Genomic DNA, 108,744 nt, shown 5'->3' with positions numbered 1-108,744 from the left:
TCAGTTACTTCCTTTTTCTCTTTGATGACCTTGTCCCAGTATCACAAAATATAGAAATAAATTTTAGAAATAAAATTCTCTGAGGATAAATCTCCTCCTGCTTCCTTTAAACTGGCTAACGTGTTTCTCACTGTGAAACTCGGCTGGGAAAATTAAAGTGAGGCTCTTCAGGTCTGTTTGCTGTGGAAAGTTTCATCTGATTACTCGCTGAATCAGACCCAGTGACTGGCATTAAGAATAATTAGTGTGTGGAAATCGGCGGTTTCAAAGTGCTGGTTTTGTTTGCTGCTGTAGGTCATATAGAAGCATCGGGCTGTTTCATAACCAGTTAATATCTCCTTGTCGTATGTTTGAATAGATGACAAGATTAGATTTTAAAAAGCTGCTGTTCTTATCTGAGCACATGAAATAAGCCACATGAAGGCTGTGTTTGAGGCTGTGTTTTGAGTTGTTCTCACTGTCAGTGGGACTCTGAATGAGCTTTTCTTACTTCTGCAACAGAACCCAGAAGTTCCGGTTTCACTTTGTCTCTGTGTGTGATCTGAACTGGCAAACTGAATTACTGTGTGTCTCTCAGGAGCAAAGGCAGAAGTAGCGTGATGTTGTTAGCATAGCAAAACCCCGTAAGGAGGTGTTTGGGGAGGATAAACGGGTCATCAAAGCGTGGCGTGGACACAGGAGACCGCCGCTTGCTTCCTGTTCCTGTCAGCGTTGGTTTCTTTTCACCACATTCATTTCCTCAACTTAACCAGGCAGGTTTTAGCCGAAACCTAAGCGAGCTTTAACTGTGGACCAGAGAGCGGCCGTTCAGTGTGAATCATTTCTAACAGCCGAGTGTACCCGTGCTGACAAACGATGTGGTTCTTCCAATAAGGATGTTACATCAGATATTGATTAAAGTGCGGTTTTGGAAAGAAATGCCGACACTGTGAGTTTGTGACGCATTTTAGCTGCAAAGGTCTGAGCGTGGAGTCCTGCTGCACAGCTCAGAGGAAACAAAAAACACTAAGTATCTCCAGCTTCCTGTCCTTTATCCACACCGGTAAGTGTACTATCTGGCTTCTCTGTATTTAAATTCAGTGGCTTTGTTTGATATTTCTGTATGTAATTCCTCAGTGTACTGCATGCATTATGTTCGGTGGAGCCTTTTTTCCACGAGATAATAGAATTTATATTGGAACGTAGTGCATTAGATTGTGTACCGTACTGTAAAGACTATCAATTACAGTAAATCCTCGCCGCGCGTCTCCGTGCTCCTAATGCAGGAGAGGTTTATATTTGTTTCTAGAGGCTGGAAAAGGAGGCGTGTGAGTGGAGGAAAGTTAGTCCGTTCATTAAATTCTTCCCCGCTCACTTTTGATGCAGTGGCACCTTAGCCCAGGGGTCAGATTACACTGCCACACCCTTCCTTCTCCTTATGCAGAAAATATGGATTTAGTGAGATTTATTAAATCTGATCCTCTACAAAGTCCCATGAAACTTTCCCATTTCTTCCCTCCATTGCTCTCATATATTCACCCTCTAAATGTTTTGCGCTGACAGACCGACGCAGCCTGCATTAGTAAAGTTACCAGAGCTTCCTTTGAGCTCTATCTCACGCTGCATCCAAGCTTAGAGACAATACGAGTAAAGATGCTATTGTCTTCTTTCCAACTGTGTGTTTTCTCATTTAAGCAATTAGGAGGAATTGCAGTTATGACATCATTCATTTACACAATGAAACAAAAGAAGACGGCAGATACTCCATAAGATTACCTCGCAGAGGTAACAAAGCAGCCAGAGTGAGAGGAGCATCGGTGATTGTCGACGTGGTCTTTAAAGTCTGACTGAGACAGAAACGGACGGCCGCGTCCCCTTTCGTCGTCCGAGGTTCAACAGCACAACGTAGCTTAGGGAGTACAAATACTGCAAATGTCCAGCTAAAGAGAACCAATGGAAGACAAAGTGGATGAAGAGCAAACTCTGATGTGTTTCTACGAATCAGAAACTTCACCTCATGTTCTGCTTATTAACAACCAGACCGAAGGAGCAGACTCAGAAGACACCTCCTATTTAAATACATGAGTCACAATTCGTGTCCGTGCACACGAATAGATTAAACTCTGTGACTATTTCGCGACCTCACTGCTGTGAGGTTGTGCTGTGGAGAACATCCGTTGGTCTGTTAGACCTGCGCAGGTGAAAAATATTACTGACATGAACGAGCCAACACACTCCATGTGAATAAGGCCATTTTGGGACTTTTGTTTCTCGTCCTCACTCCTCCAGCTCCTGTGTCAAGCTAACCTCAGACCAGACTCTCCACTGAATACAGACCAGACGGACATTAACCCACCTTCTAACACCTGGTGAGGACCCTCAAACTTCTGCCAGTGAGGACACTGTAATGTACTTAACTTCATACTGTAATCTATTACTCTACATGTTACTGCAGCAAAGTAATGTGTTACTACTGTTTGTGACGCGTTGTGCTGTTTCAGTGTCACAGACGGAGCGCTGAAGGACAGACAGAAGACGCTGCTGTGTAGGTGAGGCTGATAATTAAGCTGAAGAGGGATGACTCACCTCTAAATGTCACTCGTGAAGTTCTGGCTCTGCGTTGGTCACTGTGGATACAGACTGGACGGATGAATGTCTGTGGGAAGCAACTTGTTTATATGCTTATTTATCATTTGTGTTGGTCCTAATGAATGTTGTAAAGCATATAATTAAAACATGTAAATAACGTGTCATTTGAAAGACTTGACAACTTTAATAAAAACAAGCCGTCTCGTGGAGACCTTCGTGTCAAAGGCTGCTCATTTAGCAGCAATCACTCGCTTTGAGAAGCTCTGTTTGCCTTGTCGACGGGCCAAGGATCCCCACCATCTGTGTGCAACCCTGCCATGACGGACGCCATGCACGCAGGGGATGGAGGCATCTCTGAAACCAGAGGAAGAGGAGGGATGAAGGGATTAAGAAGGATGACGGAGAGATGGAGGAGATGAAGAGCGGGGCCACGCAGGAGGAGGAGGAGGAGGGTGGGTAGACCGGGATGTCACGTGACCCCTACTTCAACTCACTGCAGGGGGAGTCAGGCAGACAAAAGAACCTGTCGGCGTGCACGTAAAAGCGAGCACGTGCACACACACACAAGAGCCGACGGTAGCCAGATAAACCTGAGTGGCAGAGGCTACGGATGAGGGAATGGATTTTTTTAGGTCAAGCTAAACCTTCAAACATCAAGGTGCTTGATATAAATAACCCATCTACCAAGAGGGATATCTGGCCTGCACAGAGGGGGGCGGGCAGCTCTTGACATCTGCCTTCATCAATATCGTGCTGCTGTGTGGTCAGAAGGGGAAGACGGGAGGAAGAGGAGAACCAAACCCGACCGGAGGAATGCACGATAAGCTCATCGTTCTTTCTGCGCTGATGTGAGTGAGTGATGCTGACGTTGTGTTAGTCATGGAAAATATCATTTGGAAATACATTTATTGAGATAAACACAGTAAATGGCTTTGGCTGTAAATTGCTGGCACAGTCGGTTCCAGTTGGCCTGATCTTTACACAAACGAGGGCATTTTCCTTCAGCACAGACTACTGCAGGCTGTGGACGGGAAATGGAAGATCCTTGTTGGTCAGGTCAAAGGTCAGAGTGCAGAAACCAACATGTCGCCTACACACACGTACTCACTGGAGTTACGATGCAGAAAACGTGGAAGATTAGCACGTCTGCCGGCTAATTTGAAATAATACAACAGCTTTCCATTGAACTCTGGTCTCCCTTATGAAAGTCTGCTGCGCCACACAGTGACCCTGAATTTTGCCACAGAATCATCCAATGTGGCCGTAATTCATGGGAACGCTGAGCTGCTTGAATGCAGAGTCACAGGAGCTCGTGGAGCAGAGGTCGATCCACCTGCCCTTTGACTCTCTGTGTGCTGTACAGTCATTCAGTCGCGTGTTCATCATCTTCACGGCCGTCTCTTAGCATGCAGCTTCAGTTCCAGTGGGTGAGGTGAGGAGGGTGCAGCCGTATCTGGGCCCTCCTGTTAATTGAGCACGGCGCTGGACCCCACGGTCTGCCTCACTGACACTTTCTTAATCCATGGCTGTTTAACGCTGGCTGTGCTTGAGTAATTAAGCAGATAATCTTCAATTAAACCGAGCTCGACCCCGCTACCCCCTACCCCCATCCCGAGACAGATGGGCCTCGGAGCGCACGGCTCGTCTTACCCAAGATAAATGGTCCACTCCCCTGCCATGCAACCCGGGTGCTGCCATGCTTTATGGCAAGTGTGTGCGCCATTATCATTTTTTACCACTGGACTTCAATATCGCCACGCTGACACATTCTTGGCCTTACTTGTTGTGTGTACAGTATGGATAGAAATGATCTGTGTGCACTTTTGCTTTGTGTTTGTTTTTAAGATTTGTTGATTTCTAAATGCTCACTGATCAGAATTTTCAGAATTTTTAATTTGTGTATAAAATATTTTTTTTAATGCTAAAAAATTCTACTGAAATTTCTCTCCAGCACTCTAAATGTGTTAGTTAAGCAACATAATTCAACATTTGTAAATACTGAAATGAAAATAAGACGAAACCTTAAAAATCACTAAGTGATCAGAATCAATATTTAATATCTGTCTACCATCACTGTGTTCATAACGTATCCTGCCTTATATGACATGGGGGCCACACTCTACAGTCACATCAAGGAGACGTGATAGTCATTCAAATCATGTGATGCTAATTAAAAAAGGTCTAATGCGTTCGCACAATGATTTAAAAGCCCAGATGAGAACAAACATCTGGGGCGCCAGTTTTACTGTTTTGGTCCGTGTCTTAATGTACGTGTGGATCTTTGTCCTCGCTCTGACGTCACATGTAAATTATCTCTTGAATTGGCTAATGTTCAAATACTTTGACTTAATCGTTTAACTCCTGAAGATGAAAATCTAAAAAGAAAATGTAAAAAATGAGTCACTTGTATTTGGTTTCATTTTTTTAAAAGGCTCAGTGATTTCACACAACAGCTGGGACCAAATGTTACTCAAACATGCATTTATTGGGGACTATTTTCAGCGGCGGATTAATACACATTCGGTATTCTGGGGAGTATTTAGAGCAGCAGGACCCTTTATGTGACTAAGATTAGTCTCCAGTGTGTGCGTTCATCAAACTAAAGAAAATGTCGTGCAGTTTAATGGTGTTTCTAACAGTTTTTGTTCAGCGCTGGAGGTCTTTGGCTCAGAGGAATCAGCCTCAGGACGCTTCGGTGACACAGAAAATGCCTGTTACTAAACCTTCACTGTTGGTTTTAGTCTTTTCATTGGATTTTCTGACAATAAGAAAAATATGGGATCTTGCTGTATCCTTTAAGCTTTCATGGGTCTCTGTGGTTCTGCACTGGGTAAGAGAAGAGATAAAATTACAGGAGGCAGCAACTTATTAGAAATCAATACCATATCTCAGCAGGGAACAGTTCTGATGTGATCACGAGCCGTAAGAAATGCGTCCTTATTCAATGAGCCTAAACACGCCTCAGAGTTCCCCTCGCCCAAAGCACATACATTTAAGATGCCTTCTGGGACCTCGGTGCCATTTTAGCCCGACGCTAACGATCCTCACAAGCTTATCAGCGCTGCTAACACTTGCACATAACCCCCTCTGCCTCGCTCCCCCTCTTCCTCGAGCCACTCCTGTTTCCACAGCGGTAATTAAGCCATCAAAGCGTGCAACCATGCCCATCCTCCGTCTCTAAGGTGAGAATACAGGCCCACATGTCAAGTGGAGCGCAGCCACCCGTGTGTCTCTTTAAAGGGGAAGGCACAAGGGACAGGCACAGAGAGATTTGTGTGTGTGTGTGTGTGTGTGTGTGTGTGTGTGTGTGTGTGTGTGTGCGCGGGGGTGCGGTGTGCTATCACCACAGCAGCTGCAATGGGCTGGTAGACAACACAGTGTGACGTAGAGCGGATGTCTAATACCTGCTGCCACACTGTGCCGGAGATCCGCAGAGAGCCGTCTGTGTTCAGCTTGGTTTCTTCAGCACTTTCTTTTTATGAAAGCAGAAGAGTTAAAGGAGCAGAATATAGCCCGAATGTGCAGGTGTATTGGCACATATAAAAGCCTCTTCCTATTAAACACACAAACACCCACAAACACACACACACACCTGTCTCAATGTGCTTTCCTGCTCTTTCATTAAATTCCACCCACACACACTCTCTCTCCCTGCTGTATGTAATCAATCAGTGATGTGCAGTGCATCCCAGCAGTTATTTTATGTTTATTTCCTTGTACCAACAACCGACCTCATCTATGTCTATTATAGTTAATGATATCCTACGTTTTCCAGAATGCCTTTTGACATTCCCCGGAGCCTGGGCCTGTTTCTGCTGGATTCAGCTGTGCGTTTGCTGGTGGACAGTCGACAAACTGCGGTCCTTCAGCGTTAGGAACGTACCCAGAGCCCAAATTATGCTTAAAGTTGCTCTCCTGGCATTGATCACCTCTAAAAAGAATTGCATCAGGTTTTCCGTGGGAGGTCACCTCACGCCTTTAATTGGCTTCATAAGCGATTTCATGAGCGTGTTGAAGGTTCGTATTAAAGGTTGATGGAAACTGCAAAATTCAAACAAATGTCCTCAAAAAAGACAAGAACGCTTGAATGAGGTGTTTTTTGCATTTTTTCTAAAAGGAGTTAATGCGGTTAACAGGAGAGAGGAACACCTTTTTAAGCTGTTTCTGCTCCAGAAGAAGAAGAAGAAGAAGAAGAAGAAGAAGAAGCTGTTAACCACAGATTAAAATGTCCCGCTCCACACAGATCTGATGAAATCTTCCTCACATTCATACATGAAACAAACACAAATGTCATGTTTCCATCGTGTTTTATGCTTTTTTTAAACTGTTTGACATTCGATCGGCATTGCCTCTTCTTCTGCGATGGTACGATGGTTTTCCAACTGCAGAACTGGCGCCACCTACTGCTTGTCTTGATGAACCAACTCCTAATAATCGCATAACGATAGTGGATGGAAGCAAGCGTTTACCAGCTGCAAAGAGTCCCCGCGTCTACCCTCCGCCGCTCGCCTGCATCTGGAGCATAGCTGCTCATCAACTGCTTGTTATTTGTTTTGATAGCGTTTGCTTCACAGTGGCCGTGGTGATACAGGAGTCATTCAGCCAAACACGTTCGAAGAAGCGTCGCCTACAAGTGGACAAATCAGACTCTTAATGTATTTCATGTCTCGCTCTCTGCAACCAATGTTACTGCACATGTGATTACATCCTGGATAGTTTAAACGGCACCGTGTTTGCAGTACATTTGGACGTATGTCTTCCTCTGCCATCGTGTTGTCAGAGACGGTTAGAGAAACAATCTGAGTCGTCACTTTTAGTGAATTTACTTTCGTTGCTGTCATTGCAGCCCCATTGACGAGTGCCAGCTGAGGAGACAAAACAGAGCCCAAAATATGCAAAAGACAGGTTTAAAAATACCAGAATTACCCTTTAAGTTAATAGAAGCTCTATTCTATGATCAATAACTGACTGCATTGTTTCCACTGACTGAAAACAGCAAAGTTTATCGATTTGTAAAGTCCAGTGTCGCATAATGAAAGTATGTTTTTCCAGTGTCCGAGTTTCAGGTTGTCTTTTCTCACTCTGACATGCAGCTCTGCGCTCTGCTCCCTCTGCATGGCTTGTGTGTGGACTCGGTGAACAGATGCACGGGTGCAGATGCTCGGCTTCGGTAGGACCAGACCTAGAAACTCACTTGGCGTGTTGCCACATTGGTGAACTTCACCTCATCCCAGCTGTGACAGAACATCAGAGGGGACAAAGACCCACAGCCCTCATCCAGTCAAGTACAGGCCAGGCACATGGGGACCATATGCAGACAGACACGACACGGACACTGACCTCAGTACCAGACGAGAGAGCCGTGTTTGAACCGGGGCCTGTTCGTGACAGTAATGGTAAATTCTGTAGTAATGCTGCAAACTACTACACAACTACTCGTCACATCGTCCACACGAAGAATAATCTGCCTTTTTTTCCACAGGAAATACAATTTCATTTGTCTTCCAGCCACAATATCACAGTCTAAGGGTTTTAATAAATGATGTAAAACATAATATTACATATATATAAGCTGGAGACTGAAAGCTGTCTGTGTCGGATCGTAGCCAGTGACTGAGCAGACGTGCTGAGCGAGCGTGTCGTCTAATGCGTCAGATTTCCCACCAGACTGACGATCACGTCTGTTTTATGATGTTATACCCAACGAATGCTCACGGGGGGAGTGGAGTGTTCAGGAATTTGACACCGGTGACCAATATAGTATTTTCACTTCCTTTGAGTTCAAGTTTAGCTGTATTTTCCAAAAGGGAGATTTACTTGGTTTACAAAAACATGCCAAAAAAAAATACTGTTTTCACAGGTTTGGATGTGAATCTCTTTGGGTGATAATGAAAAAATAAGCTTCCAAGCACTAACCTGAATATACAAACCTGCAAAACCAGATGAACGTGCTCATAAACCGAAATGCTTAGACCTCAAACTCAAGCGCGTCTTCACGAGGTTTAATTTTAATAACAGAATCTTGTCAGTCTGCACATGCGAATACGTTTCCTGCTGCATTTAAAAATACTGAATCGAGCCAAACAAAAAAGTCAGTTCAGGTCAAAGCCAAACCACATGCAAAGGCTTACCCACACACACACACACACACACACACACACACACACACACACACAGTCTGTGGTGGATCGCGGTGGGCTCCTGTTCTTCGGCGGCTGCTTGCGTCCCCTCATGTTACTGACAGCTCCTAATGGTGGTGGGAGACCTCGCCGTAATTAGGAGACTGTACGCCTGCCATGACGCCTGTCTTTCAGCAGCCGATTCCCCCCGATGTTTTCCTGAACCACCATAAACCCACCAATCCCCCACCCACACACACACACACACACACACACACACACACACACACACACACACACACACACAATCACTCCTCCACCTCTTTTCTCCTCACTGCCCCCTGAATGGCTGCCGTCTGCTCTCCCTGGCGCAGTGCCCCCGGTGGCAGCACGTGTGTGGTGTATCCCTGTGTACCAGTACCTGGGGGAGGTAATTATCAAGATGAGCAGCATGAGGGAGGAGGGCATCGTGTGTGTGTGTGTGTGTGTGTGTGTGTGTGTGTGTGTGTGTGTGTGTGTGTGTGTGTGTGTGTGTGTGAGGGAGGTATCATGGTCGTAAAGAGCACCCGGATGCCCAAACTTCGACTCGTCCCGTCAGGGCCTCCCCTCTGTAAGCAGGAGGAGCTTTATATTTCATTCATCTCTTCCTTCAGTCCTTCCAGCCTCCTTCTCACAGTCTTCACAGTACTTTCCTCTTTCTTTTGGTTTCAACTTGTTCTGCACTCCTCTCTCCATCTGCTCGGCCTCTCTCTCTCCTGATTTCAACCACTAACCAAGCTGCACCTTCACTCCTCCATCCACAGAGTCCAGGTTCAACACGGGACTCACAAACCAATGAATGGATCCCAAACCTCCGCCACGCTCCAAATGACACAGGCGACAGAGCTGCGCTCCACCTAAATGTCTCTTAACGATTCCACCCTCACGATTGGCATCAAGTGGCTCCACCAAGACGAGGTAACGCCCGAGCCGAGGAGAGGCGGAGATGTCAGAGAGGGAACAGTAATTATTCTCATCTTATGGGCGCTCAGAGTCATCAGGCCGAGCGAGGAGTGAAGAGATGAGAGCAGTTTCTGAATGAGTGGCATTACACTCATTTCCAGGCCAACATCTCACCAAAGGAGGCAAACACTGAAACCAGAGGGACAAATGAGCGCCGTCTTCCTGTGACCAGTCGCTGGGCTGCCGTTTGTCTCCAGTTTGAATATATATACATGATAAAGCTTTGAAAAATTAAGGTCACTGGTGGGATTAATTTTTCTCTACAGGGGCTGATGATGCGGTGATAATGGAGCAGGTTTGTGGTCTTCGGTCAGCGGCCGGTGGTCCTGAAGGAGAGAGATATAACCTTTGTCTCAGGGACGGCAGATATACGAGCCAGGCGAGCGCCAAGGATTATACACCGAGGTCCTCGCCGGGAGATTGAGAGGGGGAAAAAAGCCTGTGACCGTAGAATAATTTCAGCCTCTCTCGCTCCCTCGAGACCACACGCTGTCTGAGCAAACCACCGCCACCCCTCCGCCCCCACTTCGCCTCCTCTTCCTGCCTCCCCCCACTCCTCGCCTTCCCTCCACCTCTCCCGCCAATCCCCTAACTGCCTGCTGATGCCGGATGTCTCTTCTTCTCCTCCTCAACGTAGCGGGGAGAGAGGCGGGGGGTTGTCGCGGGGGGGTTGTAGGTGGTGGAGGGGAGTGAGACAGAAACTAGAGTCAGGTTCCTGCGCTGCTGCAGCTAAGTGCTGCAGCAAATCATCCCCGCATTAGGAATATGGGCAATTAGCACTGTGGCACATCCCTCCAGACGCACTCGCGCCTACACGCCTGTGCACGCATGCACAAGCACACATGTACCAACAAAAATATGACTCTCCAGCATTCACGTAAAAAAAAAAAAAAAACATCTATATGCATCTATGTGTGTGTGAGAGGGGCCATTTGTGAAGAATCATTGTTGTTTTGAGGTCATATTTTCAGTTTCTACATGATTTAATGGCAAAGATTCTCACTGAATTTCCAGTTTTCATTGATTTCTTACTACGGCACACACATCTAACATAAGCACAGCTGTGAAAACCCTTAAATAAGGCTCAGAGCATGCACAGCACTTTCCACAAACAGCCTTAAACAATAAATACATCTTTTGCAATCAGGCGTACGGAGGAGGATGCAGAGCGGGAGTTGCCGTTCCACCTTAAGAAAGGTACCTTAAAAGATTATCTCGGTTATTTCACCGCCACTGAGCCGGCACTAATAGTCCAAGGCAGATATTGAAGAGCAGCGCAGGGCCGCAGAGATCTATTAGAAATTCCCATCTACGCGCCTCATACATATTGATTTCTGACACCAAGCAGCAATGAAAGGCCCAGGGGAATAATATATTTAGCAGGGTTTGCAGTGAGGAGGTCACAGAGTGCATAAAGATTAGCTGCACAGACCCCTGACAGGACGATGTGTGAGCCCAAATTGTAGACAGACAGGCACACACACACACACACACACACACAAACACGCACAGACACACATATATTCATACTGTATACACTCACATTCCGAGTGGAAAGCTTTGTGTACCTTCATGATGTTGGATCTGCTCTGATTTTTAAAGCTGTTGCTCCTCGCTGCATAGAAAAAACAAAACACATGCTCGGAGTCAAAGCTGCACAGCTGGAAATGTTGTTTTTATTCCTATGATGCAACCTTTTGTCTGTTTGTGAGAAAGAATCCACCGTTAATTGATTCAGCCAATATTCCACAGTGTGCTCGGACTGATCTTGTGCATCTTATCAACAACGAGCGCTTCCAGTGATACCTGTTTACTACAGCGTCTGCTGAAATGCACGCAGAGGGGTTAGTCGAGGGCAGAGCATACAGAAGCACGAGGTGGACACAAAAACAGAAACACCTGTACAGTCTAATGCCATCCAATACAAAAGACCAGCAATATCTACAATACGTATAATTAGTCTGGTTTTATTAAACAACTCAGACCATCAGTTCTGTCGAAGGCCGGTCCAAACGGGGAAACGTGTGCTCAGACAATCCTGCAGGTCGAAATGAGCCCGTGGTTTTGCCAGACTGGCCACACACTAAGAAACACAGGATTAAAAATGACCCTGTGTGGGGTCAGCGTAACACCGGAGCATCACTGGGCTCATTTTACGCAGTGCCAACACATAACCGCCCCACAGAAGAGCCGTTCGATCCCGTCGTAATATAAAGCAGCGGGCCTTCTCCTGGTCGAGCCCATGGGGTTGTATTGGCTTACCCCGGCGGCGTGGGTTCGATTCCAGGTCGGACCCGTTGCTGAATGCCATCCAGCCTTTTCGGTCTGTCTCCTGCTGTCACTATCACAAATAAAGCAGAAATGTTGAAAATCAATCTTCAAAAGAAAAATAACATCAGAGTGAAAACACCTCGTTGGTACTCGGTCACGTTAAACCAGTATTCTGTTCTTTTAGTGTATGAAAGCGTTTTGTAATCTCACTGCCAGAGTCACACTTATGTCACTATTCGTTACTGATCGTTAACAACATGTGTGTCCAAAATGTCCAATGTCATCTGCACTCTGTTTTGTAACCAACAATGCAAACTTGAAAAGCTTGCTGTGCCCAAAATCAGGTCAAAATAACCGAAGAGTAATACAAAAAGCATCACTGGGTTAAGTTAACCAAGTGCTGCACGAGTGCTACTTTGAGCCAAACTGGGCCAATTTTTGACCCAGTGAATTTCAGTAATGCCTCATTGCAAAGGAAAAGCATGCATGTGTGCAACTACGCCCAGTACAGTTGGTTAAAGCTGAACTAGCGCGTCGGACTGACGGAGAGCCCGTGTTGTAATTTTACCGTTTGCCTGTTTTCTCTTTGACCCGTGTGACCGTCTGCTCGTTGCCCTCTTTGGGTCTGTTTTTAGCCCCTGTTGGTGCCACGTTCCCTGATCTTAGCAGCTGCTCTACAGTTTTATTATTAATCTGCAGTTGTTGTCCAGAGCTACACATTTACAGCCCCACTTGTGATCAACTGCTGTTTGTTTTCTGTCGTGTTGGAGAGGTGGTGTTTCACCCCCGGTGTCGTTCTCCAGGATGTAGTTTGTGGTGGTGCTGCCCTGTTTTTCGTTTTGCATGCACGCCCTGTTCACGCCTAACTTTGCAGACTATCTGCTCTTCCAGCATTCTGCAGTCTCGGTTGGAGTCCTGCGTTGTTGGAGCGGAGGTGGTGGTGGTGGTGGTGGTGGTGGTGGTGGAGGTGACTGGAGCGATTCTGTGATGAGCTTGTCCAGGTGAAAGGGTAATTGCTTCAAAGGGGATCAGACCGCCGAGAGCGAGGCTGCGACCAGCGAGAGGGAGGGCTCGACTCCTCCGCGAGAGCACTTAACACCGCCTCCCCATCCATCCATCCTCCACACCGCTCCCACCTAGCTTCTAGCTCCTGCATGCCCAATGCCATTGCCATCACTGCCTCCTCTTTTTTTCTCCAGTGCTGCTCTGCTCTCCTCCTTCAAAGCACCACTCGGCAGCCTCTTCAGAAATTACAATCGCTCAGGGTTTAGGCAATTTGACCAAATGCAGGGCCTGCATGTAAGGATTGGGAAGGGGAGGAGGGGGCGGTTAGGGCTGCAGGGCGAGCCTTGGGGGGGATTGGAATGAAATTACCAATTCAATGGCTGAAGCACCGCACGATAGTGGCACACCGTGGACATAAAATGAGGATTATCCGATTTTAGGAGGGGGCGAGAAGTGCCGCAAAGAGACTCAAGTCCACGAGAACTGACGCCCCCAAGTTTGCTTTGACAATTGTCTGAACCAAAATTCTTTTTTTTTTTTTTTTTTTTTTTGCCAAACCCACTCATTGTTTTGGTGAAAAACACAGAGATTTGTGAGAATAATGTCCTTTAAGCGTCTTATTCATCTTCAAATCACAGAGAGTGTATCATTGTTGTTGAATTGTTGTGGGGAAGTGAGTGGGCAGAGAAAAAAATATGTTTCTCTGGCTGATGACATCTGATCATTTCTGGAAGAAATACAAAACAAAGACAGAGCCGGTGTCACACACTGCCTCCCGACGTTAGCAGAGAGCTGGATTTCCACAATTCAGAAACAATGGAAATCACAGGTGAGGCTCAGATTGCATAAATGACTTTGAATTCTGAGACAAATGCCAGTTTTACCGTGTTAAAAAACAGTGGATCCACTTCCACGCAGAGAGATGTAATATACCGTACCATGGGTCATAAACGCCCAGGGGAAAACTCCCTGTGCCATTTGAAACAGTGGAGAAGGTATTCAGCGAGCAGCGCCTGCTCGAAGGAAAATACCTGATTTCCCACTCCATCATGGGCTGAATGCTTGGCTTTGGGCTGACAGTCCATTTCAGAGTTTTCTATCTCACTTTGGTTTAAGACCAGAAAGGAAAGGGCTTGAATCACATATGAGCAGCGCCGTCTCCGTAACCTCTTTTCTGCTGATCACCGGAGAAACAGGATCACAGACACCTCGGCCTCATATTTAATGTCTTTACGCTGATGCACACTTGTCTAAAAGCAGCGAGCGAGATCCGTTTTCGTCACTTGTCATCACCCGTGAAGGCGAAGTGCGGCAGCCTGATGAGGCCGACCGTCTCACCTTGATGACAAGACTCACAGTTCGGATGACGTGAAAAACAAGCATAAGCTAATCCTAATGCAAACCGGCGCATTTGATGAATCACAGTCATTCTCGGCGCCGTGATGAATGGCGATGATGCTAACTACGACCATTCATCAAGCCACCATCAGTTATCCTAAGGTGGCTTAATGTTTCATCCACTCAGACCTCAGAGAGAGCGGACAGCCATCCCTCATGGCAGCCGGCTGGGAGAGCTCCACACACATTTCAATCTTGTCTTGTCATCTCCCCCTCAGGCGCAGACACCCACCCTCAAAATCATCATTTTTATCAGCCCCAGTAAACCTTGGACCCTGCACAGCATTGAAGATGCAGATTTTTATGGACTGGAGTGAAATAAAAAAAATCAGTCCAGCTGAGCGAGCCCGGTGTGTTTGTTTATGTGTGTTTTGTGTGTATTTTCGGTGGGAGCGGTAATGGGGACAGCCAAGACGGAGCTGAAGGGGTAGCAGCAATGACAGGAGGTCTTTCAGCGCGTTGGTTACAGTAAATTAGCATTCGAGCTGCGCCGCACGTTTAGCACTTTGCGATTGGGTTCAGCAGAGGCCTCGCCCAGACCGTCCCTGGGGGAAACGTCGGCAGCAGTACAGCGGCACGATGGGCAGGACCGGGCTGTCAAAATTAGATAATAAAGCACCGCGGTGCTGGCGGATAAATGCGTGTGAGAGGGCATCCATCTTGCAAGCGTGTTGCTGAAGAGGATGCTGCTAAATGACAGTGAGGGCTGGTGTGTGTGTGTGTGTGTGTGTGTGTGTGTGTGTGTGTGTGTGTGTGTGTGTGTGTGTGTGTGTGTGTGGCTGTGGGGAAGCAACTTTTCCTTGCAGCTCATCTCAGCCCTCTAAAAAATCTCATTTAAAGAATTATGATTCAGTGTTTATGTAGAAAAGGAAGGAGGAGAAGAAAGAGAAAGAGGGAGGGAAAACGTAGAACGGGACGACCAAAGAGGTGGACGAGAAGAAAAAGAGAGACACGGCGAGAGAGACGGAGGAAGGAAATTAAATGTCGGCCGGGCACTTAACCTTTCTCTAATAATGTGTGGCCTGCTGAACCAGCAGAGTCCCTGATGTTTTATCAATACTCCTAATTAATGTGCAGCTGCCATATTTTTGACAGTATTTATACAAAATGGCTGAGTAATGCAATCAATAATATCAGTATTCATATTCTATATCCCTTTAAAATGTGCATGCACTTCTCCCCTTCAGCAGCTGTGGCAAAGTTAAAGGATAAGAAGGGTGATGTCGTCCATGAATAATAACGAGGCTGACGCCAACACCAACTGATGCTGCTGACACGAGCTGCCTGTGAGCTGCAGACCTCCACTGTGGCCCGAAAACACATCAGTGAGCCACACCGTCGCACCGGGTGACGCCTTCCTTCATCACAATGAACATGAGCACTGTAGTTTATTTTGAGTCTGTCCCACACACACCAGCCGGCTGCCTTGAGAGCTCTCCAGAGCACCAAATGTTTATTAATCCACAGCTGAAAATAGTCCCCAACAAAGGCACAAAACTTCTAACTGGTTGAACCTACAGAGCCCGGTGCTTTCAGGAAACCATTTAACCTTTTTTATATCCTTTAAATGAAACCACATGTATTTGTACGGTGTTTTTAAGGTAAAAACGAGCGGGCCACAGCGGGGTTGAGTGCTGCAGACAGTGCAGAAAGAAGGTCAAGGGTCAGAGAGTATTGAGGCAGTCTAATGCCGGGATCAGACTACACGATATTTTAGACGATGGTCACCGTGTCAGATTCAACGATCAATGCCAGAAACTCTCGCTGTGTCTTGGTCAGGTGACTGGCAAGACCACACGTATGACCCCGACCAATCACGGCACAGAGTTCAGATGTTATCGAGGAGGCAGGTGAAGCAGCTGGAAAAAAAAGAAAAGACAAAACGTCTGCTGATGAGCTGTAAGATTAAAAGAGGTGATGATGTCATGACCACACAGCGGCTCCTCGCCGGGCTGATGAAGAGGCTTTTTCGACTCGTCTTTCTCCCATGAGGAAATGTCAGATACGCAGGAATAGTGTCTTTCGTTGTCCCACCTGACGGCAGCAGCCTCAGCATCCCTCCTCCTCCTCCTCCTCCTCCTCTTCACCATGCTTACCTGACTGACGACTGAAGATCTCAGAAGTTCTAACGTTTAAACCCTTTAAACTCAGACTGAAGACGACCGTCTCCAGTAAGAAAACCTTCCATTTTAATCTTCAGCTCTTTGTCTTCACACATCCCAGTAAGTACTTTGGAAAAGTAAGTTGGAGTTCATTTGTCCAAATTTGAGAAAGCGCTGGCGCTCCTCTTCAGGTTTCTTTCTCTGTGTAAATAGAAGCTGCCTTTGTGGCGCCTCGCATGTTTCTGGCCCAGAGAGACACTTTACAAATAGAGATATCTTTCATTTAATCATCCATCGTTCATTCTCCTTGGTGTACATTGTGCTTGCCATTGTGAGCGCTACTGCTGCTTCTTGATTAATGGCTTTTTCACAGAGGTGCTGCTAATGGTTCTTTAATTGCTCCGACTTCCTCTCCGAGCTTCCAGGATTTTCACTCCTGTTCCCCACACCGCAGGAAACAGGCAGTTTGTGTGGCGTGGGGGAAGCAGTGTTACGGTGCTTCTCTGTGCCAGGTGTGCTCTCATGTCGGAGCGTTAATGACCTGTGAAGAGGCTTCTTGGGGACAAAGTACCAAAACCATTCTTCACGGTACTTGTGGTCATCCTGGTGAAGACATTGGTGTCTTCTATGCTTTTATGTGAAGGACAACATTACACAGCATTTGAATCACACCTCTGTAGACTGTATTCATAAGTTATATGTATACTGCTGTCAAAAGAGGGTTCGCGAAGCAGGGCTCGAAAACAAAACACACACAGGCACAAACGTCCACACGCACTCAGACGTGCTTCGAGCCAGTAGGAATCCAGCGTCTGTGGCCATGTTTGGAGGGAAATATGCAGCAGGCGCTTTGTTGTGTTTTTCACTGCAAAGTTTATCTTATCTGGAGGTCCATTGCTGTCATAAAGCAGAGAGCAGGAGAAGCATAGCAGGGCATGGTGGTCATCTATCAACCGCTGCACAGGCTGCAAACCACTGCCTCCACAGAAGCAAACACAACAATAGAATCAGCCATTACAAACATTTACTGGTATTAAAAGTGTACGGTGGGCCGCACAGTCCAGCGTGCATCATGCACGGTGAGAAAAGGGCAGGCAATAATCCACCAGACAAGAAACTAGAAGAGACGTTTCAGGGTGAAACATCGCTCATGTAACGTGCTAATCTCCAGAACATAGCAGCACGATTCACCCTCTTCTGGAATTGACTGCCCTGTGAAGACGTATTGGAAATCATTGGTGTAGACTTGTGGTTTCACGTGCATACGACTGCCGCAGAGACGCTCAGCGAGGGATCAGACATGTGAAGGACTCCGTCGCAATCTAGACGCAGCTAATCACTGCGGTTCAATGATCCAAGTTGATTTTTGACTTTACTTGCCATTTGTGGTGTGTTTAAGTTTTCCTCCTCTATCCCACTGTGACACTGTCCCACAGACATCCAGCACAAGTTTCAACTGCAGGTTTTATATTGACACGACCCAGATGTAAGAAGAACAGCAGCCTGCAGAGTCATGCTGTGGTCAACTGAAGTGCAGACGTTCACGTGTTTGGATGCTGCTGAAAGGATCTCTGAGGAAAAGGATGTCCTCCATTGTTCCCGTGTGTTTGATCATTAAATGTTAGCGCTCGGTGGTGAGACGATTTGTTGCAAAGATTTTTCACTTCCAACAAAAATGGTGATAAACTCGGGATGTTGAAGAAGCGATTCACACTGCGCAGGCCTTCATGTTAGCGTCGAGCTTTTGCGCTATGAACTATGACCTCAGAATGTCCACAATCAATAATAAATAAATGTTCGTCTGTTTAGACTCTGTGTTATTTAGAAGCTTTTTCTAATTCTGGCACGAGCCGATGTCTGAGTTTGAAAGCAGGACTCTCAGCTGCTCGGTGGGATCTCTCATGTTCACTGTCGCGTCTTAAAGACACAAAGGTGTCCAGCTGAGCTCCTGACGTCGAGTGGTGTGTCTCCAGCAGACAGCCGATTGTCTCCAACCATGAACTCAGCCTCAAAAAGTTTGGACAAATGAAACCACTAATCCCAAACTAGTGTTATTCCGATATTGTTCTGTTAATTCACGGTGCCTCGCTTAGCTAACACTTTCATAAACAGTCTCACCTTTGCTCAATTAACATCCATCTGTAGTGTTTAATCCACCTAATAATAATAATAATAATAATAACAGTGAAGTGTGCAAATGTGGATATGTTCAGTGCAATGCAAATGTGCAAATGGTAAATAAAATCAAAATACATTTTAAGAGTAATGATAAAAAATGCACAATATAGTAAAATGTAGTGCTGCTAATAGCTGTACGTCAGCAGAAACGGGGGGATGCCGTGATGATTCCCTCACATTGATGAACAAGTTACATTAAAACTCATTCATTTCAATGAGGCCACTGCGACGGCGCGACTACTGGCCTCACGACTGACGAGACGAGGGATGAAATGACTGCGGCTGAGAGTTATAATGTCGTTCCTCACAGCGTCTTAACCTCTGTGCACCTCATCGATGAATAAGTCAAACTGGACTTCCTGGACTGTGTTTCATCGTCTCTCCTCTAACAGTCGATACTTGTTTTGTTTTTTTAACTCAGTGTTTTGTCAGTTTTGGGTTTTTTTTGGACAACACAATAACAAGAAGTGGATGTTGTTAATTGGAAATCCATCTAACTGGCCTCACTGTGTGGGAAGCACAATTCTACTCAAACAAGCGATTTTAGACATCAGAAGTGTTCACAGCGAAATGCACAGCCAGGACGCCGTAGAACAAACATAAAAGAATGATAACATGCTAAATCTTTTTGACATAAACTGACCTGAAAACAGCTCAAAGTCAATATATACTGGGAAAGATGTGGAACGCTCCAAAAACACCTGTTTGGAACGTTCCACAGGTAAACAGGCTGATTGGTCACAGGTGAGAGGATCATGATTGGGTATGAAAGGGGCGTCCTGGAAAGACCCGATCTCGATCACAGAGGATGGAGCGAGTTCACCACTTTGTGAACACATGAATGGATGAAGGAGATGAACACATGAGCTCAGAGACACTTCAGGAAACTGCAGTCAATGATTCATTCTGTTTTTACGTGCTCTCTTTTTGGACATCAATGATTTCTTTGGGTATTTAGAAATTCAACATGTCACATTTAACCGGTGGATTTGTTATTTACACGTGACCACACTGATAACTGCTCTAATAATATGTTTTCTTACTGTCCGGGTTTTGTCTGTGGAAAAGACTGCAAACCATTAACAGCAGACTAGTAGTTTGTGTGCAGCCACAGCCCTGTAAAATAAGGAGAGCTGGCAATAAATCCTCTATTTTCAGCGGCCACAATACCGGTGGTCGTTCATTTCTCCATTTCCATCTTTTTTTCTTTTTTGTAACAAGGAGGGTTCGGGTGGGCATATCGTTAATAACGGAATAGTGATTCATCATTTAATTATGATTTGACAAATGCTCGCGCCTTCCCCATTCTCGGCATCCTCCTCCCTTTCAATTCTCCGCTCTGCCAAACTGTCACGCACTCCCCCCGTGGGATTAATTCGAGCTGTCTGTCTTTGTGAGGCTGCCGGCGCTCTCGGGGCGGCGGGTGCACGACACTGTCAATGAACAGAGAGCCTGACACTTCCAGGGAGGCGCACACAGACGCACGCTCCCCGCTCCCCTTGTTATTGTTTTCACCTTAACCCCTTCCTGCCCGCCCGCCTCAGTGCGTGTGTGTATGTGTGTGTGTGTGTGCGCCTCCCTCCCCTCCCGTCTCCTCTCCTCCGTCTCCTTCTCCTGCTTTCTTTGCCCCTGTCTCTCTCTCTTTTCTGTCTCTCTGCTCTTCGCCGTCTATCGCTCCCCTCCCTCCCTCCCTCCCTCGTTCCTCTCAACCCTCACAGAGAGAGAAGGACAACAGCATCAGGAGGGAAATACCACACAAAGGAGCCGCTGGTTGAAGCTCCAGCAGGGGAAAAGTCCTACAAATCAATTTAAATATTTATCTTCCTGCATATAAAAGTTCAGGGTGACATTATATTGATTTAAGGACTTGGTAAGCAGCCACATGATGCACAGGATGGAAACCAAAAACTCCCACCAAGCCCCCCGGTTGGTAAGTGACGCTAATGGGTGGCCATTAAAACAAGGCATGTTTGAGTTGAACCGGAGCGTCTGTGAAGCCAAATCCAGCAGGCCTTAGCCCCAGCTGGAGAGATAAGGTTTAATACCAGGCACAGGGCCCAGCCTTATCTCCCCTCCTGATAGAGGAGAGGGGAGGGGAGGGCAGGCGAGGAGAGAAAACAAGAGGGACAAAAACAAGTGTCTTGCAGGGACCCTGGCTGGCTGGCTGCGCGAGTGCGTCCTCCCGCCGTTGGCATAGAAACTAATCCACGTTCACATTTAGCACCTGACTCGTTTTTTCTTTTCACCTCTCTCTCTCTCTCTCTCTCTCTCTCTCTCTCCACGGCCATGGTGCAGTGAGGGTTGGGGGAGGAGAGGGTATCCGTGAGCTTTCTCCCTCTCGTAATGAGGCTCGCAGGAGGGAGGGGAGGGCAGGAGGAGGAGGGAGGACGGCGAAGGAGGGAGGGTGAGCCGGCTGGCTGGTTGGCTGACACCCTTGGCCTGGAAGATCCAGCTGTGTCTCATCGTAGGACACAAAACACGCTCACGCACACCTACGTCCTCTGGTCGCAGCACACCTGGAGGACAGCGGACGCTATTGATTGGCTAAGCTCACGTAAACTAACTGCTGGGAATCATGAATTGCTTCTGGCCGGCGTTTGATTTTTCCCAGCGGTTTGTTAATCCTGTCATGTCTCACATTTGTTCACAAGACGCGGCGGACGTCGCTGTCTGAGCTCTGAACACGCCACCTCCCTCCTCCTCATGCACACCAGCGTTTATTGTGAAGACCCAGATCAAGGTAGTTCAGCTCAGGTTGTTTTCCCAGAAGCCTGCATTCATAGATTTGTTTACGATCATATAAGTGTATAAAAAGAAAATCTGGCCTCTTTCTGTTAGCTGGAGCATGAAAGCTGTTTCACCTTCAGTCAGCATCTACATAGAAATGCCGCTCGCCGTTTCACACGACGCTTGGCGCCTTGTTCGCTTCATCGTCTTTATGGTGCAGACACAGAATCAAAACATGCAGAGAAAGCAGGTTTATGAAAGACTGGTGTGAAATTGGGCCATGATCCTGTCAGACTCGACCTCTAACGGTGCCTTCGTAGATTTGCGCGTTATGCTAGTTGAGGCTAACTCAGGCTCCTGCTGCTAGCCTCAAGCGGAGATAAGGAGCGACCTAAAAAAACCTGGTAAGCTAACTTCTTTCCAACTCCACACCTTGAGATTTTTTTTATTTTCAGACTTGAACGCTGACTCAAGTGACATCATTTGAGGTAATTGATCAGATTTTGCGCAGCCTCCTCTGGAGCTGCAGAAGGCTTTACGCAGTAAGGACTTCAAAATGCACTCAGGTTCCACGCTCACATTTGATACGTAAATATAGGACGAAAAATTGCGTAAACTTGTTTAATTCAGCGGAAATCTGCTCTTAAAGGGTTAGGGTTAGGCAAAAAGCCAGAAAGTCCACGAATGATAGACTTTTAATACTAACAGTGGGGGGCACCAAATTCAGACCCTTTTAAACTGAACATAGAGGCTTTAATTGGGTTATTATTGAATTTTGAATATTACTGACTTTTAAATCAATTAGTGTGATTGAAGCCACGTTCACTGTATTTCAAAGCTGCTTCGACATTCGGCCGCAAACACGAATCTCCAAGCGAACTCGTTCGGCTGCAGACGCCTGCAGACTGGCATGAAGACGGATCAGTTTCATGTATATTCAGCTGCAAACGTAGACACATAAACGCACCGCCACAACCTAATGGGCTTAGCAAGGTGTTTATTTTCTCCCCTCGATGTGGGTTGCACTCTCACGTCACTCCGCCTCCCCCCCCCCCAGTCTCTGACATCAGTCAATGAGCAGGAAGGAGGAAGAGGCGAGAAGAGGCTGCTGGAGCGCCATCTCGCTTCTACCCCCACCCCCTCCACCCCTCCTCTCTTTTATTTGTGTGTGTGGGTGTGTGTGTGTGTGTGTGTGCTCGTACACTCACACAATAGTCTCTTAAGGCTTTTGGAGGATGGCGCATGAGAGGAGTGAGGTGTTCTCCCGTGGCTGTCCTTCAACTCCCCACTTACCTCTCAGAAGAGCTCTCTGCTTCTGCACTGCCCATGTCACAGCCATTGTCCCTAATTAGGGATTCAGGACTCAAGCCCATTCAATTAATGTGCAGTCACAATGCGGCGCAGATTCACCTCACTCTTCACCCCTTCGCCCCCTCCCTTGTCGCCCTAAAAAGCCCTTTCCAACCCCTTTCTGCAGCAGCAGCAGTTTAGAGGGGCTGAGTTAAAAAGGACATTAATGCTGAGAGTACGGAATTATTTTTTTTGGAAATGCAAAGGGCCAAACTTGAGCTAGGTGGGCAAAAAAGCTGTAGGTACAAAAAAAATCTGTATATATCATAAAAAATGTCATCATTGATGGCAAATTAAGACCTTTTCGCGTTTCTCACAGTGCATGATTATGAGCTAATGAAGCCGCGTGATGCACGCAGCCATATTATTTGCATGAGGGCAACTGAAGACGTGATGGCACAAAGGCTTCGACAAATGGGCTCGTTTCCATTATGTCACCAGTTTAAATACCTGGACTGGCTGGGAAAATCTGGACAGGGCGCTGAGAATGAGGAAGTGTTTGCAGCTAGGTGCTATCATTTCGTCTTCCAGCAAGGCACTTAACCCCCAGCTGTTCTGATGGAGCAGCTCAGTGGTCGACAGACTGTGGTGCTACTTAGCAGCTCGCTGTGCTGCCTCACACTGGCCAGCTCGTACATTACCAGGACGAATGACGCTTTCACAAAGTACAGTAAAAAATAACTGTTTGGGAGGAAACATAAGCACTGACGTAATGTTTGTGGTGGGTAGTGGGAGGTCCGAAGACTTCTGAAAGTATTCCTTTGACCACGCCCCGTCCCTCTGAGCTTTAGTGAAGGAAATCCATGTTTCTGGTTCGTGTTTGTGCAGCAGAGCAGAGTTCACCGCCTCAGGGTCATGGTGCATAGTGCAACATTCCCAATTTACTCAAACCTTCTGCAGATACTACAGCAAAGACAGATGACCTGACACTTAACATTATGCTGTTACTGCTCAGGACTCCTCTGAAAAGGCGGCGACAGTGCGAGCGCAGATGCAGCCGCGGCGGTCGAAGCCGTGGCTGTGGATGTGCTTACTGCTCGGACTACAGCTGCATTTTGTGGTTGAAGCTTTGATGCTGAGGATGCGGCTACAGTAGCTGCACTGTGACTATACTGCTCCTATTACCGCCAAGAAGGCATCGTTAAGCCGGCCTGGATTTGAACCTGCAGTGCTTTTATCAGATGTGACAGATGTCTCACTAATACGCCACAGGAGTTCAAGAATGTTCTAGCTTCAATGCAACACTCAGTCAGCACAACCATGTCAATTCATTACACACATACAAGCCCTCCATGTAGTTATTGTTACACCCATTATAAGCGTGTGTCATCAGAAAGCAGAGCACAGTCAAGTCTACAGCCACAATCACTGTGACGGTCAAGGCTACGCTATAGTCACAACTCCAGCCTGTCGCACTGCTTCAGCAGCAGTCGGCGAGGGAGGAGGTTTAGCAGCTCCGCTAATTATCTGTTTAGCGGCAATAGTACAGATTTGCACCCCAGAAAACCACAGCCGTGGTCGCACGTGGCCACAAGCAGCTACGCAATAAATAACAGTATCATGATACAGCTCAGCCTTCCTCTGTGGATCAGAGGGACGGCAGAACGTATCGCAAGGTAACGCAAAACTTTTCGAGAGGGAGCGCCAAAACACCTTTGGTGGTGAAGTGGGATACGAGTCGGAGGTGGTTAATTACTCTGACACAGCTGTGCCAATTACAGTGCGGCGTGACAATAACTCAACAAATGGAAAGACGCTTTGTCAGGAAATCATTTTGTTGTTTGGATGGTTTGGAGTGGCTCGACGTGAACACACAGCAACACAAATCTGAACCATGATGAGAGAAAGAAAGAACAAAAACGTTCGTATGACGGCAGCAACGCGATGCTATTTCAGTTTTAATTCTACCGCCTTGTTTAAACTGTGACAGCGTTTGTACCGTGATGCGTTGTCATGAAGTACTTCTGCTCAGAAGACAGAGGCGATGACGCACAGGATGGATGAGGCCGTGATTCCACGTCTGCACGTAAACAACAGAATAAACAGTTAGAACAAACCTGCCTGATGTGCGTAATGGTAAGGTGGTTTTTCTGCGCGTGGTTTAATCATTTAATCAAGGTAAACACAGCGGACGGCTGCGTGTGATGCCACCGCGCTCTGTCACGGTACTTCTCAAATAAGAGGCTGCAGATTTATCACCATATCTGTCCTGCTGCCTTCAGATGTCAGCAGGGATTTAATGAAGTGGAGGAGAAGCTTTCCATAGAGTCTAAAACAACTGTGGACACCTGATACTGTCAGAAATACTCATTAATGTATCCACAAACACAGACTGCTTTACGGCCATTTCTGCTTTAATCACTACAGGAATAAAAAGTGGGTCTGAGACGTCCATTTTCCACCAAAACACCAACAGCTCACTTCACACTGCCTCAACTACTACTACCAAACTACACCTTTCATTTGATACCAAAACACAAGATGGAAAAGCAAATTTCATGGGCGGGAAAACACCGAACAGTCAGCGTGTTGCCTGTGCTGCTCGCCGCGGCGCCACGGTGTGAAGGCCCAGAGAGTCTACAGCCATGCTAGCAGCTAAATGCTAACGTCAGCATGCTAACATTAACAGTTACAATACTAACATGTTGGTTTTCGGCAGTATAAAGTTTACCATCTTATTTTAGCATGCTAACAATACTAGCATGTTGGTTTTCAGCGGTGTAAAGTTTACCATCTTATTTTAGCATGCTAACAATACTAGCATGTTGGTTTTCGGCAGTATAAAGTTTACCATCTTCTTTTAGCATGCTAACAATACTAGCATGTTGGTGTTCAGCAGTATAAAGTTTACCATCTTATTTTAGCATGCTAACACTCGCCAATACAAACACCAAATGCAGCTGATGCTGATGGGAGTGTCGTTTGTTTTGCAGGTGTTGGTTCATAAACTAAACCTGTTGAATAAATCAAACTTTTGAGGTGATTAAGGCGCAAGATAGAAGGCCAGCAGGACACGAATGTCTGAACAGCTATTGGATGGATTCATGGCAATTCATCCAGAACCAGAAATGTGAACCTCATCGTGGCGTCAAAGTGAGGAAGCTTTGGAGATGCCAGTAGAAATGAACGGTCCGGACCGAAGTGGTGGACAAACAGGCTGACATTGAATCCCTCGGCTGTGCTGCTGGCATGGCTGAAAATAAAAGGGAGGATTCCCGGGAAGAGACTCCTCTTCCAGGACAAACAGATACCCAATATGTGCCACAGGTACACGGTAGGTGGAATTAGCAGCAGTGGAATCACAATATGGAGAAACAGAATTACAGAAGTCAGTAAAGTGTGAAAAAAGTGCTGAAGTGTAATGAATGAATTTAGATTTTCAGGGAAAAAAAAAAAAGTGTAAAAATGTTTGGAGTGAAGACTGTGGATCAGCCAAAATCTCCCAGCATGCACTGCACATTACAGTCTGTGTCCACAGCCTGGCACAGTCTGAAAAGACACCTCGGACTCAACGATACTTATCGTTCTTCTGTGTCAAATGATTCAATTACACTCACCCAGACAGGAAATTAGGGATTTTATGTATGAAGTATTTTGCAGGAGGAGGCGTGAACAGGCGTCTTAATGAAGCAGGCCTGTCTGAGTTCATAATGAAGATATCTGAGGAATGGGAGAATTATTGTGTCCTGACCCGTGGACAGACACACACACACACACACACACACACACACACACACACACACACACACACACACACCTAAGAATGATGTCATCCTTGGGCAAAGATTTAAGCAAATATCTCAGGTGTTCATATTCAGACCAGAATAGAAGTATTATGAATTTACTCTGATGTAAAACACATTTACTTGTTAAAAAAAACTCTTTTGCTGCAGTTAATCGTCTGAATCTTGGGTCACTCCACACATCCTTTTTTTGTCCAATCATCTGAATGTACGTCTCCTCCTGCCTCTTGAGTTCAGGCTTATGTCTCTTGACGCTGCAGTGATTTGCTGCCCAAGTGTGCAAAAAAGCAAATATACAGAGAGAAACCGAATTTGTTGACAACTCAGAGCATCACCTGTTAGCCGTTAGCAGCATTAGCACTGTCTCAAAGTACAACTTAAAACCCTTAACACCAGTAAAAATGACTGAATTTAAGAGGGTGAGTGCTGGTAATGAGGGGTCCAAAATACACACCGCTGTCAGGATGCCAACAAATACATGCGTGAATAAATATTCTGTGTATTTGTGTATATATTTCAAATATATAGGTGGGGGCTTCGTGGTGGAGCAGTGGTCCGGGTTGTGTGCCATATGACTGCAAAATCACCAGTTTGCATCCGACAGAGGACCTTTGTTGCATCACCTCCTCTCTGCACGTTTCCTGTCTGTCTCTCTGCTGTGTGCCATCAAAAAAAGAAAAATGCCACTACAAAGAGTGTTTTCAGGCATTTTTGCTTCCTTTATAAGATTAAAAGCACAGATGCTGCCCATTTTGGATTTCTACACGTCTTTCCAAATAGCAACAAAACTGCAGAGCTTCAGTGTTTCATCCAAACTGAGCCTTGAAACTGACAAACGTTAAGTTGATGTCAAAATGAAGAGAAAGAAACACATGAGGTGTGGATGTACTGTGCCAGAGCCACGTGTTAAAGTATCACACAGTATTCAGTGTGAGTAAAAACACCTTAAACAAACAGTAATCCACCTGATTTGACAGTGAACGCAGCACAGGGAATACGGCTCAACGCACAGTCTAATGCCCACAATCATTGCAGCTGGTGTCATTAAATTTCTCAGCTTTTTTATTTTCACCACGACTGGTGGAGGGTAATAGCGTCACTCTGAGTGGAATATATTTCTCCTTCACAGATGTCAAGCCGCCGTTACTACAACAGCCGTGATGTGTGGCAACGATCGCCCCACGGGTACATCACACAAACACGGAAACAGCCACGCGTGCCCACACACACGCAAACACACCTGTAAACATATACCGCACGCCGGCATGTCAGCAACTGTCTCCTCCTCTCATCACATCCATATACACATCTCCTCCTCCTCCTCCTCCTCCTCCTCCTCCTCCTCCTCCTCCTCCTCCCCTTCTCTCGCAGCCCACCCTCCCATCCTCACGCACAGCCTCCCCGACGCCGTGGCCTGCCCGTGACAGTAATTGAGGGAAGCTGGCCGGAACAGTGTGAAGATGGAGGTAGGAAAAAGGGAAGGAAGGGAGGAGAGAGAGATGAGAAGAGGAAGGGAGGGGGAAACCATTCATCTGAGACCCATGGATGTGGAATGGCATATTACAGGTCTAATGTGTAATTAGATAGATAGGGAATAAGGTCAGTGTGCTCTGAGGGGGAGATCGCTGTCAGCACAGTGCCATCTAGTGGTGCTCAGGTGTATCTGGAGGCCTCGTCAGCAGGTGGACAGTTGTGGAATGAGCAGGGATCAAATTAGACGTTAACGGTGATTTATGACATATTCTTCACCGTCTGCGAGTGGAATTCATCACGAGTGATTGTTTGCCTCTCACACCGTGCGCAGCCCCGCCGTCACATGCACGGCCAGACAATGTGCTGTTTGTTCGGTTTGGTCACGTGACCGCCGCACTGTGGGCTTACAGTAAATGACTGCAGAAGGCTGAAACTTTTCCTTTGAACTAATCACATCTCTGAATTGTTTTGGCGAACGCTCATTTTTAGGAGAGTTTCTGAGGCAGACAGGTAAAGACAGCAGACAGACAGGTGGACAGTGTCTCTGTCCTGTCTGCCTGCCTGCGCTCGTGCGTGTGTTCACATGTTTGCTGTGTAATGCTCCAGTCCCTAATGAGAGATCCAGGCCTCCCCTTCATGCTTCCTGACAACAGGTGTTTGGTCCAGACCTCTTGGAGTCAGTCACATCACATGACAGGAAGCTGTTAAAGCCTCTGGGCCACAAGTAAACAAGAGAAATTACCATCCTGCCTGCGTTTACAAGCACCACGTAATACGTGTTTGTGCAGCTTTAATCAGTCTGTCTGCAGAACTACAGAGGTGCGTTCATGGCCGTGATTATTTCAGTGGAGATCGAGGTGCAGGGAGAGAAATCACATCAGAGCCTGCTTTTCTCAGGCGTCACGAGGGCCATGATCTTCACCTGAGAGGGTCAATTCATTCATGAACTATAACCCTGAGTCAAAAACAGGTGTGACGCTGTGCAAAACATACAGAATCAGTCATTTCAAAAAAAAAAAAAAAACTGTTCACTGACAGCAGCTTCATGTGTTCACAAAGTGGTGAACTCGCTCCATCCTCTGTGATCGACTGAGTCTTTCCAGGATGCCCTTTCATACCCGATCATGATCCTCTCACCTGTTACCATTCAGCCTGTTTACCTGTGGAATGTTCCAAACAGGTGTTTTTGGAGCGTTCCACATCTTTCAGTCTGTGAAACGTGTTGCTGCATCAGATTCACAATAAGAGATATTTACAGAAATCAATGAGGCTGATGAGGAAACACATGAAATAAATTTCTTTCAGACAAAAACTGTAAATTTTACTTCTGGCATCATGCACTCGTCTAACTTGCTCTAGTTCCTATAATATTATTCCGTCCAAAGACTATTGGCTGAAGAAAGTGTGAGTCGTGTTGATGAGTCAAATCAACAGTTTTGATAAGATTCATCAAACATTTCCTGCTTCCAGCTTCTTAGATGTGAGGATTTGCTCCTTTTTGTCTTATAAAGTTATAAATTTTGTATCTTTGGGTTTTGGACTGTTGCTTGACAAACCAACATGAAGATGCTCCGGGAAATTATGATTTGGGCATTTTTTCTTACAATTATTTCAAGACTAAACTGGTAATTGAAAAAACTGAGGTGATTAGCTGCAGTCACAGCTGTGTGTGTGTGTGTGTGTGTGTGTTTGCACGGTTTTAAGCTCTGCTTTTATTATTTTTGTTTCATCTGTATTTGTTGGGAAGCACTTTATACTCTTATTTTGAAAAGTTCTATTACTATTATAAATAAACTGGACCTAAAAATTAATCATGTGTGGCAAAAACACACAAAGAACTTTAAGACTTAAAAGACAGAATACAATTACTGGCAGAATTAACGCTGGACTGTTCCTCTGCTATCTAAACACACCAGATCAAACCGCTCAGCATATTCACATGTAACTTACAAATGTGTGTGTGTGTGTGTGTGTGTGTGCGTGCGTGCGTGCGTGCGTGCGTGCGTGCGTGCGTGTGCATGTCCACGCCGGCACACTCCTCTATCGTTCTATTACATGGGCCAGTGACTGCGCCATCTCTCCAGTTTCACCCCTCTGCTCTCCCAGACGTCTCATATTGCCCGGAGGGATGGTGTTGATGTGGAAGGCAGAGGAGGGGGTGGAGGGTGGAGGGCGGAGGGTGGTGACTACACACATTATCTGTCTGAGAGCAGCTCAAACCGCACGGCCGCAGCCTCCATCTCCTCTCTGCTGACTTCAACATCGAACATTTGGTCCCAATAATCTCTGATTTCTTTTGTTGGCTGGATGAATTGTTCGTTTTGATGGGCAATAACTGCATTATTCACTGAGGCTCAGTGAAGGAGGCGGCAGCGCTCAGACACACAAAAAAAGAGTTTCAGCAGCTTGCAGTCAGATATCTTGTTCGATTAAAGTAAAAAGAACTCTGGATTCATTGTGCCATGTGGAAAACTTTATTCTCGACTCCAACTGCTTTTTGTCAGTTTTGCTTGTATTTAACTGCAGATTATTTGATGATTCAGATCTCTTCTCCTTCTGTTTAGCACCTTATAATCAGTCCACAGCCATGCTTATATGTGCAATAAAACTGTGAGTGTATCTGCACAGGTAGAAAAAGACACTCCACTTCAATCAGATGGGCTCAGGTCTGAATGAATTCTGCCCCCTAGTGGCGACATGACAAACAAACACAAAATCAACCACAGTGCCGCAGTTTCCAGAAGGTGAGCTGAGCTGTGCTGATAGCAGAATAATCACACAGATGATTGCCATTTAAAATGTAATGAGTGCTATATGAGCATTTAATACTAATTAAGCCATGTGCTCACAGTCAAAGGCCTCTCATTAAGCATGAGCTGTCACCACGATGGCACAAAACTCAGGAGTCAAAGAGCATTTATGGGCAATTACAGGAGCAGCTTCAGCTTGTTTAATATTGGTGGTTTCTCTTTCTGTTCATCTTTCAGGTTAAAATATTTACAGGAACGAGAGCAGGAGTACTATCAGCTGTCCCTCGTCATCCCTGCTCGTTAACAGGAAAGAAATATTAAGTTTAGATAAAACTGGGTTTTCAGGTGTGACAGTTTGTAAAATTTGATAAAATTAAGTCTCAACTCTAAAAGTTTTCTTCCTCTTCTTTCTCTTTTTGTAGATGTAGTTTGCTAAATAACATTTTTCATTTATTCAAATGTTCCAAATAATGTTTGGTACAATATTTGTTTATGGTGTTCGTCAGACTTTAATAAATCTCTTATCCACACATCTCCACTGACTAATCGCCTCAAATCCATTCAGTGAACGCCCCCGCGCCCCCTCAGCCAATGACAAACACACAGGAAGTCAGCATACAGCAGCGTTGGCAAAACTGGAACCCAGAGAGAGAAAGATTTGAGGAAACGTTTCATCGTTTATCGGTTAAAAAGCAGCAGGGCAGCGACCGACCGCACCCTCAGCACAGAGCTGAAGCTCACCTTTCATCACAGCAGCTATCATCTCTCTGCTCTGTGGACGCAAAAACACACCTTCACACCTGTAACGAGAGGTGTGAACGCTGCCAGAGAACACAGCCAAGACCGAATCCTGAAGCATTTCCCTCCTCTTCTTACTGCTCTTCCTGTGATGTTGATATGAAATTTAATGGCAGGGCATTTCAAGCGGGCTGGTTCCCCATCGGCGCATAATTTTGGCCTCCCACGCAGCTCAGAGAGCGGACATGAGCGGCTCAGGCCGGAACTCATTGAAGGGAAGAGCTGATCTGATGTAACAGCGTGCTGAAAAACCTCAAGACAGTTTTACATCCATGGGGCTGTGGAAGAAAAGGCTCATCCCAGCAGACTCCGGTGACGTCAGAGGCTGAAACTGTGACTCATGAATAACAGCAGTGGAAAACGGTGATACGAGGATCTCGTGGTAACAGAGCGAGACTAATGTCACACCTGTGCGTCCTAACACGGACCTCAAGCAAGGCCTCACGTCAGCCCTGATCTGTCACCACAAATAAACCACAGAAGAAGTGCAGGTTTCTCTTTTGAACATCCAAAAATGCTGGATGCTTTTAGGAGTGTGTGACAATTAATGAAACAGGCTGGAGCAAAGTGCTCCCGCCTCCATGAAGCCACCGCTCGTGTTGGTACGAGCGTATCTGAAGGTGCAGCGAGTAATCGCTGTCATAATAAGGAGTGATGTCACCTCCTTGTTAATCATTATCCAATTGCTGGATGCACTCAAACGCTGCTTTTATTAGCCGGGCTGCGAGAGTGTTTTCATCCTGTCCACATCCTGGAAAAGCAAACAGCTGTAAAGTGACTGTACAGCACGTTTTAATATCTCCAGACAGACGGAAGGAGCTGAAAGTGAAATATTCGAACGAGGCCTAAACCTGATCTCAGGCTGAACCTTTGTGTCAAAGCTCAACAGAGAGCAAAGTCTACTGTTGGTTGGCCTCTTCACAGCCCCCCCCCCCCCCCCCCCCCCCAGGCTGTGTCATTCTTTCCATGCCTTTATCTATTACAGCATTACTATGGAGGTGGCCCAGCGGCTCGAGACAGTCATACGTATGTGGGCGGTGGCTGCTCTGTGTGCATGTGACTGGCACAAGAAAACAGCAACGGAAGCAAAGCCCTCAGCCCCCCCCCACGCTCTGCTCTCCATCTGCAGCCCCAGTCCATGAAAATCTGTGGCCTCGTCCGCCTCTGACACACCGACAAACAGCTTATTGATATCATGTGTGTGAAGAAATGAGTGGCGCACACATTACACTCAGCAGACACCGTCCACGGCGTCCGGCCCGGCGGACAGAACCTGAAACACCAGCGTTTACTGTGCTTCCAAAGTAACATGTAAACATTTTTATACCAGAGAGAACAAGAGCAGAAGCCATTTCAGCAGAAGACGCCACTAAACGCTGCCTTTCAGTTCCTGTGAACACGATAATGATTTTCAGCTCAACCATCAGTGACATCAGTGAGGAACGCGTCACGCCAACATGTTAAGTTGAAGATGTTTCCAGAAACGTGAAACCACTTCAGTTACAGTGAGAGTATGATTCAGCAGTCACCCAGAGGCCAGGTGACCTCTCCATCCTGCTGCGGGACCTGAACGAACGCCTCAGCAGAAGGAGGAAGACCTAATATTAAAATAACAATGGCACAAACCTGCAGTGGATATTAAACGTGTCACCGTCATTTACCTTCACTGGATCCTCCGGCTGCTCGGCCGTAAAGCCTGCAGACCTTCCTCTAAATTCTCCTCTGTTTAGATTTGAACAGGCTAAATTAAAACGTAATGCGTCACAAACAAATAAAATAGCACAATGTGGAGATATAAGCAGATTTAGATATTATCAGAGAACGAGCCCAGCCTGCTCAGAGCCCGACTGGCCTTTCAGTTTAACGCTCTGTGCTGTGACCGTTAATACGAGCAGATCGCTCCGGCTCGTCTTTGACGTGAAATTGCGTTTGAGTCTCCTGTGATCAGCATCGAATAGAAAAGTCTCACTTTAGCCAAACAATCAAACAGACACCGGTGGAGTGTCGGAGAGCCGCGTCGAGGTCGAGAAGAAGGGACGAAAGCAGCCACTTGCCCTCAGATGAACTGTCATTCTTGTCTCATCTATCAGACGACTGAGAGGTGAAGCTCAGCTTTGCAAATACAAACTGCTGAGGGAATGTTCCATAAATTGCTGTTCAGCACGGTTATTAGCTCCATTGTGTTTTGGCAAAAGAGTGAGGTGAGTAAAGAAGAGGGAGCTGAAGACTGGCTGCATATGAAGACTGAATGAATGGATCAGTTATGTGGGTATTAAAACATAACCTCAAGTCTGAAGCAGAGCCCTCCCTCCATCTGCCTGTTACCCAACAGGACGACTTCAAAGCAGAAACACCGTCATAACAAAGGCTTTATCAGCAATACAGTCGAGCGAATGGTGTGTGTTTAACCTAAGTCACGGTTTGTGATGTGCCTTTGATGTAACGAGCGGTCGGCAAACAGCGGAGGAAGGGCTCGATCAGTCTGAGGGTCAAACCGGGACGCGTGACATGACTGAAACGGCAGCACAACAGAGAACTTCACTGAGCTGTTACACAACTTAACCTCAGCTTGAATTAAGCTTTTTAAGTCTGTGGGAGACGTCAGAGAAGTTAAGACACAAATAGCATCAGGCAGACGCACTGATGAAGGAACGACGTGGAGGGCCGGAGCCTCCTCTCCTCACAGCCCGGTGTGTCGAAGAGCTGAGCTGCAGCCTGTCAGCAGGCGAGCGTCTGCATGGACAGCGAACCCCACAGCGTCCGCTCGCACCACTGGGTGGAGGCAAACCCAAGGTGAAGCCTGGCAGCTGTCGGCTTCTTTCAGACACATTTCATTTCATCTTACATTGGATGTGACCTTAACGACTAAACGCGCTTTAAAAAACGGCCTTTTGTCTGTGCACAGGTCGACTCTTTGATGTGAGCAGACACACGACGAGTAAACAGACGGAGAAAAGTGCAGCTTTCAGCGTCCTGTTGCTGCAGATCAGGCCTTTTAAACTTAAACCACGTTCAAATGTAAGTAGAACAGAACAAATATTTTGGCTCATGTGTGACGTGCCGAGTGTTAGATTCATTTGCACAATCAGCCTTCAGCAATCAAAAGGGCAAACAATAAAACCATTTAAAGGAGCAATAAAAGGGGATTTCAAATGAACAGTCAGCAGGAGGTGATTTCATCCGCCTGGAATCAGAGCGGAGGTATTCCCCTCCTCGCCTGTCGGGCGCAGAGCTTTGGATTGCGTGTGGTTCGGTCCAGAGTGAAGTGTGAACGATAAGAAACTTAAAAACACAGAGCTGAGCGGCCACATGCTGGGCCGAGGCTGAGCTGAGGTGGAGAACTCAGACAAGGTTCTGTGAGAACTGCGACAGATCACAACGATGCCCACATCACTATTGACCACTTTCCTTCAAACTAAGCTGCTAAATTTAGCCGTGAAGAGGAGGACTTTCTTCCTCAGGCATTTTCCTGACCAGAGGAGCGTTCCAAATGCACTGATGTCATGAAGTCAAGCCCTACAAAGACAAACCGCCGTGTCAGACATGTTTGATGACGGCCTCGGTTGTTTTTAAAAGCGAGCTTTAATTGTCCCCCACAAAGTCCCGTTTCTCCACGGCGTAAAACTGCGATCTGTTTACTCTTCCATACTTTAAACAGAACGTGAAAGGCATAAGCCATAACGTCTGTAATCATTCACAGTGCCTTTTTCTCACAACACACACACACACACACACACACACACACACATGCGTGCGCACCCAGGGGACTTCCAGACCAACACACCTCCACCCACACTCGACCTCCATCGCTACAGGCTGCGAACCCCGAGACGAACACACATTCCACACAGGTCTGCTCACATTTACACAGATAAACTGAGAATTAAGACTATTGACACACACACACACACACACACACACACTGTATGACCACACACTCCTCGAGCTGCAGCTAACGTTACATCAAGTGTGCAGCAGCTGATGAGCTGAGATGTCCTGATGATCGATAATCATTTGCATCATTTCAATGCTCTCACACACTCACTCACAGTACACGAGTACTTCATTTTATACTACAGCTGATTAAAGTACTACACCCTTCACTCCTTTAGGATTTGCTGAGTGTAATCATTTGCATCAGTAATAATAATCCAGTAAAACAGCACACAGCAGCCGTTCTGCTGCAGAGTGAGGATGAAAATCTCTTTTCTGATTTTATCTTAGAGAGCTTTGACCTGTCACGGAGCGTCTGCACTCTGTGGTGTGACTACGTTTACGTAAGGATCCGATGACTGCTTCTATCACTGGTGAAAACAAAATGAAGTCGAGCGTTTCAGAGTTTAACCTCTGCTGTGAAACGAGGCCGTTACTCGTCCTTCACTGCGTTTTCTGAGAAATCTTTCTTTCAGATTAAGATGCCGGTTTTATTGAGGAGTATTTACAGCTTTGAGCGATGGAAAATGACCCGTTTATACGACGACTTAAACTTGGAAATACACTTTTAAACTTTCTGTTTTAATTTGAGCGGTTACGCGTGACCCTGAACGCAGCATCGCTCAAAACTATTCATACAAAGAACGAAATCAGGAACTGCTGAGCTGCCCTCAACCACACTGAATAATCAGCATCTGATTTTGGCTTCGTGTGTGTGTGTGTGTGTGTGTGTGTGTGTGTGTGTGTCTTGGCCGATTCCTGAGAAACTGTAGGCTGAACAGTTTGTCAGCCTGCTGTGCACTTTGTCTCAGTGCACTTTGCAGTGACAGAAATAAGGTGATTAATGGTGTGACACGCCGCGGGAGCCGCAGCACACACAGGCCAGCCGGCGCAGGTCTGAACAAACAAGAGGGCCGAACTGAAGCCTGAATCTTTTAATCCTGTTTAATTAAAAAACTAGATGCTGCCATGAATCACATTCCAAGACTAAACTTCCTCAGTCTAAGCCCAGTGTCACCGCCCATTCTGATGGCGAACGTGATGCATTTTATTTTGATAACAGAGGCGGCCATTATCCCGTCTGCGACCAACAATCAGTCCATCCACGCTCACCTCACACAGCACACATTCCATCGCACTGATCAATTATAGGTCACATTCCTGACGGAGGCCGTGCACGCGGGGTTTGTCCATCAGGGCCGTGTGTAATCCCTGGAGATCGCCGTCATTTAAGGCAGCGTGAAATGAGCGTTTCACTGCGACTGTGCCTCATGGAGACAAACAGGCGTTCCAGCCATTTATTTAGCAGTTAGCTGTTAGCTGTCATTAACAGCACCCTGTTAAAAATCTATTTTCATCTCCCCAAGAAATACTGACCCACTTTTCATGTGTCTTTGTGACCTAAAACTGCTGTCTTCAGGATTTTGTTAGCTGTTTTGAGTATTTTAGCGCAGACACAGAGTGTGGATTACCAACCCAGACGACCATCCCATCGCTCACAAAAAAGGCCACAAAAGCTCCAGGTTTTAAACATGTCCACCAACCCGGGACCATTTAGCCTCTTTAGCCAGCTAAGACTTCCTCCTCCATGTGCTTACAGCACGATTAGCCACATGTGACTTGAAGGCATTTCGGCTAATCTCTGTAAGCACATATCTGCATGTAAAAGCAGATGCTGTTTTAAAAAGCTAATGAGAAGCTAAGTGTCCATCAGAGCACAGCTGATTGGCCCATGCCCTCCGCCCCTTTGCTCTCCACACAGACTGTTTACCTGCATGCAAACAACGCCCGCTCAAACGTGATTGGTCACTATACTTGGACTACAAATGGAAACCAGAATGCTTTCAGTACCAGAAAGTCGTCTCCTGCTGACAGATTGAGTTCATGTGCAAATACTTGTTGACAGACAGAATGTGTCCACAAACAAACGATAACTGTCACGATCAGGGCCTTGAGAGCGAGGCCTGCATCGTCACCTGAGACACTGTCCTCACAATCTGTTTCTGACTTTCACTGTTTCAGGATCTGTTGTTAGTGATGCGATCACACGGCTGGGGGCCAGTGTAACACCCCAGGACCCCGTCGTACCACGAACAGTGTGTGTGTCACTCGAACGGGCCTTCAGGTCATTTTTCATCATCGCTGTACCTGAAATAAAAAACACCCTGTGTTTGTTTTTCTTTGGCTTGTTTCTATCAAGCCCTTGGACCCCCGGCAAATTAATCCAGCTGGGGCAAAAGCTTCAGGGACACTCCTCCTGTCTGGGGTCTTCACCCCTTCTGCCCCCACCGTAACATTTCCGCTGCCACATCAGTCATTTTGCAATGAAAGTAAATAATTGATAGAATGACACTTCATGGACTTTACAAAGAAATCAATCACAGGTGGCGAAACGAGCTCACCCCAAGGTCCAGGTCAGCCGCTGCTCCTTTTGATCATGTCACGTGACCCTCATCAGCTGATGGGAGGACGCCCCACACGGACGTTTCCTTTTTGTGAGCACTTCCAGGGCTTCTTGTTCACTTTGGATTAAAATGAAGTAACGAAAAAGAAAAGAAAAGAAGCCATGGCACCTGTGCAAACTCTTGAAGACCATGCACGAGGACAGAAAGCTCCGGAGCTGCTGTTAGATGGACTTCATGAAACTCTTTGGCTTCCGGACTTTGAGTCCACATTAGCTGCCGTGTCCGTTTCGAACATGCGCAGCTGCATTTTCCATTAAAATCGAGCAGTCTGGTTAACGTGCGGCGGGAGGAGCTGCCTTCCATCTCCTCGCAGCTGCGCGCGGAGGAGCAAGAGGAGGCCAGAACGCTGCTGTCAAACCAGCTTCGAGCAGCGCATGCGCACGACCGCGCCACTGCAGCACATGACGTCACCCATTCAAAACACAGACAGGCAAGTCCAGACACACACCGACCGAGCGCCGGACAGGCGATGTAGGCTCCGGTTTACCCCTGAACCCCGCGCGACATCTGGCCCGGACGAAGCGACGAGCCCGGGACGGGCGACGAGCAGCCGCCCGACGGCGACACCCAGCCGGGATCAGTCGACACGCGCTCCCCGGCGTCTTTTCCGAGCTGTTGTTGTTCCTCATCATCAGCCTACCTGTCAAAGCAGCCCGTCACGAAGGTTATCGCTGCATGACAATGACTCTGGAGGATGATCTGACAGCGGCTGCAGCGAAGGGAAACACGGCAGATGTGGAGCTTCTCCTGCGGGCCGGAGCTGAAGTTAACGGCGTCAACTGTTTTGGACGAACCGCTCTGCAGGTCAGTGTCATCGGCCACTTTTCGCACTTCAACGTGTTTCCTGAACAGAATTAACACCAGTAAGCTCTTGAAATGACAGTTAGTATTACCCAGTGTTTAGACGGTTCCAATCGTGCAGCGCAAGAGGCCCGTATTTTATTTTATTATTGATAAAAACAGCGCGTCTAAAATGACGCACAGCGCAGTGAGTCTGATCACTGAGCAGGTCAAACTTATTGTCATCCAGCAGAAACACTGAGCAGCTTTCGTCTCCAGGTGATATCGTTTCATTTCCCATCAGGTTAAATGAAAGTAGAAGTTTGTTGGAGCCTTTGGAGGCTGCAGACAGACTGAAGGAGGTTCACGCTTCATCTCCGCTCCGCGCGGATTTTAGTCCAACTCAAAGCGGCACGTTTTGTAGATGAGGATCAGCTTTAAGATTAAATATTCGTATCAACACCTGAGGTTCAGAACTGGCAACCCGCTCCTCACAAAATGTGTCCTCCTCCATTTTTAACTGTTTTTATCTATAAAACAAACCGTGACTGCAACAAATGAGCAGAATTAACATCACAGCAGTTTACTGACAACCAGCACAGGGCGACATCTAAACACATTATATTATATAGAGATTATATTTATATTCTATTTATATTATATTTAGCATTTAACTGACCTTATTTTATGGAAGAGGATGCAGACTTTGCATCATAACTTGCTGTCCTCTCAGTGTGTTTACGAGCAGATGATTTCTCTTTGAGTAGAAAGGAAACGAAACTAAATTTGTCCGGAGCGTCTGAAAGTCAGCACTCGGTGTTTCTCTGCTCTGTTCGGCGCATTAAATGTGGGACAGTAATATTTCCAGAGGCCCGTCATTAATAATCATTTCCACTAAAATATAAAGTGTAGTTGATGTGGGAGAAGACGTTTTTGTGCTTCATAGCGTCTTGAATCTTTCGTCCAGAGCGTCAGTTCAGTCACTGCTGTGTTTTCACTCATATTTGATAAACCAGGCTGAAGATCAAATGAAGCCTCTCACACTCCTGGACGCTCCTCTGTCACTTTAGGTCGAAGCTCACCATAAGTGGTGTTTTTTAGGCAGGTGATCAGGTGTAATTGGCTGACCTGCCGGTTTGTCCTGTAAAGGTGATGATGATGGGGAGCGCGCCGGTGGCTCACGTGCTCCTGAAGCACGGAGCGGACCCCAACGTGGCGGACAGACGCACCGGGACCACCCCGCTGCACGACGCGGCCAGGACGGGCTTTCTGGACACTGTGCGGCTGCTGGTGCTCTTCATGGCTGACCCGCAGGCCAGGGACAATACAAACTGTCGGCCTGTCGATCTGGCCCGAGGCGGGGGCCACACGGACGTGGTCGCCTTCCTGGAGTCTCTGTGAAAGACGCTGCTGGGTTCCTGCTGAAACGGGGCCTGAGGAGGCCCGCGGCCTGAGAGATGCACGGCGACAGATTTGTTGTAAAATGTCTTGTATTTATTCGTCTGTTTTTCGCTGAATAAGCCTCATTATTTTATTTCTAACGAAATCAGGGTTATTTATGGGCGTGGGGTCGCAGTTACGACCCGCAGCGCGAGGATGAAATGAAGACCAGCAGCGACGCTCGTCGGGTTATTCAATCCTCTCATTTACAGCCTCGTTCATACAGTTAGTTTTAATTTGAGCTTCGGCTGTAAAACTGAAATATTCCGATCAGCCTACGAAGAAACCCTCTTCTGAAAGTGCAGTTTTACTATTTGTACATTATAGTGCTTTTTAAAAACAGGATCACTGTCGGTCATTAACCTGAAGAGATGCGCGCACTGCGGATGTTTTTCCACATCAGATATTTAACCAAATAACAACAAAAGCCATTGAGAATATTTTTGCACGTGTGCTTTAAGCATCATCTTGTTCTGCAGATTTCCTGTTTGTACAAACGATGTTCGGATTTTATGCAATTTATTAAGATGTGTTTTAAATGTTTTAAGGTGAGAAGAAAAAGTGACGTTGCTGTATTTCACATATTGTGTGATGGATGGATTTCTGGTACCGGAGAATAATAATTAAAAAAAAGAGAAAAGAATCGATGATCGATTGGATTCACTGCGCGGGATCATGACCCGACCTCAGGTGACTTCACAGGTAAACACCAATAAGATCGAGGCGGATTTTTTTCTTTTTGTTTTTATTATTATTTTTATTTGTGTGTGTGTGTGTGTGTGTGTGTGTGTGTGTGTGTGTGTGTGTGTAGCGTTTGAGGCTGACACCTCTGATGGGACTTAAAATGCTTGTAGTTATTTTAAATATTCTAATCTGGAGGCTGTTTGTCGACATTAGTTTTATGTTGAATAACTGTGTGTAAAAATGACTCGTGTGTGTAAAAGGAGCTCAGCTTTTATCTGCAGACTGCACGAGGGGTTAACTTCCCTGCGGAGGCCGGAGAACGAGAAGCAGGATAAGGAGAAAAAAATCATTCACACAAACGTGATTCATGAGAGGAAATGCACCTACGCTGTTAAAAATTAGCCGACTTCAGTTTAAGTCCCGCAGTTTTTATGGTTTAAAGAAAGCAAAGTGAGGTTTGATAACAGAAAAATCCCCAAAACCACTACGACCATAAAACTGCTGTTTTGTCTGTTTTGAGATGAGACTGCACAGCCTTGAAACACGAGGCTGGTTTACTTTTAACTCTAGAAATATTCATGAATTAAAATTGAGCTCAGTTCAGAGGGACACAAACGCACCACGACTTCATTCTGTCCTTTTATGTATTTTAATTCTTCGTCTTTAGAGCAGAATGAAGTGATAAATAATAACCTCTGGATCTGAAATACACACGATCAGATTCATTTTAATCAGTTCAAGCTTTTTTTTTTTTTTTTTTTTTTTTTACAAATGACTTCAGAAGACCTCAAATTTCCACATTTTTTATTGAGTGAATTTATGCTGCAGAGTGCATTTTGTTAAGACAAGGACAGACAGGAAATACAAAAGACCAGAAGACAAATATTGTTTCGATGCGGTGCAGCGTGGTGAGTCTGGGGGGGGGGGGGGGGGGCAAACGGGTGCGGGGGGTGGTCGGGGGGGTGGGGGGGGGGGCTCCGACAGAAAAGTGTGTCTGAGAAAATTAAAACATTTTAAATGTGCAAAACGTTTTCACCTCCGTTAGGCAGAATGTTTCTCTAACGTACTCCAAAATACTGGTGGCTTTTCAGAACAGTCATGGATGTAAAAAAAAATACAAAAAAAAAAAAAAAGGCAAAGCCAGACGCTGCAGACGCTGCCAGCATCCACACCAAGACTAAACCTCAAGAACGTAAAGTGTGTTAACAAAGATTCATGCGCTCAACCTGCATTTTAACAGAATCCTGTATAACAGTGAGAAAGATGTCAAAGCTTCACAGGCGACGCCTTAGAAATCAGAGCGGATCACAAACATTATAAACCACCATCACTGACGTCATCTGAAGAAGGTCTTTGCTGTGCTCTTGAAATGTTTCGTACCTAAACAGGAAAACTGCTGCAGCGGAGACGATCCTGGTCTGAGTTCCAGAGAAAAACAGTGGCCTGTGAATCAGTATGAGTGGGGTGGGGGTGAGTGGGGTGGGGGTGGTGGCGGGGGTGGGGATGAGTGGGGGGGTGGGGATGAGTGGGGTGGGTGGGGTTTGAGTCCAGAAAAAACAATGAATGTCCAGCTGCAGACAGAGCACATGCATTATTTATGTGAGGCACTTTCTTGTGATTCACTGATGACAAATCCACAGGCAGGGCTGAGTCTGTGGTCCGAGCCGGTGCGGGTGGCGGTCCGGGTCCGGGTCCGAGTCCGAGTCCGAGTTCTGCTCCTTTGTTTTTCAGTGCTTTGGTAACATGACTGAAGATTGTGCCATTGACTGTAACACAAGGAGCAAAACAGCGTATTTCCACAAATGTCTCACAGATACGAAGCAACAATAACTACATTTAGATCAAACGGAAGATGTTTCAGGGCAGACTGAGGCCAAACGTTTCCAGGAAGTGAATGTATTCATAGAACAACAACAACAACAACAACAACAATGATCTGTTTTTAACCCTTATTAGAGCTGGTGAGCTTGTCATCATTAAAAAATGTAAATAAATTAAATAAATTAAATATACGGGAGCTTTGATGCGAATCTTTTTCCAAACTTTAATTATTTCCAATGAGGTTTGGAACAGAAAATTAGCTGCTCAGCTTCCTGCAGCCTCAAAGTGCTTCGAGCACGTTCAAAACTCTCCTTACAAACGGACCAGAGGACGTGCCCGGTGTGAAAACACGGTGCGTCTCGTGGTTTTCTGAAGTGTAATTCATGTCATACACGTTTATCAAACACGTGTGCTGTTGTTTGCACGTGTGAGGTCTTTATTAACACATACGTTGAGTTAAGACTCTTCTGTGTGTTTTCGTGCTTTGAGCAGATTTCCATTCAAAGTTAAACCTGCAGAGTTTTACTTTTTCGTGACACTTTGAAGGTGCGAGCGTCTGAGTCAGCTACAGGCCATCTGCTCAGCTGTGGAGCAGTTTGGAGGGCCGTCACGCTCCGGACGTTTGATTACTCTTTTGAAACAGTTTAAGGAGGTGGTTAAGTGAGAAGGAAGGCATCATAAATCTGATCTCAGTTGGAGATAGTCAGCCGAAAAAGTAAACAGACCTTCTGTCAGCACTTCTCCGAACTGCTGAATGGAAATGAATCATCACAAAGTCGACAACTTACTTTCAAGGTCTTCATTGTCTGAGCCCAATCCATCTGACTAATCTGGGGTATTGCAGTGAGCAGGATGCTGCTGGCTTTGTTGGCGTTCTCCTTCATCGTCTTGAGCACGTTGTCAACGCAGACCTGCAGTTGGACAAGGGAAGAAAAACAGCCGCCATGCGATAAGAATCCGTTACAGCAATGCAAATTTCACTTCCTATCAGTGTCACGGTAACTTTGTATTTCCCAAAACGTACTTTCACATGTATCTTAACTGAAGATAAAAACATGCTGCTAACTTTGCGTGGAGTCAGCAAAGCCCTCGACTGTTTCACCTGCAGATCACATGAGCTCTGACACACAAGCATCCAGCTGTGCCCTGCACTCCCACGGCTCATCATGTGGTTTCAGTGATGCTCTCAGTCTTGAGTAGACCCACTGAGTCACCCATCAACACCTACTGTGCCAGCTACACCTTTACTCATGTGACCCCAACGATTGGCATGATGCAGAACTGAAGAAGCCTTTTGGATGAGAGGAGGAACGTCTTCTAGAACCACGAGCAGGTCCAGCTGCCTTTGGAAGCACTTAGAAGAACTCAGTGTTGAGCCGTTTCACCTGCCAGGTGTGCGACATTTTTCATGACAAACAGTCGTACAAAGAGGGGAAGCAAACCTCCAAACAGGGCCGTAAGTGTGCTTATTTACCTGCTGAGAGACGGAGGCCTCAGTCACATGTTCGAGATAAAATGAAGTGTATCTGCATGAAATTATGTGATCGTGTCAACATTAGTCAGCCAGACGTGGAGCGTACAGTACAGCAAGTTACATTATTTCCGCCCCACGCTTGTGTTTACCTCCTGTAACCTTCATTAACCCCTCCCTTGAGTGCTTTGTTTTCATGTCACACTCAATGAGTAGGTTCATGTTTTTGTCGTGTTTGCCAGGATGAAGACAGTGAAGCTGATGACTCAGTGTGACTCAACCTCCTCTGGCAGGGCTTCCACCGGAGGCTGGCAGGCAAGCTGACTGAAGGGGGGGGCGGGTAAGGAGGGGGAGGCCAGGAGGTAGCATGAGGCTGGAAGGGAATGGAGACGGAGGAGGGGGGGGGGGGGGGCGGAAGGATGTGGCGAGCGTTCTGCAACAGGAGGGGGAAGAGGTCAGCTGCAGGAACTCGGAAGTGGAGTTGTGAGTTGGGTTGGATCAGTGACAAATCAGCCAAAACTCGCCCACACGCAGTATATCAAGAGCATTATCCACAGTGTTTGAGGGAGGAGGTCACTCAGAGCCACAGATCCTCCAGCCTGCTCGCACAAAGGCCTAAAAGCTCTGCTGAGAGGCCGTCACACACAGTCTGTTTTAGGGTCTGGTCTGGCAGCGTTCCTCTTTTCTTAATGCTTTAGTCATGAACTAACTTGGAAAATACCAAACTGGTATTTAAGTCATTGAAACCCACCAGTACAGAAAAGGTCAGTCAGTCAAATGCACTGGAATAATAAATAAATACAAAAACCCAGCGTCTGTGTCTGTGGCAGTAATAAGCCCATCCAATCAATTTCATTTGGCCTGGATGAAACAATCACATGGTCGACCTGCACGCGCTCACTGTGCATGACTGGAGTCCTCCACGCGGCTCGGCAGGTACGTTGCTAAAGCTACAGCGAGCTAGTCGCACAGTAACGGCAGTGAAAGTGCAGCCAAAACTTCCCAATGCTAACATGCTAGCCCGACGCTGTGAGCACGAGCAGAAGTTCATCGTTTACGTTCGTGATAATCAGGTGTTTTCACGTGTGAATGAGACATGATACGGTTAGCGATGACCCTGAAGGAGGAGCTAACGCTAACGCAGCAGCAGCTAACCTCGTAGCTTCAAACTCTAGTCGACTCTTCCTGGTTTCTCCAACGTTACCGACTCACTCCAGCTTCAACCCTTCTGCAAGTCAGCTCCAAGACAAAGGGAAAGTTAACCTTCGTACAGCTCTGCTTTAGAAGTGAAGCAGCTGTTTTTATTTTCCCGGACACAAACGTTGTTCTTGCTACTTATGCTTTTTTGTTTAATATCCTGGAAAAAATGTTTTGTTTTTTCACTGAGCATGGACCCAAACGGGCAGCTACTTACAGACGATCAACTAAAAGTGATGGAAAACAGCAAAAAGTGAGGAGGACCTCATCTCATGCACCCAAATGTGTTTTCTGCCTCAACACGACACTGATGGCTGCGGGTTACAGTAAACAAGGTCCTTCTGTTCCAAACAGAACTCAGAAAACCTTCTGGTCAAAGAAAGTGAGGAGAAAAACAAGCTACTGCACCGAAGCACCAGAGTCTCTCCATGAAAGTAAAACGAATAAGTGCAAAGAGAAATGATTCATGTTCAAAATCACAAGAAATTACAAGACGGCTGCACTGTTTGTCTTCATCGGCGATCATCATCATGACGTGCCGTTAACGTGGGAGGATCGATGGTATTGTGTCATAATTGTTTTATTGCACACTTTGGCACAAGCCGTCCACACCTGCACGTTCTGCAGAGCCAATGGTCACGTGCCACAGACCCTCAGGGGGTCCTGGACCCCGCTTTGGGACTCACTGGGCTGACGTGGCCAACGCTGTTCAAACAGGTTAGAAATCAGCTGTCTGATCAGGAGGAATGCAGCAAACAAAGAGGGAAAATCCAAAGACAATCTGTAAACAGTACAGGAACGAATGATGAAACAACGTGAGGAGAGACACGGTCACACCGAGGGAGCGCCTACACGAAGCCGAGACAGAAAGGGCAGAGATGCTGCTAATTTCAGGATGCTACGACCTCGACGCGAGAAGGCCGAGAGAAGACCAGAGTGTGTTCATGAATGAGTGTCACGGATCATCAGGTTCAATGAACCCGCGACGAGCTCACGACCAAGACGCCGTTTTGATGGACAGGATAAGAAGTAAGTGCCAGTTGGTCTGAGTTGTGATAGACAGGCTAACGTGGCTAACGTGGCTAACAAGCTTCAGGTCGGATCTGGGTCAGGGGTCAAAGTAGAGTTCAGTGAAGCGGGAGAATAAGTTGGACTTGATGATAGCTGGAGAAACAAACATGACACCGCCGAGTTTTAAACGCTAAGCTAACAGCTGTTATCGAGCTCAGCTGTTAGCTTAGCAGAGTTAGCAAAGGAAACCCGGGACAGTGACCCCTCTGTCATCAGCACAGTCTGAACAGCACGAGGCTACGTTCACACTGCAGGAACAAGACGAACAAACAGGGTTGGGGTTAAAAACCTCCAGCCCGCCACTCACCGCCTCCTCGTGTTCCTTCCAACAGTCGTAGTCTGTTGCCATGGCGATGCTGGCATAGCACAAGCCGGCCTCCTTGGCGAGCACCACCTCTGGCACCGTGGTCATGTTGATGACGTCTGCGCCCCACTGGCGGAACATCAGGCTCTCCGCCCGCGAGGAGAAGCGGGGCCCCTCGATGGTCAGCATGGTCCCTCGCACGTGGCACTTTATGCCCAGGCTCCGCGCCACCTCCACCAACACCTGCATGGCACAGAGAGTCAGCACCGCCTCCACGCTGCCAGCGGAGGAGGCCATTCATGGCACGCTCTAAATGTAGCGTTGAGGGAATAAAACTCAGCTTTCGTGGATCTGCCATTATTTTTAGTGACTAAATAAACAAAAAAACAAACTGGAAATGGAAAGAATCTGATGTCCAGCTGTAACCTCGTTGGTTTGTTTTTCCTGTTAACGCTGATTGAACGAGTGTTTGTCGTGTTGCTGTTACTTTAAATCTACAGCTAATGTTACAACATCTCCACCGTTAGCCGCCTCGACTCCTCCTGACCGCAGATGTCAACAAGACATGTTTTCACATTTTTTGGTCAATTTTTTGCATTTTTCACCCTCGTGAACGAAAACATTTGGTAATCATTTGGTGAGCAACCGTAAACGACACGAAACATCTGCATTCTGAGTGAATTATAGTGCATCTGATGCAGAAACTCACTTCCTGCCCTCCATCTGCAAACAACCTGTTGCTGCTGCTTCTCTGACGTCCCGACGTTCTCGGTGAATCGAGGGTTTATTTTGACCAAAACAGAGCAGGTGATGATTGTTGAAACAGTGTGAGGATGAGTTTTATTTTGTTTCTGTCAAGTTTGAATTTAGTGGGTTTTACAGTGTTAAAATTAGCGTTTCTGTAAATGGAGTCTGGTGTCTTCAACACGAGCAATTTAACAAAAAGGATCTTAGTCTTTAATAAAAAGGTCCGTCTCTGCACGAACCTTTTCCATAATGCTGCTACAACACTTTGACCTGTCAGTGGCAAAAACAAACACACTGAGCAAACACCTAACACCCAACAGCCTGCTGGCTGCAGCACTTTTGCACATTACTGGACCAATTTCAGAAACCGCTGTTGTCACAGTGTCCATAAACAAAGACAACACTGGACCGGAATTTCTCCCAGTTGTCCGGAACAACAAAATCTTCCCGGACACGACTGACTGTGAGATGAAGTCCAGTGTGTTCAGCTCAAAATGATGCTTTTACACGGCTGCAGACTCGAATGTACGGCTGCTGAAACGTGCTGATCTGGTGTCAGTGAGATAACTGGCCCATTCTCTCAGGCCAGCACAAACCACTGCCGAGCAACACACGCTGATAAGATATGAATTTAGTAAAATGAAAACCTATGTATAATTAAAATAAGTGCAAGAGTGCAGCCATGACAGCAGATCTAGGGACAATTTGCAGTAATACAAAATGAAAGATTTTGTAAAATAATTGTACAAAAGCTCAGGAGTACAGGAAGTGACAGGTGTGACATGGGACTGTAAGCACAGGTGTCTGAGGACTCACCTCTCTGGTTCTGTTGCAGAAAGGCTCAGCCATGGGGACGTGACACACTCCTGGAGGACTGGTGGGCTGCCCGTCGAACAGAGTCTGAGCTCTCTTGGTAGTCCTGACAAAAGGAAGCAAACAGGAAGTTTTTGTCAAGGCGACACAGGCAGATCACACGTCCTTCGGTCGAACCGTTGCAGATTAATCAGATCTGTATAAAATAATGGCCTGGTTTGATTTGTTTTGTAAATCTCAAACTTTATGTCAGACTGGGGAATAAAAGAAAGCAGAATAAACAGATACCTAAACAGGAAGTAAAAGTGATTTGTGCCTCAGTTTCAGTGATAAAGTTGATGAGAGTGGCTGAATTGTTTCCATCGTGAAACCATCCAGCGTGTTATGAACCGTCTTTTCACGGCTCTCCGGGCACAGAGAGGCACGAACAGAGAGCAGCAGCAGCCGGCTCGCTCGCTCGCACACAATGGCGGCCCACTTCACGGCTCTGCTGAGTCAGTGGAGCTCCACCGACTCAGCGCCAGCCCGACTCCCCTCAGCCCCGCACGGAGACGGCGGGAGACCACAAGAGACGGCCTCCATCAGCCCGGTGAGCCGAGAGCGAGCAGGACTTTGTCTCCCTGCGTCCTCTCAGCTTGTTTGGTCAACACTAAAGTCTGCTCAGTGTTGAGTTACATTAAAGGTACAAAGCACATTATTTAACGAGGTTATCAAAAACGTTTCTCAGTCGTGCTGATTCATGGCGTAACTCTGGTCTGCTTGTATTTTCCCCGAAGATTACACAGTCATAACTCAATTATCCCAGACATCCAAAATATGAACGTCTCTGTTGACGGTAATCTTTTAAGTTGATGCCCAGCCCTGTCTCTTACTCATCGCCCGGCACGGCGAGGCTGAAGCAAACACTGAAATAGTTTGAGGCAGCTGCAGCTCCACCCTGCTGAAAAATCAATAACAGTAGTGTTTGGGACAAACCACGAGCGAGGACAATGCCTATTTATGCTATAGAAATCGAGTTATCTCGGGCTGGCAGCTCATTAGCTGTGTCATTTCACAATCCCGGCGGTAAAGAATGGCTCCCACAGCCTATAATTATCAAATATTCAATTTATTCCTAAAATGCACAAAGCATGAGGTTCACACTGCAAACCCACCAGCATCTGTTCCCAACACTAATAATAATATCCCTGGATATCATCCATGCATCCATCAATCAGTGTTTTTGTTCTGCTTTCTTTTTAATCTTCTTTTCTTCATCATCGGATACTCAAACAAAAATTACTACAATATTCAAAGCGGATACACAGTTTGTTTTTTTAAATGAGTAGTGCTCGACCTGCATCAAGGGTTTGTGCAGAAGGAAGTGATGGAGCACAACTATTCATTTTCATCAGCTAATGTGAATGTTTAACAATGAAGTCAACGTCTCCCATGATCCCACACTGCTTCACCACGTCATCAAACGTTTGTCGTTGTTTTGATTGTGAGACATCGCACATTGTGCAAGTTCTTAATCTACATTATATCTGCTTCACTCTTCTGTCACTGCTACGTTTTTAAAATACAGACGTTGACATGAAAACACAATCAGCTGAAGGTCAATGCTGTGGAGACGCCTCTTAGTCAGTGTGAGGAAATTCAGCATTTGTATTAAATGTGAAAGAGAAAAGACAGAGCCGGCAGCAGCAGCTGGGGGACGAGCATGCAGAGGTGACACAGTTACGGCATCAATAAAGCGCAGCCTTCAGAAAACATGCTGTCACATGCTGCTGGACAAGTCTGAACAAGTCCCAACAAGCAACTTCCTCATTTCTGATAAATAGATGTTGTCTGTGCTTGATGCTGGTAGTCGAGCTATTCATCGGCTGACCCAAAACACAGGCAAGCAAAGCCACAGGCAACGTGACGCAGGCCAACACAAGTGCACGACTGTGGGGAGGCAGTTCAACACTGAGCTCAGCCTGCGACATGCCAGCCCACCGGTAACACATCCTGCTCAAACAGCGCCTCTCGCTGCACATAACCAGTCACTTAATGGAATCTGTGCAATCAGCCAGCGACACATACAGCCTGCATGCGTTTTCAGGTTTAACAGCGAGCGTGTCGAACTCTGAGGGGGAATGAGTGTCGAGTTCTGCTGATCAAAACCCACAAATACAGGATTAAATACAGGGTTCTGCTGTGACTTAAGACTTGGACAAATAATAATAACAATAATGAGAATATTTCGAACATATCTAAACAAAAGCAGGATTCAGTCAACCTCGCTTATTTGCAGTCAAACCTCATCAACATCAGCAACACAAACCACCACAGCACAGCTGCTCAATGTCAACATAAACTCTGAATCTGACAGGAATTAAAAATAAACTCCAAAATGAGGAAGGGAGAGTACGCCGTTCTGCGAACAGCAGCTCTCTGTGAGCGCCGCTGACAGACCATCGTGGGTAAATTGACTGAATGACAACTGAAGGCTGGAATCCTGAGCCGTCAGAGAAACACGAGACGGACAGGAAGCGTGTTTACTAAAATATCACACGGATGAGATGTCATCATACTGGTGTGAACTGTCTCCAAAAGGGGGAGCATCGCAGCGACGTTTTAATTCTCACTAAGCAAAGTGACATTTGACAGCCCGACAAAACGGCACAAGTTAACGATTCTTCCCTCTCAGCGTGATAGTCAACAAATATTGGCTTTGGCAGACGTGTCAAACGAGGTGAGTCAAGGCTCTTCTCAGCTATCCGGACACTCATCACACAGCAACTCCAATCATGTAAGTGAGACGTGTGGGAAGATGCTTGAACTGTAGTACTTTCACAACAGGATAACAAGCGACGACAACAACCGCTACAGAAGGTCAGACTATTTAAAGGAGCACATTATGACCGCTAATAAAAGCAGTCTGAATTTACAAGGTTTTATTTATAAAACATCGGAGAACAATGCAGCCACTTTACTCACATAAACCTCACACTGCTGCTTTCAAAAGGTCGGCCCGTTTAAAGGAGCAGTCGGCGGGTGTGAAACGGCAGTTTACGACATTAACATCGTGTTTTAATAGTCATCTTCATAAGAATAAGGTTCTTGAATGAGAATGTCAGTCACATGATTTAAGAGGTGCGATGAAAAGTGGTGAAAAACTACTTTGGACGTACACATTTGGACACTGGGTGCGGTGTATTGCCTGGTTTCTGTATGTTTTCATTGCGATTAGCAAGTGTGCTGCAAATTCATTTCTCCACATTGTCCACGTAAACTTTTCTGACGTGCACTGTTGTCCTGGCAGCGACGGAGGAGTCATGTGCTTACAGAGAGCAAACAGGAGGAGCGGGAATTAAACTGGGATCAGGTTCTGGAAACTGGCCGGGAAAGACTCTGTGCTGTTTCTGTAGCCTTTAATTATCAACTTATACCACTTTACAATAATTTCCCGTGACGATGATGACCAGCTGTTCCCCTCACCAACAAAAGCCAAGATCGACTGACTAAGCGACACATATTTTCCACATTTTGAAGACGAGGGACTTTTTAAACACATATTAAGGACAGACTTTAGCTGCTCACCGATCAATGAACTGATCGATGATGACGATGTCTCCGGGCTGAATCTCCTCCCGCAGCGAGCCGCAGGCCGTCGTAACCAGCAGATGTGTACAGCCCTCTTCTCTGAGTGCCCAGATGTTGGCCTGGTAGTTCACGTTGGACGGCATTATGGTGTGTTGTCTCCCATGCCTGAGGACGGAGACAAGCAGCATTCAAGTCAAACACTGCTGACTTTAAGGTCAATGTCAGAGACATGAAAATACACGCTGCATTTAAGATGCACCTCTTTATTATTGTTGTTGTTGTTGTTGAATGCATAGTGCACAGCGACACGTGCAAGGTGTCGCCACTAGATGGTGCTAATAGAGAAGACATTTCGACGTTCTTCAAAGTAAAACACCCTTTTTTACCTTGCAAGAAGCACACACTCCACGTTCTTTATCTTCCCCAGAATCAGAGCATCGGACGGCTGAAAGAAGAGCAGAACAATCCGTCAGACCTAAAACACTCCTGGAAACAATCACCTGGAGGCAGAATAGGAGCAGAGCGGCCACAGCTGATCGTTTATGCTGCTCTATTTGTTTTTTCCATTGCACACACATAAGCCTGGAATACACACAGGTGCGCGCACACGCACGCACACACGCACACGCGCACACACACACGCACACACACACGCACACACACGCACACACACGCACACACACACACACACACACACACACACACACACACACACGCACACACACACACCTGTAGACATGCATTAATTGTGGAGGTACCTCTCCAGCCACCAGTCCACACTCTGTACCACCGTCCATGCTGGACTTGTGCTGGCCCCCCTCAGGTTCCCAAAACACACTAACCTTCCCATACGGCGTGTCGACATAACGCTCAGTCCTTCCCTCCAAGATGTCTGGATCATCGAGGCCTGAGCCGCCAATTATTCCAATCTAAGAAAAGAATTTGAGAAAGTCGTCAGCAGACAATTAAAACCCTGATTCCAAACAAGCTGGAACAAAAAACATAAAGAAAACGATGATTGGTTTCCTCATCAGCCTCATTGATTTCTGTAAATATCTCTTATTGTGAATCTGATGCAGCAACATGTTTCACAGACTGAAAGATGTGGAACGCTCCAAAAACACCTGTTTGAACATTCCACAGGTAAACAGGCTGATTGGTCACAGGTGAGAGGATCATGATTGGGTATGAAAGGGGCATCCTGGAAAGACTCAGTCGATCACAGAGGATGGAGCGAGTTCACCACTTTGTGAACACATGAGGGATGAAGGAGATGTGTGCTGACACATTTATCAATGCAGTACTAGTAATTCTACTCCAATAATACAACACATAAAAATGTAAAACTACCTTATGTTACAGGTAAGGTTGTCAGAATGGCCTACGCTGGAGGTGATCTGATTTTTACCTGCAGGCTGTAACTTAAGCACCAAGGATCAGGAAATGACGGTCAGTGACACGTTTGTTTAATAAAACATGAGAAAAGGGCCAAACGGTGTACAATAACTCCCAGCTGCTACTACTCATAATACTTATGGCTGTGTAAAGTTCTCACGGTGATACACTTCCTCCACCACTGTTCAACTACCTGCTGACAAGTCAAAGCTGCAGGGTGCACGCTACCTGGCCACGTGCCGAATCAGCGGCACCTGAGAAGGTTCACCTTTAGCTTATTCTAACAGCACCACGCTTATAGAGTAACCTTGCCGTCAGCATGCATGTGTTAGCTTGTGTGATTTAGCCATGGCAGTTCACTTTAAAGACTGTGCATTGTGAGCACCGCTTTGCTAGTAAGATGCTAACAGCTAACAGCTTTTCCCGCACTTCCAGGTGTATCGTTAGCCTCATGAAGTCACGTTACCAGGCTAACTGTGCTTCCCGTTGAGTTCAGGTTTCAGGTTATTACCTTAATAGGCACCGCGGAAGCCATGACGACAATGTTCTTGGCCAAAAATTGGAAGATTTAACGAAGTTGAGACGGAAACGCTTCAGTGCCACAACATCCGTCCGCGCGCGGGCACCATCTTCCTTCCTGTTTCATTTGCCCGCCTTCAAAATAAAAGCATGACGCTAAACCTAGTTTTGATTTTATCAACGTGTCCGTTTCACCGCTGACTGTTTTTCAAAGCAAACTACTTATTTACCTTTTCATTTACCTAACAGGAAGGTGTTGGGTTCCTTTCAGCTGACTACAACACATAAAAACCCACTCAACGCATGAAACATCCTGTAATCCATCCGTGAACATTTCTGCTTTTGTCATCTGAAGAGAAAAGTCAGCAGATGAAATCTCAAAGTGTTCGTTGAGCTGTAGGTTTAGAAGACACTCAAAGCAGTTTGGAGTTAGCTGAATTTGCCTGCAAAATTATGATATCTGTTACACATGAGGCCACAAATCTACATATAGAAACTTACATTTGTAGCTTTTTCTTACATTTTTCATCTTCCTCCAACATATTTTAGGCTTTTGAGTTTGAAGCTGCAGCTTGAGATGTAAACTAGTGAGGGGAGGCGGATACTGTCGCAACACACCATGCTGTTCATAGTCCTGTTTTTGGATATAGTGTACTAAAATTCTGTCATGGCACGTTCTCTTTCTTCTATTGCAAGCATATATCAATATCTGTGTCCTACGAATACTTTCTGAACAGAGGTTCAGACAAAACGTCAGTTTACCGCGTGGCATGAATGCATAGTGGCACCTCTATCAATACATACACAATAATTTGAGCACATTTGCTAGTATACTGACCAGGACGATACATGCATGGTCTATTACACCGTCTCCACCTGCTTACTTACAACCTCTTTACATCTCAGGATCTATATTATACATTTAGTACACAGTATATTTATTTATTTTACTATCATTTATAAGTTGTTCTCCTGCTGACAGACAGGTGTATATTTGGTGGGAGCCTGAGAACAAATAATGCCATTGCTAACGACTGCTTCACTGTAATTGTGGTGCGTAAAACAATAAAGAACTTTAACCAATGAACAAAGTTTCGGTGTAGCTGAAGTCACTTTACATGAACTGGCACAAGCGCCAGCTGGTAATTATTAATATGAACTCAACACTTCAACCTGCTCAGTCTCATCCTACATGAAATAAGCAGAAAACCAACATTAACAAAAACACAGTTGTTCATTAGCATTTATTTTAAATATAATCCAATACAAAAGAGCCCATTCTGAAATCCATAATAGCACTACTCCACGAGCAGCAGGTAGAAAGTGTTTAGTCTCAAGAATATAGCTGACAAACAGTATAATGACAAAAAACACTATGATCAACATTATCCCTGAGAGTACCTTAGAAATAAAATACATCCATTGAAAAAAATGAATTTCCAGACTAAGAATTCACACTTAAAAAGGATGTGTGACTCCCATTATTGGTCCATTCTGCCTTGCTCATAGTGGCACTTTGCACTGTTTTAAGCGTTGGTTAACACAGTCAAGAAACTAGACCTTGATGGTCTAGAATGGCCATGTACCCAAAGATGGCCACTCTCCGGTTCAACGTGGATTTTGAGTCTGTCATGTAAACCAGCGTCCCCTGAACTGGCACAGCAGAAATTTCTTGCAGTGGCATTTAAAGGGATGTATTCACCATATCCTTCAAGGTCTGCTGACCTTCAACATACTGATCACGGTTTTGATTTAAAACACTGCTGGCAGGCGTTAGCAGCTGAGGGTGACTCCATCAGCCCCCCCACCCCACCCCACCCCCACACACAGCGGGAGTCTGAACTTCATATAACTACCCATCTGAGCAGGGAGGGGCGGGGTCTACTGAGTCTACTGAGTCTACTGGGTCAACTGGGTTTACTGAGTCTACTGAGTCTACTGGGTCTACTGGGTCAACTGGGTCTACTGAGTTGACTGGGTCTACTGGGTCAACTGGGTCTACTGGGTCATCTGTGGTACTGTTGATGGGCGTGTCCTTGTTAATGCTGCTGGTGTGGGTGACGCTGTCATTAGCCAAAGAGTCACTGTCACTGTCAATGGTTATGACGGCGGGCGAGCCCTTCTCTCTGCGCTCTCTGCTCTTGTGCCTTTTGCTCTTCTTCTTGTGTTTCTTCTTCTTCTTATGGTGACGTTTGCTCCTCTCAGCAGGGTCTTCCTCATTGACGAGCTCCACGCTGAGGCTCCTGCTCGTCTTTCTTGACCTCTCTCTGGATTTTTTCCGATGCTTCTCTTTGTTCTTTTTCTTGTGCTTCGTTGACGACGTGGGAGAGTCGCCCTCAGCATGCGAGTTGGGAAGCGTCTTTTCCGACGGCTCCTCTAAATGTCTTGTTTTGTATTTCCTCTTTCCACCAGGCTTGTCGTGGTGAGATCTCCTTTTGGTGGAAGGGGAGCGGCTGCTGGAATAAGTTCTAGATCGAGAATGCCTCCTGTCCCGTCTCCGCGAGTCCCTGCTGCGGCTCCTGGAGCGAGAGTACGAGCGCTGATCTGAATACTTACGGCTACTGTAATAATAGGAGCGCCTCTCCGTGTAATGCGCCCCACTGTCGATTCTCTCCTGGCTGTAATGCCTATACGACTGATAGCTGTGATCAGCATCCCTGCTTTTATGGTTACGCTCACATTCTGAGTACAAGTCTCTCCCACTGGAGTAAGTATAACCTCTTTCTCTCGACACAGTGCTGACGCTGCTGTGGGAGACCACCGGGCTCTTGCTCGAGTACCTGTGCTCTCCACTCCTTGACCTCATCCTTCTTCTACGTTCTTCGTCCTTTGACAAGTGTCTCTCTCTAGATCTTTTATTACTGGCAAATCTTCTATCTGTATCTTTTCTGTCTGATTTTCTGGACCTATTGTGCCCGCTAGACAGCACAGTGCTCCATCTTTCTTTCAAATCCAGTGGATAATGGTCTGTTTCTACATTTTCGGACCTTCCGGCAGCACCTGGATCGCTACTCTGTGAAGCTATAGGACTAAGACTGGAGAAGCGGATGTGTTGAGGTCGAACAGGCACTTCTTTAGTATCTTCACTGGCAGACTCGTCAGAGTCAGAGGAGAGCTTAACCAGCTCAGGAGTCCTCTCTGCTGTTGGCTTAACATAACCTACAATGACACAGTCGTCGCTGTCAGAAGACAAACACTCTTCTTTGTTAACTTCACCCCGAGTCGTGTCTGTTTGGTTAAGAGGACTCATCGGCTGAGTAGGAGCCCCAAACTCTTGTGTCTCCTCATCGAAACTGCTGTCTGAGTCTGAGTCGAGGAGGGACAGACACTCCGCCCTGCTCTGCTCTGCTGTCGTAGAATACGATGGTCCAGGCGTCTCATCGTCCCACACAGAGTGGCTCAGAGCAGACGTGGAATCTCCTGGAGGGTCCAACTCCACTGAGTGTTCCTCATCCTCTGAGATAGCGATGACAGACGAGTTGGAGCTGCTGTCTTCATTTGAGGACGGGGCTGGGCAGTCGTAGACAGCATGCTCGTCGTAGGCCTCCATATTGAAGGGGGACTTTGCAAAGCTGATGAACTCGTGCAGAAAGTGCTCGGTGCGCCCCTGGAGGAACGGCCTGAGCTCTTCCTGAATGGCTCCATCCTCCATGTCATAACGTGTAATGCGTGACATGATGATGTGTTGGACTATGTTGACCAAAGAGCCGTGGGCCCCGTACAGCACAATGAGCTCTCGTTTTAGCCAGGGGACCAGTCTATGCAGGCAGGCAGGATTTCTTTGGAAGAACTCAGCCGTCGTGTGTCGGGAGCGGCCGCCGTCGCGAACGCCCCTCACCCTCACCCCCTGTCTATACAGCTCCCTCCTGAAGTTTATCATTTCCTGCTCTCTGACACGGTTCACTGCCCTCCCTTCACTTGCAGCTCTCCTTTTAGCAGCCAACCTCATCATCATGCGCCGGATATAACGGTCCTGTGGCTGCTGGGGAGCGTTTGTCGAGGCTTCAAATATTACTCCGTTGTCTGGCGGTGGAGAAGTCCTTCTCTGCATCTGTCGATGGACTCCGGTAAGAGTTGTGCGGTATCTGAACCGCACCCCCCTAAAAGTCCCAAATGAGCCATTATCCAGCGGCTGCAGGTCATACTTCTTAAAGTCTTGCTCTGATTTTATACTGTGATAGATGGAGTTAAACGACTGTTTGCATAGAGGGCACTCGGCTTTGTTCTTGGACCACTCGTGAATACAGCGGAAACAGAACTTGTGCAGGCAGAGGTCCAGGTAGGAAATATTGTTAAACGCGTCCAAACAGATGGGACACTTGGAGTCTGGCGACACCTCTGCAGACATTGCTTTCGAGGTTTTCCTTCTGCCACTCTTCTGGCTCTGCTGCATGGCAATCTTGATTGCTGACATGATCTGACACAATAAGAGAAGTTATGTTGAAATTATTATGAAATGGAAAACTGTCTGGAGATAGGAAAGGTAAGGCAGCCATGGAAGAACCTGCAACGTTCTACTGAGGTGCTGCGGTGAAATCTAAAATCAGACGAGTAAACTTAGGTAGTTTCATTTTATAATTAACCCTAAAACTGCACAAATACTTTCCTTTTAATTGAAAAAAGCAATTCAGACAAATCTAATGCGCCAGATTCAGAGGGAAACTGAAAGGTCTGCACATCGACGTACGAGCAGAAGTTATTTTCTGTGTCACGTTAAATTACCGATGTTCTGCAGCTGAAAAGAGTTACGCATGTTTCTTCACATATGCACCAGTTTCCACCTTAAATCCTCACGGAGGATTATGACCTGCTGCTGTTGACACTTATTCTTGATCTTTCTTGGTACACTTTCAATTTCTCGTCATAGTGAAAACAGTGAAACAGGTCAGTCTATGATGTGTCGACCGTGACGGTTCAACCCTTACATGTAAATATTAACCTGGACCCTGGGAAAGCCTCACTCATCGTACGTTATGGTTAGCCTTGACAGACAAGTCACCACAGAAAGGAACACGACAGAATAAACCTGCTTTATATCTGATTCTTGTTTTGTCCTTCCCCACCTTAGATTGCAATCTTGTATACGGTTTGTTAGCTTAGCAGAGCTGGCTATTACAGTGCACTGCGCCTTCTGTTTGTAGCGTTAGCTACCTCCGAGAAGTGAGTAATGTTAGTGTCGTAAACGACGAATTTAAAGGCTGGTTTTGTTTCAACAGTCCTGACATTTTCACAAACAATTTTGTCATCATTAAACTGACGCTAAAGCTGAGGGAAACGGCGAACTCTAGCTATATTAATAGTTCACGAACTGCTGAACTTGATTAGCTAAAGTTAGCAATGCAGATAGCTAAGCAGACTGGGACGTTATAGCTATCTAGCTAGGAAGGCTATCATAGGTAGGCAAGGACCTCTACGGCTAGTTCGAAAAAAGTTGTGCAATATTTACCTCTGACCGCCTCAAACACGTATGCAGTTGTCAGCCGATTAGCTCTCTCCGGTTAGCACAAACTCATTCATTTCTACGTGAATGTCATTCCAGAGGAACTGTTTACAAGACCAACTGTCCGGCCTCGTTAACGCTCCTTCCATAACAACCCTTCGTTCTTATTTTTTACACTCGTCAAGCTACAAGCCACATCCGCCCTTCAGAATAAAAGCGCATTCTTCACATTTCGAAAAAAACACCTAAAAACGAGTATTTCACAAAACAAACCATCAGGATACAACTATTTTTAAATTATTTCTTGTTTCCACTTTTAGCTTTAACAGCTCCTCTACAATGTACCTGCTGTACGGTAACCCGCACGAAGCACACTTCCGGCCGTTACCAGAATAAGAGCCAGTGAGGCCTTGTTTTCATGTTACCTGATACCACATACTGTACATTTACAGTGTTATTTATAAAATGAAGGAACTCAGTCCTGTTAATACTAGTATAAAACATGTCTGAAACATCCTTCGAGTCTTATCAGAATAAAAGCAAAATATTTCCCAGCATTTTGGTTGACAAACAAATTTGAACATGTTTTTAAGCACATACTCTCCCTGGAAATCCAGCAGATCTTCAGTGGTCATGCTGTACCAGAGTTTGTATAAATCCAAAACTTAAAACCAAAATAAAATTTTGAACACCTCTCCATGACATACTGCAAACTGATTTTTTTTTTCTTTTGACTGACATTCATTCATCTAAAGCATTTGAATGCTTTTTCCTTGTATTACACCTCGTCCCAGCACGCTGTTTCAAAAGGAAATGCATCAAACAAGTGAAGTAACATGTTATCAACACCTCATTTACACCTCTCTGCTACACTACTAAGGTTGAGAATACAAACATCTTTTTCTTTAAACTAATGTGATTTTTCAAAGAAATATGATGGCCTGTCCCTCATGAAAGCATCAAAAACATTCATTAATAATCTCCCCTGTAATATGTCACTATTTGGATTCATCTGATAATCACTCACACTCATAAATGACTTTGTAATATTTTATTGGCATATACACAGTTTTTACAACAGGAACTCAAGAAAATGACTGAATTGTTTCAGCTTCAGTGATGACCATGGCTCTCAGGGAGATCTGGAACGACTTCACCCGTCTCCAGAATGGTGTCACCCTAAAACGCAAAAACAAGGACAAACAAACTTTATGAATACTTTAATCCTCGATTAAAACCTGTGAGAGAGCAGCTCCTCTCAGGACCAGGGCCTGTTTGCATGGAAGCAGACTTTTAGCTCATCACACGCTGCTATGGCTGGTAAAGCAAGATAACATGCAGCTGTACATACAAAAAATAACAATTACAGTGATTATGGGATAAACAAAGGTACAACATTAACATTTAGAAATCAGTCACACTTACTGGAAACAGCTTGGGTTTCAATTCCACAATTCCATATGGCTTTGCCTGTGGGCGACAGTGACGTTGGTATTTAGTGTGCCGATTTATACACTGAGCTGAAACCTGCATGAGCTGAGTAACGTGTGGTACACGTGCAACACACTTGTCATGCTGCATATCCGTCTTTCTAAAGCGCTCCCTCGCATTGTTCACAAACCACGTGTGTTTCTACCTAAACGATGAAACGACACTTCAGAAACTGAGACACGTGTTGAACTCTGCATTAAGCCTCTCTGTCCATTGCCTGCCTTATTCAGGGACTCACATGTGCAAGTGCCTCAAAGAAAAGCCCGTATTGGGCTTACACAACAGTTAAAGAATATCAGCCAATCAGAGGCTGTTTACCTTTGTGGGGTCCTGCTTATCAAGTCTGAAAATTCTGTTCACCAGATAAGGTACTCTTCACCATCACCAGTGAACATCCAGGGAAGGGACATTGAGATGGTGACATCTTATAAGTACCTGGGTGTTCATCTGAACAACAAACTGGACTGGACTCATAACACCACTGCACTTTACAAAGAAGGACAGAGCAGACTCTATCTGCTCAGGAGGCTGAGGTCTTTTGGGGTGCGTGGGGCACTCCTAAAGACCTTCTATGACTCTGTTGTGGCCTCTGCCATTTTCTATGGTGTAGTCTGCGGGGGGAGCAGCATCACTACAGCTGACAGGAAGAGGCTGGACAAACTCATCAGGAAGGCCAGCTCTGTCCTGGGATGCCCTCTGGAACTGGTGGAGGAGGGGGGGGGGGGGGGGGGGGGGGGGGGGTGACAGCCAAGCTGTCCTCCATGACAGACAATGACTCCCACCCCCTCCAACACACACTCACTGCACTGAGGAGCTCCATCAGTGACAGGATGCTACGTCCAAAGTGTGTGAAGGAGCGGTATCGCAGGTCATTCCTCCCTGCAGCTGTCAGACTGTACAACAAAAACTACTCCAAGTAATCAGTGCAATAGTCTGGACAATAAAACATGTACATATCAGTCTGTAAATACTATCTACAATTTCTTACAATTTTTTACAATTTCTTTCTTTTATTTTTATTTAAAAATTCTCATTCTTTTGTATATATTCTGATGTTGTTTCTAATTTGCGTGCACTTCTTATTTTAATCTGCTCTACTGATGCTGCTGTAATCTGGAATTTCCCCTCGCGGGACAAATAAATTGAATTGAATTGAATTGAAGAACCACATTTGTAACACGTTCTGTCTACTTCTCATTTGTTTTACTAATAACATAAGTAATGTTAAACATTTCTGTGGACTTACAGCGACGTGGTACTTCACATAGTAATGAACAATCCAAGCAGGTATCAACACGCGTGTTAATGCGAAAACTCCACCTCTGTATGCTTTGTAGGTCTGCAAGGAGATACACATTAGAGTCAGGTTAATATTCATAGAGGAGACGTACATGATGAATGACTGAATGAGTCCTCACAAAGAGATCATTCACACTTCAGCTGAGGCTGGAGCTTGTTCTCTCAGTCTGAGCAGGCAAGACATTACCTATAACACGTTTACAAGTGTTCATCAAAAAGAGTGAATTGAACTGAAATAGGTGTTTTGTGGACTCAGATACATGCTGAAACATAAAATGGACCCAAGAGACAGCAGAGTGAGGACTGTTACAGTTTCATAGAACAAACAGCATCATCAGACGTGTTGGGGTCAAACCTCCAGCTCTGCTTCGTGCTCTGTCTTTAACAGAATAATCTTTCTCAGTAAGAAAACAGTGAGAACTGTTAAATGGACTCAGCCATCATTACTCGTGTTATTCACACCTGTTGTTTTTCCGACACTGAAATGTTATAATGTCCTCAGTGAAAACCTGTCGGTCGTTTTGAGCCAACAGACCTAAAGTAAATATGAATTCATCTACAATGACATAAGAATAGACAAAAACAGAAAATCTACACATTTAAAAACATCAAATCACAGCATGTTTAGTATTTTTATGCATTATAAATCATTTAAATTTAGTGTCAAGGGTGTCATTTTTGAGGCAAATGTGTTATTTATAATTGTTATTCATCAAGTCAGTCAAATGTAAAGTTATGTAAAACTGAATTTAATGTATATCTATTACAGAAGATCAGCTGAAGAAAGCCTTTTTTCTGAAATAAGCATGAGCTGAATCAAAAAGAGCTAAACGAGCAGACAGGCTGAAGTCTTCTTGCTGTACCTGCTGGCTGCTGTTCACTCTCTGCAGGTGTGCTAAACAGCTCTAATGGCAGCAAGTTTATTTTGATTGATCTAACCACAATGTACCATCACTGCAGAGTGTGGCACGATACACAAAGGACAAAGAGTACAATACGCAGTTATTATTTTGACAGAAGAATGACATTTCTCAGTCTTTATACTAGCTAGCTAGCGTTAGCTGTGTATCCGGACTCACGTAAAGTCTCCACAGGTCCTTTGGCTCCAGAAAACGAGTCCAGAACTTATCGACGGCGCCGACAGGTTTGGCCGGTAGCACGGGCTCCCTCGGGCTGAGCTCCTGGTCCTTCAGCCACTGCCTCCGGAGCTTTGTAATCTGCTCGACACGGAGCTTCTCGTCCGCCGTGTAGCCAGACATGTCTTATACCCGAATATTCAACCTCGAGAAACCTACAATGACACCATGGAGGACACTTTCCGGCGCAGGCAAGTGCGTCGACGAAGAAGAAGAGGAAGAAGCGGAAGTGTGACGCAGATTTCTGTAAACTCTGGTGCGACCCCTACTGGACCGGAAGAGGACGTGAGGAAGTTTGCTTTATTTCTCCTCCTGTTTGTAATACATGTATAAAACTGACTGAATCACTCCGGGACAGACAGAAAAGACTGTGTGTCAGAGGCAGAGATTGATCGATTGATTGTTTGGAAAACGGGTTTGTTCACAAAAGCGTGCTTCAGTGAGAGATTTTTGACATTTTCATTATAATATTTGACAGATTGCGAGTCTCTCTTCACTCTTTATCAGCATTATGCCAAGTTGCATGAATAGCCTTCTGCCAGCAGGCTGATGTGTTTGGTTTTTATGCACATTTTTTCCACTAGATGGCAAAAACCAAAAGGATGATAAGGGACATTTTCATGAGCAACAGGCCATTTAAACCATTCAAAGCTGCTTCACTAGTCTTGGTTAGCACTCCCACTGCTTTGAAAACAGTTGTATAGTGTGTTTCTTTGTCAAGTCTGAGAAAATAACCCCCTAATGATGTCATAGTGATGTCATCTGGGTTATCCCAGCTTGGGATGCAAGACCACAGATTTCTAACCGGGAGCCTGTGTTAAAAACTGGCATTTGGGGTATTTCTATGGTTGTAGTGCCCATTTAAAGCAAGGAATATTTTGTCTTTTCAATGTCATGGCTCCTGTTTATGATCCCACCAGGGCAAGTCTAAAACTTTCATGCCCATGATCAACCCTTTTTAATACCAAGCCCTTTATGACGCCACTCTCTTTTACGCTGTCCAGTAATGATCGAGGTTTGGACCTCAACATTTTACCCATCTTTGGTCACATTTGGTTTTGTTTTCATTCGTTCATTTAACAAGAGATTTTTATGACAATTTATGACATGATAGGAGTCCTTGAGAATGAAGTGATGCTTATAAAACTAGCCAGATGAAAAATTAACCAGAGATGATGAGGTAGAAGAAAGTCCCCTGGTTTGAGTTATTATTACAGAGTAGTCTCAATAAAGTTTGTAAAAGAATGAAAGAAGTCTGGTGGATTATTAAAGGGGTTTTTTTTACAAATAAAGGATAAACAGTTTGGGGCAGGTAGAGCTTTTTTCATGATATTCAGAATCTATCATCCAGGTTACAAACTCCCGAGAAGTCATACCGTTGTACACTCCGGTGCAGTAGGTGGCGGTATGCACCTGTCACGTTGATTTGTAGCCTGTGATCGCACAAGAAGAAGAACCAGAAGCAGAGGAAGAAGAAGAAGTTATTAGCTAAATGTTCTACAGCCCGTCGGTCACACATGTAGCATGATAGATATAATTAACCTCAGCTAATGTTAGTTAATTTATGGGACAACTCGGGCACATGAAGCAGGCTCCATCGGATATGTGTTAGCTTAGCATTTCATGAGCAGTGACTTCAGGTAAGACTTCTCTCGTTATAGCTAAGAGCGTTTGAAACTTCAGTTAACTTACTCTTCACCCAGCGTTCAAGCTAGCTAACGGCAGTTAGCTAACGGTGCTTAGCATTGGTTGGCTTGTTGCTATGGAGAGCTAGCTGTACAGTAAGTAATGCGCCGGTTGTGGCTCAGTTTCACTGTCGCTGTTAGATGACAAGCTGTTAAGTGTAGCGAGTTAGCTAGCTAGCAGCCAACAGCTAGCTAGCGAGCTAACTGTTGGCTAACTGTTGGCTGCTTTAGAAACTAACGTTAACACATTATTAGCAGCGGAGGCAAAAGCCACCGAAGAAGAAGCCATAACTTCAGCTGTAGCGGAAAGTAGAGCCGTAAGTCAAGGTGACATGTGTCCGGACTGCGTGAGTAACGTAACGTAACGTAAGTTATAATCTGATAACAGGACAAGACATTCATGGATGTGTCTTATAGGATTTGCTGTAGAAGGATATTTTAACGCTTTTACACAATATATATATCATTAAAATAAACATGCAGTATCTCCCATGTCAGTCACTCATCACTGTAATCTGCGTGTACAGGCTGGTTTTATTTTTGTATATGTTGGAGGTAACCTTATAGGACTGCACGGCAGTGTAGAAAATGCTAGATTACTCTTGTATTAGTGTTGTAACAAGTTCATCTATTCATGCGTCTATTGAGAGCTGCAATGATTCACTGACTTGTTGTCAAGAATTGAATTAATCAGCAGCGATCATGATAAGTCGATTCATTGGTTTGAGTACTGTTAAAGAAAAATACTCTCAAAATTGTCTGAATCCATTTTCTGAAATGTGAGTGTTTTCTGGTCTCTTCACTCCTCCTCGGTAAACTGAATATCTTTCGGGCTTTGAGCAAAACAACATGTGAGGACATCCCCTGATCACTGATTTACTGACTGAACAATCAATTAAACAAGAACATTCAGCAGATTAATCAACAATGAAGGTAACTGTTAGTTTCAGCCCTCGATGATGGATACTCAGCAGGAGTGGGCCATTTGACTTTTTCACGGTACAAATGATGTCAGACAGTGATATCGATAAAGGAAATATTCTAGAAAATCAATGTAGAAGCTTGTAATGGATAAAATAACCAGACAGAAACAGCAGATTAAATACACGCCTCGTTTTCGCTTCTCCCTGATGCTTGATCGATTTGGTAAAACTCTTTGTTTTCACCTTTGCAGGACTGTGGATGGAGTCAGCGCCCAGGTTTTCATTGTCTGGTGTCGTCGCAGCAAAGCGCCTCAGGGTTCAGGACTCGGGCCGTCCCGGACGTCAGCGAGGGAAGAATGGTCAAATATTTCTGTAGTAACACAGACATCAGGAGCACGTGGGACCATGTTGTCTCTGCTTTTTGGCAGAGGTACCCGAACCCTTTCAGGTACCGTGATTAAATAAATGTGGTGGGTGTCGAAAGGCGACACAGCCGTTAAGATGTTCTAGTTTTAGTGAAATTACAGCAGGAACCCACAATCACACCTGCTCAGCTCTATCTAAGACGAGTGGCCACAGAAACAGGCAAAATACGACAGATTTTTCATTTTTAGCAGCTGCTTCAGTCTGATATTTCAGCCACTGCAGTGATTTCCAACCTTCATCATCAGTATGAAGGGAAGTGTTTCCATTTTCAGATCAGTATTGATGAACTGGCCAATCACATCACTGTAATTTAAATATTATTAAACCTTTTGCATTTCCAAAATCAACTCAATCAAGGACATTTGTGACGGGGGAAGTTGCTTGAGTGTTTGTCTTTAATCAGCACAGACAGAGCGTGTTGTTGAACTCTCCTGTATTATGAGGTTGAATCTTATGCACATCGCTTTGTTTTTGTGAACCCACGACTAAAAAGAGCCCCGCTCATGATTAAGATGGAGAACTGAGAACACACATCAGAGAAGTACAACTAATTTGTTTCTCTCAGTATTTGTGTTACCAGATATTTGCTCTGTAGTATCTCCCAAACTTAAAAGAGTCATTTTGTGTGCAAGAAGTTACTCCAGGGGCCAAATGCATGAAACTCTGTGTGTGTTTAGTTTAGAAATGTGTGAACACACAAACAGGAAACATGCACACAGCACCTTTTGGTCAGATTATATAATCTCACGTACGTCTGTTCCCACGTGTGGTTTTTTTTTCATACACCTCATTCTGACCTGCCCGCTGTGTGTTTCTGCACCGATCAGCACCCACGTTCTCACGGAGGACGTCGTGTACCGCGAGGTGACGGCGGACCACCGGCTCTTCTCCAGACGCCTCCTACTGAAGACCAATCGGCTGCCTCGCTGGGCGGAACCGTTCTTCCCCGCCGGCATGTCTCGCTCCGTGTACATCGTGGAGGACTCCATCGTGGACCCCGTCAACAGGAGCCTGACCACCTACACCTGGAATCTCAACCACACAACTCTGATGGTGAGGCGACGTGCTGCTGCGGCTCTGCTCGGCCTCGTGCGGCTTCAGACGGAGCTTCAGCTCATGGTTCAGCCGCTCAGCCGGAAACTGTTCAGCAGACAAGCATTAAAACCCAAACAGCAGACAGACACAGTTAGCGAGGAGCTGGTGAACACAGCTCAGCATTTAGCAGCTAAAGAGGAAATGGTAGAGACCAGAAACAGACCTGAAGCGAAGTGAATATTCACCTCAAACGTGTCAATCAGGTGGTCAGAAACGTGACTTCAGGTGAAGTTTAATGTTGCCCTGCAGCTGCTGGATGTGTTGTTTGGCAGCTGTTTGCTAACATGTCAGTTTCTGTCCAGCCTGTGCTCACAAGCTGTTTTCTGCTGCCCCCAAGTGGTCTGAAAAGTCAGTCATTGCAGGTTGTTTTTACCTTGTCTCAGTGGTGCAGGAGGCCGCTGTGGTCTGACATCATTATTACAGGGCAGGTATTTCTCACCTCAGTCCTTCACGTCAGTTCACAAATGAAAAACTCAGCTGTCGTTGGTTAGTGATGCAGTTTCTCTGCTCGACGCTGAACTCTGAGGCGTGACTGCTCAGTCCAGTCACGTGTAGCCTCTAACATCAGAGAGGAGGAGGAAGTGTTCCTTCATCCGGCCTGATCTTCAAAGGAGCCGAGCGTTCACACGGAATAATCTCTCAGGGAAGAAGGACCTTGACATGACGACATGCTGCCTTCACACTGCTGCTGCTCAGCGTGCGCTAAGGCAGGATGGAGTCATGATACTCAGGTTACTGCTGGTCATCAATGTCTGATCAAAGCGTTGACAAATGAAGCCACGAAGAAGAAACTGTTTCCTGTTTGAAAACTTCTTCGTAATACGAGACGTAATTAGATTTAATACAGAATATTATTAGTCAAACCGAACAAAGAAGCTTCAAGAATATTCTGTCCACGCTCATGAAGTGCTGACGAGCGTGAGAGAAACAGCTGTAAGAAAAAAAATGTCTTCCAGCTTCGTCCCTGATCTTCACCCGCCGTCTCTTCTCTCTCCTCAGTCGGTCGAGGAACGCTGTGTTTTCCAAGACTCGGTGGAGCAGCCCGCCACCACCCGGCTGAGACGGGAAGCGTGGATCTCCTCAGGTGTTTACGGCTTCTCCAGACCCATTCAGGTACTTCACTCTTCCTCTAATCTGGAGTGTGGATTACGTTCAGACTGTGTGATTCAGCCAGACGAAGGCGTCGTGTTGTCAGACAGAAACTCAGCAGCACGAAGCTTCAGTGAAGTCAGGCTCTCTGAGGTTTACCATTAATCACCTACTTTCATCTGTGCCGTGGTGTAGAAATACTCATTGATGCCTCAGTTTAAGTGAATCCTTTTGTCTTCATCCATTGGCAGCGTACTCAGTCGTGTAGTTTGCGGCCTTAGTTTGACTTAAACAGAATAAAGAAGTTGGAGATGTGAGGGGAGAAGTGAAAACAGTCCAAAAATACATCAAGTGAAAACTGTTATTATTAGATGTGGAAGATGCCGGGCTGGCTTTGACGTCCCCAGAGGACGGGACGTCAGCTCCCCCGTCTAAAGCCCTGTCCTGCCTGTCTTTTCCCAGGAGTTTGGATTGGCCCGCTTCAAGAGCAACCAGGTGAAGGCCATGAAAGGGCTGGAATACGCTCTGTCCAACCTGCAGGGTACGTACGCCTCAGCGGCTCAGAGCACAGAAAGTGCAAGGGAAAGAGAAAGAGAAAAGGGAAACGGGTTATTTTTAACTGCTGCCATTTGTGGAAATGAGGAAACTGGTACGAGGAGCAGACGGTCACACGCTCTGCACAGTTTACTGATTCATGCATTCATTTATTCACCCGCGTTAAGTCCGGTGGCAGAAGCTCTCGCTCCACTTCACCCTCCGAGATCCTGAAGAGGCCACAGGATTAACCGTTAGCGCAGAGCCGACCGGCGTTGGCGCTGATCAGTCAGGAGCCTGCAGCGTCGCCTGCGTGTTGCTTTGTTCTCAGAAACAGGTTCGTTTAAGACGCCTGAAGACGCTCGTCGTCGCCTCCAAATGCAGCGTGACTGCATGACGGCGCAGAGCGAACTATTTATGGAGCCAGTGCTGCATAAACAAAACACTGTGGAGCAGGTCAGGAGCCAGAGACAGGGAGCAAGGTCAGAGAGGACGGAACCACACCAGTGTGTCCTCAGTGTGTCCTCAGCGTGTCCTCAGTGTGTCCTCAGCCTGTCCTCAGTGTGTCCTCAGCCTGTCCTCAGCCTGTCCTCAGTCTGTCCTCAGTCTGTCTTCAATCTGTCCTCAGCGTGTCCTCAGTGTGTCCTCAGCCTGTCCTCAGTGTGTCCTCAGCGTGTCCTTAGTGTGTACTCAGCCTGTCCTCAGTCTGTCCTCAGTCTGTCCTCAGTGTGTCCTCAGTGTGTCCTCAGCCTGTCCTCAGTGTGTCCTCAGTGTGTCCTCAGCGTGTCCTTAGTGTGTACTCAGCCTGTCCTCAGTGTGTCCTCAGCCTGTCCTCAGTGTGTCCTCAGCGTGTCCTCAGTGTGTCCTCAGCGTGTCCTTAGTGTGTCCTCAGTCTGTCCTCAGCGTGTCCTCAGCCTGTCCTCATCCTGTCCTCATCCTGTCCTCAGCCTGTCCTCAGTGTGTCCCCAGTCTGTCTTCAATCTGTCCTCAGTCTGTCCTCAGCGTGTCCTCAGCGTGTCCTCAGTCTGTCCTCCATCATAACTAACGATTATTTTCATTATTGATTCATATTTTGATAATTTTCTTGATTTAACTGTTGAAATATTTGGTCCATCAAATGTCAGAAAGCAGCAAAAAACAGAGTTGTTGTCTCCTAAAGGCCAAAAACACAAAGATATTAAATTTAATATGAAAGAAAACATTTCATATATTCGCATTTAGAAACTGGAAGAAGCTTTTTTTCTTTAAATTCAGCTCGAATCACAAACATGAATCTTCAGACTTGAGTTTCATTGACTTTGTCCTGAAGACAGATCAAACGTTACAGTGTGAAAGGTCAGCTTCACTCGTCGGGGGGTTGGACTGACAGCAGGAGCGGCGCCGTGTTTGGCGAGCGGCGAGGTTTGTGTTGTGCTGACGCAGCGTGCTGTCGTTCTCCCACTGTTGTGCTTCCGTCCCGCTGCCCCTTTGTCGACGCCGCCGCAGGGATCGGCATCAGGCTGAGCATCGGGGTAAGTCAGCAGCCCGGCATCATGTGACCTCCCGGGCTGCGTCCGGGAGGTCACATGATGCCGCGTTTGAGCATAGACTGTGTGCAGTGACGTCCTGCCTCTGTGTGTCTGAAGGCTTCATGTAGCGTTGGCGTAGACGTGCTGTAGGTAGAGCGTAGTTTAGTCCACCCTGATGTGTCGTCTGATCTCTGATCAGCAGAAGAGTTTTTCAGCGTGATGAGTCACGTCTTCATCGACAAACACATCAAGAATTAATGCTGCGACGTCCATCTTTGTAGCTCAGTCCAGCTGAAACCTACGTGTCCCCTCCAACAGTCACTGCTTTAATGTTAATGTGTTTTTTTACATGCAGCAGCGGTGTACTACACAAACATCAGAGAGCAGCTTGAAGTACTGTGGTCAGATCAGAGGACGTTCAGTGCAGACGCACGTTTGAGGCTGAAAATCAGTTACTGCGTTTCACCATCACGTGGCTTCATGTACCAGCGTGTACCAGCGTGTACCTGCGCGTACCTGCATGTACTTATATTTGACCAGGAAAGGCCGCTGGGAGCAAACTCTCCTTTGAAATGATAACACGTAAATATTTCAAAGCATCTAAATCAATGCAAACTAAATGACACATGTTCACCTGAATCAGCAGAGGACACAGCGAGCGCCGTCCTCTGTGAGGAGCGTTGGTTACGTCTTCTTCTGTCAGCTGATCTGCTGTGGAGTTGAAGTTTGCATTGATCAGACTGACGGTCAGACACATGCAGTGTTTTTACCGTTTAGCTCGGCAGCCTTCCTCTGATTCGCTGCTGTGAATCAGCTGTTCATTAATGCCGCTGCTCTCACGGCGTGCCGGAACGGCCTCGAGTGGAAACTGATGCAAAACTAAGAAAGTTTTCAGAGAAGCTGACGATGTTGAAACAACAGTGAACAGTTACTGAAGTGAAAGTGATGCTCAGCACAGACGACACACCAACATCAACTGACAGCTGATGATGGAAACGTCAGAAGCTTCAGAATAACAAAGAAAGGTGAGACAGATTTAGGTAAAATGTCAATATGAGGATCTTAAGTTGAACAAACGTCAGCTCTGGAACTCTTTGGATTATTTCATATTTGTGTCCAGGTGAATATTGTCCTGCGTGCTGAATCTGATGTACCTGCACAGAATGAAGCAGCTTCACTTTGTACCTCTGAGCTGCAGAGAGGAACAGAAACAGGAAACTACTGAACCAGCATCACTAATTTAAACAACATATGAAGGTGATATAAACGTCTTTTTCACCACATAAGATCAACTTTTCATGCTCTGTGAAGTATGAAAGTAAGACGCGTAGTGTTGAAGAAATCAGCTGATAAACACCTAAAAAACCCGAAAGCGTCACTGAACAGCAGCCGCGGACTGCAGGAGAGTTTTCTGACATGGTGAAAGCACTCAGAGGAAGAGTTGGACTTTTTTTTAAGGGGCTTTCATACAAACAGTGAATTCACCTTTCGCTTTGAGCTGGAGTTAACGGGAAGCGAACATCAGCTCAGCTGGACAGGAAAAGGAAGCAGTTTGAACGTCACACCTGAGTTTCATTTCAGGCAGCGCTGATCCAAAGATCACATGATGTAGACATCAGCAGCACGACCCTCCAGATCCCCAGATCCTCCCCCCGCAGTTCAGCCTGCAGACACGAGGAGTTTTAGCCTAACGTCTCTGCTGCTTCGTCCGACGGCGCCTGAGTGTGAAGGAAGCGTCTCGTCTGCGCTCGCTGACTGCCTCCCGCTCGTGTTGTGACTCTGGTTGTTGTTGTTGTTCAGCTCTGAGGGTTCACAGCGAGGTCAGACTCCGCAGCCCTCAGCGCTGAGTCCCGTGTTTCTCCTCTGGAGCTTAATCACCTTCCAGCTAGTGTGAAGACGTGAACCTGTCCTCCTGCTCACCTCCTGCTGGACGCTGTCAGTTTGCACTCATTCAGCAGAAAACACACTGCTGTCCTCACTCTTTTTGTCCTCTTTGTGTCCGTCTGTCTGTCTGTCTGTGTGGACGCTCCGGACTGGCAGGACAGACGCCCCAGCGGCTGCTCAGGGACACCGTGAAGGAGGCGGCCAGAAGTCTGGCTTCAGCCACCGCCCCCCAGAAGCCCCGGCAGTTCGTCTGACAGGTGGCGTGAACTCAGCGCACCTTTTCCATGGTCTGGAGCGGACGGGCGGTCTCTGGACTGTTTGTCTCGGCCCGTTCAGACTTTCTGTCCTCAGATTTGTGTCTTCTGTCGTAGCTTTGGTTAAACCTCAGACAGACGCTGCCTTTGTGGAAACTGTTTCCCTTTAATGCTGAAATCCGTCAGGTCTGAATGCACATTTCTGTGTCTTTGCCATACGTTTGATGGATCTACTTACTTTAATAGAATCACTGTTTTCACGCAGACGGCTGAAATTCTTCGGTGGCACTTTCACTTCCATCCATGAGCCGTTCAGTTCAGATGGTTTTAATGCCTGAAGTTCCCATTAGACCAAATCATAATACTGTGACTGTGCTTTTAGTTTCACTTATGTAAGGCCGACGAGCAGCCGTGGAGGCTTTTCTGTGCACGGCGGACGTTTAGACACTGAACCTTATTGTGCGACGCTCGTCACTGCCAGCGCGGCCTCCGCTGAAGCATTAATGATCATCACAAGGTACCGAAGTGACTTATATCATGAAGGTTTCCACAGCTCTGAGCTCAGATCGGCTCCTTTAACAGTCAGACGGACTGAGGCTGAAGCTCTGATCAGAGGTCACTTCAGTGATTGCATTCCCTTCACATCATTTTTCTGCTGAAAGACTTGAATTGTACTTAAAAAAGTATTTTGAAGAATGATTTAGCATGAAGCATTTGTAATATGAGCTGTTTATAGATCAGTTTTAACCAGGTAGTATTGAGAGGTTAAGTGGAAAAACAGACTTCACTGGACTTGAATTGAAGCCGAGCACAAACATTTTGTACCTGGAAGGTGAAGTCCAGCGTTTGCTGTGTTTGATTTGTCCTCCAGCTTTAATAAAACCTGTTGAAGTTACTGAGTCTTTGTTGATTCACCAGCCGGCGTTTCTCTGCTGTCAAAGATGAACCCTGACCTTTAAAAGCTAGTTAATATTCCAGACTGCAGATCAGAGTTTCACAGCTGCACAAACCAAACAGGAAGCCTAAAACATCCTCATCTGCATATTCCTGCTGCTCTGTTTGTGTGAGCTCGTCTCCCCGCAGAGAGCAGCGCGAGTCGCCCTCCATCATCTCACCAGCAATCATCAGGCTGCAGCCGCGTTATGTAGAAAACATTTTAATTATATTACAATGAGAGAATACACAATACCTTCAAGTGTTTGCTCAAACGTAGGCAGCACCGGGTACTCGTGTACACACACTCACACACACAAAACAAAAAAAAGGAACTTATATAACATCTTCTGAATACATATTACACATCCGCTAAAAAGGAACATATTCACAGGTCTCTGGCACAGAACTCTCCCTACTCTGCACAGCACGTCAGCCCAAACACACCTCCCCCTCCCCCTCCCCGTCCTCCTCCCCCTCCCCGTCCTCCTCCTCCTCCTCCTCTAACCTCCAGCCAGCTCGCCCTCCGCTGCAGCCTCCAGAGCGCCACCGCTGATACACAAAGATGCAAACTAAGGAGAAAAGACACAAAGGCCGAGGTCCGGAAAGCGGGAAGCTGACCTAAAGCCTACGAGAAGTTAAAGCTATTCATCTGGAATTACATAAAGGAAGTCTGGTTAATCATTCAGCACGGAAGGTTAAAAGTGACTATTTATTTGGCAGGAATAATATTTCATGGAAGTCCTCGTGTTGATTTTAGAAGCACCGTTACTCAGCAGGTTTCTGGTTTCGTCTGTGAGCGCAGGCTGATCTGGGGTCTGTGCTTCAGCCCTCCCCTCTCTGCACGCTGTGCTTTTGTGCTCTTAGAAACTCAACACGCTTCAGGAAATCTCTGTGCAACAGTGACACGGAAGCAGAAATCAAACCTCGTCTCTACTCGCTCGCTCAGTCCTCTATCGATGGAATGACGCAGAGGAGCCGCTTCAGCTCGACAGACGTTCGCCTTCCTGCATGAAGAAGGACGCAGGGCTACGGACAGATCTAACAGCCAATCACACTCCAGAAAGAAAACAGCCAGTCGGGGTTTTGATGGCTTTCACTGCTAAGTACACGACTGCGTTCGAGCTGCTGCAAAAGAGGAAACTGACCGCAGAAACGTCACAGGGTCAGCCGTGTGGCGGTTTGGATCTCAAAAGGCGGGAAACTTATCAAATCTTAACGTCACCTGAAAAGGTCAAAGGTCAAATCCCAGCGACCACAGGAGAGCTAATAGACTCTAAAGTTAAACTCGTGAGGCCTCCGGCCTCCTCAGGCTTCAGGACGCAGACTGATCATGTGTGTCGTCGTGTTTCTGTGACATCGCCGTCGCCGAGCTGAAGCGTCTTCGAACAGCTGACTGACTGACAGTCTTCGTTAATCGGTACAATCTCTGCTTATTTTTTAAGAAAATAACTTTTTCCAAGGCACATCATTAGAAGAGTTTCCATAAACACGTCCCTCCAGCATCGAACTAAGCGTTAGCAGTCACCTGCTCACAAACGGCCAATCAGAGCGTGCGCTGTGTTCACTTTTCAGTGACGCCGCTGAAAAGCTCAAATCTCACGTCCCGCCCTCGACTCGTCCAATGGGAGGTTCTGTGCAAGAGAAGAACTTGATGCCATTAAAGGTTGACTGAGTTGTTCGTTTGACCGACAAACTGAAAAAGGACATTTTGCTACAAACATGATGTACGAAATCCTTTGACATGAATGTAAACTGACAAAGAATAAAAACAGCTTTTCCAAAAAAGTTCTTTTTTTAATCTCGACTTAATTTTGTTTTTTGTTTTTTTTGCCCTCCTGCAGTGTGGAGAGAGTGCAGATAGGAGGTAAAATTCGTCAAAACAAAATATAGAGTTGGTCACCAAAAAATCAAAATAATGCACCACAGAGTCAAAAGCAAAACCACCTGCTTGTCGTGAACCCCGGCCCGCCCGCCCTCCCTGCAAGCACACCGTGGTCATATTGCTGCGTCTCAGGGGTCCCCTGATCGATGGGTAACACTATTCGTGGGACCACCGGGAGCGCGGAGGATAACACCTTAAGCTGCCATTGATTGGATTATTTTTTATCGCTCCTCTCCCGGTGACGCCCGCTCAACGAACACAAAGTCGACAAACAACGACAGTAAAATGACAAAAACAAACTCGCTTCAAGCCCAGAAGTTCTGAACCCCCGCCGGTGACCATCGGGGCGACTGGAAGCTGCCATGGGAGTTTACCAGTGTGGGTGACGGAGGCGGCGCTGGCAGGCGGCGGCGTGGAGAGGGCGGGGAGTGCCTGGATGAGGGCGTGGAACGACACGGCGGCGTCTTCTCAGTAGAGACCACACGAGGTCTTCGCTCAGAGGCCCCCGCTCATGGAAGCGTTTTGGCATGGGAGGGGTCAGCCCCGCCCGAGGACGAGGGGAGGGAGGATGAGGGGGAGATCAGGAGGGGAGGGGAGGGGGGGGGGAGTGTGACCTGAGTAGGGACCGAGGATGAGGAGGAGGAGGGAGGTCGAAGGCTCACCAAGGCACAGAATGACAGCAGGAGAGTCATCCAAGGGAGAGGGGCCAGTGTTTGAGCCCCCCCGCCCCCACTCTCCCCTCACCGAGCCTGGCCTCACGTCCGTCCGTCTGTCCTTCACACACGGAGACGTGCAGACAGACAGTACACTCGCTCTTTTTTGTCTTTTCGTTACAAGAGAACATTTAGGAAAATATAATACAAAATTTACTAGAAGAAATATAGACTACACGCTAACATCACGATTAGCGACACGTAGCTTTTTTTCTATCCAAGTTTTTTTGAGTCTTTTGTAGTTTTTGATTTTTTTGGTCAGACCTGCCGTGAAGGACTGGCCCTGATTTTTCAGAAGCGTCGGGACGCCAAAGCTGTAAAGACCGCCGCGGGCCGAGGCCCGGCGGGTATCAAAGGTCAGAGAGCGCCTGAAGCGCCTCCTCCGTCGATAGTGACTACTGTGCATAAATTACAGAGAAAGGTTTCGAGTGTTCAGCAGCGCCAGAAGCTCCAGACATAACAAACAGCAGAGAGAGATGCAATTATTAGTCTGGTTATAGAAATGAAGAGCTCAGCTGAGCGCGATTAGTTCGATAAGCTGGCTAACATGAAACACGTCTACAGAGGGGAAGTCGTCAGAGCTGGCCTTCCCCTCGCGTTCTGCTCCACGTTCACAGCTTTGACTTGTTAATCGGACAGAAACAAACTCCACACACACGTGAACGCCGGCTGGAAAAGTCACAGAGCTGCAGAGAAATGCGAATTCTGGCGTAAATGGCGCCGTGAGCAAAGAGAAGGAGCCATTAGTGAGGAGGAAAAAGGAGGCGTGCTCCTTTTTCCTCCGCAGGTCGCCGCCGGCAGGTCGACAGGTGAAAGTCTCCCGGACACCTCGCGCTCCATCAGGAGGAAGCACCCGCCTCTCAGATTATTGCTACATCAATTCGCTACTGAGGACACATGATGTGAAACTAGGAATAGAGTTTTAGCTGTGAGGAAACTCCTTTTGTTAGTCGACACGGTCGTCCATCCACACCATCGGCTGTACAGTGTAGTGGTCAGTAGTGTGGAGTAGTGGTTGGGAGACACGAGGGTTTGGACACAAACTGTACATCTATATACATTCTTTCTCCTCCGCTGCAGCTCTCTGACTCCTCCACGCTGGCCTCAGCTCAGGAAGGTGGACACTGACACGATCCTACAAAGCAGACAAAGGTAAAGAGCAGCTTCACGTTTTGGGAGGTTAGATCAGAGGATTGATGCCACTCTGCTCACTAAGTATGAGGCTACAGCCAGCAGTGGGCTAGCTTAGCTTAGCATACAGACTGGAAACAGGGAGAATCAGGTAGCCTGAGTGTGCAAAAATGAGATAAATCAGCACCTCAGAGGCTCCGTATGAAGGAGTTACAGGCTCATTCTTTCTACGCATCAGACAAACGAGACAAAACGTGTTAATTAGTGAGCTCTGTCCATCCCGGTGAGCACAACGAGCTGTTCCCCGTTTCCACTCTTGATGCTGAGCTAAACTAACCCGCTGCTCGCTCCATCAGTGGTATGAGGCGGCGTTGATCTCTCCATCTTTTCCCAAAGTGTCAAACTGTTCCTTTGATCTTTGACGTCTGCAGCGGCGTCAATCCGACCGAGCCTCACAGGGACGACGTGAAGCCGACATTTTGTTTTGACCTAAAACTCCCTCGTTTGGCCTTTCTCTCCGAACACACACACGCACAGACACGCGCACACACACACACGCACACATCCTGATCCTGAATAACAAGTCAAAGCTGTCCACCACGACGCAGAAGTCCTGTTAAAACCACCAATCCTGCTCCGCTCTCTCTGAGCCTGCAGCGACACTAGCGGGGGGTTTTGAGGGCAGTGGGGGGGGGCAGGGCGTGTCAGGTGGGGCGGGTTCAGGCAGGATACAGTAGGGTGAGGTAGGGTCAGTGGTCAGGGGGTTCAGGAAGGCTTGAGTGGCATTTCAGCCCCGTGTGCTTCCTGGAGAGGCGGGGCCGGGAAAGGAAGAACAGATTGGGGGCATGCCGCCGCGGTGGACAGGTCTGATGTAGGCAGCGGGCGGCGTTGGCGATCGCAGATGGCCGGGGAGGGAAGCACAGGGGAGGAAGCCGCTGGGAGACGGACGGCCGCGTGGTGTCTTAACAGTGGTGCGGCTGCAGTCTGTGGGAATGTGTGGCTGTGTAGCTGGTGTCGCTGGAGCTGCTCTGGAGGCTGTAGTGGTCCTCCTCCTCCTCCTCCTCCTCCTCGCCGTCGCTGATGCTGTCCACGCTGTCTCCCTCCACGGGGGTGAACTCCATGCCCTCGATGTCCACCTCTGCACGCAAAAAGAAAACACAACACATTATTTCCTGCACTGCTCAAAAACAGAACGAGAGAGGAAACTGTTTATCAGGGAGCCCGCTGCGCCGGCGGATTAAACCCGGATTTAGGCAGCCATTAACTCCAGCAAACAGGCAGATCTTTGTGCTCCCACAGCTAATCCCCATCCATTGATAAACAACTGCATGTGTGTTTACCTCATCGAGGATTAGCAAACATACTGTAACAGTCCCAGCTGAGTGTTTCGGGGGAGTCTGTGACACCAGCGAGCAGCACATGGCGCCGCCTCAGTTTGGGTTACCCTCAGAAAGAACCAGATCGTACGGCCGCATCAAAAGGTAAACGTGTACGCTACAGAGGAGAGCGACATCTGCAATCTGTGGCGTTAACCTTTGACCACGAGGCATCGCCTGCAAACACGGCCGGGCTGATCGTCGCGTGGCCTTTCACCTGGATCACACAGTTTATCTGGGGCGGCGGGAGGAACGCAAACAGCCGAACAGCTCTGAGTTTACAGCGTGGAGGAAAGCACCAGTAGTGCTGAGCAGTTATTTAACAGGTACAGCGTCAAGGCGCTCAGCGTAGGCGTCGACCTCAGCCGGAGCATCGTCTCCGTCGTCATTTGCAGAACATGTGATCTGCATTCGATTTGCATGTCACAGAGCTCTGACCACAGCAGACGGACGGATCACTCTCGAGAGTGAAGCTCCACGTACGCTTTCAGCTGAAGCGCTGCACCCTCGTCTAAATCCCGGAGCCAGCCTACCTTGCTCGGAGTCGGTGGAGATGGTGGAGCCCATGCTGTCGGTGCGGATGCGCTCCACGGACCCGGACACCGAAAGCTGCTCCAGGCGGCGTTTGAGGTAGCGATGCTCTCTCTGCAGCTGCTCCTTCACGTTTAAAGCCTTCCTGTCCTGCTCCTCCAGCTTCTGCAGAGACACACAGAATAAGAAGAGTCAGTGATGCTGTTTGATGGAGCACAACATCATTTAACACATTTAACGGAGAGACGACGGCACACACTCTGCATCAGCTAACAGAATAAAGTAAAACACGTCTGAACTCTGTTAAATCACCTCCTTTTAAGTGTTATCATGCAGTGAACGTATACGTTCAATTTTCATCCAGTTGTGATTATTTTTAGGATTATTTTTCATGTTAAAATCTGGATTCATCACACAGATTCTGTTACTGTTGTTCTGTCATCCTCTGCTAATCACACATCTGCCAGAGATACAGAAGAGAGCGATTAATAACACCAGATTTCAACAGGAAATAAGCAAAAATGACTGCGAGAGGTTAGAAAGTAAAAATAAACGTGAACTCTTCTGAAGGCTTTGACTCAACGTGCGATTCCATTTTGTTCTTATTTGCATGTGAAAGTTTTCGGTGGTGAATCAAAGCAGAATCGAACACACGTGGCTTCTTGTGATGCGAGAAGAAGCAACACAATGACGAGAATTAGCGGAATCCGCCTGAGCGGAGGGGACATGCACGATAAACAGGAAGTGAAGGGTTAAAGCTGCTACGTCTGGATTTTCCACCAACCACACTGTTGCTGCTTGTAAACATCAGTACAAACTGTACTCACAGTACGTTACAGCTCGTGTGTGTGTGTGTGTGTGTGTGTGTGTGTGTGTGTGTGTGCGTGTGTGTGTGTGTGTGTGTGCGTGTGTGTGTGTGTGTGTGTGTGTGCTGCAGCAGTTAATGAACCGTAGAAGGAGTTAAACAAACCTAACATCCAGTTATCTCCACTCACGTATCTACAGATCAGCTACCAAATGTCCCGCTGATTCCACTTTGTGGACTCATTTGTTGGTTTTTTTGGGTTTGTTTAGTTTCTTCCTTTCAGTCTGAGGAGCTGTTTTTTCTGGCAGGCCCTGAGCCGCTCTGACTGAAAGATTAGAAAACAATATAACACTTAAAGAGGGCAAGGGAGGAAAGCAAACAGCTGAAAGGAGCGGGAGAAGTCGAGCGTGAGCGTGGTGCTCACAAAGCTCGAGAAGAAGAAAAAGGACTTTCACTGAGTTTTTCTCCACACAAGAGCTGCTAACAGTTACTTTCCTCTTTCTGTTTCTAAAAATGCCCTTCATAACATTCATTTGCAAACACGGTATCTTTAAATTGCTGGTTTTGTTTGACCAAAAGTCCAGAAACCAAAGACAGAAAGATCATTTGACGCCAGCGAATGAATTCTTCAGTTTGTGTCAAACTAATGAACGACGGCTCTGAAAAGATGCAAAGAGAAACAGTCACACATGCTGCAACACGTCAAGCATCTGATTTTTTGGTTTTTGAGTACCTTGATGTGCATCTTGGCCCTTTTCAGCAGGCTCAGTGTGGTGTGTCTCGTGCTGTCTGGACCTAAAGGCACCAGCTTCTTCAGCTGCTCCAGGTACAGCCGTAGTTTGGCACGTCTGCAAACACAAGCACAGGGTGAGTCAGCAGACATCCACCGGCAGGGAGGCGAGGAGACACCTACACAAACAGACTGTGGAGAGCTTATCCTGAAGGGCACAAACAAACACTGATCCTCCCTTTCTCTGACTCTGTTCTTGAGCTGGAAGTGTGAGAAAAGCAGCGAGAAAGGCGTCTGAGTACGACATGATGCTCTGCAGGTTCAGTTCCAGCCGACTGACCGTGAGACGCTGCACCTTCAGAGGGTTGAGTGGGCGCAGAGTCTCGCCGGTTACACTCGTTCAAAGCCTGCAGAGACTACAGCAAACCACTTTCAAATCACTGTGAGGAGTCGTAACCTTGTCTACCAGCAACACAAACAACCTTGAACGCAACACAAAGCAGAAAAAAAACATGAAATCATTCACAAACAAACTGTTTTAACCATCAACAGTTTCCTAAAGTGTCTCTGAGTTCATGTGTTCATCTCCTTCATCCACTCGTGTTCACAAAGTGGTGAACTCGCTCCATCCTCTGTGATCGACTGAGTCTTTCCAGGACGCCCCTTTCATACCCAATCATGATCCTCTCACCTGTCACCAATCAGCCTGTTTACCTGTGGAATGTTCCAAACAGGTGTTTTTGGAGCGTTCCACATCTTTCCGTCTGTGAAACGTGTCGCTGCATCAGATTCACAATAAGAGATATTTATAGTTCATGTGCTGTGAAAACCCCTCCTGACCTAAATTGAATTGTTCTTATTATATCAGAGATTCCAATAAATAAAGCCTCTGGTTCCATGTGATGACACTGAGAATGGCTTCACCAACCAGACATTCAACCAACCGAAGTCCAGCCCCGCGGGCTGTAATAACTGATTAATGTGGACACACTACAAAGCCAGCAAGAGAAAGGAAATGAGGAAATGTCATATTGATACACAGAGATTTCATGTCCTTCAGCTTTTACTGTCCTCCATCACTGTGAGCTGCTTTCACTGTCCGGTCCGACATGTGACACACTCAAAGAGCCAAACGTGGCGACGTGACATGACAGCGTCACTGAGGAGACTCCTGACAGCCACAACGACCGCCTGCAAAAATCATTATGGAACAAAATGACGGCCGTGAGAAGTTTCTCATCTGTTCTGGTCACTCGAGCTGTGGCCCCGGAAAACCCTTCGTCCCTGCCAAAGCCCCGCAGGACAACAACCCCGGACCCACGAGCAAACAGCTCGCTGGATGCACCGTTAGGACGTTCAATTCGGCGTCGAGAAGCCGCAGAGTTCCCCTCACTGCAGACGCTGAGCGACTCTGCGAGGACACTGTACGTTATTTCAGAGGACTGCTTTTATCCACAGCAGCTTTATCAGCAGATTACCTCCCCTGTCTGTCCTTGGTCCATTCAGATGTGTTCATAAAGGCCTTTCAATCGTCCATTAGTCAAGCTTGTCCATGAAGCGTTTCTTTGTTCTGAGCTCGCCTTCCCCCTTTTCTCCCGTTCCTTTGGCTAACTCCGTCTGAACGGTAAACAAACTCCCACAATGCAACGTCTCCGCTGGCCATCGCTGCAACCACAATAAACCTAATCAGAGAAATGAAGCTCCCCGGGGCTGCTGCAGGGCCGAGGACACCGGAGGACGTGCTCTGTCCATACATGCACACACACACACACACACACACACACACACACACACACACACACACACACTTTTCCCTGTTTCTTTTTCAGGAAGGGCGTCTCCTGTGTTTTTCACATGAAGTAAGACCCTCTCACTGCCCCGTCTGTTTGGTTTAGAGGTGGACCAGAGACGGCCTGCGGACAACAAGAGTCTCAGTGACTAAACATAATAACCCAAAGCTCTGAGTGACAGTTGCATCTTTCATTTCCTGGGATTTGACCGTAGCTCTAAAAAAGCACCGGATTTTTAAATATTTAGAAAAAGGATGAACAGAAGTGCACCTCTACCTCTGCAGGTGCACACAGGCGTTCCCAGAAAACGAAAAAAGAAAAAGGCCGTGTGAAAGTGCTCTCCCTCTTTTATTTCCTCCTCTCCCAGGGGGCAATTCCACCTCCCCCCATCAGCTGAACCCCTCTGCTCCACCCTGCCAACACCAACACACCCTCATCCCCCAGGAAAACAAGTGTCTTCTGAGGACAGGGGCGGGGGCCCACCTCCAACCTGCCCCAGCCGAGCCACATGAAGCACTTGGACCGCGGCCAGGGGAAGCGGGGCAGGAAGGAGCTGGGGGTCTGCAGCAGAGGGGGGGAGGAGTGTTTTTTTGGAAGGGAGCGGGGTCCGAGCGAGTTGATGACTTTCTCTGGGGTTGAAAAAAGGCCTCTTTGAGCGTAGTGTGCTCAGCTGCACGAGGCAGCGCTCCACACACATCATCCAAACGGTAACTTGAGCCAATGGGCCGCCATCTTGCAGTCCCCCCCTCTTGTAATGAAAAACAAAAACAAGGCGTTCCCCAAATACTCCCGCCCCAGGAAAACTGCCATTTTTACCCACTTATTCATCAGCGGCCCCACCTGTGTGCTCACCACATGTTTTACCTGGCGTGCAGAGGCTTCACACACACATGCACAGATGCACTTTCACCGTCGCTCTGACCACACTGAAATAAAAATGAATGTCTGCACTGTTTGGCATTCAAGCCTGCAGAAATACCCTTCTCTTCAATACACCCTCCATCAAAAGCAGCACAAACCTGCCACTCAACAACCGAGCCGGAGGCAAACACACCCGCTTTCTGGAGTTCCTTTCTAGGAAAAATGAAAATGCGGCCGTAAAGGATATTATGAATACGACCTTCCTAACAGCTGTTCAGAAATGTGTAACGCTGAGGAGATTAGACGAGGAGAGGACAAACACCAGACTAACATTCAGCCTATGTGAAAACCTCTAAAATAACAGAAACTAAAACATGTTTCTGATGCTGTTCTGATGCAAAACTCAGAGTTTTGTTTGTCTGTTTTTAGAAATCTCAGTGGTTGTGGAAGCGGGTGCACGAGCTTCATTTCCACTCCCACAATTATCCATGAATGAAAGTAGAAACGCCTCAAACCATTTGCATATCCACACTTGTGCCCGCTCAACTCATCAGACCTGCCCAAAAGTCAAAAGTACAATTTAAGCAATGTTGCATCAGCGAGGTTTCTAGCGTACCATAATTCATCACGTGTACCTGCAAACCATTGCAGTCATCACCATTAAATGTCAGAAGGATGATCAATGATTAATGGACAGAGCTCAGTGAAACAGACTTTACAAAGTGCTTCGCAACTCAGGATCGAGTTTAAAGATCGTTAACAGAGACGACGGCTGAAATATAAAGAAGAATGATGAAATTCATCTCTCATAAATCATTTAAAATGAGAGTTAGAAATGCACCTCTGAGTAATGTTTGACTGAACAGAGTGTGGAATGAAAAATAATATCACAAAAACAAATGTTTTACTGTGACTGTCCACATCATTAAATGCCACATGTCTCTCTTCTGTCCGTCTTTAATGTGCCTCTAGTCCAAGGACAGCTTCATGTTTCTGATGCATATCAATGAGACAGAGCTGTTTGAACCTGGCGGCGTGGCCCTGACAGCCCCCCCACCCCCCCCACGAGACACACTCGCTGTTTTCCTTCAAGAGCGCACAGCCGATTCGGAGCGGAGGTTAGGGACCCTCCCTCACTCAAGTTTGTTATTCCTAAGCCAAGTCCTGGTCACGCAATGTTTATCAGATTGCCTCGAACAGCCGAGCCAAGTGTGGCACCAGATGAACGTGAGCGCTGTGTGGGGGGGGGCAGACAGCCCGGCCCACACGGTCCTCAATCACATCAAGTTTCACAATTTGTGGGGCTTAAAAACAGGACGCTCTCTTCATATTCTGCCATGAATAGTTTTGTATTTGTCTGACACAAACAACAATATTTCAATGTCCAACGGGTACAACACTGTTATTGCTCTTTAAGCAAATTTCTCAAACACAGTGAAAACTTGTGCTGTTTTGGTGCAACAGCAGAGAAAAGTTTCCGTGACTGCTAAAAATGAAAACTGCTAAAGCTGTGCAGCAACAGAGCACCTTGTCATTTCTCTGCAGCTGAGGATTTAATAGTAAATCTGCAATTTGATTTGCTCTGAAGTCGTGTCTGCAGGGAAACGACCACCTGACTGGTCTCACGTGCACTGCACCACGGGATGATTTGTGTCTGATCTCTGGCCTTCCCTCCCCCTCTTCCTCCCTCCCCATCAATGCCAAAACAAAGCAAATGCAGGGGGGGGCGGTGGGGGGATAAAGGAACTTTTGCTCAGAGAGCTGCACGCTGCTGAAACTGGAACAAGCCATTTAAACTGCTGACTTATGCTGCAAGGTTACTGGGTGCAGACTGGCCTCTCTCACAGATGTGCTCACGCTTTGGGCCTTGAAGGAGAACAACTGTGAAATATCATGTTTTGCTGCTCAAGTCAAAGGCGAGCAGTGTCTCTGCAGCAGCCTGCTTCTGTCTGAAGGATAGTGATGTGTGCTGCACCAGAGAGCACAGTGACCGTGATCACTTTTCAGTGTCCACACACACACAATGGTTGACACACACTGTCCTGGTGAAAGCAGAGTCCTAGGACCGTCCAGAGCTCTGGGGTTGGACATCTATCAGTACACAAAGAGCTGCAGGGCCTGAGAAGGCAAGCCAGTGCAAACAACAGGCCTTCACCCCTCACTCACTGCACTGTTTAATGAGCTCGCTGCAGCTCCGCGCATTCCTCCACCCATACGCACAGGACCGAGCGGCTGGCCGTGGCAGGGAGCCAAATCCGCTAAACTAAGGTCGAAGGTCATCAGAGACACCACGGCAGTGTTTCCTCTCACTGCCAGAGCAAACTCGGCTCCCCAGCAGTCCTGGTACTGTTTCCACTCGATCCCACGAGACATCAGCGTGAGAGGTCTGCTCAGATTCATGTGGTCACAATCATGATTTCACCTCAAAATGCAGAGTATCGCAGTCATTCAACATCTCCAAAATAAAGAGGATCTAAACTGTTTTTAAGGGCTAACAGTATAATTCCAGCTCATTACAACTTGGATCTTATTTTTATGGTTTTGGCCGTCTTTCTTATCGTAATAATAACACTGCACTCACCAGGGTGACTGCAGAAATCTGGAAACACGACCACATCGCTAAAGAGAAGCCAAAGAGAAGCTAAAGTGAAGCTAAAGAGAGGCTAAAGAGAAGCTAAACAGAGGCTAAAGAGAAGCTAAAGTGAAGCTAAAGAGAAGCTAAAGAGAGGCTAAAGAGAAGCTAAAGTGAAGCTAAAGAGAGGCTAAAGAGAAGCTAAACAGAGGCTAAAGTGAAGCTAAAGAGAGGCTAAAGAGAAGCTAAACAGAGGCTAAAGAGAAGCTAAAGTGAAGCTAAAGAGAAGCTAAACAGAGGCTAAAGAGAAGCTAAAGTGAAGCTAAATAGAGGCTAAAGAGAGGCTAAAGAAAGCTAAAAAGAAGCTAAAGATCAGCTAAAGTGAAGCGAAAGAGAGGCTAAAGAGAAGCTAAAGAGAGGCTAAAGAGAAGCTAAAGAGAAGCTAAAGAGAGGCTAAAGTGAAGCTAAAGAGAAGCTAAAGAGATGCTAAAGTGAAGCTAAAGAGAAGCTAAAGAGAGGCTAAAGAAGAAGCCTGACCTGCTGCATTTTCCACTGCGATGAGGGACTGGTTCCATTTCAGATGACCTCCAAATTAAGAGTTTTAGTCAAACCAGGAAGTCAGCTGCAGTAATAATTTAACCACTTTCCTCTGTTGTGCAGCCTAACCTGTTGTTTGTTTAAAGCCTGTATGAACGTCTGAATGTTTTCTAATGACATTAGTGTTTGAATCGGTGTCTTTTCTTGAGTCGGATACAAAAACAAGAAAAACTTAATGCATTTGGCCCCTGTTTACAGCGCGTTGCTGTTCTGTGAAGTGAAAGTGGGGGCTGCGCTGCGTGAGTGTGGGTCACCATGTTGAGGTGGTGGAATTTGGGGTTGCCAGTGAAGTGGCTCCACATCTGGCTGGCAGGTTCCCGGGAGAGTACCAGGCAGATGGAGGGACTCTAAAGGCAGTGAGGGACCCTACCCAGGATTAGGCCAGCCAACACACACACACACACACACACACACACACACACACACACACACACACACACTGGGCCTTTCAGCGGCCCTTCATCAGTCTCCCTGTCGCCGTCCCGCCCCGCCCTCAGCATGTTTACATTGAACAGAGATCTGATGTGCTGTCAGAGGGCACAAAAATAAGACGCTCTGAAGCAGCTCATGTGAAACCGGCGGAGCGGTTCGCCGGGCCGCCCTGTCAGCGAGACCGGGGTCGCACAGGAGGCACGAGAAGCTTTTATCACGCTGATAGCAAATGTCAGTCGTCTGGGTTGAGCTGTATTTGTTTTCTGTCGTGAGGAAGCCACGCCCACCCACTGTGTGCAGTGACAACTGTGAGGCGAGACGGACGAATTCAAGTCCCCCATAAACACATTCTCCTGACGGCAGGGACATGGAGCTCCTTCTCACATGACTACGCTCTCACACGCAAGCAGCAAAACAACCACAACAGCAGCTCAGACGGAGGGAGGGGCCTGCTGACTTCACCGCTCGCAGAGTTACACTGAGGAATGAGCTGTGCGTGCTCTGCCGGTGATTAAAGAACAGGAAACTGCAGAATTAGACAGTTTGTTGTTCGCTCGTCATAGTAGTATTTCCACAAAACAAGCTGGATTTTCCACTGGGCGTGCTCGGGAATGCCTGGTGATTAGGTTCATCTGATTTGTTCATGTAGTGAAACAATCCCCTGTGTGAGTGTGGATCATCACAAAATCCCTTCCTCAGCACAGCCAGTTTACACTGGTGTTAACAGAAAAACAGATGTCAGACACAACGTAAAGAGGAGAGCGTGTGAGCAAACAGAGGGGGGGTCGGGCTGAGGAAAGGTCTCGCTGTGCATCTCTGAATCATTTCAACACAAAGTCAAATGACAGACCTGGACATTAATCGCCTTCCGCTGCGTGCAGTGAAAAGTACATCTGCAGATGTCTGTCGGACTAGCAGAGACAAGTTCAGCGAGCTCAATAAACACATTCCCCCAACGCGTGGAGCTCCGCTTTTACAACGAATCCCTGTCAATGACTAACACACAGGAATCCAGCGGCATGGGAGGCGATCCCAGCCTCCGGGTTTACTGTTAAAGTTTGCCTGTTTACTCCTGAAAGGAGGTTTCAGAGCGGTGGGGTGGGGTCGATTCTGAGGGTCCGAAGCCTCCTAAAAGGCAGCGAGATAAATCTGAGGGATTGTGAGACAACAAACAGAGAAGGAGACGTTTCACGCTTGTTTCCTGTGACGAGTCGTTTTAGGGTTCGAGTCAAACAGGTTACAAACTGCTGCGGTGGACGATGAGTCTGACACAGGAGAGACGAAGCAGACTGACGAGTGACTGCAGCTGTGATCCACTCCATCCATGCATAATCAAACCAATATTCGCTTGTGACTCCCTGCTTGCCAAAAAACAAGCGAGCGGCGAACGTGTGAGCGGCTGCAGAGCATTCTGCTCGGCCTGCGAGCTCTGTGACTCCCATCGACCCGCGGACTCGCCCCCCTGAACCGCCTCTCTTACTTAACTCTGCATTCCAGCGTATGTGTGCAAACTCTGCTGACCTGAATTTCAGGCTGCCTGCTCGACACACAAAGCAGCCACGTCCTACGCTGCCTCGCGTCCCTCCCTTCGGCAACTCTCAAGAATGTCTCCACGTCCTCTTCTTCCTCGGGCTCACACAAGGCCTGAGGGACCAAACCGTGAGCGGCTCTCTCGGCTCCGCTCTCCTCCCTTTTCACCTCTTTAATTGTCTGTCTACGCCCTTGAAAGCTATCCTAGAGCTACGCACGCGCCTGGTTAAAGAGCGTCCTGCACTCTTGTTTTTAGGAGCATCGTCTGCTTTGGGGTGTGAACCAAGTTTACTGGCACAGAAAAGTGGTGTGCCCTGCAGCAGCGACACCTGAGAGGGAGCAGGAATGCTCTCATCTAAATGTAGGTCTACGGCGGTCACCTGCTCAAATATCCCTGCGTGAGCACACAGGAAGTTCACATACAGGCCTTACGCAAACACGCCATCGTCCGCAGACGCATACGTGCAGCTCCGCTCTGCGACTTGCCGACCTGGACCTGAGCGACCACAGAGCTCCTCAGCGCCCGGTGACCTCAGGGTGGAGAAATTCCACATGTGACCTCTGCTGCCGACCTCCAGCTGCAGCCTGTTTGATTCAAGTTACTGCCCAGACTGTCGCGAGGCTACGTCCACTGACTGCAGCCAACGCGCCACAGTGTGGGCAAACCCAGTCTGTCTTAAGGTTAAGCAATATGACTAAATATATCACAAGAGGACAGAAAAGTGTGAGCTGTGTGAGATTTACTGCACTGCTTACACTGACAGACATCCCTTTAGTGCTGCTCGTATTTCTGCAGAGCATGTCCTGAATTAACAGGATTCGTCATCACATTGATTAAATACCTTGATTCTGTAAATATTCAATTCTGATAATCGATTAATGGTATAAGTCATTTTTCAAGCAAACATTGCCAAACACTCCCTTGTTACAGCTTCTCAAATATGAGGATTTTCTGCACTTTTCTGTCTTGTATGTTAATGAACTGAAATCTTTGGGTTGGTTTTGATGGACATTTTTTACCACTTTACAGACAAAACAATTAAACAATTACTGGGCAGACTAGTGGATAATGAAAAGAATTGTTAGCTGCACTCTCACATATATCAAGATGCTGTATGTCACTACATATAACTCAATAGATGGTCTTATCCATGCACACACGGTGCTGCTGCGCGGCATGCACGTGCCTTAGTGACTAGAGCGAGTGCAGAGCATCACTGTGCTTATTGGCTGCTCAAGCAAGCCTAATGACTCCAGGTCAGCACACACACGAGGAATGTAACTGACAGTGTGACATTTGAGGAAGTTAAGTACAAATCCCACATGCAATCATGTGAGCGCCACACCAAAACCCAAAGTGGAGGGAAAAAAGAAACTGTCCGTTTTGTTTACGTAGCTGCCCGAAAGAGACAAACATGACATTTAACTCTTTGTTCATCGTTTGTAAAAGCAGGATGTGGACATAACGTGACCTTAACTTCAACTGGCTGTGCACTTTATAATCCACATTAAAATGCAGATTAACAGGATTAACAGGTCCATCAAAGCCTGGCCTGTCGCAAGATTTATGCCTCAAAAGCAGAGAAACGGGCACAGATGAGTGTTGGCAGGAGGACCAGTAAAGAGTGATAAAGGCGCTCTGTGAGAGGGGAGCGCTGCCTTTCTCCTCCTCACCGCCTCAGGTTTCTGCTGACTCAGGCGCTTTCAGGGCCGAAAAACAGCGAGCTAGAAGGAGGAGAAGGAGGAAAAAAAACTGAAAAAACAGATGTGGTCTCCAGAGACCGAAAAGGACAAAGAGTAGGAGGCAAGGAGGTGAAGTAAGAGGGCTGTGAACGGTTCTCCCTCCCACCGACACGCCGCCATAACTCAAACGGCTCAGCGAGGTGCCCGGCCCGGCCTACACACACACACACACACACACACACACACACACACAGGAGCTTCACTCGAGGGGAAAGAGTTCCTCAAAGCCAAATAAGTCATTCATCACAGCTGGGAGTACAAGACACTGGGAGAGTAAATTTAATTAGAGAGCAGATTAGACCGTGACAAAGGCCTGCTCCTGTGGCCACGAAGCACATGTAGATTTAAAGTTAAGTTCAATAGGTGTCACACAGTTGCTGCACATTGTCTGCGCTATGACACACATTGTAAGACAATACGGTTTGTTGAAAGCCATCTGCAAACTTAAAACATCAATCTGAGTGAGTCAGAAATGAAACCGAGAGCACCTGACAGCCATGGGTGGTGTCTGTGTCTGCAGAGGTAAAAATAGAGCTGTAAAGCCATTCTTCATTCGAGGGAAGCACCACAGATTCAACAGATACCCAGCTGTACGTGACTGGACTCAGATTTCCTGTAAACAGGTGATATGTGGGAAAACAAAACCTCTGCAGCTTCACAGTCTCTTGGTGTTTCTTGAAGAGGAAACTTGTGGCGTGGACAAGTCGTCATAGGCGTGATCGAGGCGGTCGAAGTCAGAAATGGGAAGGAAGCAATGCCAGCGGAGACCGACCACACGGCAGCGTTTGGTTGCACAGAAGCGTCAAGCTGATGCTCTGCAGCCGCGGCCTGTGCCAACGCAGCGAGGAGAGACGAGAGTCGCCCTCGAGACGGTCTGCACAGAGCTGTCGCGGCTGCAGCAGATAAGCAGGTTACGTCAGGACGGGCGACCCAGTGGGACGCTGCTGGCACCCACCCTGACGTCTCACTCTGATAACAGGACACAAATTTATGCAGGGCGCCTCCTGAACGGCTGCCAAAGCAGCAGTCGGCTTCATGAGACACCTAGCATACATAACACTGCTGAGCCGCAGCCAGAGAGCCCGATGTCCGCAGGAAAAGGACAAATTTAGGCAAAACTGATATCTGAAAGATATGTCAAGCACTGACAGATGGTCCTGAGTGTTCAATAAGACTTTAATGTTTTTCACTTATTACTGGATCAGATAATTGTGTAGACAAAGTTCTTTACTTTGGCTTCTTTTGTTAAAAAGGGGGCTTTGTAGAAAAGATTTCATATTTCTATTATTTCTTTTGGGACTACGACAGAACCTCCGCTTTCAGTGCCTTCTGGAGTCCAAACCAGACATCTGTCAGTCACCTTGTTACCACGTGAGCGTACAGCACAGGGACGGCTCTGTGCAGCACCGGCGTGAACCAAACACGCCGACATACGACCAAACAAAGGCCATGAGTCAGGGCTCAAACAACAGCACCTCCCCGGAGTGGCGTTCGAGGGCGTGAAGGAGGTCAGCCGATATCAGCAGCCATACTGGGACTGCAGATGATTAGACAGGGTGAAACTCCGAGCGGATGCTCATTAAACTGGTTGAACAGGACCGCTGAACACGACTTTTGGTTTTCTTATGAATCAGCAGCAGAGACGCACAAGTCAACTGAGGACACAGAAAATTCCTTTGAGCAGCACACCAGTCGGTTTAGGACTGATCAAATGTTTGCTTTGAGTCACTTTCTTGGTTCTTTGTTCAGATATCAATTAATTTGGTCTCTAAAGTGAAAGAAAATGTTGAAAAAAGGCCCACTGCACGTTGTGAGAGCACACGGCGACGTCCTCGAAGTGCCTGTTCTGTCCAACCAATCCCCCAAAATACATTCAATACGCTTCATACAAAACTGAGAAAATACGCCAAAATCCTCACATCTGAGTGCCTGAAAGCAGCGAATGTTTGTCATTTTTGTTTGACAAAACTACTGTCCATTAATTTCCTCTTGGTCAACTTCAGTTACACAATCGCAGTCTAATACAGGCCGTTCACGAGCACTGCAGAGGATTGTGCTCAGGCCTGAAGTCAACCTGTGTGTCGCAGTAATGACCGTGTAATTTGAGGCCACAGGCCCAGACAGGGACTGGATCAGGACGCGTTAAGGGTGACAATGAAGCCTCGTCACCGCGGGGCCTGTCATTACAAATGAGTGCAGCGGGCTGAAGTCTTTCCATGGATGAAAGAAGAATAAAGTATTTTTAAATGTTGACTAACGCATCGTCAAACAGAGCCGAGCGACCTGCAGAGGATCTAAACTCAGTTAAAAGTTTACATCACGGCCGGTGAATGAGAGAGGTCACATGGTTTACCGTTACAGTCGTGACTCTGGATGTGAAAAAAAGAAGAAAAAAAAAACGACTTTTCTAGAAACCTGTGGCCGTAGTGACGACAAGGGAAGTGAGTAAACTGATTATGGAAGACTTTACTGGCACTTGTCAGTTTGACTGGACGTCACTGGGCTGCTAACCGACCACGCCCGCCATCGGAGTGAGGTAACTGTGTGTCTCAACACCTGCGGTGTAATCATCAGCGGGGCTTTCTCAGCCTCTCAGGTCAGGAGGAATATGTCCACACATGTCTCTCTCTGCGCTGCACACATCCATTACTCACTGCCAGACATGTGACTGGCAAACCCCAATCCCTCGATGTGGCTGACAGTGTGTCACGCACATGCAGCCTAACACGCCCATCTCAGCCTTTACTCACATGCTGAGAGTCACATCAGCTGTTTCCTAAATCCTCTGAGGCAGGCACTTTGTTTTTGGGTGACCTTGATGCAAAAAAAGCAGTGAAAAAACAGTTTTTCCTTAAAGCAGCTTGGCTTTGTTGATTCAGAGAAGGGGCTTTTGCTTCCTGACATGAACCTCCTTTGGATCCGTGAAGTAACTTCTCCTGTTGGTGAAGTCAAAGCGGAGGAAAAACAGACGGCCATGCCTTTAATGAGCGAAGATATCACATCAGCACGAGCCGTGCGCCGTACCCCGAAAGGAGGGGAGAATAAAAACAATGTGAGCTGGAGTAAGATGCATGCCGGGGGTGGAGCAGGATCAACGTGAGTGTGTGTGTGTGTGTGTGTGTGTGTGTGTGTGTGTGTGTGTGTGTGTGTGTGTGTGAGTGTGTGTGCGCGCGCGCCCTCGACGGGCGAGGGGCAGATTCACCCCGCCTCCATCCACAGCGTCCGTCTTTGCAGGATTATCACATTACTGACAGGATTCCCTTTCCATAGAAGGTAACGAGTCTCCTCCGTGAAACGGAGACAGATCTAATCAACGAGGCGCTCTTTGAGATCAGCTTATTATCCGTTTTCACACACGAGGAATTAATTGATTAAATCTCTTTGAAGATGACCTCTGATCCAGTCTGCCGCTTTTGACCAAGAGGACAAAAATCTGACGTTTACCTGCAGCCTGCGTCCCCTCGCTCCTGTGACAGGAAGTGAAGGGCGCCGGGCAAAGCATGCAAATCAGAACAAAAGTGAGAGAGCAGCAGGTCGGCGGGCTCGGACGTCACCTTACCTGTGTTTCTCCAGCTCGTTGTGTGACGATCTGAAAGGACAAACAGACAAAAGACAAGGATGAGTGCCATGGCGGCGGGTGCTAGAACGCTGTCAAAATATCACACAAAGAATCACATGACGTGAGCGTCAGGATGCGCGCAGAGGGGCCTGCTTTGTGAGAGTTTTGATCTGAACAGAAGACAGATGAAAGCAAGACGTTTGGAAGAAACAGCAGATCTGAGAAACACTCTGGAAAAATGTGTCGAGACTTCAAAGACCGGCGCCGAGTCCTCCGCGTTTCTCCTTTCTGTCTGCCTCCAGGTGGCTTCAGGCATCTGAATGCCAGAGCTGCTGTACAATGAAGTTTAACCTGAGACATAAAACATTGTAATACTCCAACACAGGCCTCATCTGCTGCGCGTCCTGTCTGACTTACAGTGGAATTAAGAGCACAAACAAGCTTTGATTTTTAAAGTTTTAATTAAGTTTTTCAAAATCCTCTTCCATGTCTGTGTGACATCTGTCCGTGTCTGTGCAGCAGAGAGCAGAAAAGACCCTGAGAAAGAGAGATGAGTATCTGTGACACTGCACGCCCCCCCCGCCCACAGCACCCCCCACCCTGCCCACTCGCACATCCAAACAGCACACACTGCTGTCGCTGCTGCTGCAGGGATAAAAACACACTCAGACGTCTGGAGGCCGAGACGCTGCAGAATTCCTCGGCGTGTGGGCTATTCCGAGGAGACCCCCCGTTCTGACGTGCAGCCGGGAGCAGCGAGGGCACTGCGGTCCATCTGAAACAGGCCCTCTGTTCATGAGACCGCCATGGATACCACGGCAATAAAAACAAAAACAGCAACAACAAAAGGCCAGACAGACAACAAGCCTTTTCACATTTTCCGCTGTTTGAGAGCCCTTGTGCTTGTGAAGCAGTGGTTCCCACAGCTGCGCTGAGGAGGCTGAGGCTTCTGCACGGCGACGCCGCTCGCCTGACAAAAAAAAAGGGTTGCAGTTGACCGTGCAACTGGGATAATGTGGCGTCTGCAGAAAATCATCCCAGAAGGAGCGCAGGATGTTACGCTGGCGCTAATAACCTGATCCAAAAGGACAACAGAGAGCTCGATTCAGCCGTGGAGGAAGCTGCTATTCAAACCTGCACAAACTGGGGAAACAGCCCAGTCAAAGCACAGAGCACGACCAGGAAATCGTACGGCCGATAGCAGAGGGCGAGAATGCACGCAGACCTGTATGAAGAGCAGATTAGCACACACCTTTACATGTTATGTAAAAGAACGGTGCGGCATGCAAAGGGCCGCCGGCCCGATGATCACAGGCCTGTGGACGAGCCTCGTATCTCCCCTTTTATGGAGTATTAAACTGCCGGAGCTCATCCTCAGAGGACCATGTGTACGTTTCCCTACATTCACAAGAGGGATTTCAAGGATGCAAAAGAAGTCAAGCTGTTTTTTCCTGTCATCTGCGCTATTTATATTTTTAATTTTACATCTAGTGTGACGGGGAGGTGAAGCAGGAAAAGTCTCAGCAATAAAATTCCAGGTCTTCATGGTTTTTTGGAAGCATTTTGATTTAACAGCAGTCTACGAGTAAAAAGGGAAACTCCACCAGGGTTTCTTCTTTCTGTGTGCACAAACAGACTGCCGACTGTTTTGTTTTCTTCCCATACGCCCTGAATATTGCACCACAGCAAAGCACGTTATCTGTTTTAATTTGCAGATTTGATCATCACACCGAACGCTTTGACACCAGCTTTTGGTTCTACAAAGCAGAGCATTGTGCTTTTTAACCAACAGTCAGCTTCTGTTCAACTGAAAGTACGGTTTAAGTTCAAACATGAAACGTGCTTTTACTCCCCCCCCCCACCCCCCCCCCACCCCCCAGCATCCTGTTGATGCTTGAAAAAACTGTAGGAGAGTATAAAGGGAATTAAGGTATTGCCCTCAGAGCAGTCATAAGAAAAAGGAGGGAAAAGCAGGTCTGGTGCATGAAGTCTGGTGTGTGTCGGTTTTAGCCACCACACCCACGTGCCACATCGCCACACACACCCTCACCCACACACACACATACACACACATACTTAAAAATACTTGTGTAACTCCGTCAGGGACTGGATCAAAGGAATGTGGAAGAGACTGCATTCTCATTTGTGACAAACAGACACAAATATCACTTTCACATTGGCCGTAATGACAGTAGTGATACCACAGGTTAACATGTGGTGCGTGCAGTGACTGAACTCGCTACTGAGGAAATCAGGCTCGCTGTGCTTCCCAAAGCTAATATTAGCATACAGGAAACTTTATTTTCTCATCAGATCTCGATGTGGCGGCGTTCTTGGGAATAAAACTGGACTGACGAGGACACATTATGCAAATGTTTCTGCGGAGGTTTGATCAAAAACTCATTTATTACACATGGCAGCTTTGTTTAACAGATGAAGGAGGTCACTGCTGCACACCTGGACAAATAGTCCTATAAAAGCACATTTACATGGAGCCTAGCATGTAAAAATCTTGTGTTGCGGCCAAAATCAAAAGCACTCCTGATGAGGGCGTGTCCCTCATTGATCCAATCAATTTAAGAGAGCAACACTGTGATGGACCACCTGGTGTGTCAGCAGCCAGCTGAAAGGATTAGTGACCGATCGAGTGTCAATCAAACATAATCGATTCAGTTATGTACGACGTTAACACGAGTACCTTTGGGTTTTGGATGCATGGCTGGATAAAGGAACGGTTTCGAAGATGGCACCTTAGGAAATTAGATTGGGCATTTTAAACATTTTACAGGCAAAACAACTGATTAATGGACTAAATCAGGTTCATCAGTGATGACATAACGGCCCTATCAGCGGCCCTCTGGCCTTTACATTTCAGCAGTGAGAACTAAATGTTAACCTGCTGACGTTTAAATGATCTTTAACCTGCTGTTCAACGAGCCAGTGAGCAAGTTAGAACCGAAACTGAAACTCAGGCCGTGCAGCGTTTTCTACGTTTTCTACGTCTTTTACGTTTTCTACGTTAGCCGCAGACAGCGCACGAACGGGGCCAAGGTCAGGATGAACCAGCGTTAACTGCACTTTAATGAGCAGAGAATGACAAGCGGTCGATAATCTGATCAGAAGCTTCGATCTGCGTTGTCTCCTGACGGAGGGGGGGGGGGGGGTATTTAACATCACACATATTTAACCTCATGAAAATAAAAGCATGTGAAAGCTTTAGTGACTGCAGCGTGAGACTGAAACCAAAGGTGATGCACGAGGGGTGTGTTTTCTCTTAGCACGGGGAGGGGTGTTTTTTTTAGGTGTGTGTGTGTGTGTGTATGTGTGTGTGTGTGTGTGTGTGTGTGTGTGTGTGAGAAGCAGAGAGAGGGAGCAGCAGAGTTGACAGTGTACGCGTGGCAGTGTTTATTGGAGGGACCAAAACAGAGAGCCCAGCCCAGGCAGCAGAGAGACGGCAGTATGCATGAAAACAGCCCTCCTCTCTCTCTGTTTCTATAAGATGACACACCAATTTAAAACCAAAAGACAAGAATTATATTTACCTGTTGTTCTGAGTTTTTCTGGAAATTGGCGAGGCTTTCGTTTTCTTTCGGGAAAAGTCGTTACTGTACGGTAAAACGGACGCATAGCCGTGTTCTGCCTCTATGGAGAAAAACAACAAACAAAACACACGTTCACTCACTGAGTCTCACATGCAGGATTTAAAAAAGGTAAGCTGTCAGGGAGTCATTTAGGGAAACAGTGAAAGCTGAAATAGAAACGATCGTTTCAACGCGAACAAAACGTGATCGATCACCAATGCAGCCGCTTCCAATGCATCCATAAACCACTGTACACCCCAATCAAAGTCATTATTTTAAACAGCCATTCTTCATGAGCATTTACGAGCATCTGTCATCGTGATACTGGCTCATATTTTCAATGTCACTCTTGTTTACTCGCGTCCGAAGAGCTCGTACAAAAACGCGGTACATCCTGAGGATAAACTACAAGTCCTGCTTTAGAAATACTGCAAACATACTTCATACAGACATGACACACTTAAAGTAATGAAACAAAGCTCTTATTTCCCAGCATACAGGCTACCAGGTCCAGTTTGCTCCATCGCCTGGTCTCTGTCCCATTGTCTGTGAAGTGACATCATACCTGCACTGAGGCAGGACACATTCAAACTTTACCTTTGACAGAATGTTAAGCTAGCTGTCGTCCTGACGCTAACGCTAAGCTAACCATTAGCCCAGAAATCCTGTCAACTTGTCAGTTTAGCTTGAAATACCTCTGTCTCTTCTTTCCAAGTATTCTGCAGCCTCCAGCAGAATTAAAAGAGAATTAAGTTCCATCTTGCTGTTGTCTTGTTATAAAAATAGAAGTAATCTATTTACATAAATGTACAAGTCATGAAGTAATGGAATGGAAATTTAAAAACTGTGTCAGAGCGATGGACGTGCGCTGCTATATTCAGTTCTGAGTCTTGGTGACTCCAAACTACAGTCAGTATCAACAGCACCTAACTAAAACTCAGGAAGTGAGTGATCGCACCTCTGTCCAATAAGAAAAGTCTGCCGGCGGGCTCTCTGGGTGTGCCGTAGCCTATGAGCAGGCTGAAAGCGGCGAGGTGCGATGTGATTGGCTTGACAGAGTAAAAGTCATCAGGGACATGCCCTAGCAACAGCATGAGCTGCCCGCCCCCTCCGTAGCGGATTGGGTTGACACCAATACAAGCGGCCTCTGATTGGTCGGAATGAATTCTGGGCGTGTGCCATAGTTGAACTTCGGGTATTGTTTTGGTTGCCAAACTTGATAACTTCTAAAAAGTATGTTTTTGGATTTGAACCGGAAAGTTAGTGACATTCAGCGGTCTTTTGGACAACAAGGCGGTTTCACATGTGTAGAATATGTCTTGTAAGAGCGTGTGACACAGCAGAATCACCCACAGAGTGTGTGTTTGTGTTCATTTCCTGTCCAAGTCATTATGAAAGTGTTGTATGACCCTGCAGAAACTGAACTGGTTTATGAGTTCTGAGGGTTTAAAATAAGCGACAGCGTTCCTTTGCATGCTGTTTGCATGGAAAATACAATGAAAATGTAAAACCTGCAACAGATTTTTTTCTTGAAAAGTCTAAATATCATCCTCCTCATTCTGAAAAGGGATTTGAATGGATTCTCAATGCAAGCACAAGCAGAACTGGGTCAAAGTCAATGTTCTGCAGGTCACACATGAGTCTCAGGTTTACAGAGGAAGTTTCAAGTAAAGTTCAAGTCCTAAACTTTGTGTCTCAAGCTGTAAACTTAAATAGAATGGTACATTTGCAGAAGCAATGGTTGCTTTTTGAAAATCCTGTTTGTTGTCCGTAAATGAACTTTAAACAAAGACAAAAGTTTAGCTGAGCCTTTATTCCTGTGACACAATTTAAGATGAAACAATCAGTTGATTAATGGAAAATTTAATCTACAGTAATTTTACAAATGGATTAATAGTTTAAGTGATTTTCAGAGTAGAAATATCAAACTACTTCCATCTTCTCTGATGTGAAAATGTGCTGTAGGTCCGACAAAACTATTTGAATAAGTCAACTTTGGTGTTGGAAAATTGTGATGACCTTTTTTCACTGTTTTCTTTTCCATGTTTTGCACGTTGCAGCCCGTTTGTTCTGTTTACCACAGCAGAGTCTGTACATGTGAATATGATAATCTGAGGTTTTGTCTGTCTGCTTGTGTGCAATGTCAAAAATGACCATTTCATCTGCTATTGAACTGATGCAACAATCACAGCTAAAGAATGACACCAGTCGAAATATAACAAAATATAATACTTTCATTTTATTGGTTGTCGAGAATAAAAAAGGAGGAGGTCACAGGTCATTGGTGCTACAGTCAAAGTCAGAGTCCAGTTTCAAGTCTTTTTTGACTTTGTTTGAACAAGTCCAGTGTCATCAGGTTCATGACTCAAGTCTGACTGAGGACTAATTCATGTGACTCCAGTCCACACCTCTGGTAGCAACTGCTTCTGTCTCCAGATTCTGTACAAGTGCTTCATTCAGACGGCAAATCCCCCAGATTCAAACCTAATGTTGCATCATTTTCACACCCTTTTATGCTTGAATTGTGGCCATGGGCGAAGTGTCACTGTGCAAGAGCAATGGCAGGCATCTGAGTATCTCAGCAGGAGTTCACACAGTATAACTGTGGGCTGATCTGCATGGGAGGCCGTTTGCGATTCTAGCAGCCAGATGTTTGTGCCTCAGATTGTTGGAGTGCGCTCTGAAGAAATCGCAAAGGCGTCACGATGAGGAAAGTGACTTTTAGTGTGAGTGATGAGGAAAAGGCCCCCGAGGACCAGAGCCACAAACATTGTTTTTGTTGTAGTTTCTTGGTAATGAGTGTCATGCAGGATCCTCATGGGGCCTGTACTGCAGACAGTTTATCAGCGATTGCAGGATTTTCAGACAGTGCAAATTGCTGGTGATGTCTGTTGCTGTCAGCTTTTGTACATGTGAACAAGATTGCAAGAAGGATGTGCGAAAAGAAAAAAATGTGTAAAGCTGTGTATGATTGCCACGAGCAGCCACACAAACACAAATGGGATTATATCAGGAGCTAAAACTGTACTGTACCCGTGTGTGTATCCTGAAAAGACTGAATACTGTGCTTTGGCAGTTTATTTGCATCATTCTAAAATATAATATATTCAGAGGTTTGCTCAATATTTAGTCTATCCTTATCTATATAATTTGCTGCCTCCAAAATGAGCATAAAGTTTAATAAACACCTCTAAAACAGTTTAAATGTAAGAGCTATTTATCTTATATTGCATTCATTTTGACAAGGTGTACCTAATAAACTGGCAACTGAGTGCAAATGTTCATTGTGTGTCAAGTAAAGTGAAAATTCAGACTTTCAGGATGCAGGTGATTGTGGATGGTTTGACATTTACAAAAATTGTGATTATATTTGGCCCACCCAGCTGAAGCCATGCAGAAACCACATTCAGCTGCAGATGAAGCTGTGTATGAATTTATGTATATCAACAGCTTTTATTTCCTGTTTTTTTTTGCCTGCCTTCGTTTTGCCTGACTTAATTTCAGCGTCGTCTGAATGGTGTGGAAACTTCGGTCGCTCCTTTTATAATTCACAAATTCATTGTGGCCGTGATGCAGACCAGCATCATGTGAATGCGCTCGATGTCTTTTGTTTGTCCTTTTAATACCCACTTATGAGGACAGGCTGCTTTGCAGAGAGATGATTAATGTTCTCTCCTCACATGCAGTTTTAATTCACTATGCAGACCAGAATAGGGGAGATATTTTTTGTTTTTTTTATGTTCCTCTTTAAACTGAATAGCATATGATGATTTATTCATGAGCAGGTTTGATAGCTTTTCACAGGATACCGTTTGCTGTCATGCCTGCATGTGCGTTCTTCATGGTAATATGAAGATGCAGTAAACAAGAGACCAAATTAGCCTCAGTACATCCCTGTTTGAGACAGCGCAGCCGGTGTACAGTCATAGTGAAAAACATGACCTAGACACACGTACAGTGCAAGTGTTTCATGAGAACTGAGCCGCTGCGTTTCTCTTCAAGCCGGTGCTGCGTTTGAGCTTCACCTCATGGCTGTTCCTGGGGTAATTATGGAGGACTTATGCCACTTGTACACTTCGTATGTGGTGACGTCGACTCACTCTGCCGTGAACTTTGTACATCTGCAGCTCATTTCAGATTGCAGGAGGCCACAGGTTTATGGAGTCACACGGTGTGCTCGGCTCTTCAGGTTTTGTTGTGTGCGCATTTGTTTGACCTCACAAGAGGTCAGTGCATTCGTGCAAACGCCCGTGTGAAAGTCGACCTTGACCCTGTGACGATCTTTTACATAAGCAGCCATTCATCATCTTGTGCGTGTTCTAATTTTTTGCATTTATTTGCCCTGCACTCTTTAAGAAGACCTGTTTCCTCTCTTGTTGAGGTGGACTTCAGTTGAAAGATGTGTCTATTTGCTGCAGCATTTCCTGTAATTATGCAGCGACATGGTTTGACAGTCATCTCAGCGGCGGGGATGGCTTGTGCCAAGAGTCTTTATAAAAAGGGGTTAGTGTGGTGAATGAATGCTGATCAAGCAGACACGATGGAAAAACTCATTCAGCGTGTAAAAGACCTGCAAAATAACATCTGGTTTTGTAAAATGTATGTTAATCTACTTGAACCTTTTGGATTTCAGTCTGTATCTCATTTCTAATCTGTTTTAAAATGGAAACTGAACCGCTGGCATGCAGACATCTGCAAATGTTTGGCTGCAAACCCAGAAAACAATGACAAAATGCTTTTGATCAGCAGGAGCATTTTCATAAAGAAGCTCGATCATTGCAGTATCAATTGTCTGTTATCTGTATTCACAACTGACTTATCCTCATAGTTTTTGCAGGCTGCATGAATTATTGCTGTTTATTGACGGTGAACTGTGTCCTGTTACTTCATAAACCTACCTGCTGACATGCGTTAAGCGATCTAATCCTGTGACATTTCATTTAAATCGGTCTGTTTGATGTCACTGAGGCAAAATCAGAGGAAAAAATGCAATAACAGCTTTTAAGTGCTCATTACTGGGCAGAAATTCAGCCATGCTTCTGAATCGTATGAAAGGAAATAGCCTTTGTCCCTCCCGCTGCATGCGTCTATTTATAGACTTATCATCTGCATGCTCTCTGATCACGGTGGCTCAGGCCTTGCATTGCTCGTTGCCTCGGGCCCGTCAGCCAAATGACTGCTCTCTCCACTCTTTCTTTGTTTTCTTCCATCCATCGGTCCATCTTGGCCAAACACCTCAGTCCTGTCGGTCCCACCAGTAACCAGCTGGCCTCAGCAGCGGCTTGCACCACTGATCACCAGCAACCACATCTGCACAGTAAATAAGAGCATTTTGACTCATTTTTTGGGGGAAATTTAGGGCCGAGAAACGCTTTTGATAAAGATTTCTAATATTGAGGATCAGGGTTTTTGATTTCTCTGATGTGCTGTAGTTTCTAGTTTTAAGTAACTCTAAATTACCATGCTGCCCTCCACCACACTCCACTATAATAGATGCATATTTGCCCATTGTGTGCATGAAATATTTGTCATTTCTGGGAACTGTCTGTTTCATTGACTGTAGGTACAGATCTTCAGAGTCATCTGAAACTACAGGCCTCATTGTGGTGTCTCTTAGGCCGCTCTGTCCACCTCAAAGCCTTTTCACTTCCCTCCCCCTTGTTTACTTGTATATTATTGGGAAAACTGAGTCACATTTAATACATACCACACCAAGACCTGTGCTACAACACCGTAGAAGGCTTCCATATGTAGTCACTGGGAGCTGAGGCTGGCCTGAAGGTCCTTATTTTTAAGAATTAAAACATAATAACAAGTAAATTCTTAAAATTTACAGTTCAGCCATATGCAATAGACCTCCACCATAAAAGAAATCAACTTCAGGAAATAAAAATGTCATGTTTCGTTCTCCTGCTTCGCTCAATTTCCATTTTTAGGCATGACTGGGGAGCAAAATATCAGCAACATGTGTTTTCTGCTTCCTGAGCCACAGCAGGCAGTCTCAAAGTGATAATCCCCCAATCAAAGTGATGTTCTCAGGAAATAACCCAAATGCTTTCAATATGTGAGTGGAGGCGGGTTCCTTTTTACACGAGACTCCTCTGTCAGGCTCATAAAACTTTCGACAATAAGTGGTCTGGAGGTTATGAAGTCTTTTAGCCTGAAGGGCAACACTGAACAGTCTGGAGCCAAGTCTGTGTCATCAGTCTGTGTCATTTATTTATTTAATTTAGCCTGCTTCAGCCAGGATCCTCACTTCAGATCAGATCCTGATCACCACCATCTCAGCAAAGAGTTTATGTGTCTTTGTTGTGATTGTTGTGAGATACGGAAACGTTCACCTGAATAAGGCCCACTCGCTGAACGTCAGTGTTAAAGACCTGCAGTTTTTCTTGTCTTATTAAAGCGTGGCATTGTTTGGCTCCACGCTGGTGGGAAACCACGGCGTGCTAATGTGACAGCAGAGTGATTGTTAATCAAGGAAGCTAACGAGAGACGAGACGAGAGACTGCAGAGTTCAGTCCACCTGCTCACACACACCTCTACTCCAGAGGTCACTGCACACAATAACCCTCCTTTGACACAGACCCTGACGCCAACATCGCCGGTTTTGGACGAGACCTGGTCACAGCTTTATAAATTCTAGGATTCGTAATTCAGAGGTCAGACCTCCAGTTGCAGGTAGCCTGCTGGTAATACCCTTTTAAGGCTTCTGATTGGCCAGCATGGCGTTGGGGTTAGGGTTATATCACCACCTGATGGTTTGGCAGACTCTCTTCATAACGCTTCAGTTGGGTTTTTTTTTTTGCTTGGAGATTTTTCTGTTTGTGTGGATGGTATTTCAGGGAAAACCCAGCTTTAAGAAACACTCGTGCAGGTGTGATACAGGCATGAGTGCTTACTGACTACCTTCCTCCCATTTGCAAGTACCTTCCACCCACACGCCATCTTTTAAGCCAAACGTCAGCTGTAGTCTGCATTTTAGTTCCACATGTCATCGGGATGAGGCCTTTTAGTGTTGATGACAGAAGTCTGTGGACACATTTTGTATTTTATGTCAACAGGCCCAGTATCAGATTGTTTTTAAAGGGAAAAACCTTTTTATCAATACAAATCAAGCCCATACGTCCTGCATGCATTGGCATAGATGCTGAAACCCTGAGCTGATGGAGTTAAAGCCCATCGCAAGGCTGAGATCAGAATCCAGCATTCACGCCTCCACTGAACACATCGAATAAGCGTGAGCACGCTCCTGTTGGTCTCCAGCAGCGTCTCATGTTCACGGGACTAATGACGTCCCGTGACAAAAAGGTGCTTCTGCCTGTGTGACTTCAAACCTGCAGTTCACAGTTTTCCATGCAGCTTCAGCTTGATGGCACACAGCACATGGCCTGCGTAGTACACACCAACACAAAGTGCATTAGTCACTGAAGTTACACGTCTCTTCATCGTCCCTCCCCCACTGCATTTTCAGGAGCATCCTGTGTGTCATAGATGGTGACGTACAGAGAAATACCGACGAGTTAACTGTCTGGAAATGTTCCTGAAGGGCGTGGTGGGGTGTGTACACCTACTGCACAACAACCCAAACATCCAACTGCATGATCCACTGTGTGCTGCTCACATACTGACCGTGTTCAGTTACAAACAAATGCTACAGCACAGAACAGGTTCCTCACACTGATTCATCTGTTTTAGCATTTTTCTGCCACAGAGAACAAATGTTTCTGCCCTGAAAAGCACAAAGAGGGACTGTGCATTGTGTTGCATCATGTTATTCTGATTTGAAGGCAGTTTGCATCACATAACGAAACCTCTGTACGACTCATCTCAGCCCTGACTCCAACGCTTTGATGTTTCTAGATTTCAAACCTCAGTCCGTGGGCTTCTTTCTTTCTTTCAGTCAAAATATCTCAGGGCTGCCCCCCCCACGCACACACATAACACACATTCGTGCACCCAGTCTCGACATTTTCCCTCCACAATCTTCGCGCTCCATCTTTGTGTTTATGTTTTGCTTTAACGTGTCCCCGTCATGTGACTTCAGAGGGCCATTTTTCTCGCCTGGATTGTGACGACGGTATCCACCCTGTCAGCTCTCGCAGGCCAGCTTCAACATGCTGACTGTCCCGTCTGTTTGAGTCATTCGATCACAGCCGTGCTTATCTCAGCATGTGTGACGAGCATATGATGTAGATATTTTTAGGTCACAGTTTGGTTGTTTTCAGGGCCATGCGAGGATAGACAAAATAATGTGAATAGATGACAAAAGTGTCTCAGAAGTTACAAACTCTTTTCAGCAGATTTGAGGTAGTTGAATCACCTCTGTGCGTAAAAGTGTGCATGTCATTACATCAGTGGTTATCATTATTATTATCTCTCTTCTTTCTTTTCGATATCGTGATTTTGGAGACTACTCGACATTTTTCTCTATTTTTTCGCCTGTGATTTGCATGTTTGGCGTCTTTGGAGCTCTTTGTTAGTGATGTCCTTGTCTGGGGTCTGTACATGTGCATACAGGCCACCTAAAGGACTCTTTCCTCCCCTTCCACCCATGTGTTCTCCCATCTGTCCTGCCTTCTCGGCTCCTGCCCACAGCGCTGACGGCTGTTCACGCAGCAAGAGGCTGAAAGGTGGCAAACTATTTGTCCATCCTTTGCTGTTTCAGTCTTGTGGACCTCTTTTCTGTGGTGCTAGCCTGTAGCAGCTGGACTGTTTTCTGCATCTGGCACCGGTCATCTGGACGCTCCCCACGCTCCTCAGTTCCCCTGCCTTCCTGGCATGGATGCTGTGGTAGAACGAGTCTCATCAGCTTCTTCCCCTCTCCTGCTCAACATGCCACATGCCAAAACCACGTTGCTGTGGCATATGTCCTCCATGGGACCAGGAAGTCAGTGACGTTAAGCACGGGTGTACATTCATTCAGATATGTCCGTGACATGAATGAAAACAGGTCACATGGTTTTGCCTCGCTCAGATTTTAAAGGTTAGCGTCAGTGCTGGTGAACTAGTGAGGAAACATCCCACCAGGCTGAAGCACAGACACCAAACCATGTAAAAATGCAGCCACTGAGACTCAAGGAAGTGTGGGGGGGTGGCAGGGGTGTGTGTGAGGGGTGTGTGTATGTGAGGCTGAATGGCCTCAAATAAAACAACCATATCCGTGACCATGGCAACTGGTGAACTTAAGCTAATTCATACACTCAAACAGCGGGTCTCTAACAACAAACATCCTCCCCATAAATATGCAAACCAGGCCTATCTTCTCTAGTGGGTGGGCAGCGAGAAGGATGGTGACAGACCACCCACTAATGGACGTGATTCTCCTCTGATAATGGATGAATTTTGCAAAATGAAAGCGCTCTCTAGATGAAACGAGAGGCAGAACTGAAGGCCCAGTCCTGGTTTTTAGAGTCTGATATCCCACTGAGAGTCCTTGTCAGGATGTCTGGGTTTACAAATCCCTGGTGAGCCTTTGCTTCTAACCTTTGTCGCTTGTTTACTGTGCATTTCCGTGCATTCAGTTGGAGTGATCCTCCACCCAAAAGCTCTTTCCAGTATCATCCCCTGGAGGCTTGTAAGGTGGCTTTAAAGGTTTGCAGTTTTTCTGATAGAAAACAGTAGCATTCGAAAGCGTGGGTGTTAATTTTTACTGCAAAAAAAACACATTCATAAATAAATATTTTGAGATTTTTGTATTTGCTTTCTTGGTGAGCATTCACGGAATAGATCAATACCACTTTCATATCTGTCTGCTACGTACGGAGCGGGGCTAGGGGATTAGCCTAGCCTAGCATAAGGACTGGAAGAAGAGGGGAAAAGCTTGCATGGCTCAAAAAATCTATAGCTCACACTGCACAATGCAATGAATAATCTACACACAAACCAAAATGTAAAAAAAACAACAATTTGTGGTTTATTGGGAACTACGCACTGCAATGCTGCTTCCAGTCTTTATGCTAACGTAAGCTAATCAGCTCCTGGTTCAGCTCCATACTTAGCGCACAAACATGAGAGTGCTATCGATCTTTTCATCTAATTCTTAGCAAGAAAAGAACAAAAGTAAGTTATTATTAAGCTATTAAACCAATAACAGAAGCCACGTGAACAGCTTCTGCAGCATGAACTAATCCACATTTAACCAGTCAGTCTGTATGTTTACTATGTTCTTGCTAAAATGTGGCTAAAAAATGCTGCGAGAGAGACCTGAGGACAAATTCCATATATAAAACATCCCAACGTGACCATTCAGTCATGCAAAGCAGTCATCACTCACACACAAACAGTAATTAAAACAGTCACAACACATGTCGTCATATTTTGAAGAAACTGCTTGGAGTACCGCTTAGTTTTCTTAGCTAGGAGCAGGCAACTGTTAGCATCCATAAGCTCTGGAAAGAAATCCATGCACATGTGCCCCGGCTGTGTGAGCATACCTGCATCGCTGGGATGTCTAGCTTAAGCTTTTCACCAGCTCGCTCACAAGTGGTAGAAGGGCGTGGCAAGGACAAATGTCAGAGGCAGCACGCCACTGTAATTACTACCATCCAACACGGTCACACAGGGCAACGTGTTTCTGTGAATGATTGCATGTCAACCTTTGTTTGTGCTCTTTGCATGCTGGCACGCACTCTTGCATCGTGAGTGTGCTATATGTAGGATGTGTGTTTGGATGTCTGCGTGCATTATTTTGCCCATCTGGCATTTTAGGCCCACAGCTGCAAGGTACAGGGTTTGGCTCATATCCGGTGCTGAGCTGGCAGTGGAGGGAGGGGTGTTAAAGGGTCCGGCCTGTGAACAGTCATCACAGCTCTCTTCCTGCTGTACTCTTCCACTGCTTCACTTTCCTCACACGCGACTTCAGCGGGGTGTTTTCTTGCTTGTGTGGTTTTGTCTCTGGATTTGGGGAGGGGTCTCTGTGTGTACTTGTGTAATGATGAGTGTGAAGATTGATATGCAAGGCACCCCACTCTTGAAAATAAGCCATCTTTCTTTTCTCTATACACATGGTGAGGCCCATGACAGGTGGCGTCCCCGTGGGCCCTGCAGGTAATTAACCCCAGGTGCTGTGTGTGTGTGTGTGTGTGTGTGTGTGTGTGTGTGTGTGTGTGTGTGCACGCGCGCTAGTACTGATGTCACCTTCAGAGCTGCCACAGCTTCGACTGAGCTCAGACACTCACTGGTTAATTCATGTTACACATCAGCTATTGTCCAGAGCAGGAGGAGGGAAACACATTCTGCAGTTGAGCAATGTTTTCATCTGAAAACAATAGGCAGAACCACAGATATGCCCAGCTGTTTTAAGGGCTCAGAGAAAAGGAGGGCAATGAACCTCCAGGGGTGTTTTTATGAAAGAGCCCAAAGAGCCACAACAGAGGAAACGTGCATGCTGGGAAAGGCAAAAACATGCTAACACATTTCTATTTTTCTGCATGCACAGAGATCAGTGATGAGCAGGATTCACGAGATTTGTTTGCATTTGAAACCAGGAGCATGTTTCATAAGAGCTGACCGAAA

At 46.5% G+C, this 108,744-nt stretch overlaps 6 protein-coding genes across 10 annotated transcripts; 2 read left to right on the top strand and 4 right to left on the bottom strand.

The window, feature by feature from the left end:
* The first annotated feature begins 38,133 nt into the window (after positions 1 to 38,133).
* On the top strand, positions 38,134 to 40,749 carry cdkn2a/b (cyclin-dependent kinase inhibitor 2A/B (p15, inhibits CDK4)). The gene is made up of 2 exons (XM_076728530.1): positions 38,134 to 38,686; positions 39,812 to 40,749. The coding sequence occupies exons 1-2, from the start codon at positions 38,558 to 38,560 to the stop codon at positions 40,061 to 40,063; spliced, it is 381 nt and encodes a 126-aa protein (XP_076584645.1). The 5' UTR covers positions 38,134 to 38,557; the 3' UTR covers positions 40,064 to 40,749.
* Positions 40,750 to 41,573: 824 nt separating this feature from the next.
* mtap (methylthioadenosine phosphorylase) lies at positions 41,574 to 53,812 on the bottom strand. 2 transcript variants are annotated; one of them, XM_076728528.1, is made up of 8 exons: positions 53,687 to 53,812; positions 52,623 to 52,709; positions 52,167 to 52,225; positions 51,778 to 51,945; positions 48,214 to 48,316; positions 46,654 to 46,893; positions 43,396 to 43,518; positions 41,574 to 42,552 (listed from the first exon to the last, which is right to left on the bottom strand). In XM_076728528.1, exons 1-8 carry the CDS (start codon positions 53,708 to 53,710, stop codon positions 42,514 to 42,516), a joined length of 843 nt encoding a protein of 280 aa, XP_076584643.1. In that variant the 5' UTR covers positions 53,711 to 53,812; the 3' UTR covers positions 41,574 to 42,513. The 2 variants fall into 2 exon arrangements, with proteins under 2 accessions (XP_076584643.1, XP_076584642.1); XM_076728527.1 differs by lacking the exon at positions 41,574 to 42,552 and having other exon boundaries at positions 42,566 to 43,518; positions 53,687 to 53,805.
* A 1,107-nt stretch (positions 53,813 to 54,919) lies between these two features.
* Positions 54,920 to 59,305, bottom strand: toporsa (topoisomerase I binding, arginine/serine-rich a). Its single transcript, XM_076729642.1, has 2 exons — positions 59,141 to 59,305; positions 54,920 to 58,111 (listed from the first exon to the last, which is right to left on the bottom strand). Exon 2 carries the CDS (start codon positions 58,106 to 58,108, stop codon positions 55,547 to 55,549), a length of 2,562 nt encoding a protein of 853 aa, XP_076585757.1. The 5' UTR covers positions 58,109 to 58,111; positions 59,141 to 59,305; the 3' UTR covers positions 54,920 to 55,546.
* Positions 59,306 to 60,170: 865 nt separating this feature from the next.
* On the bottom strand, positions 60,171 to 63,269 carry ndufb6 (NADH:ubiquinone oxidoreductase subunit B). Its single transcript, XM_076727449.1, has 4 exons — positions 63,004 to 63,269; positions 61,872 to 61,964; positions 60,560 to 60,604; positions 60,171 to 60,313 (listed from the first exon to the last, which is right to left on the bottom strand). Exons 1-4 carry the CDS (start codon positions 63,181 to 63,183, stop codon positions 60,248 to 60,250), a joined length of 384 nt encoding a protein of 127 aa, XP_076583564.1. The 5' UTR covers positions 63,184 to 63,269; the 3' UTR covers positions 60,171 to 60,247.
* Positions 63,270 to 64,534: 1,265 nt separating this feature from the next.
* On the top strand, positions 64,535 to 73,353 carry LOC143318877 (PRELI domain-containing protein 1, mitochondrial-like). 4 transcript variants are annotated; one of them, XM_076727382.1, is made up of 7 exons: positions 64,544 to 64,700; positions 65,920 to 66,116; positions 66,922 to 67,147; positions 68,189 to 68,302; positions 68,741 to 68,819; positions 70,298 to 70,323; positions 72,361 to 73,353. In XM_076727382.1, the coding sequence occupies exons 2-7, from the start codon at positions 66,025 to 66,027 to the stop codon at positions 72,394 to 72,396; spliced, it is 573 nt and encodes a 190-aa protein (XP_076583497.1). In that variant the 5' UTR covers positions 64,544 to 64,700; positions 65,920 to 66,024; the 3' UTR covers positions 72,397 to 73,353. The 4 variants fall into 4 exon arrangements, 3 of the variants coding, with proteins under 3 accessions (XP_076583496.1, XP_076583497.1, XP_076583494.1); XM_076727381.1 differs by lacking the exon at positions 70,298 to 70,323 and having other exon boundaries at positions 64,535 to 64,700; XR_013077043.1 differs by having other exon boundaries at positions 68,741 to 70,323; positions 72,361 to 72,457.
* Positions 73,354 to 73,598: 245 nt separating this feature from the next.
* mxd4 (MAX dimerization protein 4) lies at positions 73,599 to 98,133 on the bottom strand. The gene is made up of 6 exons (XM_076727383.1): positions 97,923 to 98,133; positions 97,189 to 97,288; positions 93,647 to 93,676; positions 80,566 to 80,680; positions 79,030 to 79,192; positions 73,599 to 78,258 (listed from the first exon to the last, which is right to left on the bottom strand). Exons 1-6 carry the CDS (start codon positions 97,984 to 97,986, stop codon positions 78,083 to 78,085), a joined length of 648 nt encoding a protein of 215 aa, XP_076583498.1. The 5' UTR covers positions 97,987 to 98,133; the 3' UTR covers positions 73,599 to 78,082.
* Positions 98,134 to 108,744: the final 10,611 nt, after the last annotated feature.

This window comes from Chaetodon auriga, chromosome 4, assembly GCF_051107435.1.
Source record: "Chaetodon auriga isolate fChaAug3 chromosome 4, fChaAug3.hap1, whole genome shotgun sequence".
Lineage (NCBI taxonomy): Eukaryota > Metazoa > Chordata > Actinopteri > Chaetodontiformes > Chaetodontidae > Chaetodon > Chaetodon auriga.
The sequence above is the reverse complement of the archived record's forward strand: the minus strand, read 5'-3'. Positions and strand labels throughout refer to the sequence as shown.

Coding starts and splice junctions, on each gene's coding strand:
- cdkn2a/b (XM_076728530.1), top strand. CDS start 38,558: ATGACAATGACTCTGGAGGATGATCTGACAGCGGCTGCAGCGAAGGGA. Junction 38,687..39,811: donor TTGGACGAACCGCTCTGCAG/GTCAGTGTCATC, acceptor TGTCCTGTAAAG/GTGATGATGATGGGGAGCGC.
- mtap (XM_076728527.1), bottom strand. CDS start 53,710: ATGGCTTCCGCGGTGCCTATTAAG. Junction 52,226..52,622: donor TCGACACGCCGTATGGGAAG/GTTAGTGTGTTT, acceptor CTCTTCTTTCAG/CCGTCCGATGCTCTGATTCT. Junction 43,519..46,653: donor GGAAGGAACACGAGGAGGCG/GTGAGTGGCGGG, acceptor GTCCAACTGCAG/GTCTGCGTTGACAACGTGCT.
- toporsa (XM_076729642.1), bottom strand. CDS start 58,108: ATGTCAGCAATCAAGATTGCCATGCAGCAGAGCCAGAAGAGTGGCAGA.
- ndufb6 (XM_076727449.1), bottom strand. CDS start 63,183: ATGTCTGGCTACACGGCGGACGAGAAGCTCCGTGTCGAGCAGATTACA. Junction 61,965..63,003: donor AGGACCTGTGGAGACTTTAC/GTGAGTCCGGAT, acceptor ATCTCCTTGCAG/ACCTACAAAGCATACAGAGG. Junction 60,605..61,871: donor ATGTGAAGTACCACGTCGCT/GTAAGTCCACAG, acceptor TGTCGCCCACAG/GCAAAGCCATATGGAATTGT.
- LOC143318877 (XM_076727379.1), top strand. CDS start 66,025: ATGGTCAAATATTTCTGTAGTAACACAGACATCAGGAGCACGTGGGAC. Junction 66,117..66,921: donor AGGTACCCGAACCCTTTCAG/GTACCGTGATTA, acceptor TGCACCGATCAG/CACCCACGTTCTCACGGAGG. Junction 68,303..68,740: donor GCTTCTCCAGACCCATTCAG/GTACTTCACTCT, acceptor GTCTTTTCCCAG/GAGTTTGGATTGGCCCGCTT.
- mxd4 (XM_076727383.1), bottom strand. CDS start 97,986: ATGGAACTTAATTCTCTTTTAATTCTGCTGGAGGCTGCAGAATACTTG. Junction 80,681..93,646: donor AACGAGCTGGAGAAACACAG/GTAAGGTGACGT, acceptor TTGTGTTTGCAG/ACGTGCCAAACTACGGCTGT. Junction 78,259..79,029: donor CTCCACCGACTCCGAGCAAG/GTAGGCTGGCTC, acceptor TTTTGCGTGCAG/AGGTGGACATCGAGGGCATG.